At 39.5% G+C, this 144179-nt stretch overlaps 2 protein-coding genes across 5 annotated transcripts; one reads left to right on the top strand and one right to left on the bottom strand.

The window, feature by feature from the left end:
• Window positions 1-75081: 75081 nt before the first annotated feature.
• On the top strand, window positions 75082-105960 carry FBXO25 (F-box protein 25). 3 transcript variants are annotated; one of them, XM_059842807.1, is made up of 10 exons: window positions 75082-75210; window positions 78039-78182; window positions 84819-84928; window positions 86236-86285; window positions 89210-89302; window positions 92821-92914; window positions 93632-93816; window positions 95677-95886; window positions 98038-98181; window positions 104774-105960. In XM_059842807.1, the coding sequence occupies exons 2-10, from the start codon at window positions 78046-78048 to the stop codon at window positions 104861-104863; spliced, it is 1113 nt and encodes a 370-aa protein (XP_059698790.1). In that variant the 5' UTR covers window positions 75082-75210; window positions 78039-78045; the 3' UTR covers window positions 104864-105960. The 3 variants fall into 3 exon arrangements, with proteins under 3 accessions (XP_059698790.1, XP_059698789.1, XP_059698791.1); XM_059842806.1 differs by lacking the exon at window positions 75082-75210 and having other exon boundaries at window positions 95704-95886; XM_059842808.1 differs by lacking the exons at window positions 75082-75210; window positions 78039-78182; window positions 86236-86285 and having other exon boundaries at window positions 84842-84928; window positions 95704-95886.
• Window positions 105961-113212: 7252 nt separating this feature from the next.
• On the bottom strand, window positions 113213-141603 carry TDRP (testis development related protein). Of its 2 annotated transcripts, XM_059842804.1 has the most exons (4): window positions 141374-141603; window positions 128972-129031; window positions 118817-118920; window positions 113213-116499 (listed from the first exon to the last, which is right to left on the bottom strand). In XM_059842804.1, exons 1-4 carry the CDS (start codon window positions 141479-141481, stop codon window positions 116154-116156), a joined length of 618 nt encoding a protein of 205 aa, XP_059698787.1. In that variant the 5' UTR covers window positions 141482-141603; the 3' UTR covers window positions 113213-116153. The 2 variants fall into 2 exon arrangements, with proteins under 2 accessions (XP_059698787.1, XP_059698788.1); XM_059842805.1 differs by lacking the exon at window positions 128972-129031 and having other exon boundaries at window positions 141374-141596.
• Between the last annotated feature and the right edge of the window lie 2576 nt (window positions 141604-144179).

The raw sequence follows: 144179 nt of genomic DNA, 5'->3' as shown, positions 1-144179 counted from the left end.
GGATGTGACCCTGCCCTCTACTCTACTTACAATTGTGCATAAACAACCAACAGAGCTGTAAAGTACACATGGGGGTCAGACAGGAGATCTCTAGAAGTCCCTTTGAACTCATCTGCTTTGTGATTCTGGCAAAACAAATGAGTAAGGAAGCACAGATTTTAGTCTCTCTGGATGGACTAGAAGAAATCAGTGCTCTGGTTCATATGCAGTGTATAACCTGTTAGCTCATCCATTGAGTTTAACATAAAGCTCAGGAAAATGTGCTTGGCCCATTGTTCTCAGTGAAGTGACACAGTCACAGCTTTCCACTGCTGAAATGGAAATGACACCACTGAAGTGGATGTGACTATAACTGATGATGTGCTGCTTTACATAGAGGAAAAAAAGGCAGTGTTTTCAGAACTAAGATCACTGCAAAACTGCACTGGGAAGTTTGAAAATCCTTCTAGTAAGAACCATAATTGAAAAGGATGCCAAAACATGGTTTAAACTGCTTAATTAGATATATTCTGTCCCACTCTCTGGTATTTATTACCTTTGTCATCCAGTGTATTATTATAGACTCTGAAGGTCACACTTCCAAGTCTTGTTTTAGGTTCTTTGATGTGCTCAAAATGGCCTGGTCTTGATGTTCTGTGCCAAATTTCTTCCTGAGAGGTTTTATCAAGCATTTATGAAATTTATATTTGGCCTATGATTTTTTCCTTTCTAAAACTGGGGGAGATATGAAACTCATCCAATTTTAATTAGATCCTTAAATGGGTCATTATCATATCTGAAATATCTGAATGAGATTCTGGCACAACTTTTCAGAGGGTATTCAGCATATTCAGATGCTTTATGCAGCACAGTTACAAGGCAGGAGGGAGCTCTATGATTTTGCCCAAAGTGGTGCAATGCAGGAAGGATGTACACTAGCTGAGAATTCCTTGGGGACACTCAATGCAGACAAATGCCTATCATGTCCACTCGTTTCAAGGGCGTTTTTGTTTCTTTGCTTAGTATAGAGGGTATCAACAACAGAGGCAGAGGCTTGGACTCATGCCTCACTTCAGAGGCTAACACAAAGCTCCACTGCCTTCCCCTGCAGTCACTGGGGAAGGAGAAGCAGGGTCTGCCCAGCCTGTCTGTGAGACACAGCCCAAGTCCCAGTCACCTCATTCATTCCTTGCCAGCAAAAAAGCAGTGAGGAAAGCCTGAAGGAAACAGGCTTGACAGCCTTTTCATGCTCCTCCTACATACATTCATGTGGTTTTCCTCTACTGCTTTTGGTCGTTTTGAGGTGTTTGGCCTTTTTTACCTTCCTACTGTGGATACAGAAGTAACCTTCAGTGCCAGCCTCTACTGTGGGTCAGATTTATTTTCAAAGTCCTTTTAAATAGTCCCAGGCAGTAAGCAAGCTACATCAACTATGATGGCTTTACCACCATCCCCTGTGATGTCCTTTGGGGGACCTGAAGCCTGGCATTCTTATTTTCACCCACATTGGATTATTAGTTATGCTGGCAAAAAGGATTGAAAATAAATGGAGAGTTTTGGTGCAGACAAGCATCCACATCTTGGCTCCTGCCTGCTCATTTGAGTAAACAAACAGTGTGTGATCCTCTAATGATCTAAGTAAATTCTATAAAGAACAAGAATTTTTTACTCATGATTATTTATCTCATGTTTAGTTACTGGGTGGCAACCTCCAATATGAAATGCCAGGCTGCATACAGAGGAGAGTAAATAATCTGCCCAGAATGGTCCCCTGCAGCTCCCTTATAAAAGGAAATGTGAGCAGAGGTGCACCTTGACCAGCTGGAGTTTTGAATTGTGTTTGCAGAAGCTCAGGTTGCAGGCTGTGTAAAAGCTTTCCTTTCGTGGTGGTTAGATCAAGCATTAGCAGCTGCTGTTCACTGGTGCATGTGGAATTAAAGCCAGTGACAGGTTAAAAAAAAAAAACAGAAAGAGAAAACACATGGGACAGTGCAAGGAACAAGGGCTGGTTGATGTTATCACTCAGCTGTACACAGCAGAGCAGGAGAGGGTAGGGGAGGGAGGGCTGCTTATCCCAGTTAATCCAGTTTGCTGCAGTTTCAAAGGCTCTCTGCTTTCCTTTTAACTCCAGTTCCCAGAACAGGGAAACAAGGAATGAAACAAGTAGAAGGGACTTGGAGGAGGACAAGGCAAATAAAATGCAGTAAGGGCAGTGTCCTAAAGTGAGCTAGGAGAGGAAACTCTAAAACATGTTCTCATGCAAAACAGAGGGTTAGCTTTTGACCTTCAACTGCAATTATCTGATTATTCCAAAACAAGTTTAGTAGCATTCATGTTAGGGGTGGTATCACCTTCTGTTTTCTCCACACTTACCTGCATTAGAATACACAAAACTCAGTGAGAACTAATCTTTCAAACCTGAATCCAGCCAAGCACTTAAACACAGCCTAAAAATGAGGCTCATCATTAGTCCCACCAAAGTCAACAAGCTATTGATTTGATTAAATTTTAACAGGTACTTGAATGCAGTGCTAGGCTGAGATCTCCCTGGTGCTTTTGCTTGCTAATTCCCCTGCTGAACAAACGATGCAGCCAACCCTCCTCCTAGGCAAAGGCTGCCTGCCAGCTGTGCTGGGCGTGGGAGGCTCCGTGCCTGCCCATCCACGGTCACCTCACGGCTGCTGCCTAGGGCTGCCTGCCTGGGACACTGCCCTCTCTCCTCCTGCCTGCCCTCTCTCCTCCTGCTCAGCCCAAGGGAGGTGAGCCAGGACCCAAATACACACTGGGCCTTGCTTTGAGAGATGGAGACCAAGGAGTCTCTGCCGAGCTAAAGTGTTTAGAAGGATGGTACCTTCTGTCTTGCCAAGGATGCTGGAGATTGCAGCCTCTCCATGTCCGTGCCTGGGAGGAGCACATTTCCTGCCAGGATGGAAATGTCATGTTTAGATAGTAATTTTTTCATGCAATAATCAAGGGGATTAAACACAGTCCATTCTTTTCCTTGGGAAGATAATACATTTACTTGACTTCATAGTCAGTTTGTGTCACAAATTGTCAATGACTCCTAAAACAGAAAGAGTAGTTGTGGGCACCTCCTCTGTGGGTGTAAATTCTGGCCAGTCTCTGTTGTCAGAAGTCTCCACTTTGGAATTGAGACATGAAGTGGAGTCATTATTTATTATACTCTGAGATATTTAATGTTCTCCTGTACTTGACAAAAGGAACATTTCTCAACCACAAAAAAATGATTGTAGGTGTGGACCAAAGCTGTAAGTTCCATTCTTTCACACAGCTGCCTGTATAAAGTGAAGAAGGTCCTACAGCTCCCTTAAGCTATACATGTCCTGGGCTTCAAAGCAGGTACAGAAAACACACCTACATAAATATATGGATTTCTGAAGCCTCAGGTTAAAAATGTAATGTAAGGCTTATTGACTTGGTGTATTATGCTCAGTCTAGTAATTCTGTACCATGCTATGCAATTAAAAATGTCAAGTTGCTAGGGGAAGTTTAAACTATCCTCTCAAAGAAATACCCACACTATGACTCAGAATTGGCTCTGGGCATAGACAAGGTAGGGAAGAAGGCTGCTGGGAGGCAAGTCTGTCATAGGTAGCAGTGCATATACCACAGCTTGGAAAGATCCTTCAACATGTGCTGAATTCTAGATGCTTTTAATTAGGGCAGATGAATGAAGTCTTAGAATAGATGCCCTAATTGCTTGTCGCCAGTGACTGCACATGGAGTTGGGGCCTGGCAGTCTGGGCAGATTTCTCACCCCAGCACTGAACTCAGGCACCATGAGTTGCACTGCCTACGTGCTTTGTAATGGGTTAAAGAAAACCTCAGGCTGTCAGGGTATGAGGGTGCAGTGAGCCATTTTCTGTAACTTTTTCAAGTAAGAAATCAAAGAGAAAAAAATGCCCCAATGTATTGTGGTTTACTTTAAAACTTCCTAGAAAATCTGGATTGTTTCTGTCTGTGGCTATTAAACTTGATTAATATGGCCAAGCAGGTGCAAATACAGCAGTAAACGTTTAAAAAATACTGTTATCTTTCTCTCTGCTATTTTCCAAATTACTTTCTTCCTTTCTGACTGTATTACTCATTAGATTTTATTTCAGAGACCACTAATCAGGCTAAGCGGCCGTGGCTTGCTGGGAGAGCTGCAGTTTAGGAAGCACCCAGTGCTTCCTCACAGCCCCAGCAGAGCAGTGAGATGAGGTGGGACATTCTGGGTGTAAGCACCTTCAGGACTTCTCAGAGATAAAAATACACACACTTCTTGGAATGCTGGTTGCAGTGCACAAGGCTTTCTGGCAGGGGAAAAAGTCTTGGAGCTTCTATCCATTTTTCACAGCTGTTGCTTCTCAAATCAGGCACCATAGGGATTAAGAATGGGTTTGAAGAAAGCACAGTGGGGCTTCAGACCTACCTTTGCACATCAACTCCCTGATCTCTGACCTCAGTGTAGCTGGCTGCTGCTGAGCCATCATTCATCACAATGCCTCCAGTTCCCCACACCAGCAGGTGCCAGTCCAAGATCAAAAGAAATCACAGCAAGTACCGTTTTTCTGCACATACTGTGAACATGAAGAGGCATCAGGGCTGTAAAGAAACATGAATAAAGACAGCTTTTTTACCTGTCTTCCTGTGAGTTATGTGGTGACTCAGGCTATTTTAGAGAAACACACTGAGTAAGAAAAACCTCCAGCCAGATAAAATTCAGCCTTTTGCTTGCAGAAAAAATGCAACAAGGAGTGGCTTGGTGTTGTTCTCCTATCCAGACTCTGTCAAGACCTGTTTCAACTGCCTTGTCCTATTGAAAGAGCTGTGTGCTCTGCAGAGCAAAATAAAATTAATTTCCAGCACTGCTAGAGTGCCTAACATTTTACCAGGGCTTCACAAATATAAACAGAACTGCACTCATAACATTGATGCATGAAGTAGTAAGCTGACAGCAAGGTAAGATAGTGAGCACTCCTCCCCTCCTACAGATTGATAACAGCCTCACTCAGAAATGACAGTGTCAAAACAAGCATCTATGATCACAAATCTGGACAGTGGTCTGAATTCAGAGTTCTGATGGCTTTTTTGGTAAAATTCTCTTGTGAAAAGGTGTTCAAATATCACTTTCCATGGGTAAAATGACCTTGAAAAGCAGAAGCCTACCAGGTACAGAGGAATATGCCTCCCAAAGAGCTTGCAGGAACAAATCAGCCACAAATGAAACAGAACTGAAAGGCGAGGAAGATGAAAAGGGCAGATTTATACTGAAAGGTTTGATCCTGCAAAGATATATGAACATGGTGACCTCTGTGCACTGGGGCTGGGCTCTGCAAAGCATCCTGTGGCTCCTCCAGGGCATTGCCTGACAGCCCAGCTGCTCAGATGCAGTTCTCATAGGGCAGGGGTGCTGTCCACAAAAATTGGATTCATTACCTGGTGTGCAGCAAGCCAGTAATTAAACACTCGAGAGAGACATTGATTATTTATTTCAGAGTTGTGCAAGCCTGAGTGCTTGGTGGAATTCCTCAAATCAAGCACAACAACTATCAAAACATTTTACTATGTATACATTTTAGCAAACAAAGGAGTTAATGCTCATTGGATAGAAGTTACACAGTTCTCCTAACTAGCATTCTATCTTCTGTTGGTTAATGATTCTCTTCCCTCTTGTGGTGATTAGTCCCCATGCTCAGTCCTCTTCTTTTGGGACAGTGAGTCAGTGTTTGCAGATCTCCCCCTGCCAGAATTTCCTTTTACCCAGTTGGAGCTGATTTCAGCACAGTTGCTGAGTTGGGTTTATTAGTTTCTGCCTATCTTGGAAGTTCTGCCAGTTGTTTTTGTGGCCCATAAATTCTGCATTCTTTGTGCCCATTATCAGTAAGCATCCTTTTTCCTAAGCTTTGTTGGCATCCCCCTAGGTCTGGAGAGCATGTCCAGCCCTAAACCTTAACAAGGCAATTCTACCAACAAGTAATTAGCTCTTCTAACAAAAGGACATCACTTAGACCCTGTTAACTGCTCTCTCTTTAATGGTTTAAATCTCTCTTCTTATTGATTTGGTTTGAAAGTATACAAAGATCAAGGATTAAAGAACATCCTTTCTTAAGAGAATTTTACATATTTCACATTTTGCAACAATCCTGAAGACCAGGATGGGGGTTAAGCCAACTGTACCCATGACAAAGCTTGAATAATCTGGTGAGGGTAAATACCCTTCTGGAGGGTGTTATTTTGGGCAAATAGAATAATGTACATTCTTCAGCCCTCTCTCAGCTGATTCACACCCATAGAATAAGTAGGATTGCCACTGGTAATATTTGTTAGTAAAGTACATTGGAAAAATGTCTCTGTATTAAACTACCTCATTAAATCTGTAAAGTTTAAAACTGACAGCTGTCTAAGGTGAGATATTTCTGCTTTCATGATGTTTCTGCTTATAATCCATAGTAGTGATGCTGTTGAATAATCTGAAGATGAAAAAAGAGCCTAAATTCTGTGGCTTCTTACTGGTTACAATAGCTATTTGATCATTGTCTTAAAACAGAATGTTTATTAAAGGCTTCTTCTCTCCTTAACTTTTTGGATCTACGATTTTTAAAGCTTTGCTGTAAACCTCTTTGTGTCTCCAGTAGCTCTGAGGAAAGCCCTGGACACAGAACAGGGTGGATGTTAACATTACTGGAGTGTAGAGTTCAAATTGTTTATCCTGTTTCTGTAAGATTGAACTGCTGTAGGAAAAATGTAGCTTTTTGTTGTCAAGTATAAGACAAGGAATGCTGTTCAGCCAGCAGGCTGCCTGTCTAGCACAAAAAAGCAGAAGAGTAGCATCTGCATTTTGCTAGGATCAGGGTTTAATCTGACACCACTGGGAATGTCTAACAATTTTAAAATGTGTTTGTTTGCACTGTGAATGGAATATTCTTGTGTTGACCCAATAAAGATCTCTATAGGTAAATGCAGGATTCCTCAGACAGCCATCAGGATCTAGTAGACTTCAAGTTCTGTGCCAGGGTCCTCAGGAAATGAATCCCCAGTTCCTTAGGAGTTTCCAGACTGTTTTCTCTCGTGGCAGGGCAGGGCTGATAGGAAGTGAACCAGCAACAGCTCTTATCTAAATCACGGAGCTGCTGCACCTCATGCCAGGGAATAGCCTTTGCTCAAATCAAACAAGCAGGCCAATTAAATGGGTAGATTTTCGTCTTTGGAGAAAAAAAACTGTTCATAAAGCTCTAAGTCACAAGGCTGCACTCTGTGAATGAGATAAGGCCATCATCTAGTCAGTGGGTTTGCCTTTCCTCAGGAGATATCACTGTGCTGCTGCTGTGAAAGCATAGGAAACCAGGTCATTTCTTAGATAATTTCTCTTCTTGCTAGTTAAAACCCTCTCATGTAAGGCCACTGCAATTGACTTGCTGGAGCATGCAATTGCTCCCTGGTAGGTTTTGTGAAAGAAATAGTGTTATCTGATAACACAAGCTATATCATAGCATTAAATGTTGTGTTTAAAAGGCTAATGATTATGTGGAAATCTCAGCTCATTGAAATAACAAATATTAGCTTTGTCAGGTGTCACTGCTCTGGAGAAAGGCTTGAAAGTAAGTACCCCAAACATCACAAACCATGAAATTAATTTTACAAAAAACAAAATTATTTTAACTAATTTGTACTTAAAAAAAAAAAACAACAACAACAACAGATGAACAAAAAAAAAATCTCCAAACTAAATGAACCAACCAACCAACCAACTAAAAAAAAAAAAAAAAGGATACAAATTTTCATAAATAATTCCTATTTTTATGTCTGTGTTCTTTCATTTTTAGAGAAACTTCTCAAAAGGCATTGGGGCTATGCCTAAAAACATTATACTTTTTTTTCTGTTAATTGCCAACTAGTAAGCAAGTGTATCACATGCTTTTTACACTTGTATTGCTACTGTTTGTAAAGACATGAGATGTTGCAGTTTAGACAAAAATACACCAAAATGTTCAAAGTTTCCTTTTATTTTACATTTGTATACTTAAAAAATCGGTTTCATTTCTGGGTTTATTTAGGCTTTGCTCTCAAAACATTAATGTGTGCTGTCATTTCAGCCAAATCCCTCTATTTTCCTGCAATGGCCTTTTGCAATTTAAGACTATTTCCACTTTTGAAAAACATTTATTTTTGCTATACATTTGTAATTTTTTTCAGTGAACACATTACTATCTTTCTAGCACTGTTTCTTTTTAGTGGGAAGCTTGAATGAGGAAGGAATGACAATATAAGAGGCTGTAGGGACACATCTGGGCTAAGTAATTTTTTGGCAGCTGTTTACTCCCACTCCCTTTTGTCAGTTTAGCTGGTAGAGATTCTGCCTTCAGTTTCAAATCTTTTATTCACGCAGAGAAGTAAGACTATAGAAATTTATTACAAACCTTTTGTCCTGCATTTGACTCTAGTCATTACCTGACTTGAATGTGCAAATGTTAACATTTTCCCTTTGTCTCCCCAGTCCTGTCCTGCAGCAGTTTTCACAAGTTTAACATCACCAGTAGGTGTGTACACACTTCAAAAGGCCCAGTAAGAGACTTAGTTTACTGTTGCCAAACCAACTGCTCTGTGACTCACGTTTTAACCTTAGAGCTCTCATTTTCTGGTACCTGGCATACATGGGGAGGGAGGTGGAAATTTTTCACTTGGTGTTAAACTGCTGGTTAGTAACTTAGCAGGTTATCAGTGTCTAGCAAGTCTGAGATGTATGCTGACAGCTTTTTTAAACAACAGATGCCTTAAGAAAAATACTTATTATGGCTACTTTGAGAACTTTCTATATTTATCAGAACTCTAAAGGTAAAACCAGTTATTAAATTTGTTCTACATGGGCATCATACCAAGGAGTTTTGGTTTTTGACACCCATGCCACCTCCAACAACAGGTACCAAGAAAGATCATGAGAGATCAAAAACATCACCAAGTGCAAAACAAGATTAATGAATAATGAATGGCATATGATTGTCTGGGGAGGACCTTCCACTCTCTCATAAAATCCTGTAAAATTTGAACATAAATGGCATGACAGCAGTATCACTGACCTTCTGAGATAGAGTCACACTAGTGATGCCAATCTGTTCTAAGGATTTCTTGTTCTTTTCCTCCCTTTCCCTTTGGTCTTTCATAAAAACATTTGTTCTAGGCAGGTTTAAATTACTTTTAACAGGTGTCTTAGTGATGTTAGTGGCAGTCTTATAAGAAGTGATTGAAGAATTTAAGAGAGAAGACTGCTTTCATAATAAACCATAGTATATATGTGAAATAACTGTGCTGAGAACCTGCTGTGGTTGATAGTAGAAATTCAAGCAGAAATTCTGTTATCTCCTGCTCAGTTGTGCATATGCTGTCCCTGCAGCAGGTTGGAATATATCTGCTGAGCTCTTTGAAAACAAAGGATTTGCCATCCCTGAAAATGGTAGACTGTCCAAGTTAATTTGTACAAGAAATTATCAGGACCACCTTGAAATAACATGAAAAAAGGCCTTTTCCACAGAATTTCTTCTTCTTCTTCTTCTTAAGAACTACAGGCAGCCTCTCATGGCATTCCATTGGATATCTCCTGCCTCTGTCCTCCAGTTATTCTTTCCAAGAGGGCTTCTTTCTTTTCACTCACTTCTACAGTTTCCATGTGTCACCTGGGCAGAACAGAAGGATTTCCTGCTTTTGTTTGGGACCTCTGGCTTGCTCAACACCCAGAAACCACAGAGATGCTCCTTGGGGAGGAAAATTGCCCTTCAGTACCCATTCCAAAATCTGATTCTTTGGGAGTGTTGAGAGGCTGATTTTGGTGTGTGGATTTCATAGATGATCTGTGTTCCTGCTGTACACCTGATGTGCTCAGGATGTCTGCCTTACCATGCAGAGCCAGCACACACAGTTACTCCCCAGATATATTGAGCCCATGAGGTACACACCGCACTGAAGCCTGCAAAAGTATTTCTGTCAAGAAAATCCATCTATCCCAGTGGGTCCTGAAGTGACCTTCCCAAGAGTCAGTGTCTAAAACTTAATTAAATTTTCACTACTTTTCTAGGAAATATGAAACCAGAAATCATACCCTTCACAGAACTCAGATTCATCCTCAGTGATCCATCACACTCCTTCTTCAGTGGGTATTCATTAATAGCAAGTGTGGTCTCTTCCCTGTCATACACTCAGCTCTGCTACACAACTTCTTCCATGTTCCCACCCTGAAAGAAAAGTGAATGAAGTTATTTTATATTCTTTTTCAAGAACAGTCCTCCAGGATATAAAATAGCTTTTCTTGCTAGTGTTATCACAAATGACAGTTTGCAAAAGTCAGCAAGGACATTTTTTCCAGTGGGTTGCCAATTGTTTCTGATTTGCAAAGCATCCAAAAATTTTTCGACTACTGAACCTAGTTCAAATTTTTACACTCAGACCCTGTGACTTTTATAGATTTTAGAGGCAAATATCTGACAGGCTCAGGGCTAAAAACTGCTGTTGCCACATCCCGCTTTATTCATATTGGGCCCTTGCAGATGGTGCCAAGGACTAGAATATCAACAACTGACTGGCTCCATCCTCTTGACTCCCTCCCTTCAGATGCTTATATACATTGATGAGGGCCCCTCTCAGTCTTTTCTTCTAGAGGGGGAACAGGCTCAGATCCCTCAGCCTTTCCTCACACAGAGATGCTCAGAGATGCACAGAGATAAGTAAGTCCCTTACTTATCTTTGCTGTCCTCCACTGGGCCTGCTCCAGGATTTCCATGTCTCTCTTGCCCTGAGTAGCTCAGAATTAGACACAGCACTCCAGAAGTGCCTCACCAGGGCTGAGCAGAGGCAGGATCATCTCCCTCAACCTGCTGGCAATGTTCTTCCTAATGGACCCCAGGAGACCTTTGGCCTTCTTGGTTACCAGAACACACTGCTGGCTCATGGACAGCTTGTTGTCCACCCTCTTCCTCTTCTCTGCAGAGCTGCTTCCCAGCAGGTTGGCCCTCAGCCTGTGCTTGTGCATGGGGTTTTTCCTCCCCAGGTTTAGGACCCTGCACTGGCTTTTGTTGATTGTCTCATCATTATTTCACAGCCCCAAGGCTAAAGCTCCTTGACACTGTGGCACCTCTCCCACTCTGCAGTCCCGTGCATTTGACCAAGGTGGGGAGGCTGACCAGAATGCCAGCAGGACAGGAGCATCACAGGGATGCACAGGAACCAGGTGGGTACCATATTCAAGCTATCCCTTCCAGAAAGCATTTTCCCTGCCTGCCCCCACAGTCCATCCAGGGTGGCAACTGGGCAAAGAAAAGAGAGGCTTTATGCAGATACTGTCCCACATAGCTTCATAGGGTGGTCTGCAATATCATCTTCAGCTATTGAAACAAACCTGGTTAACCACAGTGAGGCCTCTGCAAAAACAAAAAAGCAGGAAAATGCCCTGGATTCTGGAGAGGTTATTAAATTGCATGCTCTGTAAATTCTTCCTGTTATAATCACTTTGATATGCACTGTGTAACTTTCACCTGGCTTTCATCCCTACTTCTGTCTACTGTTTGTGGTTGAAGGAAAAGTGACGTTTATTTTGAGCTAAAAGACAGCTTTGTTCCAGACCAGATGTCTCCTTCACTGTGCATATGTCAGCCCTGCAGGTGCTATCTCAGACTCAAGAAACAGGAAATTTTTCAAATAACAAAGCAATGTCAAGATATTACTTGGGCAAAATAATAAAACACTTTCTCAGCTTCAGTCATAGCAAGTTTTGAGGTTCGGTTTTTGGTTTTTTCCCATACATGTGCTTTCTTTTCCATCACTATAACTGAGAACAACTCCACTGATTTAGAGGAAGGCTTCACATCTGTGCTATTAAGAGTGAAATTTTAAACTAGCACATGGATATGCTGCATATTTGAGGGATTTGGCTGATTTAACACTTTAATTCTTCAGGGTCTGTCTTTAGATTTTCCTGTCTCTAATGCATTGAAAGAAAATCCAAGCTTTCAATGAGTCATTGAAGAATCTCAGCTTTTTAGGGAAAATTTTTACTTCAGGGTTTCACATGATCACTATGTCACTTAGATGTAGACAGCAGAAAGTGTCCTTCTATATTTAATCGCTGCTACATCACATAACATACCAACTGACTTTTCCCTTTCACCCATCACAAAAGAGCTGTAACATCTTCCTTCTTGCTTTTAAAACACCTATTTTGAAAACTATTTTTTTGCCGTGACAGCTCACTGTCACTTCAAATACAGGTCCTTCTCAGATACCATTTACAAGTGATCCATTTGTGCTTCCTTCCTGGTGGGAAAAATATGAAGTTTAAGATATGAAGAGTAGTTTGCCCCAGTGGCCACTAATCACATACCTTTGCTTCATCTTAAGATGCATGATTGTCACAAGAGGTAAATGATTATGGTCCAGATCTACAAAAGTACCTAAAGAAGAACCTACATAGAACCAGGTTTTTCATCACCAGAGAGCCAGACCCCCTAAACCTGCCATATCCCACAAGGACTAGGAAAATTTTTGGTCTGCCATTTAGTTATACTTAAATATATGCAAAGTGCTGAATGTGTCTTTGAAGGAAAACATTATTCTTTGTCCATGGGCGGCCAAATCCACCCAAATTCAGGCTTCCCCCTGACGGATGGGAGCTCTGCTCACTGCATCACTACCCCACCTAATATGCTTTGCTTGTGGGTAGTTGGGGACATCTTGGGCCGATTTCTGCCACAGGTCAAGAGAAAACCTCATCAACCCTGCACAAGCCAACACCAGAGCTAGACACTCCAGTGAGTGAGGAGAAGGACAGATGGGATGCCAGACTGCATTGTAAAACCTTTGCTTGTGGATCTGAGGCATTGTATAAACCACAATGCCCTTTTATAACTGTGTTGCTGGCCCCGTGTCATATGGAAGTTAATCTGTTTTTAAATAGCTGCATATTCATAATTCACTCCAAGAGACTTATTAACAGGATCCTCAGTTATCCAGCCTCAGAGGTCAGTTGTAATAGCATGGCAGCATTTTGTTTGGCTATAGCCTAAATGGTTAAAAGTGCTCTATGCTTGGAAGGGAAATAAGTTATAATGCACTCTTTACACTGACACAATTCCACCAATGCTTGAATGTGATTTTTGTTATCTGATCAGTCATCTTTTTCTTCTAGTCACCAGGAAGAGAAAGTCGTGGCTATGAGGTGACAAACACTCATCATTTGCCTACACTAGATGAGATCATAACCTTCTGGAGGTGCTTATTCTTCCTGGCTGACTTTAGGGATGCTTGCTCTTCCAGAGTAGATATTTCTCTGCGCTGACAGCAAGGGGAGCTTAAACAGCAAGTTGAGAGGGGGATGGCTGCAGCTGGTGAAGTTTCATCTTTCCATGTGAGCCCTGTTCTCTCTGTCTCACCCCAGAGCTGTGGGACTGACCACAACAGCTCCCTGAGAATGACCTGATGGTATCCTTCATCTAATGCACAAGAAATGTACGGAAAGTGTTACACCGTAGGGAAGTTTACCAGTATTTGCCCAAATGGCTTTTTTTGTGACAATTTTCAGTGCTGATTGCCAGGTATGGCCCTTCTGCTGCAATATCTAGCTACAAAACAAGTTATAGAAAAAAAAATCCTGAAGTTTTCTCAGTGGGGAAGGGGAATGGCAGCTCTGGAATGTGAAAATGTCCACCACGTTTTCTTTGTCTCGGTGGCCACAGGGAACTGAGTCAAGGTGGTGAGCACCTTTTTGTGTGCAAATCACCCTCTCTCTTATATATTTCTGTTATTCATATTATGGCTGTTACTGGTTCTTTCTCAGCCCATTGCTGTTTGCCTTCAGGAAATTATCTCAACCTCTTGTCTCTGCCTTTGTCCCTCTCTAGGAGGGAGGTACAGGGAAGGGGAGCAACTTATTTGGAATTTAATTCCCACCTGGTTCTAAACCACCACAGTGACATATCCAGGCTTGCAGCCATTTTAAGGCAGTTATCCTGCTCTTGCTAAAATTGCTCAAGGCAACAGTCTTCCTGTTAGCAAGAGACTGAAGAGGTAATCAAAGAGTTCACAATCAAATATTGGGTTGTGCTTCAGTGCTGAAACTTTCAATAACTAGTCTTATAATTATTCTGCTTTTCCAGATCTGAATTATTTTATAAATACATCCTTTCCAGGTCATATAAATCAGTGTGACACTCAGTGTGTTCAGTGGTGAGGAAGGAATATCTGTTCATTTGTTCAGTAGTCATCCAACCTGGCTGTTTATCTTTAAAACAGAAAAGCAATAGTGTCATGAGCACATGACTGCAAATTTCATGCAGTCTGTTCATACATTGTTGCATTTACAGTTAAATTTCCCTGACAAACAACTCAGCACCACACAATATACCTCAAAACTCCACTAATCTCTGTAAAATAATCTGCACAATTACAGTTACATTGGGCAGCAGCTGGCAATGAAGGAAATTTAGAATGCTTACCAAACAGAAAAATTCAATCGCTATAATAGTAGTTCAGCTCTCTCTCTAAAAAAAAAATTTAAAAAAATATTAAAAAGGCAACAACAGCAAAGCAACAGCAACAAAGCAGTTGTAACTCCTTCTATAAAGAAGACAGATTAGAGACAGCCTGCCCATGGGATTTGTTTTCCTTTAGGTAGAGCTCTTTTATAGTCTGTTCACTGCAAGCAGGTATTGCCAGCATGTAAGGCCCAGCTTTGCAAAGTGCTGCCATCCTGGGTTTTCAGTGAAATCAGGATGGAACTCAGGGATCAGTGTGGTGTCAAGCTCCCATTAACTGTTTACTTGCTGGGGAAAAGAGCCAAAAAATGTTTCATTCTTCAGTAGCCAAAGAGAATTGAAGAATATCTGGCAGACTGTGCATTCATGGTCAAGGGGAGAAGCTGCAGCAGGACAAATTGCAAACATTTCACTTCAAAGACAGGACAGACAACAGCACAATGTGGAAATGTAGGTGGAGTCCAGCTAGTCCAGTATATAGCAGTGGCATAAAAAATCAACACCATTTGAATTGTCCTGACAGAAGTGAGGTGAAGTGAAGTATTAATGTAATGAACCTTTTTACTTAAAAGATCAAATAGAAGAGTCAGCTCCTTAATTTGTACACAGTGTAAAGTCAAGCTATAGATTTTTGTCTTTTCAATCTCATTCTTCAAGAGCTGTTGCTCTTGATTATTGAAGGGATTCATGAACAGGCTTTAGCTAAGTTTAGGCTCTTTGAAAGCTGTTCATTAGCTGTGTTCACCTGCCACTGGGAATTCCCAAAGCATGGTGAAAATCTCTCTGCTAAACTTCAAAGGTGTTAAAGGTAACCCAGTCAGCCTAAGAGCCATTTTTTCCCCAATTTATTAAACAATTCCTCATCACTTTTGTTGCTATGTAATTCATGGCATAACTGCAGACTGACTCTGATTGCAAGGGTGGCTCAGTAAGGGTGCATGTTTCCCAGCAGCTGTTGTTTTTCCTGGCATTTGCCTTGCCTGTGGTTCACAAAGCATGGCCTGCTGCTCTTTAAAAGGGTGCAGACTTCCTGCAGAGCCTTTGGAAGAAAGGACATAACTAGTTCTGGCATGAAACTGCACATAGCCTAGCATTTATTATGACAGAAATCTCTCAAATCTCAGGCAACGAGATCTCCTGGGCAGTTCTGTCATTCAGATCTGAGGTATACTAAGGATGGTCTTGCATCTCAGACTGAGGGGAAAAAAGGTCAGATCTTTGTAGTCTCCAGCTTTGTCTATACCACTGAGTAAAATAGTCCAGTGACATTGGGTCCTTGTGGCTAACTGGCAGAACACACCTTGCAATCTGGGTGTGTCTTACCCCCTTGCTTGTGCTGATTTTTCAGGAACAGTCCGTGACATTATGATCCAGGCTGTGCCTGATCATTCCTTTGGAAGCAGGTCATTTCAGAGGTCTTGAGAACTCCGTGGGAAGGGGACCAAGGATCTCTGGATGCTGCAGATCGTGCCACTGGTCAATGCCTGACAGAGCCTGTGGGCAGCAACAGTCCCAGCTTTAGGGGATGACTTACAGAGTTGTCTCCGGGCAAGTGGCGCAGTGGCAGAGCCAGCAGCCCATTGCACAGACAGATTTCACCTGCCAGACAGCTGAGCTGGCCCAGGCTGCAAGATCTGAAAGATGAGAAAAGCTCTACTGCTGCTCCAAAAGCAGTAGCTCGAGAGAGCTTCTGAAAGGCAAAGCATCCCAGCTCCCTTGAGAGCATTATCCTGGAGCTGGAAGGAAACGTGCTCTATCAATTTAAGGTAGCAGTGACTGGCTTAGCACATGCTGAGTGTTGTCAGACCCCTGCTCTCAGTCATAACTCTTATCACCCACCAACCTGTCCAAGACAGCTTCTTCAGGGCTGTGGGGAGGCCACAGCAACTTACCAAATCTACAGTTCATCTTTTTAGATGAGAATGCCCATTGTGGTAGCTGAACCCCTGCACCTCCGAGTGCCCGCCCGCATGCAGTGATGCTGCATCGTCAGCCCCATCCTGTGCTGGAGCCATTTCAAAAAGGTCTTTATGTCCATTTGCCTAGTGAAGTACTGCTGCCATGCATTTTCTGGCATGAAACAAGCATTTGGACCATGCTCTAATAACGGAATAGCAATCAGTCTTTAGAAAATTCCACTGCTGACATCTCTGTATGCCTAATTTAAGTGGCTGGACCCATATATAGCCAGTAAAATGAAATGGCCTGACTTTCAGAGATGCTCGGCTCTTCCACATAAGTGCCTTTGCAAGACACATGATTTACTAGGCTGTGCTGTTAAGCCTGTTAGCTGCTGGCTCTGAAGTTTCAAAGGCTAATTTGAACTGACAGAAATAGGTGTTCTGTAGAGGGATCATCATTGAGGAGAAATATTTTATAGGTGTACACACTGGATCTTTATATAGAGGCTGGGCTATCAGCCAGGGTGTGCAGTCCAATTTGTGGTTTCTACCAGAAACAATTGATAAAGACATGGATTGGAGATTTGACAAAGAAGTAATGTATTTTTTATATGCAATCCCATTTATTCACAACAGCAATGAAAAAAAGGTAGGACTTCATTTTCCTTTATGACATTGATTTAGTACAGAAGCTTGTAGACCTGTGGTCCTCTTTGCAGCAGCCTATTCAGTAAAACAACACCTCTCCACAGCTGGAGAGGAGGAAGTGCACCTCTCCCTCCATCAAGACTACATCTGCCTTGGAGTCCCTTATCTGGAATCAAATAGAAAGTTCATTGCACTTTCTCCTGGGCACCAAGCCCTATTTTTGGCTTGCCTGATAGTCTCAAGTCTCTCTTTTATTTTTTTAATTATGATGCAACATGCACCCTCTTGTCCTTTGTCTTTCCTTGCTAGTTGCCCTACTTCTTATGTAATCAAATATGCCTTAGCATGTACTTGTTTTCTGGAAGGTGATGGCTGCTACTGTCCCCTCAATGTATAGTTACTTGCTGTCTGAGATGAGCAGTGGCTGTTCTAGCCTTGCCTGTGTGTGCACAGAAATCTTCAGAGGGGATCTCACAGGCTTCACTGTGCCTTGGATAAAAACCTCTCACCAGATCCTTCCTTTGTGTGAGATGGAAGCTCACCTCCCTCCCCTGGAATTCACAGACAACTATCTAAATATTCACTGACAGATGAAAAATCGATTCAGGATCCAAAGTCAATGAGGAAAAAAAATTGCAATGAGGGAAGAAATGGCGAGGGGGGGGGAGAATCATTCCAGTCCAATCCCAGTTTGGACCCACTCTAAATCGAGAGAAAGGAAGGAGAAATTATGGTTTGAGTAGGGCATTTATTTCTTCTCAATGACTTGGTGCAGACACTGATGTTCACTTTGTGACAAGGAAAGCTTAGCAAAATTGCAAATGAATAAGTAACTACTCAGTACTGTACTTGCATGCTCTTCAAAATTTTAATTATTCCAGCGAGGAGAGAAAATAGAATTTATTCTTCTCATGAGACAGAAAATGAGCAAAAGACAGAGAGTAAGGTCTGTTCTTTTAATTCATTAATCTAGTAATCTATATTCCACATTTTTGCAAATCAAATTTATCCTGCATATTAAATGCAGCTTGGCAAGATTTCTCTTAAGTATATGTGATTTTGTTAATCTCCTTTCAGATGTTCTTGACCACTCCACTTTTTTACAAACATCAAAGCAGAGATCACAGTAGTTGGGGTTTTTTTTTAATTATTATTTTGCTAGGCAGGAAGTCAAATATCCCATGAGCACCTTCTGTGAAACAAAGATGCTGATTTGACAAACCTTTAGGTCCTGTAGTCACTGGAAATCAGGGGACTCATGCAGAATCCATATTGCAGTTCTCTCCAAACCTCACTTTGTATATAGTAATTGTAAGCAATCCAAACCAATTCTGTATTAATTTGGTCTTTTTAATGGGTTTTTTGCCTCCTCCAAGCCCCTACACAAACTATGTTTTCACTTTTTCTCAGGCTACCAGACTTCTATATTTTCTAGTAATGCAAAAGTAAATGTTGCATGGTACATATCAAATAGCTCCTTCGTACAATTTCTTTTGGCAGTCTTTATTTTGCAAAAAAGAAATTTATGTTTTAAAAACACCTTAATTCTTGCAGAGTTATTAGAACAGACTGATTCAATTAGCTTCCATGCTGAGAGGGTCTAGGAAATTTTGATTTCTTGGCCTTTTTTTCAGAAGCAGGCACAGACAATAATTTTATATTTAAACCAGGGTACAAATTTGAAGATCTCATTTCTAAAGCCTTCCATACAGGATCTGATCTTAGATTCTTGTCATCATACATAAGTAATTACATGCTTAGTACATATTGTGGACATTGTATATAAACTATGTGGTCCAGCTATATTAGTACATTAAGTAAAAGAAAAAAATTGCAAAATTCAAGATCCGTGCACTGACTTTTAGCTAAAGGTATCTTCTGACATAACAACTTTGTACAAGGAAATATATCCATCTTCCTATTTTTTCCTACAATCTTTCCTATATGAAACTTTTGTCGTTTTTTCTGTTTGTTGTGGTTTTTTTGGTTTTTTTTTTAGTTTTTTTGTTTGGTTGGTTTTTTTGTTTTATTTTTTGGGGGGTTTTTTTGTTTTTTTGTTTTTTTGGGGGTTTTTTTTTGTGGTTGCTGTTGTATTAGGGAGGTTTTTTTGTTGGTTTGGTTTGGTTTTTGGGGTTTTTTAAATAATTTTTTTTATGCAGAACTGTTAATGCTATCTGTATATTTTGTCTCCACATTCAACTTCTTGCCCAACATCCTAATGATATGTATGTAGGTTAAAAGGCTTAAGTGGTCTGACTTTTATTCAGACTTTACAGCTAGTGGGCCAAGGCAACATACTGATGAAAGCATGTAAAGAATAATTCATATTGTAGCATACCTTGGTTATTCTGCCTAAATAATTCAACAGCATTCAGTCCAATAGGGAACTTCTTGCCTGTGAAAAAGACATTGTGTTTGCCCTATGAAACAGTGGGACTTCACAGCAGCAGAATCTTCCTGTAGATAAAACTGGGGAAAAAACTGGGCTAGTTTAGATTTAAAAGATTAAACAAGGATAGGAAGAACAAGAGAAAAGATTAAAAAAAAAAAACAAAAAACAAAAAAGGAGACCATAGGAACTAGAGGAAGTCAGGTACCTGAGGTCATGGTCAAAATAAGTCTCATTTAATGTATTCTGCTAAATAATAATTTAAAGTTGGCAGAACATTTCAAAACTTAAAGAGATAACATCCTGCCTATCTTTCTATCATCTCGTCTGTTATTTCTCTTTTTTTCTTAGACACTTTTTTCTCTTTCTTTCCCCTGCATATTCAGCTTGAAGCATGTCCCATTTAAACTTCTGCTCATTAAATACAATAATGGTGCAAATATGTATTTTATGAGTCCTATTTGTATGAGGATAGTTCCCTGATTTGAGTGTGATTTCCTCACAGAAACAGCTATACTGGTATATATGCAAGGAAGAATTAGCATTAGTGGTGTCGGTGTATGTGGTTTTAAATAAGCATGCTGTTCTTTACATGGAGAGAATTATCCTGGGGAAACCTATTGATTTAAATGATATTGATTATCTGAATAAGCTGCTAGGTTGGGCAATCTGTTGTCCAAAAATCACCCTCTTCCTCTTGACTATAAAGAGAACACTGACTGTGAGCCATAGGTCATTGTACTCATGAATACAAAACACTAAGGCTGCAAAGAACTCATGCACACCAAATTTGGCAAAATAAAGCATCTCATATAGGCATTTATATCTTATATGGTCACTTAATTCACAGGGTTTCCATCCTGTTCATATTAGGCATCTGGTGTTTTGATTTGTCAGAGAAGATAATTCTAAGGATGTAAAATCTTCCTACCATTTGTTCATATAATGTTTGTCCCTCTCATTTTCAAACCCTGGGATCATTATTTATAGATAAAGGAAATCTGGATTATCACACAAGAATGAGAGAGTTCTTCATTTGTTCATAATTTATTCTTATCCTGCTGCTAGTTTTGGCAGTTCTACCATTAGATGCAGTCAGACAATAAAAGCTCACAGTGTGATGCCTGTCTGTAGAGTTTTGCTCGGGTTTTGCAATCTAGGCAGCAATATTCTCCTGTTAAGTAGGGGGGAAATTCTGTGTACCATGCAAACATTTTTTTAAATCAGCTATGTGCATTATCTACTGTTGAAACAAATATAAGCCATATTTAACCAATGACAAAATCTGGCACTTTATCTCAAAATAGTTTCTGCTCACTCAGTTTCAGAACCATGTTTGGATATGAGATAAGAACCAAAAAAAAAAAAAAAATCCACTTTTAAAAGATTAGGTGTGTAATAACAAATACATATTTTATCCTTGTTTTCATAGTTTCACTTTCAGATCCAAATGAAAATTAACTGTGTTAACCGACATGCTGACTGGAAGCTGACATAGTTATCACTCAGTTATCACTCAGTTATCAGTCAGCCAGTTGTGGTGTCTGCACAGAGGTAACCCTGCGCTATTGTCCTGTTGATCAATTTGCTATTCCAATTCCTTTTCTGGCAAAGAATTTATAGGGAAATTTTGTCAGGTAGCTCAACAACTCAAGTAAAACCAGTTATTCTTATTTTACACCTCTAAAAATGAATTTTTCATGGTTTTGATTTTGGTCCCTGGTGAATTTTTTAAGGGATGGTGTGTAGCATGTAAGCAGCTTTCCTTATTCCCTTGCTGTGATATTAATCCCCCTTGATTCCCTTTTTGCAGTCATCAAATGATTGCTGGTACTATCCACCCTGAGAGGTACAAGAAGATGCTGGAATGTCTCCTCCCACTCTCTCCTCTGAACGGAGGGATAGTGATGCACAACCTTATTTCAAGCACTGGTAACAAGACCTTGCATTCTGATGCAGCCCATTATAATTAAAAGATACAGAATCAGCTGAGTTGGAAGAGAACTACGAGGATCATCAAGTCCAACTCCCTGCCCTGCACAAGAGCATCCCCAAGAGTCATACCATGGGCCTGAGAGCATTGTCCAAATGCTTCTTGAGCTCTGTCAGACTTAGTGTTGTGACCACTTTCCTGAGGAGCCTGTTCCAATGCCCAAACACCATCTGAATGAAGAATCATTTTCTAATATCCAACCTAAATCTCCCCTGACTTAATTTCAGTCCCTTCCATCAGGTTCTGTCATTGGTCACCACAGAGGGTCTCTCAGGGTCTGCCCCTCTTCTTCCTCTCACGAGGAGGCTGTAACTGCAATGAAGTCTCCTCTCAGTCTCCTCCAGGCTGAACAGAGCTTTCAGACACAAATGCAGAAGTGCAACATCTCTTGACTTTTTACATGTACTTCAAAATGCTTTAGAAACGCAGAAAGCACAGACAGACTTACAACATACATTGAAGTTTCACACCCATATTTCCCAGAGGAAGTAGCTGACATTATTGTTGGGACTTCTACTGAGCAAGGCACCTCACTATGCTGAACTTCAATGGCAGAGGAAAACCCAGGTTTGGTACTAGGGCAAATTTTTTCATGGCAGGAATAATGAAGCTCTGGAAGGATTGGCCAAGGACATTGTTGAATATCCATCCCCACAAATCAAGCAGCCAGGAGGGAATTACAAGCCCTGTCAGCCAGGGTGCATTGCCCCTACTAGTGAATCACCACCCTGAGAAGCATGAGGCACAAGTCAGAAGGGCAGACAAAATTAGAGTTTAAAGCAGAATAATTATGTGAGACTCTTCTCTTTCTCAGTATCAAAGGGGGAAAAAAGGTTGCCAATAGATTTAGTAAGAAAGCCACAGACATGATAGCAGAAGACACACTCTTATTCTGCACTTTCTGCACAGCTAGAGTGCTAGGCAGATCTAGACTTTGGCTTTTCCCATCAGTTTCTTGCAGGCTTTCTTCCAGTGAAAGAAAGTGGAATTAGAAAATTGAAGAGGAGCAGCAGGGTCAGAGACATCTATTAGGACTGAAGAGCAGTGATGATATTTTTAGAGGAAGTGTGAGAAGTGCTTCATAGGAATGAGCAGAAAGCCTGCACAGTCCTGTAAGGTCTTCAAAACAGTGTCCAGAAAGTGCTTATCGCATAACTTTTCTATTACAATTAAATATAATGATGATGATGATGATGATGATGATGATGATGATGATAAGGAAGTCCTTAATTTTAGCACCATTAGGTAAAATGCAGGTGACAAGTGATCACTGTCAGGTTGAGAGTATTTAGTCTACTTTATAAATTGAAACACTATGCATAATTCCTATTTATGTTCTATTTATATCCTGAACAGATGGATTTCCTAGTCATCCTTGTTGTCACAGCAAGGATGCCAAGATCTGAGAAAACCCTGAAGAATTAAACCCTGGGACAAATTAGTATCACTGGAGGAGTTTTGTAATTTCTCTTCAAAGTATAATATAATTTAAAAAATTATCCCCTGACTGCTGCAAAAGGAGACAGATAAGAAGAAATATTAGGAAATTTACATTGCCAGGACAAAGACTTTAGGAACCTCTACAATGCAGGGCCAAGGACTTATGTCTGAAACCCAAAGATGGTCTACATGAATACAGTATCTGGTGTTTAAATGTTAGAGGCAGTCTGTCTTTGAGTACAGTATTTAATTTATGGCAGGTACAGATGGGAATTTTCTGTTTCCTTTTCAAGGCAGAATTTCTGATCTGTCCTGGGACTGATCCCAAGATAAAGGACTGAATAGTCAGAGGATGACTAGAGTTACATTTCATGGAAACTGAAGGAATTTATCAACACTAAGAGAATGCATCTTCAGTGACCAAGACAGCAGTACAGCTCTGCCATGGAAGTCTCATTAATTCCTGACAAGCCACAGAATGTGCCTTCTTCTCTGACTCCTTGTTCTAATGGCCTTGCTATCTGTAACTGTTATTAAACTTATAAAATATGTCTTAATAAAATGGAAGAAACACACATCTTTCAGTGTCCTATATTCACTTCCTGCGAAGTCATCAAGTTCAGCAGCCTCATTAAATTTGCAGTGTTTGAGCCTAGAGAATAAGCCAAGTTCACTCAGCTCTCTACAAATGTAGCTGGTTAAAGTACTTCAACACTTCAAAAAAAGAAGGAAAATAGGTTGATCAATAATTACTACTCCTAAAGTGGGACAGCCATGAATTATTTTAGTCAGAATAGATTGTCCACAACCTAAACATTTATTTTTGTTGCATTCCTGTTAAAGCATCTAGAAGCTGTGCTGTTCAACAGAGCAGTTGTCTTTTTTAGTCTGAAAAAAATGCAAGAGTGAAAAAAAAGTCAAGGAAGAATAATATATTATCTATCATAGACTAACTGCTTTAATTTCCCAGTTGGTGAAATAAGAAATAAAGCTATGTTGTTTTTTAAAATTAAATTTAAATTAAAATATTCTCTGTGAACATGTGTACATATGCCACTATGATACTGACAATGAATAGAGATATATAACCTTCATTAGAAATAATGTAAATCTAAAAAAGTGAGCATAATCTGGTGTCAGATGATGATGACATGATGGGGTACAGTTGCAAGTAAAACCATTAAATATGAAAGGACACAGAAATCTGGCCTAATTGGGTAAAATCTGCTTTACATCTTGAACATGTTTTCTGCTTTAATTCCTACATGGTGTTCTTGTAATCGATATGGACACAAATTTCATCAGCATTCACCCATATATTCTTACTGAATACTCTATTTTTTCAGGTCGAGTTTACACCACAGCTGTCTGTTGCTTTTTTCTTTTCAATAAGTTCCATATTTATACCACAAACATCCCAGTTTGGCTCTCAAAAGAATTTTCCATACCGGATCAAATTTCTATGTTCCTCCAAATTTTAAGCAAGCAAATTAAAGTTCTCTTTAACATCTTCTTCCTATGTTTTCTCCTATTTCCTCCCCTTGTTTAAGTCTGCCTCAACCATTCCATCCCTGTGGCTTGAGGGGGAGCCTGTGCTCCAGGTCTGTGGCAGTGTGCAGGGGAGGTGATGCCTTTCTCTGCAGGAACACTTCTCTTGCCATTCTGCTCACTCAGGGGACACTTCTGTGTGCCCAGGCTGCAAGTACTGAAATTCAGCATTAAGCAGCAGTATACATCACTCCACAGCAACATTTTAATAAGAGTCTTAGAAATGGGCTACTAAAACCAAGTTCTAATAAAAGGAGAGAGACCAGAGGACAAAACTATAATATATACAAGTTGTCTTTACATTTCCTATTTAATTTTATCCTTGGTCATTCATTAATCTGCTACAATAATATATTGAACCTCTTCTGTAAATTATGTGTGTACTTTATCAATGACAGTGGTTTTTGGCTGATATTTTTCATGTGCATACAAATTAATAATAGAGAGATAGAATTGTCTCCTTTTTTTTCAGTTTGACTTCTTAAGACATGTATAACTGTCAATTTTCCAGAGACTGAGCTTTCAGCACTTTCAACAGTAAACAATATTATCAGAAAATGCTCAGAAAATGAGGGACCAAGTTATCTTTTAACATTACCCTACTTTCTGTGGGCAAAAGAGGTTAATCTAGGGCACAAGAAAGAATTATTGTGCAAAATTCACAAAGAAGGAATATGCAGGTTCTCCAGCTTAGATTAACAAATGCATTTTCTTCCTCAAGAAGAGGTAAAGGAATTATATCACTGAAGAGCCACTGGACAGGAGGCATCTGGGTGTGCTTCACAAGAAGGGAGCTTCATATTGTCTGGCCATGTCTATGTGACAGCCAGGAAGACTTTTTATATCATGTATGATTTCAAAATGTTATTTACTGAACTTGGTATGGTACAAACTTCAGTTGCATTTTCAAATCCTGCGAAAGAAAATGCAGTAATGTCCCTGAAACACAGGAATGGCAGCATAGCAGTCAGGGAGTTCCTCCAGGCTGCGCCCCAGGGGTTTTGAGGGAAGAACAACCACACGCATAATAGACAGAGCAAGAGCAGTAGTTCTTAAGGTATCAGATTCACAAGAGCTTCTACTATGAAAAAAGTTTTACTTCTCTCCATCCTCCACCCTCTGCATGTTCAGGGCTCATAGGATGCAGGCACAGAATCCTGATAAAATCCCATTTATTTGTTATGTACTAAAGTTTGTCAAACACTAACCCACAAACTTGGGATAGAATTAATTTCTTCTGCCAAAGCACTGAAATCCAAATGTTGCAATAATCTAATGAAGAAAATGTTGATTTGAAGATTGCCTGGAAAAAGGATACACATAAATTCTGTTTCCATGAATTTAAGAGATAACAATATGACAAAGTTATTTCAATAAAAACCTTGCCAGTTATGCAAACATTTTTTCCCCCAGCGTGGTGTCATGGAATCAGTAGAAAAAATCTTCCCACCTCATAACAGATCATGATGAAGAAATGAAAATAAGTAAGTAAGAAAACATGAAATCTTTAATTAAAAAATACCTCCTTCAGCATTTTGCTGGAATTATTAAGGGATTCTGTGAATTGCAGTTGTTTTCTTTGGCTTACAAGCTGAATCTGGAGATTTTATACTCCCTGACAGAAGTGGCTGTTGAAAACAAGGCAGAAATGATGAGGACTAAAGCACACAAGTTGTGACAGGTCTTTAATTATCTCAGTGAAAACTGAAAGGGGGAGGCAGGAAATATTTTATGAGTAATGTGTTTCTTACATTTTGTAGGAAAAGAAATAATAGAAATATGGTGGGAAATGCCATGATAGTTCATGTCAGAACTGTGAAAGACACATAACACTCTATTTTGGGACAAAAAGGAGAAAGATTAGCTAGAAAGAAAAAAAACCTGTAAAACCTGGGTCCACTGTTCCAGTACAAGAACAGTGTACTGGAACAGTGTATGTTTTTCAGTACTGCCTGGTTGCCAACTCCAGGATTTCAGATTCTTGCTTTATCTTTGCTGATAACCAAAACCTTCATGATACAGATGGAGGCTTCCCCTCCCTGATCTTCTCTCCCACCTGACACTCCCACCTGCTGAGTGTCTCCAACTCTCAGCATTATCTCCTCTGAGTCAGAGCCCTATTCAGGCAGTGGAGACACATTTCTCACTGCCTGAGTACAGTGCAAACCCCACCACCTCTCTCAGCAAGAGACATTAGAGCAAGAGAGACCCTCAACCCTGCAGGCACATCCTTCCTCCAAGGGCCATCAGCTCCAGCCCTTGCCCTGGCAGCAGCCCCAGGTGCATCCAGTGCCAGGCTCTCCCTGGATGCAGAGTGGCAGCACCACTGGGCCTAGCCTTTCTGCTGGCTTTGTGCTGCCCATGGCCCCTGCCTGGAGCTGCTGCCCTGAAGAAGCTCCTCTCTCTGCCCCGACCTCGCGGCACCGGGGCGTCAAACACAGCGAGCCCACAGGAGCGCTGGGGACTGGGCTTTCCCTGGGCTACCACAGACCTTGTTGGACTCTCATAAGTAAGGGATGAGGAAATTTTCCTGTGTACAGCAATGTGTGTGAGCTATTGACTGCAGCAATAGTGTAGGGCTGTGATCCTCTTTGGGAAGTCCCTTTCTACTTTCATTTTTCAAAGGAAATGTGTGTTTTCATTAATCCCCTGAAGTGCAAAGAACAAAGTGACTGCAAAGCCTGTAGTGTGATCGGGGAGAATTTAAATCAAACACAGCAGAGAATGAGAAGAGGATGTAGAAATTGCAGACTGGGTGGACAGAGTCAGTTTCAGAATAATGACCGCTCTTCGGTCAGCCTTTTTCTTGTGGCAAGAAGCCAAGCTAGCTTCAGCTTGATCCAGGCTAGCAGCTCTGCCACCTGTGAACAATGGGTTTTATCTGCAGAAAAATATCTCTGCTAGAAGCTGGGACAGCTCAGTCACATCAAGCAGACTGGCTGATAGCAGCAGCAGCCCTTTCCAGAGCATGTGGCAGAAAATCAGGAGACAGCCTTTCAGCTGCTTGGCTCCATGAAGCACGTCTCCACGGAGAGGAGACCGGTCACTTGCTAATATTAGAGCCACCTCTGACAAATATTCCCTGCACACCCTTTAATGAACCCATGTGAGATGTCAAAATCCACATCCTGAGTTGACTCATCCCTCTTCAAAAGTAAGGATGCCATGGACTGGGTGCACGTGCTGGTAGAGCTTGTGGAGAGCAGTTATCCCCCAGACACTACTGGGGGTTCAGCCATGCACCAAGGCACGGACAGAAGAGCCCCTGCCTGGGCAAGGCAGGGTTTGGTGCTTTGCAGCTCCTGGGACACTGCTTCCCAGGATTGGGAAGAGTGCATGGGGAAAGGCTAAAGGGGCAGAGCAAAGCACCTGTGGGTCCTGGGACTCTGTAAGGGCATCTTGTAATTTCAGTCTTCATTTGCCCTGGTGCCAGCTGGCACCAGAATCTCTCAGAAACACAGTGCCAGCAGTCTTCATCAAGTCTAAGTAAACCAGCAGGAGACATGCTGCTCTGTGAACCTTCCATGCTGTGAACCTTCCATGCTGTTGGCTAAGCCTGCACAGAGCTTAGTTACCATTTCTATGGAGCCTTGCAGAGTTGGGGGGCTATCCACCTTGGGCAGAAATCATCAGATCTTACCCAAAACCCTTCTCTTACTGCTTTACTCTTACTACTTTAACTTAATGACCACTCTCAGTTTCTCTTTATTGGCTGCCCTTTTATTGACAAAAAAGAAAACTCATTTTTTAAGTCACAAGAGAACTGTTTTTCTCCCATTTAGTGTGGTGTCAACCTGAAAAACTATTGACAACAATAATGCTGAACATCATGAGAGAGGAAAATCAGGCCCCACAGATTCACAGAGGGTTTAAAGGGATCACTGGCTCAGAAAAGGCATAACATCATTTTCTTTGTCATCAAAAATTGTACCATTCCACTGGCAAGGAAAGCTTCTATTCCAAGAGCATTTTCCAAAGTGTCTTTAGGTCAGTATACCCTATGCTGAGCCCTCTTCTGGTGAGGGCTAGTTAGCAGTTACTTTAGATTAAACAAATGAGACAGGAAGAATTGTTTTGTTTTCTCATCTCCAATGTTGAGAAAGTCTGTTTAATAAAAGTCCAGCTTTTGAGGTACTGAGCCATCTGTGGACAGCCACATTCTGAAAATTGCTTATTTGTACAAAGCCCTGATGGATGGATTTCATATGCTTAAGCAAAACCTGTTCACTGGAACATTGCTTAAACTACTGTTGATACACTGAAGTATTCCATGAGAAAAAAGGGATTTTTCTGGTTCACAGAGTGCATTTGAACTCTGTCCTGAACTGCAGAGTCTATAATACACAGTGCTGAGAAACACTGAAAAAACCCAAGGGATTCCAGCATGAGTGAGACACTGAAATGCACTTAGACCTTCAAGAGCAGACATTGGTTATGTGTATTGTGAACAGCTGTCACATAAATAATTCCAAATCTTTGGTCTTTAGTTACACATTTTGTTCCTTTCCAGTTATTCTTTTTCCTCATTGTCCAAATTCCCCATCAGAAAATCAAACAAACATTATTTCTTGGTCTCTTGCTCCACATCTCAACTGCAATGTCACCACTTCATTTCACTTCACTGATACAATCTATATCATTTAATAAGTCCAATATTTACTGGAAGCTAATTATGAATTATCTAATATAATGGTCTATATTAGACATGTTTCAATGATATAGCATAATTATATAATAATTATACAACATCTTATATAATTATTATCTATTGTATACTACATTATATAATTACCACACTGTATCATTTACAAATACAATGCATGCACTACACACCATTATGAAACATAATAACAGAACTATACCTAATGTGATATTTTAAAACATATTTAATGTGTGTATAGGGATAATTAATCATACATTTTTGTTAATCTCACTGATTTTTACCAGTCTGTTCATTAGTTCATATCAAGCTTGAAGAAATGTTTCCTTTTCACAGCATTTGCCTTAAAAAAGAACAAAAAAAAAAAAATGATCTCTCGGTCATCCACTATCAAGGCAGTTTGGCTATTTATTAGATATTACTGATGCTACAAGATCATCTTCACAACATCACATTCCAATTTTACTTGTCTCCCCGTTTGGCAAACTGGAATTTTTTTAAGGGTAGTGGTATTAAAGCTTCCAGTTGCATCACACCTCTACAGATAAACACACAAAAAATATCTATAGCATGGGGAAGATACTCTGGATCTTCCCTGGAGTTTAGAATATAGTTTCTTGACATATCTTTTGGGGTATATTTTAAGGTTGGTCATAATCAATGACCTGTTTACAGCACAGAGCTGTAAACCAAATCTGCAGCCCTTTCTAGCAAGCAAATTAACAGGACTCATTATGTAAAAGAGGATATTCCAGCAGAATTTGTGTTTTATTTATGCCGAGCTCTACTCAAAGGTCCCTTTGGTTTCTGCTTAGTTAAGAACAGAACTGAGCTGAGAACTCATGCAGATAGAAAATAAAATAACAATGTTAAGACACCTTTTATCTTTTAGGGCAGTATTTGTCTTGTATACAAGGCATATTTGGAGTACTAGATCATCGCACCTAAACATTTTCAGTGGTTCTAGCTCTGCCAGACAAGGTGCAGTGCAGCCTCACCTTTAATATTGTGGGCACTTTTCCTCACTGCAAGATAAGAAAGATATTAAACTCTCAGGGAGTGCCCAAAGGAGGGCCACAAAGATGGGGAGGGCCTTGAGGGGAAGCTGTGTGAGGAGGGGCTGAGGTCCCTTGTTCTGTTCAGCCTGGAGGAGACAGAGGGGAGACCTCACTGCAGTTACAGCTCCTTGTGAGGGGAGGAGGAGGGACAGACCCTGATCTCTTCTCTGTGGTCACCAGTGACAGGAGCCAAGGGAATGGCCTGAAGTTGTGTCAGGGAGGTTTAGGTTGGATATTGGAAATGTGTTCTTCCCCCAGAGGGTGTTTGGGCACTGGAACAGGCTCCCCAGAGAAGTGGTCACAGCACAAAGCCTGAGAGGGCTCAAGATGGGTTTGGAAGATACTCCCAGGCCGTGGTGTGATTCTTGTGGATGGTCCTGTGCAGGGCCAGGAATTGGATTCAACATCCTTGTGGGTCCCTTCCAAGTAAGCTGGTTCTGTAAGTCTGTGATTCACACCTCAGGATATGATATGAGACCCCACCACCCCCTCTGAGAGCTCTAGTTTAGCTACCCCTTGCCATACATGCCTACATACACTGCCTCCTGCTCAGACAGACAGGGCTTGAGAGTAGCTCTGTTGAGTCATAGAATATATTTATGCTTAGGCAACTAAATTGTACTTGAACTGACTTGAGACCAGCCATCCTTTGGCTTTGCATTAGTAAGATCTCCTTTGACTGCAGTAAAAACTAGATATTCTGTATATTGGTGCATTCCTGAAAGTATACATCTCTAATGTAAATGATTTTGACTTCTGATCCCAGTGGATCTATTTAAATGCAAAGCTTTGAGACAAAGCAGTTACATCATTAACACAGCTTATACTGGTGAGGCCATGGACAAAAGCAGAATTAAACTTTAATTACTTCATTTTTTGCAATGTGTTTTGAAGTATTTTGAAGGCAGAATAGTCCTTGCTGTTATTGTTAGGAAATTAGCTGCAAAACTAAGAAAAGGAACACAGAACCAGGCCAAAAGTAAAGGGTTTGTAAGGCAGCCATGTAAGGCAGCCATGCTAAGAAAATAAATCACTGTATTTTGCAGATAACATCTGGCAAATGGTCAGATTTCCCAGTCTTCCTGGTAAGAGTTGTGGTAGGTCAGCTGTGAACATCCGAGCTCATCCCTTGAAGGCTGCTTTTGTTCCTTGTCCTTGCTGCAGCTGATTAAGGTACATTCAGAAAACCAAAGTATGGATGACCTGTGACCTCCTCCAGCTCTCCCTTCCAAATGCCACCTGGGGTAGCACAGTCAGACTGATCCTTAGCAACTCTCTCCCTTAGTTCTTTCCTGGTGAAGTCAACTGGAAGACCAAGCCCCAGCTTGTCAGTGAAACCCGAAATAAAGGATTGGTCTCTGTTTGGGCAGGAGCTGCAGGTGCTGTGGGCTGGCCAAAAGGACCTTTAGCCCTGGTGCCATTTCTGACTCCAGTGAACCCCATCCTTGCCCACCATATACTCCCAGGGAAGCAGAGCCCAGACACATGAGTTCAGATCTGACCAGCCTGGCAGAAAGCTTCCTATTTTCTGGGAAAATAGGAAGCAGGACTATTTTCTGGGCATTTTCATCTCCTTTCCTTACATAAGTTGTTCAAAGGAACCATGATTCACTCAAGATTTGTTCCACTGTAAACAAAGCCAAAGCCTTAACCACAAACACTTTACACATGCTTGTTAGCAGTGTGTAAGTTACATGCCAGTCCCTCCTGGCTGTTTGCAGTGAGCTAAGATTCATTTATTACCATTCCATGCTGTCTAACACCATCCTGCTGATCTATACATAAAAAATGCATAGTAAGCAACAGCTGAGTATTAAAAAAGGCCCCCACTTTTGCTGTTTAATGCATTATCTAACTCATATATCTTTGCATTACCACAAGGTTTCTGAACATTAAAGTGTTGGAACATGACTTGCATGGTACTCAAGATTTTCTGGTAGGTTTACAAGGTATCAAATGAACAGCCCAAATTTTTTCAAGACGTATTCCTAACAAGTGGAAAAATGGATGTGTGGCTGTGCCACTGTTGATAGCCAGTGAAGGCATGCTTTCATTTCACATACCAACTCTTCATGTACTGCTGCCTCACTCAGGTAAATGTTTCTCCATTGTCATTTGAGGGCTTGTTTTAAAGCCAAGTATCCAAACACATACTGGACAAAGAAAACTTTTATCACTTCAGGATTCCATACATGGGACTGATTTGTAAACAGACCAGGAGTTTCAGACTCAGAAATCAAGGTGTGAAGCAGAAAACTGAGGCTTCATCTCCACAGCACACAGCCACTGTCATCTACTGCTACCACCTCTGTGCATCATGCAGGAGCAGAAGGGCATCACATGTCAGATGTGCACAGAAAAGTTGCACTAAGTCTTATAAAACCTCTGTGAATGAACAGATAAACTAGGTTCCAGTGAGTTGCACTTAATTTTGGAAGCAGTTATTAACCAAAAGAAAGCACTGCTTTCAAAGGTAAAAGATTCATTGCACTGAAATTTGAAATGTTTGGAGAAAAACTCAAAAGAGGCTTTGAGCAATAGAGTTTCCATCCTTATTTTTCTTTTTGAGTAATACAGTTTCTATCCTTATTTTTCTTTTTGAGTAATACAGTTTCCATCCTCATTTTTCTTTATATTAAGTAATTACAAATTAATTAGAAATAAGCAACATCAGAATTAGTCAATGTAGTAATTTATTAAAAAGACACATTTAGGTAAAGTACTTACCATACCATATCAGTAAGAGCACCAGGGACTTGTCAGATTGTGCCTTAAGCAAATACAGGCTAGAGCAAAAATTTTCAAAAGTGTGCAAGTCTGACAGACTGACATAAGAGTGTCAGTCTCCACATGTAACTGGAGATCCTAAAATCAGAAAAGGCAATTTTCTGCTTCCCAAGGGATTTCAGAACTTTAAATAACTTCACTACAGACCTCCTTGTGACAAATAAAAAGAGTATAGAGATTGGAATTGGGCACTTTGGAGGACCACTCTGACAAGTATCTAACTTTTTCCTCCCCCACAGAAAATTCAAAAAAAGTTGTCCTGAAAATCACGTTTTGAAAGAAAATCCTGAGTTTTTTAAATTACAGGCTTAAATCACAGATTTGGGAAGAAGCAGGATAGTGTACACATGAGGAACTGAAGAACTTTCTTCTCTTTTAGCTACTAGAGGTACTTGTGAGTGTCAAGCATAAAAATTTGCAAACTCTGTAACTTCTACCTAAAATTCTGGAGGGCTTGTGTAAAGAAGTCTTGGCTTTTTGGATTGTATTCTTCAAGAAATTTTAGACTTCTAGAAAAATTCCAGACAGCTGGATGTCAACAGGAGTCAGGTATGAAAAGGACAGATAATAAAGATAGTACGTAGTCTACTGCTTCAGAGTAATGTAGATAATTGTCATAGTTGCTCTTAATCAACACCTTAAAGCACATTGTTGAAGTTTTTCAGGTGAATTTGAGCACTTCTAAAATTAATTCATCTCCTTTTCCTGTTCTGTGTAGTGTACCGTCATCCTCAGACATGAAACAAGATTTTTAAAAAGTTACTAAAAAGAGCCTTATAAACACAATTTTTTTCTCTTGACAATGATGATGACAACATGGCAATTTAAGCAGTGGTAAATTAATTCACTCTGTCAAAGGGGAAAAAATGATGTGTCTGGTTTATTTTTGTCATGTAGTCATGGTATCTCTGCTCCCTGAAAACCAGTTCTGGGAGAGTGCTCTCATCCCAAACATCCCATCAGTCCAAGCCTGCTTGGCTGTCATCACTTCCAGACTGTCAATAACTGGTAATAAGCTGCTTTCATAATTCTCCTTCCCATGTTTATGTAAAACATATTTCTGATATATATTAAATAAAGGATTGTGCACTAAGATTTTTATCACATTCTGCAATGAACACTTACTTCTCAACAGCTAAATGATCTGTTTATTGACAAGTATCAATCTGCTCACTAGATGTGGCCTCAAATGAATATTTTCTTTACTGTCTGGCCAAGTGCTAACTCTGCCCTGAGGACATCAGCATTTCTAAATATTTGGAATGTGGTTTTAAACTGTTGACTTTCTTACTAGAAGACAACCAGGTGAATGCATTTGATTTTGAGTGGAGTTCCTACAGAAAAGTGTCCAAAAGTAGAGGTGTGATCTCAGATGACACTCTGATCCTTCAAATGCATTTGTGATGTTTTACAATTCCTGGGTCCCAGCTGTCAGACCTGCAGGACCATCAGTTTGGACAGTGCTCTAGAGACCACCTTGAGCTTACTAAGCAAAGCATCAGTAGCTAGAAACACCTGGGGTTCCTTGGGTACAGTTCCTGCAAATACAGCACCTGCCAAGTACATTTTAGAATAATAACCAGTTCATTTTGCTTTTACTTATGGTTTGCCCACTCTTAAAAGCAGTGTCCAGGTCAGAGACTCTATTCACATGGGGACGCAGCTCCAAGGAGGGTGACTGGCTCCCCTCTGCATTGTGCACAATACCAGGACAAGCTCAGGATGCTCAGGACAAGACAGAGACCTTCTGGAACCAAAAGATGGGATGGACTGCCAAATGGGAAGGACCTTTCCCACAGGACACTTGCTAATCAGTGCGTTATTGGCATTGGCAAAAATGTTAACATAATCCATATAGACCTCCTTTAAATCTACAGGCATTAAATCCTTATTTCGGCTGTTTATCCCCAGCTATTCAGTCAGAAGAAGCATGATGCTGTCCTCGGATTGGTAGCTTAAAATCATGGTATTTTTGGTACAGTACTTTCCTTCTTGACTTTATTATATTTCCTATCTGAATTTTGACACATACTTGGGACATATAGTTAAAAGTTTCTCCCTGCAAGAACTTGCTTTATTGTCTTGTAATCATGTGGTTACAATTCTTGAGTTGGTATATATAAGGATAAACCATTGAAGTAGAAATAATGAGGAGGATTTTTCCTTAGTTTTGAAAGCTTTTAGCAGATCCTAAGGGATAGATCTTCCCCCTGTTCTAAATCCTATGATTCTGAACGAATGACTACCAAAAAACTCAAGTTGCTCAATGGTGCCATGAAAAATTGTGAAGATGCTGTGGACTCCTAACCCACCTTTCAGGGAGTCCTTACATACAGTTTAAACCTAAGGAATATTACCACAATGATGCTTCCACCTCCAAATTACTCTTTTTAATTTATGCTAATTTTTTCTTTCTGCATTACGAATGAAAAATATATTTTTTCTATACTCTGCCATGGAGTATTTATTTTCTTTTCTTTCTTGTCACTTTCCTTAATTGAAATTAAAGAAGCCATAGCCTGCAAGAGCATGATTTGTTCCTTGTGCATGAAAACATAATGTCCTTTAAGGTTATCTCAGTGGGATGCACTGTGACTGCAATGCACCAAAAACCCTCTAAAATTAAAAGCAAATAAACAAACTGGGTTTATGTTAAACAAAACAACGGAAAATTCCAATCAATTTGAGAGAGCAAGGTTGCAGAAATGTTTCCTATTCTTTGCCAAACTCCCTACTTTCTTTCTGCTCAATAAGAAAAGTAACACCATGCTGCATTTTCCTGACTGGTGACCATGTTATCATAATGATTTCCTATCACCATAAAAGGTTATAAACAAGTAACTTAGAAAATTGGCAATATTGCAGCTGTTCAGTGCAGTTGCCCTCACATCAAGATGTGTAACTATCATTAGCCAAATAATTCAGCTTCAGTGTTATAGTAGAAACAGCATTAGCCTGAAATAATTGCAAAATTTTCAGGGTGAAAGGGACATTTTCATCTGCCACAGCTAAAACCAGTGTGATCACTGACTGTGACAAATAAAATAATCATTCCAACTTCAGCTATAAGTCTTTGGTAACGGTATCACACAAGTCATCACAGCATCAGACATCAGTCATAAATCAAGGACCTTCTTGTATAACACAGAACAAAAATTATGACCCTTGACTCTAAGTTCCCTGTTCTAAGGACAGATATTACTCAGTGATGACAAATGTCAGGTTGGATTCCTGTTTGTTTTGCATGACACCCTCTAAAACACATAACTACAGACCAGTGATAGCAAAGCTGTCTGCAGAAGGAAGTACCTGGCACAGGAAATTACTCACCTGCAGAATTTGAGTCCCTACCAGCTCATTTGTCATTATTTCTGTATCTTGAAAAGGAATGAAGCCAAAACATACCACTTCCATTTCATTAAACAGGAAAATTTCCCCAAGATAAATTCAGATAACAAGAGGGATTCAGAACTTCCAAGCCATTCCTTTAGGGGCTTGCTAAATTAGCAAAACTTTTTTTTTTTTTTAATTTTTTTTAATAGAGGAAGTTTGTTATCTGAAGTGGCCTTTATGGAAATTCTCTAACTTTATGAAAAAATTACTTGAAAATATTCCCAAAAGCCTCAGATTTGGAACATATTTGGCAGATTAGCTGAGGTCAAATCCTGTTGCATCACTGAAGGAATTGCAATGGTAATGGTATACATAAGGGACTTCAGCACAGGGGCAGGAATATTTCATGCAACTGCTCATCAGCACTAGAACATTCTTCTAGCTATTGGTTCTTGTGCAGCTGATCCAATGCCTCAGAAAGCTTTAGTGCATGTGGAGGTATAAAAGAAAGGTTTCTCATCTCTACAGTTTGCAATTAGCTCTCTCTTTCCTACAGTCTCCTGCCTCAGTAAATTTAACCCTCACAAAATTGAGTTAAAAATAGGAAAAAGATACAGAAATGCTTGCTGAAATGCCAGGAGTTAATCTGTGCTCACATGAGGATTTATCCCTTTGATCTTCCCTCTGACACCTGGTTGTGGCTAACCTGAGCTACAGTGCAAAATGCAAAAGGAATGCAGGCTCCAATGCTCACAAGATGTCATAACAACAAAAATGCAGTGCACAAACACATTTCTGTGTCAGTTCCTTATCAGAATGAGTACTCGTAAATGCAGTGTGGAAGGTACTTTTTCTACAGGTCAGGGCTGCAGAGCACAAGTCACCAAAGCTGAGCACAAGAAAGCAACAACCAAGTCCTTCTGCAAATCTTACTGTGACTGTATGAAATGTTTTTAGCAGTTAAATCACCTCTGGGTGATGTTTTGATGCTTTTCTTACTGGAAAATTTTCCATTTCTACAGACAGAGAAGTCATTTTTAATTAATCCAGACAAAAAGATAAACCTGCTCAAAACGAAGTCATTCCCCAGGTTTGCCAGTCTACTTCCCTGAATAATGATAGAAATGTTCTTGAGAGGCAGAAGGTTGATAGAAATAGGGGAAGTGCACCAAATACTGGATTAGGGTGCCTGAGCAGGCTTAAAGAGCCGCTGTTCTAATTCAGGGTGTTGAAGAGCACCTTTAGTGCAGGGAGCCCAGTGTGCAGGCTGCAGATTGAGCTCTGGGTGCCAGGACCTAGAGGCAAGAGACCAAGAACTGGCACTGACCTTTTGCACTAGAAAAGGCATGACCAGACTCTCAGAGGCACAGCAGGAGCCAAAGACCCCCAGACATCCACACACTTGGACTGTGAGGATATAAAAGCTCAAGGTTTCCTTTGCTTAGGCTCCCTCCTTAGAGACACCCAGTCTGAGCTTTTATCTTGCTATTTAACTATTGCACCAAAATGAAATTATTTCAAGGATCCAGATTCTGGAAACCCATGGTTGAGCCAGTAAGGAAACCTGGTTTGTCTGTGAGAGTGGAGTGTGCAGGGAGTGAAGTGGGGACCTGTGAGTCACTGGATCACCCCCCACAAAAGTGTCTCAGTCCCAGCTCAGGTGGTGAGAGTGTGACTGCCAGAGTGGCTCCTGCAGGGTCAGACAGGAAAGCTTCCCTAGCACAATCTAAAGTTCAGTGCCAGTTTCCCTTGCATGGTAGCTTAGAGCCCATGTCAGAAACTTAAATATGAATTAGTATGCCTGAAACACATAAAGGCATCTGTGCTAGTAAACAAAATGAGCCTAGGGACAGAACCCTACAGCGAGCCTCATTCCACATGGAGAACTTCTCTTCCAGTCCAAAACAGGGTCATAGATTCTGGAATGTGATGGGATGGTCTGTGATGCTCCTGAACTCTACCCAAATGCTCTTTGGGAAAGCATTAGACATGTCACCCTGGGACTGTGTCCAACCCTTTCAGAATTTACTGATACACAGTTTATGTATCCACTTTCACAAAGTCACATTTTTAGCTTATCCACGGGCTGACAATGTTTGTACAGACTCACAGTTTAAGCTCAGGGCTTTGCTGTGTAAGTGTTTTTATGCTGAGAAGCATGTGTCCAAGAGCACTCTATCCATCAGTACCTCCAGGCCATGGTACCAAACACTCTTACCCAGCAAAATCCAGCATTCCAATATCAGCTTCTCATCAGAAGGACCTGTGCCAACTCAGAACAGTGCCCAGGGGCTGCCAAGTGCCACTTGACATGGGTCAAGTCTTGCCAAAAAAATTCTAAGAATTTAACAATAGAGAGCACTCTTACCTAGAGGTATACTCTAATATGGCTTCTTTTAGGAATATAGATGTAACAGGAGAGACTGCATCTATCCAAATGTATCTGCCAGTTCAAGCTGCTGGCAAACACTACACAAGGCAGGCTTTCCATCATTCCTTCCATCCCTATCTTCAATCTCTACAGAACAACTCAAATCAAGAACTAATTACATTAAAACAAAACAAACTGAACACATTATCCTTTTTTTTCTGTACATGGAGAATTCTCTACCCAGGACTTGGTATTATCAACAGCAAAATTGCATAATTTTTATTCAAAACTAAATATTTGCTTGTACATTAAAAAAATAGAGTACATGACAGCTTTCACAATAAAATATTTTTAATACATTAAGATATAAAAAGAACATCTTTAAGACTTGGAGGCTGCAAATCAAACTCTAATGGAATCTGTGGGAGGATTGCTACATATTTCAGTAAATGCAGGCACTGGCTCACAGTTCCAGCAATGTTAAATTTCCAGTAACTATTAGCTGAGTGGGAATCCCTCCAGAATTGCAGAAATGTATTTAAGAGCCAAATTCAATCCAAAATATTTTTAAAAATACTTTCATAATCATGATAAAATACTGGTATGACAAGCATCAAGATACAGGAATTCCTACTGTGATTATTGACATTTGTTTAAAATATTATATACTCTAAGATCAGTGTACATTGTTCCTGGTTTGGATGTATCCAATTTAGTCTTGAGTTTCTTCATTATGTTTTTAATAAAAATACACATTTTTTGGTCAAGCCTTTTGTATACACCATACTGTATCAGCTAAGGGAAAAAAATAAACATATAAAACAGAGGTTCTTCCTGATACATTTAGAAATCATGTGTAATAATCATTGTGAACTGAGAATGGGTACTGAAAGAGTAATTGGATCATCTGACACAGAGAGTAAAACAGGTGAGAATTCACAACATTAAGAGATAAAGTTGTATTGCTTAATGGCAATATTGCAAAGGTCACTCCTTTAATTTGCTGTAAAGCAGATTATAATATAATACAGACTCTTCTTTCAAACACTGTGTAATCACTAGGGGGGTAGCCATCAGTATTTCACTTTCAAAATAAGAGGATCTATTGTGCAAAACTTTGAAACAGATTTTCCCAGCTCTAGTTCTCTTCAAGGGACACAATATACTTCCTCCATATGCAGACGAAAGAAAAAAAAGTCGAAGAGTTTTATTACAGAACAGAGCAATAATCCAAAACCCATTTGACAAATGAGACAAGTCATTTGAAGTCTCAAAATGTAAGTGCAAGTGCAGAATATTATTTTTCAGTGGTAATAATAATCTACCAAAATACAAGTATGGGGATAACTGAGTATATATTCTTTCAAAAAAAGGTTTAGCATGGAAGCTAATATTCAGATGAAAAATCAGAAGTGCCATGCTAGTGGAGGAAAGCTATGGTGGAACTTTTAAAAAAATATATGCCTCTAAAGACATGAGGACGTAATGCTTCTGTTCTCTGCTTGGAAAGACTTCAGCTGAACAACTGTATCTAATTGGGATGGCAGGATTTCAGTAAAAACAAAATCATACAGCATAAAAGCTACCCACTGTGGTTTCTCCACTGGATGCTGTTATAAATGATCAAATCGTTCAGCCAAATTTATAATAAAATTTAATAAAGATTTATTAGATCATTAACAAAAATAGAATTTCGAAAAACCACCACAGCCAAGGCAGCATCAGCCCCGGGTGTCGGCGTTGGGTGAACCGAGATCCGACTGACCAAGTGTCAGTGTCTCCCCAGTGGTTCACCCCCACTGCTTCCTGCAGCCAGCTTATACACCGTTTATTCTGCCTGAGGCAGAAATGACAGAAGGTTCCTTTGTGTCCCTTCGCATGTAGAACTGGGACCACACAGATGCAGAAATATACAAAAGCCAGTCCAGGTGTCTGGATGGTTGTCTGAAGAACCTGCATTCACATGTAGCAGAGTGGCTGTGTGGTGCTTGAGTATGGTAGATGCATTCCTCCCAGGTGCAGGTCCTCGTGAGTGGCTTAGACATTCCAGGGAAGCCAGCAATCATGACCCCGGGAAGGTTTCATTCTTACGTTAATGGACTTGGTATTATCTTAACGTTGTCCAGGAACTAATTGAATAGAAATAAGACTCTGCTCCCAGCCAGGGTGGTCAAAGAATAACTTGGATTTTACAGTATTTTATACACATGTAGTACATGATAGAGATAATTCATGCTTTGTAACTGTATAAAAATTATAAGATCCAACCATGCCTCTGACCCCCATGGCCAGAAGCAGGGCCTTCTTCTATTCAAAGATTCCCCAACTCACCCAGATGAAATCATGCCTATTAACGAGTGAATGAGTCCTTCTCGGGCAATAAGCAGCCATTTCCCAGGAATGTCCAGACATTCAAGGAACTGCACCTGGAAGAGATTACATGGAGAAGTGAAAAGAAGACCATTTTGAGGAGCCCAGACAGCCATCCAAACCTATGGACTGACTTTTGTACAGGACTGCATCTGTATAGTTCCCGTTATACATATGTAGGGACTTACAGAAGTCTTAGGTCATTTCTGCTCCAGGCAGAATAAACTGTATATAAGCTGGCTACCTGGAGCAGTTGGTGTGACACTCTGGGCAGACGCTGACACTACGTCGGTCTGACCCAAGGTCACCCAGCATCAAAGTCCGGGGTTGACGCTGTCTTGGCTGTGGCAGTTTTATAATATTATATTTATATTTATAAATTATGTTTATAAATTATATATAAATTTATAACATTTGGTTGTCGATCTAATAAATTTAAAAATTTTTTTATAAATTTGGCTGCCGATTTGGTCATTTACAACACACATATATAGCATGAATTATCTCTTCCATATACTACAATGTCTTTTTGAATGTGATATTTAACTATTTTCATGAACTTCATTTCAGTGATGTTTGCATGGAAGATGAAGAGGATGTGAAGAGCACACACTACACCAGTAATATCTTCTGGCCCCTGCATCTCATGAGGAAGATAAATTGCATGAACATATAAACATGTCTTAAACATGACTCCTCCCTTAAATACCTCTCCAGACTTCACTGAGTAGCAAATGTACTGCCTTCAGTTGTATAAACCTGGAGCTAAAAAGGAAGCAAACCTGAAAATTGCTTTTATTAGCCCAGAATGCCCAAATCCTAAAAACACTCATGGAAAAAGCCAATAATTGATAGGTTATAAGCTGTTTTCCTCAGGTGAATTCCCAGCTCACCTTAATTTTTTTTCTTATTTTCTTTTTTTTCTTTATTTACTTTAAAAATATAGTAATGGTTCCTTCAAATCATGTTTCTGACATGAGACAGATTTGCCATTCTGTTTGCCAAATGAACAGCTTTCTAATGGTTTTTTTCTTTGTTCAGGTCTCTGAAGCACTCTAGATCTTTGGGGCAATGATAAGAAACTCCACATTTTTCCTTTTTGTGGAGCAGACCTTTGGCAGCCTGCAGAGAGAGGCAGCTATAATAAGGAGCATGTGTCACACCCTGAGCATGTGTCCTTTGGCCTGACTCAAACCAGGTGTCTCTGCTCTCTGTGAACCCATCTGTACTAGGGACAGAGCCATACTGTGCTCTTATACAGGCACAATAGTTGTGCCTTCAAACCTCCAGAAATGTCATAAAGTTCACTCAACAGCAGCCAAGTACTTCAATAAGGGCCAGCCTAAGTACTGAAAAGAAACACACATTCACTTTCTGTTTGAGATGTAAATAGAGAAGTGTTAAGTTCTCTTCAGGTGAACAGGAAGATTATTTCCCTTGGCTGCTGTCTGCCTCTTGGGAGTTTATGGATGCTTAGCATTTTTAAAGTTTTTGTCCAGTAACATCATTAAAACTGTAAATACAGTTCAGGCACACATTTTCACTGCTTTGCAGCTGAATATTGCATACAGGGGAATTGGTGACCTCTGTAATGGCAGGCTGTAGCAGAATGAAATATTTTTTATGTGTGCTCATTTTCTCTTTATTCCTTGGTATTTAAATCAGCATACTAAAGAAACAGATTTTTCCCTGCACTGTAGTGCTTCTGCAAGTAGAGTCAGAATCACAGAATCAATTAAGTTGGAAAAGATCTTTAAGTTGATCGAGTCCAACTTATGACCTAACACCACCTTGTCAACTAGATCATTGCACAGAGTGCCCCATCTGCTCTTAAACACCTCCGGGGACAGTGACTCCACCACCTCCCTGGGCAGCCCATTCCATGCCCAATCACTCCTTCTGTGAAGAGCCTCTTACTATGCCCAGACTAAACCTCTCCTGGTGCAGCTTAAGACTGCACTCATTAGCACTCTGATTTTGTCTAGGCTAGTGATGATTTTATTCACAGTAGCTGCTATGGGGCTGTGGTTTGGATTTGTGCTGAAAACAGGGTTGACAGTACTGGGATGTTTCACTGTTGCTGAACAATGCTTTCACTGTGTCAGGGTATCCTTGACAAGGCTACCTACTAAGGCTCCTGATCCCAGAGGAGGGGAGTGGGATTGCACAAGGAATTGGGACGAGGCACAGCCAGGACAGTTGATCCCAACTGAGCCAAGGGATACCCCACACCATATGATGTCTTGCTCACCATATATAAAACTGGAAGAACAAGGAGGAAGAGGTGGATCATTTGGAATGGTGAGGTTTGTCTTCCCCAGTCACTGTTTGGTGTGATAGAGCCCTGCTTTCCTGGGGCTGAGCACCTGCCAGCCCCTGGAAAGTGGTGATTAATTCCCTTTTCTTGTGGGTGCAGTTTTTGCTTTACCTGTTGGACTGTCTTTATCTCAACCCAGGGGTTATCTCAGTTCTATCTTTCTGATTCTCTCCCATCCCCCTGACAGGGGACTGAGCAAGCAGCTGTGTGGGGCTTGGTTGCCAGCTGGGGTTAAAACATGACACAGAGACATGACAGTCATTATTTCCTCTCCATACTTTTTTACAGGTAATCATCTGCAGACAAACATATCCATAACAAAAACAAATTACGCCTTAAAATTCTACAAACCACTCTAAACTATATGCCAATTATGAAGGCTAAAACTCTGGGATATTTTGGACCAAGTAGCTTTTCTGTTCACAAGATACTTAACATATTTGGCAGTGCAAAGACCTGAATATTTCTGTTGATATTGGCCAGACCCTCCCCACTGCCATATGTTGTAGGAAGCAGCAGCACCGATATGCAACGATATGTAAACTGTTCTCACTGGAGTCAGAGGAAACTGTAGGTAAACCCTTGTTATAAAAAGCCCTAGCCAAGGGTAGGACTGTTCACAGGAGCTCCATGATAATCCATGGAGTTCCCAAAGTCCATGGAATGGCCATCATTTGCACATTCTTCAGAATGACCAACATGAAGAGCAGAGTTTCAAAGTAATAAGCAGAGATGCTCATTTATGTGTTCCCCATTTTCTGCATAAAAAGAAAAAAAGAAAAAAGAAAAAAAAGAAGAAAAAAAATAAAGGCAGCTGGATGGATAAACTGGCAATCTGCAGTCTTGCCCACATACAGATGAGATCCCTGTTCAGTTGTTCAGTGCAGTCTCCAGTCCCAGTTAGAATGGGGAAAATATTAAGATGTTTTGCAGTACCCTGAACCTACCTATGGCCACACTCAGACTTCCACTGCACATATGAATCAAACACAGCCACATATTGGACTGTACCAGCAAAAGCAGAGTCAGCAGATCAAGGGAAGTGGGTATTCTCCTGTACTCAGCACTTCTGCGGCCACATTTGGAACACTGTGGTTTCACTTTTAGCCCCCAGCACAACAGCAACAAGGACAAATCAGAGCAAGCCCAGCAGCTGATTACTGCAATGTTTGAAGATCTGGAGCAGGTCATGTGAAAAGAGATGCTGAAAGAACTGCATTTGTTTAGCCTTAAGAAGATAAGGCTTCAGGGGCATCTAGGATCATTCTATCATTTCTGAAAGGGAGTTAATAGAGAAGATGGAGCGAGACTCTTCTCAAAGTGGAACAGCAAAAGGACAAGAAAGGATACAAGCTGCAAAAAGGGAAATTCCTGTCAAACATGAGGGAAAAAATCCACAGTGGGGGTTAATCAAACAGACTGCCAGATAAATGTCTCCATTCTTGGAGACAGAATTCAACTAAACACAGTCTTGAACAATCCCCACCTGCCTTCAGAGATAGCTCTGCTTTGAGCAGAAGGCTGAACTAAACAACCTTCAATCATCCCTTCCAAACTGCTTTTCCATGATTCTCTCATTTGAAGTATTTTCCAGGAAAATAGGCACAGGTCTAACTGTTCTTTGTTTATTTGCTTGCAAAGCAGCTCCAGTGGTACAGGATGGATGTCAATGCACACAGAGATAAGACCCTTCATGTGACTCAAGAAAAAAGAGTTAAGCCTTGGTAGATACTAAAACTTGGCCATAATTATAACCTAATGTTAATTGATCTACTATGAAAATCTTCTGATGTAAAAGCAGAAGCCCTTAAAGTTAACTGGTACAAGACTGAAGAAAAAAACAAGAAGCTTTGCAGAACACTCAGGTTTTGCAGGCAGGGAATTTTACAGGCAGACAGCAACAAGAGATGGGGCCATTCCCTAAGGGAAGGAGAGTTGGGTGCTGAGGGTGGCTGCTAATGCAGCAGTGCCCTCACCACCCTGGGCACAGCCCCACAGCACCTGTGCTGCAGATCTGGTAACACTCAAGGGCAGCCCCTGGCACAGCGAGGACATGAATCGGGTCCTTGGTCCACCCAGGGACTATTAGGAAGTTGAGGACAGAGACAGAGGAGAAATTCCTTAAATAGGTAATTAAGGACAGGACTGGAGAAAAAGCTGAAGGAAAGGTCCAGAATCCATCCTGGAGGCAGGACCAGAACTGCACAACTGAGGCCAGGAATGGCCAGCCCTGAGCTGAAATGAAGCCCCCAGCACAATAGTGGGGGTGGAGGCTCCAGGTAATTCTGGTTAGGGCCATTAAAGCCTATTAGTGCTCTCAGAGCCCTGCCAAATTCAGGGTTTAAAGGTATATATTGTCTAAAGATGTAATTATCAAACTGTGTAAAGGAAAGGAAGCTCGGTGACTCTGAAGACCATTTTCCACAATGCAGCAAAAGGTGAGATACATTTCAGCAGCAGAAAATAATAACAAAGTGTGATCCCATTAAATAAACTTTTCTATTGCTTATTCATAAATCAAGCTATTATATCCAATTTTGACAAGGTTCCTAAAATCCATACTATCATGCCTACTACTTTTAGAGTGGTATCTCACAGCTTAGACCTATTCACTATATTATTAGAAACTGATTGAAATCTTGACTTCTTTTCTCCATTCCAGCTTGTGCCTTGTGGTCACACTTCAAGAGAAATTGAAAATGCTATCTGGGCCAGTTTCATTTCAGTGAAGTACATGGAAAATAAATTTGACCAGCTGTCAGAGATTTCTCAACTTATCTTAGAATATCTTCAACAATGTTAAATAAGCTTCCCCAGAGATTGGAAATGCTCCATCAGTCTCTACATTAAATACCAATAGATTAAATGCTGAGCAGCAGCTCTGGCAATGATTGGAATGTGATTCTTTTTGTATCTCCTACATGTATCTTAGCAGCACCATTCTTAGAGGTAGGAAGTTCCTCCTGCCCTTCATACTGCTTATAGATTTTCATCATAATCTGGCATAATATAATAATAACAAAAATAATAATGAGATCTATTATCTAATAATAATAACCTGAACTTGATCTTACAACATGCAAAGCACCTTCACATTTTATTGACATCCCTTCAAAATTTGTGCATACTATGAATTTTCATGAAACAACTCCAAATCCCTGTCCTTAAAGATAGTTCCTACATATTATGAAATCAGTGAAAGTTGTGTTCTCCCCAGATGCCCTGAAAATAAAGACTTGTTAGTTTGAGTCTAGGCACAACTCTTGCTGTGAAAATAAAGCAATGCTTCTCATAGTGAGTTAAAGTTACCACTGGGAAGGGTGAGCATATGGGCAATGAACTAAGAACTGCTTCAAGTCTCTGCTGACAATTTAGGAATAGATTTTGTATCATTTTCTTTTAGCAAAGCTCAAAAACTGAACCAAGTCCTCTTTTTTTTTTTTTTTTTTTTTTTTTGCAAATAGGAAATTTAGTGTGTCATTTCACAGCTACTTGGAGCTCCACGTTCCTGATTACTGTTGTTGTTGTTGTTGTTAGTGCCCCACAGAGCTGTATGGCATACAACCACTTTTCATCTTAAGGGTAGATAAAGTATTGATCAGGGCAGCAGAGAGGTTTGTATTCACAGCACATGTCAGTGATCCTGATGAGCTTCTTCAGGTCCCACTGGGTCAAGTCCCCACCTGTCACAACTGCACAAGACCATTCATCATGTCTGAGGTATTTTGCTTTCATGTCAAGCAGGAGTGTGTTGATAACTTTCCAACTCCACTATGGATCTCAGCAGTCAGCTAAAACTGTGCCAGAAGTTCTCTCTCCACTGGGAACACTGCTGCTGCTGCTGCTGCATTTCCTTCTGGGCTTTCAATCCATAAACATGAAAGTCATTCACTAAAAGAAAGTTTGCAGCAATGCAATTAAAATTCAGCTTTTAATTTTTAAGTTTCTTATCAACTTAAATCAAGATCTCTTGTACAAAGTAATTTCTCACTCATGCTTCCTCCAGGCCACTCTTTTCTCAGTGCAGCTCATTATCATTCTGTGGTATTGGTGTACTTGAATCCTGATACCTACATTTATTTGGAAAAGTGCTTGGAGCTTCCTTAGCAAATGGCCAGCAGTCAGTGTAAGGCTCACTCTGCACTCTAATATCCTTGAATTCAACAAGTTCCCCCCTCAAAGGGAACTACTTCATGGGGATAGCTGCCTTTCCTCTGTCCAGCCACTTACCCCTGCAGCCAAAGGTTGGAACTATTCCTCACTTCTTTCTCTACAAAAGAAATGATGTTACCTCATGCCCACATCACCCAGCCTTCTGAGTTTCTCTCCTGGCTCCTTAGCAATGACTACATCAAATTTAAGGGTTTGCCAGCACTATGAAAAGCTCTGCTTAGTCCATTGGAAAATCTTGTGCTTTCAGCGCCAGGGAGTGTCTGGAAAGTACAAGTTTACAAAAATGAAGTGAGTGCAATGTTATTCCTGCTAGTCTCAGAGTCACAGCAGCTACAGAAGACGTTCATTTCCTGTGCTTCAGAGCTGTACAACAAAGCAGGAACATCTATACCTGGATTATTCCTGGTGGACATATCTCTAATCTGTTTTCAAAGTTCTTCAAAGACAGAGATGCCATGACCTTCCCTAGGCAGCTTTTCCACCCCTTTACTATTTGAACTGTTAAAAAACTTAGTGTCTAACCTGAATTTTCTGATGTAATTTAAGCCCTTGCATCCCATGGCATACATACATCATAGACAAAGAGAACAAATTAAATCCTTGATCTTCATTGAAGACTTTTCTTAATTGAAGTTTGACACTTCTTTCCCTCTCTTTTTCTCCTGATAATTCTTTCTCATTTCATCTAAATAGACCTTGTTTGTTCAGTCTTTACTTGTAGGTCACGTTATCCATTCCTCTGGTCTTTTTTGTGGGTCTCTTCCTGAATGTGTCATTTTCTTCTCCCATGAACTGGAAGCCTCTGTTTCTGCAGAACCTTTATCAATGATTCTCTCCATCTGGACATTTTCATCTAAGTGAGGTGTATTAAGCATGTGGGTATCATCTGTGTGTAAAAGAAGTAGAAGAATAATCAGTTGCTTCTGTTGGTTTATTTTATTAGATCTTTCTTAGCATCAGGTTTTTCTAGCATTCCATCATTTGAATTATGAAAGAAAAGCACAAAGTAAAGCCTGGACAAATTCCAGTAAAGGTGAGACAAATTGTAACACTCAATAGGGATGTGATTGTCAGAGGTTCTTTTATAGCCAATACTGAGGTAATACAGAGAGGTCTGTGTTAAAAAAACACATCTGTAACTGAATTTTTGGTTAAAAAATGTATGGAACTGAAGCTTAAAGGGTGGTTGTTCTCTTCTGGCTATGTAAGAACTATGTGTAGGAAATTTTTCTGGGAAAGTACCAATCATAGACTCACAGGCTGGGTTGGGTTGGAAGGGACCTTAAAGGTCTTTTCATTTCAATGCCTCTGCCATGAGCAGCAACTTTCCACTTAACCATGTGGCTCAAAGCCCCATCCAGCCTGGCCTTGAACATCCCTGACCTTCCAGGGATGGGGCATCCACAGCTTCTCTGGGCAACCAGTTCCAGTGCCTCACCACCCTCACAGTAAAGATTTTTTACTAAAGCCTAATCTCAACCTAGGCTCTCAGCTTGAAGCCATTCCCCTTGTCCTATCCCGGCAGACTTGTGTAAAATGTCACTCTCCAGCTTTCTTTGTAGCCTGCCCTTTAAGTATTGGAAGACTGCTCTAAAGGTTTCCCTGGAGCCTTCCCTTCTCCAGGCTGAAGAGCCCTAACTCACTCAGACTGTCTCTATAGGAGAGATGCTCCAGCCTTCTGATCTTCTTTGTGGTGCTCATTTGGATTTGCTCCAGCAGGTCCATGTCCTTCTCTTGGCTGCTCCAGAGCTGGATGGAACACTCCAGGTATAGTCTCAGAAAAGCAGAGTTGAAGGTTAGAATCACCTCCCTCAACTTGCTGGCCACAATCACTAAAATCCAAATGAAATCTGATGGAATACACACCTGGCTTAGGCCCTTTATTCCAGTTCATACCAAAGGGAGTTACCTGAACACATCATTCCCATGTGACTAGAAACATAAACCCTTACTATCTGGTAGATTGAAAGAAATATAGCTAAAGGGACTAAATAACTGACAGTAATGACAGAAATTTTGGCAGCAATCAAATACAATTTGCAAAATGAATTCTACAAAAAGGCATGCCCTCTATTATTTTTTTGCCAATTTTTTAATTAAAAAGGTGAGTCATACTTCGTGTTAACGCATTTCCCAATTTTACTGACTCCCTGGATTTAGAGAGCAGAAAAAGAACCATGATACATGAAAAGTTCACAGACTCTCACATTCTAGTTTAAGGCCCATGGGCTAGACCTGTTAAAGGAAGCTGGAATCTAAACATTTGGTAGCAAGTTCTGAAAATGGCAATCCACATTTTTAGTCTGTAATCTCTATGAAGAGAGGTAAACGTTTATAGAGAACATTTAAAATTAAACACACTTTCCTATAGCTCATCAGTAGGACTTCATCAGAGTAGATCTTTACAGAGGCATCCCTTTTTCTGGAGCTGGATCCTTGATTGGGAGCCACAGGGACGTAGTACCAGAGATCAAAAGCACTGTCTCCTAAGCACAAGCATAATTATTTTCCAAAGATTGTGTAGGAGTCACTCTTTTCATTCCAAAGAAGGTGGAAGTAGGAATGGTACAGAAAGCAGGAAACCTGAATTAATTTCTTCTCTGAGAGAGTGCTGAAGGAAGGAGACTGCACTACCTACTATTTGCTGTTGAAGCTGATCCATTATTTGGCAAAGAGGATACTGTGGAAATTGCAGCATTAAAAACTGAGACACTGGAAGCGCAGCTCACCCATATTTATACACAGGACTAGCAGAGACATTAGCAGAAGATATACAATGCATACCATACATAAGGTAATACTTCTTGCAATGTATTCAGCCTACTTACTGACTGAAGTACTAAGGTCTAAAAAGCACCTCAGAATCCAATTTTTAAGAGAGCAGGCAGAGTTCACTCAGTAATGTTCCTACATTGCAGTAGAGAACCAGCTCTGGCACGAAGGACTGAAACACAGGACTCACACTAACTTATTCCCAGTGCCTTAATCACTAGATAAAGAATGTGTCCATGGTTATATGGCTAAGAAAGAAATTTCCAACTCTGGGGACAAAGATACTCTGGTGGTATGGTAAAAAAATTAAAAATACATATTTTTCATTAGTTTCACTCAGATGCATTAATTTAATGTGGATTGAGTCTATGTTTCTCAAGACAAGCCATCCTAAAAGTTAATTCAGGAGATTTCCAGGTCACATAGAAACCTCATCAAATGTGGAGGACATCTCTTTCCTGGGCTGGAGTCCTGATGGTTATACCTCCACTGTAACTTTCTTCTCTTCCGTGGTCCTTGCAGTTAATTGAAATCTGCATATGTTATTGATGAAAGCATTCAGCATAGCAAACCTTAAACAGAATTTTGGAACTTCCATCTGGGCCTAAAGCTGAACATTGAGGGAAGTCCTATATTCTGCTATGCAGGAAAAAGGAACTGCTCTGTGAATGTCAGGAGTGAAAGGTGTCTTTGAAAGAATCCTCTGAATGACCTTCACAGATGGCATCTCTTTCATTGATCTACTGATGTGGGTTTTTTCCTGGAATACTGAAGTCTGATGATCATTTGATTATATTGTATCTGTCACTCAGTGTTAAAATATCAATACTTTGAATATACCTTTTTGTAGAAGGATAAGAAGATATTCAGTTTCTCTTAAATTATTTAAACAGGAATGCGTAATATGATATACATCTGTCTGCCTCAGCATGCTTTAAAAGGAAAATCTTATGTCAGCTAGAAATAACATTTCCATTACAGTATTGTTTTCCACTTTAATTTTAATATCTTGTTATAAATTATTATATTTTTTAAGATTTTATGATAGAGAACTAAACTATAAGCTAAAGAGGAACAACCAGAAATATCAATTACAACTTCAGTAACTGTCTAAAACACAGAAATTGTGAGACAAAGGTACAGGTTAGAGGAATAAGAATTTTTTACAGGAAAAAATATATTTATCGTGAAGGAACTGGATTGAGACTCAAGAATTAAGAATTTTGAACATGCTTCGGTTGCTATTTTGATGTGGCTTTAGGCAAGTCACTTTATATTTTCTAATTACATTTTATTGGTGAAATAATAGTATTTCCTTACTTTATAGGTGTATTAATAAGGATATGCTTGTTGATAAAAGTCTACTATGACATTGATTGATGACAAAAATTCTCCAATTAATTAAAAGAGAATTTGCCTTATTTTTCTTCTTTCAACTAATATTTAATAGCTCAGTTGTCAGCTACAGAATACTCATCAAGTGAGATAACAACCTAGGAACCAGAGACTTAGAAGAACAGCCCAGAGTCCAGGTTCTGTCTCTGCATTCACACATTCAATACTTCACAGCAGCTTGGCCAAGAAAAACTGACTGATAGGATCAAAGGGAGAACTTTGCTGCCTCTGAGGAAAGCATTAACTCTTCTCAACAATGAATTTGCAGGAAGCACTGACCTGACATGGAATTTATTTGCTTGAGTTAACTTGACAACTGGCAGGAGCTGAGGGATGTTTCGCTTCCCCCAGTGCCTGAGCTGCTGCCTATGAGTCAAGTGTAACCAAGCTCTACCTGTCAAAGGCTGTAAGAGAACAAGTTGCAGCCAAGGAAGATGACATATACAGCCAGCAACAAGAATCTGAAAAGGTAACTCCACTGCTGCATCACTAAGGGACACTTAACATCTAGAACTCAGTGACAACCTTTGGAAAGAGAAAATAAAGAGAGCATAAAGGTACAGATGAAAGATGCTGTGAATATGCCTTTATGCTTTGCTAGGTCTGAATTACTGTAATAAATGCAGTTCTTAACATTCATCAGAGCATCCAAAAGATGGTGAAACGGATGATTTCCTACTTTCACAGCCTTCAATAGACATGATGACATGAAGCTGTGTGCATTGTAAGAATGAGCCTTTTATTCCAGAAATAGCCTCTTCCCCTCTCCTCTGCTCTAACCTGGCTGCCACCAGGTAGAAAGTCCTGCATTGTGTGTAACAATTGTTATGGTTGGACAGGACCTCTGGAGATCATCCAGTCCAACACCCCTGCCAAGCAGGGTCACCTAGAGCAGGTTACACAGGAACATGCCAGGTGGGTTGGGAACATCTCCGGAGAGGAAGGCTCCATGACCTCCATGGGCAGCCAGTTCCAGTGTTCTGCCACCCTCATGTTGAGGTGAAACTTCTTGTGTCCTACTTCATGGCCATTGCTCTTTGTTCTGTCTTTGGGCACCACTGTAAAGAGTTTGGCACCATCCTCTTGACACCCACCTTTGAGGTATTTATATGGATCCCTTTTCTCTTTCCCTGTTTCTCCTAATTTTCTATAAAATTTTTCAAAAAAATGTTAGGAGGTATTTACTATAATCAGTTTTTCACTTCCTGAATTTTTGTACAGGCACATCCAGAAGGAATTATTCTCTTGGATTTATGGTTTTAGAATTTAAAATTTTAGAAATTAAATGAGTGATGTTTAGTGGTTTGATGGGTAGTGGTGTAAAATTTGGTTGATAACCTGCTTCACAACTAGATAAAATCTTCATAAGGTATGAATTTACTTCTCATTTACCACGTTCACATAAAAAAATCCAGCATAAACAAACAAGGAAAATATGGAATTGTCACTAATAATGTAACACTTGCACTATCCTGTGTTAAGACATCTCAGAACTAGGTAAAAAAATTGCAGGTCTTAACCCTCTCACAGCCACACTAACAAAATCAAAAATTTATGTTATTTTGAAATTTCCTTTATAAATCAAGAAAAATCTTTTGAGTTTATACAAGAAAATAGAAAGAAGACTGTGAGAGTAGACATTGAAAACTTAAGACTAGTGGTTGATATATGCCATAATCAATGTTATTTTGGTTATCCTATTTTTTTCTACATTTGTTTTTAGGGTACAAACTGAAGGACTTTCACTGTGATTTCTGTAAATCAAACTCACCAGAAACTTGGCTCCTGAATCATCACTTATTCTGAGAAATACTGCCTGATTTTTGCTTTCCTCATATTTATTTGCAGTGATAAGAACCTTTTAGCAAACAGGTGGGTTTTGCAACATGCTCCAAGGGAAATCTTACCGTGTTGAGTGTAATCTCTTTTGGCTTCTCTGTTTGAACAAATCACAGGTAGGTTTAGGAAAATGTACTGAAAAGACTCTCCTACATGCTGACAGTTACAGTAAGCAATAGTTCAGCACTGCCAATAGCACAAAGTAAAAAACATGTCCCTGTGTTTTTGTGACATATCTGAGGCAATGGAAGGAGTACAGGTTCATATAAAGGACATCCAAGATTCTTCTCAAATAGAAGAGTTTGGATGCATGAAGATCAAACCATAGACTGAACACTGGAGGAATCCTGTTTATCAGAGTTGTACAATATAAATCCTGCAATAATCAAATTATTTTATTTCTTGGACCCTCATGGAAAAGAGTGCTAGTCATAGCAAATATTGCCTAGAATAAGCAAAACAGCACCAACAGAGTGACATATCTGTTTCCACATCATGTGGAAAAGATTAAGCTCTGTTGTATGTCTGCTTTAGTACAATGTTCAATTACACACCACACACAGCTCTTTCCAACATGTCTAAGGATCAAATTAATGCAGAATACTGAAGACTCTTATCTGTAGCAGTCTCATTTCTGGAGGGAATGAGAAAGTCTCTAGTGAATAAGTGGAACACAAAAAGCTGATCTCAAGGTTAAGGCAATTGAATCTTTTGCTTATCCACAAAAGTAGTTTTCTGGTTTTGGGAGGTTTTTTTTCTGTGTGATGCCAGCCTTCCTCTTAGCTAAGTATTTTGCAGATTATGACTATTTTAATGTTTTCTCTCTTTCTTAAGTGCTGGAGTCTTCACAAAGATGCTGTGGCCCTTTGTCCCATCCCAAGCCAACCAGTGTGGTAGATCTGCCTCAAAGGCGTGAGAACTTTATACCTTTTTAGAAAAAAATAAGGCTGTCTGTGTGTTCTGCCCTGAGAAAACAGCTGCATTTTTCTTTCACCTCATTCATAGTAAAAAAATCAGGAGGCTGCCATTCCACGCTTGGGCTGTGACTGTATTAGCAAATCAGACACTACAGACACAGTTCTGTAGCATGAGAAGCCAAGTGGCACAACACAGTTTGCAGACATACCCCCAAATTATTTTCCATCTCAAAACAGAAGGGTCAGAGCCTGGCTGTCTCCCTGGCTCGTGCTTACCAAACTATGCCAGTACCCAGGCTAGCAATTAGTGTGGCCAGCCACAGACTCTGACTCTGTTTAGATTTATGGTGTAAACACAGCCTCCAGGTTTCAGCTTGGATGGGTACAAGTGGTAACACTATAAACAACTGAGATGAGCAGGTGTTGATGGTCCTTCCCTAAGCCACTTCTTCTTTGAGGTCTTTTTCAAGTGGTATTTCCAAACTCTTTTCACGAAGTTGCCAAAAGAGTTTTATAACTTTTAATTGAAAGCACCCTATGATAAGGTCATTCATTATTTCTGTCTCATTATATGTTTATTTGTTTATAAAGGAAACAAATACATTAATTCATTTAAGTAAAGTAGGTTGAAATCTGCCTTCCTATGACAATGTTACCTAAAGTGGTGTGCATCATTGTCACCATCATATTTTCTGGAAAAATCCCTTCACCAGGATTTCGCTCCTGGGAAGCTGCGAAGCCTCAGAGAAAAAGGAAAACAATAATTATCTGATTTGCTTCTCCTGTGTTTTGCTGCTTTGGAATGTGGTTGGAGATTGTTTATCCAACATGAGAATTGTTTTAATTGAGGTCCAGCTGTGTTGGGACTCTGGACAGAGTCACGAGTTTTTAATTATTATCTTTTAGCCTTCTGTCTGTATCCTTTCTCTATTTTTTAGTATAATATCATATCACATCACATCATATCATATCATATCATATCATATCATATCATATCATATATCATATCATATCAATCATATCATATCAGTCTTCTAAGAACATGGAGTCAGATTCATCATTTCCTTCCTGCCACAGGGGGCTCAGAAAATACCACACATTATTTACATTGATTCTGCATTCAATGCTAGTATAATAAGAACGATTTGTTCCATGAAATGACAGTAAAGTTGTATTTGTATAAGTACTTGATTAAATCTCTTTCTGAAAATTCTGCTGTTTGGACACAATGACATCAAAGCAGATTTACCACTGTTTAAGCATTGTAATTTCTGTGTTGTTGTTATTGTTGCTGTTAATACATAAACTGTACAGACCTACCAAGATACAAACACCACACACCTAAACAGTGCTTTTCTCTGTGAAGGATGCCTCAACATTTTACGAACCATTCATTATTCTTCACTACAGATACAAGGGTGTTCTGGAATTGCCTCTGGCATTTGATTAGTGGTAACAGTTCAAGTCAGCCTGAGTCAGGAAATAATATCATACTACTCAAAAGGCCAACAGTTTACATATTCAGGATAAAATTATCTGAATTAGGCTTGTAATGGTTTTGGCTGGGGTAGAGTTAATTTTCTTCACGATGGTATGGGCCAACCTTCTAGATTTGTGCTGAAAACAGCGTTGATAATACAGGGATGTTTCTGTTGTTACTGAGCAGCCCTTGCACAGCACTGGCACCTTCTCTGCTTTCCATGGTGCCACACTGGTGAGGGGGCTGTCAGTGTGTGGGAAGTTTGGAGGAGATGCAGCAGGGACAGGTGACCCAAACTGGCCAAAGGGGCATCTCAGACCATATGGGGACATGGTCAGTACATAAACAGCTGGGGGAAGAGGGGAATGTTAGGAGTGATGACATTTGTCTTCCAAGTCATCATTACATGCAGCTTTCCAGTGCATGGCTGAACACCTGCCTTGCCCATGGGAAATGGTGAATTAATTTCTTGTTTTGCTTTGTATGTATGCATAGCTTTTTTTTTTTTTTACCTGTTAATCTGCCTTTTTCTCAACCCATGAATTCTCTGTCTTTTACTCTTCCAATTCCCTCCCCCATCCCACTGGTGGGGGAGTCAGTGAGTGGCTGTGTGTAGCTCAGTTGCTGGTTGAGGTTATACCACAGCAAGGCTCCGAGGCAGTGCCATGAAACAACATTTCTGGTCTTTCAGAAAAAGGTATGGATTATTTCACACATTTTTATCTGACATTCCTCTTCGTGGGTGCAATAGCCTTCCTCTCATTTTGGGGTTCTCATTCATTGCGAATTTCTAGGCTGCAAAATGACTTCTGGATTGGATAGTAGTCACACCTGAAAACTGAACGAATGGCTGCTGGAGTTGCACTCTTGTCTGACCCTTCTGCATTCAGCAGGAACAGACTTGCACAATTGCCAGCACTATCTATATAGTACTCTGGTTTCTTCACAGTGTACTGGTTAGATATAACCAACTTGGTTACTGGAGCTATTTACAAGTTTGAAGTGACTTGTAGCAGCTACAAAACAAAGTTACTGAAAAAAGAACTAGCATTACTTTTGAGAAACCTTTTTTAATTAAAATTAATTTTTTAATTAAAATTTTTAAATTACAATTCCTAAAGGGTGTAACATTCTTGGTGCCTAAGTGCTCTTATGCTAACCTGTTTATGGACAAATTTTATAATGCATATGGGATTCATTATGGAGAAGGGACAGATGAAAGTTTTTCCAGAGAAAAAGCAGCTTTAAAGCACAATATCAATACTAAATCAAGCCATGCAATGGTGGCCCACTGAAGTTTAAGTAACTTAACCAAGGACAATCAGTGAGATAACAGCTAAATGAAGAGGGAAATATGATGTTTTATGCATAATAAATGTAAATAGTGATAGTTTCAAAGTGGCTAGTTATGCAGGTGGCTAAATACTACTAATTGATTAAAGTAAACCAATTTTACATATCTCTCTGTTGTGAAAATAGACCTTGAATGCCGTGTTTCATTTTAGTTTTAAATCTGGCACTGTGTTTATGAAGTAAAAAAAAAAATCACAATTAATTAAAAGCTATTTTCTGAGGACATCAGGTTAATGAGTTATGCTACTTGAATGTAAACAACTATGTATAGATTTTTGGTAAGTATCTGCATGAGTTCATGTCTGCAAGTTAAGTGAAAACCCACTAAAGCTCATTTATGTTTCCAGATGAGAGAACATGGTGGGATGTTCAAGACATCAGAGACACCACAACAATTAATAGCATCATTTCAGAGCTCACTGATGATTTCTTTTAAATCCATTTTATGCTTAATGCCTGCTTGTGAGTGAGACTGTGCACAGCATCATATTGTTTTTCTCCTCAATTTTAGTGCATTTCACGCTCAAGTGTGCAAATCTCCCCCCTCACTCATAAAGCTTCAGGCCTTGCACCTTTATAGCAATAATTGTCTTTATGACTCAGACAGAATATCAAATCTTAGAGCCTTTTCTGTGCTAGGCCAGAGACTTAGATTTCTCCATGCCCTCTGAGCTGTCTGCTTTGACAGCTATGGAGATATGGATTACTTGGGGTTTGCCATCATGGCCCACAGACATTGGAAATTTGCCTTCTAATCTAGAATTGCCAAGAAGCTTACTGTGCTCAGAGGGACATAGACAACCAAGTAATTCAGTAATCAGGTAAGTAACTTTGACTGCCTAGGGAACCTCCCTCATGACATTTCCGTCCTGATTCCTCCTCACCCTTCATAGTGGCATCCTTAAGTGGAGTTACTCCTGGTTTACTCCAATACACAACCAAAAGAAATGTGTCTTTTGGTTCAAAATTCACCTGGTTTAGGGACTGTCAACCAAGGTGATCCAGCTGATCTTAACTCCTGAGAAAGCAAGTGAAGCAAAAGGAATTTCACAGGTGGAGGGAGGTGATCCTAAGCATCTACTTGACCCTAGTGAGGTCACATCTGGAGTACAGTGTTCAGGTCTGGTCTACACAGTTCAAGAAAGTCAAGGAGCTACTGAAGAGGAGACCACAAAGATGATTAGGAATCTGGACCATCTATCTCATGAGGAGAGAGTGCAGGAGCTGCCCCTGTTTCTCAGTCTGGAGAAGACTGAGAGGAGGTCTCATCAATACATACAAGTATCTCAAAGGCAGGTGCCAGACTCTTTTCAGTGGTTGCCAGCAACAGGACAAGGAGCAATGTCCATAAAGTAAATCACAAGAAGTTTCACCTCAACAGAGAAAGATCTTCTTTACACTGAGGATGTCAGAGCACTGGAACTGCTGCCCAGGGAGGTTGTGGAATCTCCCTCTCTGGAGGTATTCAAAACTCACCTGCCCATTTTCCTCTGTATCCTGGTCTAGGTCACCCTGCCTTGGCAGGGCACTTGGACTGGATGATCTCCAAAGGTCCCTTCTAACTCTAACTATTCTGTGATTCTGTGATTCCAAATCCTTAGATCCCAAAATATATTCTATAGGATATAAGCCAGTTATATCATGCAAGGTTTGGCAACTGGAATATTCTCTGCAAGCTGTAGCGCAACAGATCCATATTCAACACTTTGTTCAAAAGATAGGGACAATAAAATTGCTCATATCTGAAACAGGACAGAAAATAATCAGGTACTATCATTCAAAATCAAATGAAGATATGTCCTGAAATACAAAGGATCACATTTGGCTTTTTTTCTCTGTGTGCACTGCTGCTACCAAGGAGCTTACAATATCTTATAAATAGCTCTTAAGGAAGGAGAAATAAAGGCATTATCAGGAAATAGATATGACTGCAAAGTCATTTTTACAGGCTTTGGGAGCTACATTTTGAAAAACAATAGTAATAATCATAATAATAATAATGATGATTATAAAATTATATTTTTAGTCCTGGGAAGGTAAGGTTGTTGGATTTAAACTGTGAATGTTTGCATATTTATAAATGCTCGTAAGAGTGAGGAATGATTATTGCTGCACATTGATAAAGAAGTGCCTTTTTCCTCAACAGGACTAATAGCATCTGCAGTGCTGAGACTCATAAAGCATTACTGTTGGCTTTTAAGATGATTCATAGGCCAATTTTAACACAGAGAGGTATCTTAGCATAGCATTGGGAGTCAGCAGTTCCTCCCTTCTGATCTGGGCTCTGATACAAAATTTTCTTTATAGCCTTGAGCTGTTCACTTAATCTTTCTGCCTCATACTCCACATCTGTGAAATATGTAGTTACCATATTCACCTAACAGTAAAGAAAGGTCATTGTTTCTCTTCTCCAAAAATATTTTCCTTAGGCCATACCTCACCTCAAAGTCATGTGAGGACTGAAAGTTATCCTGTGGATCTTGAACCTTTGAGACTGGGTTAAAAGTTTGTCTGTGCTTGATGCCACATAATTTCTCTCCACAGAAATATCTAGTGGCAAACTCAGAACCTGAATCCTGGTTGGACAGGCTATCTGACCATAGCACAGGCCTGAGTATAGATAATGTGGATGCTTAGTGAGCTTCTGCTTGAAGGTGGAAGGAAGAGTCCACTTAAAATGAAGTATAGATGGATAATGTGGATGCTTAGTGAGTTTTTGCTTGAAGGTGGAAGGAAGAGTCCACTTAAAATAAAGTATAGATGGAGCTCTTGCCATTGGGAAGATAACTTTGTTGCCTCTGTTCCAAATATTAACTGCATGATTTTATACAAAAAGAAAAAAAAAAAAGAAAAAGAAAAAGTAGGCAATTCTCACTTCGAACCACAAAGGGATCTCTTTATATTCTTTTACTGTGAAGCCATGAGTACTACTGTGGTTTTAGTCCTGCAGAAAACTCTGCAGCAGGCTAATTCAGACAATGTCCAGTTTGCTTTACATCCATAGCCTAGAAATATATTGTACAAAAGAAATAAGTTTTTCTTTTCTTTCAAAACAGTAGCAATATTAAAATGATAGTTCCACAGACCAGAAGAGTATTCTACCAAAAGGATGGATTTTTCTTTTTCTTTTTTCTTTTATTTCTTTCAAAATAGTAACAATATTAAAAGGATATATTCATTAATAGTCTAAGAACTTTCCTCAGCGTTTTTTAACCCTTAAATAGTACATTGCATTCTTTGAAAGTCTAGTGTTCTCATTTACTGTAGAAGTTTTATTATGGTACCAGAATATTAGCTCTAGGCTCCTCTTGTGGGATGTTAAACAACACCATTGGGAATCTGGCAATGAGAAAGATATAGTAAGAAAAATTATCTAAACCAACAAACAGTGAGGACTGGGGATGTTTCCCTGAGCAGCTGGGAAGTCCTATACAGGACTGTCTTTGCTATCTCCCAAACATGGTAGCTCAAGTACATCAGGAAAGAAAAAGAATTGCCAGAAAGTCACATCCTTCTCTTCCTCTGCACTGACGGATGATATCAACCAAACCAAAATATTTAGACCACTGTAAAAGGAAAAGTACAGCTGTGATCTCTCCTCTAAAATTAACACCACAATTTAATCTTGCTGCAGTGTTTCAGTACTTTTTTTCTAATTAAATGAGTTATGTAGCATAATGTCACTACTACTACTCAGTAGAAGAACTGCAAATGAGAACTTGATTCTAAGATTCTACAAATGTGTTTCATGATAAAAGAAAACTGCTCTCAAACTCTGTGTATACAACAATCTCTTGAGGAAGTTGAGGAACAAAGGACAGGGCCTGTGACCATCAGACTTTCTGTAACCACCCAGTCACTAAAAGCAACATAAAACCTTTGTTTAGACTGATGAACATCTAATAAATACTCTTTCATGGAAGGGCAGATTCTAACTCAAAGTAAATACAAGCTTTTCTGGGAGATTTAAATTAGCTTCTCCAGGGTTTATATCTTGATAGAAGAAACATGTGGTACTTTAAACATGCTTAATTTTGTTCCAATTTCATTCAAAATCTATTCTAAAAATTATTTCTGGGATTCTCTTTCATTCAATTCCTTGAGTAAAATTTACTTTTACTGGTTGACTGTTCAGTATTTCTAACGTATGCTGTTGCCATCTAGTGTCAAAAACCCAACAATGTATTTAGTATTCTAGTTCCCTTTTTTATTTGGGAATAAGCACATATTTGTATGTCTCTACTAATCTCTAAAATTAGTTTGGTTTTCTTTTCTCCTTATCAACCACTTGTGATAAACTCCTACCATGTCTACTGCTTATCTTTTCCAAGGTCAGCTGGCAGGGATCCATGCTTTAACTTCAATTTTGTTGGGCCACCTAGGAATGGGAGAGTACTCAGGAACTATGGTGGGAAATGAAATTCTTCCCCAAAAGCTGAAAGGAATATGGGATGTCCTGCAGGAGGATGAAAGGTGATCCCAGAGGAAATGAATCTCATCTAACCAAACATAATTATAATATACACTTTTACCTCTAAAGTTCCCTCTGCAGTCATTGGAAAGACACTGGTGCTTTATTAGGAATTCAACTCATGCTAAAGCAGAAGATTAAAACAGGTCAAATTACTGATGTGCTTTAAAATTGCCTACTTCTCTGTGCTCCCCAGCTATATAGCCAGCATCAGGTAGCAAACTCAGGTGAACACATCTAAACTAGAGATGGCTAAAAGTGGATGAGATGAATCTTACTTCATCTCACTCTCATAAGGTTTGGAAGGAATTTACTAACTGTCCAATTTGGACTTGAGCCTGTCTTTTAAATAGCCCTGTTTAAATATTCCTCACAAGTTGTAATGAGATTTTCAAGTTATGTGCTTGCTGTCACTGATGGCAGCTAGCATCCTTTAAATCTCTTCTAATCATTTTCAGAGAGGTCGACAGAACACTGGAGAAAGAAGGACAATTTGATTACAACATTGATTAAAGTGAAGATACAGCAAAGCTGCCAAGACAATCTCTTTAGATCTGGAAACTCAAAGCAGAGTGCAACCCAATAATTCATCATAATGGCAAGCAACTGAAGAATGGGGATCCAGCTGTGGTATTTTCCTGTAATATTTAGAAAGACAGCAGGATGTTTTTTGGGTTTTGTTTTACGGCAACAGTTTTAATAGAATTGAACCTACATTAAAAGAGAAATTTTGGCTTGTCCTAGTCCACTGGAGTCTTGCCACTGATTTCATTGAGATCAGGACCGCTTTCTCAGTATTGCTGCTGCTTACTCTATCAAGTAGCTAAGAACTGTGGAGCACAGCAACTCGTGAAGGAGCATATGAGGTGAAAGCTTAAGTCAAAAGAGAGTCTTGGAAAGAGTGAGATTCAAGAAATGTGCAACTTTTTCCTCTCTTCTCTGTCAAGTGTTCCTGTCTGACTATTAAATGTACACTCCCAGAACTCATAATTCCTGTGACTCTCCCCACATGTGTTTAAATTTCTGTTAACGCAGTTAGCTCTGTTTCCATATGGCACAGCAGTGGCACTTGGTTGCTGTGATTAACTCTAAGCATTGGCTGGGAAGGTAAATGAAGAGGCTGCTTTCTGCTGAAGCAATTTGCCAGTGAAGTACTGCAAGCCATATGTTTCTCTATCTTCTTCCAAATATTTGTGCTGATGTTGCTAGAAGGCGATGTCATCCAAGGAAAAAGAGATGCATGATAGATCCTGCTGTGATAGATTACTGAAAGCATACAGCACTTGCCTAATGCATTTTTAGCCTCTAAATTCTGTGTTTTACAACCACTAATGCTGCTGCCACTAGAATTCATCAGATTATTCCTCCCACCAGCAGGACTGCTGCTTTGTGGGTTCCATTACTTTCTTGGTAGTGTTGGAAGCTGTGAAGGTTTTGCTCTCTATCTCCTGATGGACGTAATTCTCAGAGCACGTAAATGCTACATAAAATTGTAAAAAATAAATAAATCAAATCAGTGGTCAGCACTGCATTAAATTAAATGCATATCCTCAAGTAAGGTTAAATAATTGAAAATGGTTTTAATTCAGTAATTTTTCTGACATTAAACCAAAATTAATTCCCCAGACTGGCACAGGCTTATCTGAGAAACAACAGCATCTCAGGGCCAGTCTTCACTCTGACAAATTCTGGCTGAAGTTACTGAGCCCAGTTCACCTCACAGAAGCAACCTCTGCAGCACTACTTCATTACTGCCATGGGATTAATGCTCCCTAAACCAGGCAGCTTCCATAACACTCATGGAAGAGACTTCCTAAGGAAAAAGCATTCAAAGTGGTTGTTACATCCAGATGAAACTTCATCTGTCACTATACTAACTCAACCTAGCCCAGCTTTAAGGGATAAAAAACCACTTTTCCCTGATCCTCTTATCTCTACTATGCCAAAAACATTTTGTACAGATCCCAGTTCTGCAGCTGAAAGATCTAGCATTGAAGTTATAAATTACTCTCATTTTTTATTTAATTAAATGAATAAAATGTGACCATGCTATAAAATAGAGACACAAAAATAGTACATGCCATGAATTTACGTTTTGGAACTGTCAGCAAATTCAATCAGGAAATGATCTCTTCAATATAAATGAACACAGGAAAGCGATTAACTGTTTTTAATTTAGCAGCAACAATAATCAACAATAAGTAATATCTTTCAGACAGGTAAATCAGAATTATGTCCTAACTTTAATAATCTATAGGCAGCTGCTCTGTCCTCCCAAAGTTGAAGAATTAATGCAAGGATGTAGGTTAACAGCAGCAATCATTAGTACAATCATAAATATGTTCTTTTAAGCATATTTATTCAAATGAAATAGATGCCACAGAACAGAACTCTACAGGGTGCAATCCTGCTGCCATCACCTAGACAAAACTCCCTTCAGCATCAGCACTTTTCACAACTGGTGACATCACAGAACTGGACATTTATAAAAATCATAGAATACAAACAAAGTAACTGGGCTGTCTTTAAACAAATTAGCTGCATCTTTAAACACACTGACTACACTTTACCTGTACTTTACGGGGTGCTCTAAATTCCAGTTTATCCCCAAGACCTGCTAGTCATTACTAGGAGTGACTGCTAACCTCCGTTTCATGGCAGTGTGGATGCACCCAGCAGGTACCAATTTGTTTTCTCAAAGGGCCTACAGGATGACCTAGATGTTAAACACCATCAGAAGAGCTGAGAATGGCCTCAGTGTGAGGAGACAGCACCAGTCCATGGCACCCTTTCTGTCCAGTCAGAACTGTGAAGAACAGAAGCCTCCCCAGAAGCCATAAAGTAACTGAAGGAGAGGAGCCCCCAGCCCCCAGCTCCCTGTGGGAGCACAAGTCCTCTGGCTTTTGCCAAGGAGCAGCCTGGGACTTCTACTCTCTGAAACCTGCAAAGTCAAAGCAGAAAGAAAGAAGCAGAAGAAATGGAAGGGGAAAAGAGAGAGGCAATGAAATATGATTCCTGTTCAGTTCTCAGAGTTTTAAAGACATTTAGTCATCCTTTTGGTATGGACAGGCAATCATTGCTGCAGTAAATGTTACGTTCATTTAGCCAGGGTGCTTGCAGGAGAAAAACATCTAAGTGATTCTTGAATCTAACTCATGGGATAACTGTAGGTTATGTAATGTCAGCATTTCCAATGCTATCAGCAAAATGCTATTATTCCCACTATTGGTATTTGATAGCATAAATTTCTACCTTTAAAGGCACATTGATCACTTCTTGCTGTTCCTCTAGTCTAATACATATGTTAATGAGGCAGTTTTATCTTAATAGGTTGCAAACATGATTTAATTCTTTGCATATTGTTTGTGTTCAAATAATATATTAATTGAATCTATGTGTCTTCCAGGCCTGTGAGCTTCTGAAAATGCCTGTTTAGTTTAATGGCAATCCTATTTTTTCTATTAAATGCACCAGGAAAAAAAATTTTCCTATCCACAAGGCCTTTGACTATTTTGTAAAAGTTCCTATCTACATCCATAGATTTTATGTTTGATATCTATAAAATCATAATAAAAATTTCAAAACAGCGTATGAAGAAATGTACGCTTGGAATTAATAGTTCTAAACCTCTGAGAACTCTTTAGATAGACTGCCACTTTGTCATGCTGTGTCTAATAGAATGGTCCCAAGACCTATGCAGACATCTATCTGTGAGTGAATAAAATGCTGCTTTTGTTTCTTCCTTATCAGGGAATAAAAACAAAACAAAAAACAAAACAAACAAAAAAAACACACCAAGAAAACAAATCTGAAATTTGCTCAGCTTTTTTCATGGCTGTTTTTTGTACTGGACTGGCACTGAATTTAACTATAAAGTTTAGAATTGTAGTTGTATATTATGTAATTTCTTCTTTTCCATATAAAAAAACTTTATTCATTTCCTGTGAAATAAAGGTCAAAATCCTCCTTGACTCCCTTGGGAGTTGATTGGCACTTCAGGGGGCCATATGAAGTAGTGCTCATACTAATACAGTAAGCAGAGATCAAATGCAGGAATTCCAACACCTAAAGCTTCCTGGACAAACTCACCACCTCCTCCCAGCCACCCCTCCCCCCAAATAGATTCTTTATTAGGAAATGCGAATTTAGGGATTATAATTACATGGTGAGCAAGGCTTTGAATAATAATCATTAAAGTATGTTGTGCTCCTATTTCACAAAATGTATTACTTTCTAAGGCTTCCTCTGCTTAGTGCTTCCAAAGGGAACTCTTTAGGATTGGAGACCACAGTGGATTACAAATCATGAGGACTACTAATGATGAGGCATAAAATTACTGACTATGTACTAATCTTTGATAGACTTTTGAGTAGTTAAATTAGTTGTAAATATACAATATATGAAGCATATATTATACAGTAACCTCTATAACAGTCAACCATCAGTTTTTTGTGTTGTTCATTAGAATCACCTGTAGTTGCATTTTTCCAAGAAAAGATGAAATTCTTCTGAACCAATCACTCCAATGCCCTACCAACTAAAGGTTTTGACAGCTTGCTTGCTGTTCCATCTCTGGGTCACACTGATAGTCCATTGATGCCACTCTCATTCAGCAGTGCTGTAAATTACTCTATTGAAAACAAAGACAATTATGTTATTTATAACCCAAATGTATTTCTCAAAAAAAAGTCTAATATGCAAGCTTACATGTACACAAAGACTAGATTAAAAGCACTAATTTCCAGTGTCTGGAGATGGTGCATTTTAAATATGACAGTAGCTTCCCCTGGCCAAAGCCATGGACAGCCTGAGCTCAAGCTGAATGTCCAAGGGCTTTGAAGAGAAAACCATCCTAATTCAGAACCTCCTGAGAAAGGGGAGTGGAAATGTGAGGTTTCAAAGGCCCTACAGGACACCTGCAAGGGATGACACCTCACAGTGCAAGCAGCCATCTGACTGCCACCATCGATGGCAACATAACACCCCTCAAAGAGAGCAGCCATTAAAGCTCAGTCTAACATGCAAATGTCTGCAAGGGCTCAAGGTCCCAAAGCTGCTAAAACATCACTTCTGGCCACAAAGCTGCACCATGAGGTGATAAACATAATGCACGGTACTGACTACATTTGTCATAAAAGATGAGCATGAGAGTAAAACCTGCATCCCACAGAAGTAAACACACATGCCAGCAGAATTTACAACGCTCCAGAGCTCTTTGTGTGATTATCCCAAGCCCCTTTTCTACCACCTACCTCTACAGAAGCAATTGCTTTTATTTCAGCATGTCCTCTTCCTCCTTGTGCCACTATCCCATTCTAGCCTTTTCCCCACCTTTGCACTGTTGAAAATTGCTCAAATGAAAGACATGGGAACTGAAACTTACTAAAACCTCATTAAACTAAATGTTCAGTTCAACATGCACAAATCCACCAGAGAAAGACTTCCAGTAAGAGCAGAAGATATTCCAGTTCTGAAAAAAAACATAGGTATAGGTATAGTATAAAAACAGTTAAGTAAGAAATTGGTTAGCTTGTTTTAGGAATTTCTGTGGAGTCTGCATTGCCAGTGGAAAGACACTTTGACTTTAGGGACTATAATCACAATTTTTATTGTACAAGACTTTTCTTTTTCCTTACTATGCATTTGCAGTTTGCTTCCAAAACAAACCTGGAACAGGACATTTTGTAAGCCAGAATGAAAATTCTTTGATACCACTGAGCTAAAGCACAGCAGCTGAATGTAACTTGAATTACTAAAGTTAAGATGCTGCATGCCATGTAAATGAAATAGTGTCATGGTTTCAAGCCCACTTGGAGGTGAAACACCACACAGCCTCTCACTCAGCGCCCCTCTTCCCTCTCTTCCCACCCTAGCTGAAACCAGGACAAGATTAAAATGTGTTTGCTAGCTTCCAATAAAATCTTGATAAATCAGAAAGCGTGATTCTGTTCTACTGTTTCCATAAACCACAACATAAATTGACTAACACAATTATTATTTATAGGTGTTTCGTTTGGTATAAGCAAAACCTCAGTAAGCTGCAGGGTTGGGATTTCTTTTAATTTCAACATGCTTTCCTTTTTATTTCCTCATTTCACTAGTCAGCTTTATCACAATAACATTGCTGTTATATCAGATCCAGCCTCTGCTGCTGAGATAAAGACAGTTACTGGCAGGATTAGTAATAATGTTTGGGTTTTTGCTATCCCATTAAACCATGTACATCATAGGCATAGCTAAATGGGAGCGAAGCACCCTACGGACAGAGGTTTTAATTCTGAGTAGATATACAAAAGAAGGTCTGTAGAGAATTTCATTCTGTTTCAGACCACTTCTCCAAGGTCATTTTTAATTCTTAGCATATCTTTCCACATTCTTAGAGATCTTGCCAATTTCCTACCATCCACCAATTTAACATGCATACACTCATTTCTATTTCCAGCTCACTATAGAAGTCATATTAGTATTGGATTTTTCCACCAGAAGTTAAAGTTAAATTTACAAATTATAATTGATGGGGTTTATTTTCTTTTTTTTTTTTTTAGAATAGACACAGTATTTGCTCTTTTGCAGTTCTGTCACATTCTCCAATCCTCTATATGTTTTTTATATAAATTCTAGCATCTTTGATTGCTTACTAGCTATGTAACTCAATTTATCAGGTCCAGCCAAACTAATAAACATCTTATTTCTCTAAACATTCTAGCTATCTTCCTCTTTCAAACCCAATTTTACTCTTTGTCTTTGAAAATTTACCCTTTTCAGCTAGCAGTTTTGCTAGCCATCTCCTTCAGCTGAGTATTTTAGCAAACACCAGTGCATATCATTTTATAGAATAGCAGACTAATAGTTTTCTTCTTTTCTTATCCTTCTAGGTACATTTACTAGTTTGCATTCAGTTCCCTGCAGTCAGATTCAACTATATCATATATACTGACTAAGCTTCGCTTCCTATACTGATGAAACTTCTCTGTAAAATTTGATTTCTTTGTTCCAAATCTTCCTATGGAAAAAGCCAACAGAAATGAGAGAGAAAAAAAAAATCCTCTCTCCTTCAACAGTTAGATATCTTCTCATTTACACATTAATTGTATAACTATCTTAATTATTACAACATTGTCCTCAGTTTTGATCAATTTTTCCCTTGAGTTCTATGTCCCCAGTTTTGCTGCAGAAATCACTTTCTCTTGGGAACATATTTGAAATCACTAAACCAAACCAATTTAAAGGTTCTATGGATGCATAAAAATGTAGTGAAAACAGATGGTAACTTACCACTATAGAAAGTCTGCTTCTAAAAATTGGTGGTTTTTTCTGATTAAAGGTTTCAAGAAGGTTAGAAACCTCTTGCCATCCTTCATTACCATAAAAGCAATAAACCTTGTTTTGATGAGTAATTTCTTATCAATTTATTTAGCTTGGACTACCATGAAATTCCACCCCACACTGCAAATTCCTAAACGAATTAATTTTCTTTCTTAGTTGTCTTTCTCTTAAATAGGCAAAGCACATATTTCTTGGAAAATTAACATTTAGTTAGTTGCAGTATCCAAAGTGCCATTGATCAAATGGTGTAATTTCTGTTCGTGTCCCAGGGCTTTCAATTAAAGATTTGTCTCAAGATATGGTACATGCTCTTTTTCAGATTGCTTCTCTGGAGTTATCTAAAATCATGGCTTTTACTGCCATATTGAAAGTTCTTCAGTTTCTCCCTTAATGTTATTTCCCAGCAAAGTGTAACTGATTTTTTCCACAGAGTAATTATTAGCTTTCAAAATTCTTTTCCCTCTCCTATATGGTGTTTGTTCCAACCAAAGTAAATCTGTTTTTACATTCAACAGTGAATTATAAGAGAATACATCTTCCATATTAAAATTCTTCAACCAACATTGATTTGCAAAACTGCCGAAGACAATTACTTTTCTGAGTGTCATCATTAATAACCTACTGTATATCAGTGTATCCTTTTTCCCTCACAAGCTCTTACAAGATGTTCCTGTTCATCAATTCTTTCCATTCCCCATGTTCTTTGGGGAGCAATTTGTCTGATGACATCACATCCCTGTGGACTGGGGAGTTCAGAGGGGTGCTGGGTACAAGGCAGGGGCTTTGCCAGCCAGAGCCTCTCTGCCCAAGGCAAGAGATGGTGACCAGGTTCCACCAAGAGTCCAGATCGAGGGGTAAGGCACGTTCAGGCAGCTCCAAGGCCAAGCTGGGAAGCCAATCTACAGGTCTAGGTAGGAGCCCAGCTCAGCAGGCTACGTGGCCAGGCCAGTCTGGTTCCCCTGGCACTGCCATCAGCCTCTCTCTGACATTCCCAAGAGGAAAGGGGCTGCCCTGGGCTACACCACTGCTGAGCTGGACCTGCTCCTCAGCAGCCAAGCCTCTGGGAAGGGAGATGTTGTCCTATGCATCTGCAGTTTCCTTAACACACTAAATTATTTATTCTCTCACACTGAGGAGAGTAATAAACCTAATGAAGGAAGAGCAGTAGCATTACCTCTTGTTTTGGCAGTATCCATGATAAGTATTAAAGAAAAAAAAAATGCAAGCCAAAAAAAAGAAATTTCTGAAGAACTGTGTAATACACTGGAAAATACACATTAAGAAATATCTGGAATGATGAGGCTTTTCTCCAAGTTTTGATATTTGTTTTTACAGGTTAGTAGTTTTTTTCCTGAAAAATGAAACTATTAAGCAACTGACCCCTTGGGCAAAGACCAAGTGCTTGGATTATGTGTTCTTCTCCATTTTTTTTTTTAATTATGAGCTTTGTCTTCATCATTGTCATGTGTTTCCTTCTGCTTTCTAATGATTTTATTGCTCCCGCATCACTTTCCTGTTTCTTTTTGTTAGCATTAAATGTTGCTAAGTAACTGAATCGGGCTGCGGCATTATTTGTCAGAACTATTCTATTTTTTAAAATATGTATAGAGATTACTCAGCAAAATGAAAACAACTCTCCCAAAGGAAAGAAGGCCATCTGCATCTACCACAACCCTCATTTTCAGGTGATTTCTAAGGAAAAACTGGAAGCAATTCCTATTACCATACTATATGTAAACATAAACACATATAAACATTCCTACAATGCATCTTTTGAGACCAAACAGTTAAGAAAATATGAATCTTAATGACAGGATGCTTGACATGCTTCATGAGGTTATCCTAAGCCACACCAAATAACATTCGTTTTGCTTTTAATAATGGGTCTCAGATCTTACAAGCAATTGTAATTTTAAAGTAAAATAGCTTGGCTTTCCTTCAGTTTAAGCTCATTTAAAGAATTCACCTTTGCTGTCACTTATTAAAAAAAAATCATAATTTAAGTTATTTAATAGCAAAAAATGGGAAAGATGGAATTCACCATTTTATTCTCCTAGTTTCATGTTAATGTAGCAGTGATTTAGTGTCTCATCTACATGGACCTGTAATCAGCAGTAAGGGTAACTATCCCAATTACAAAACTCATCTGGGTTTAATGAAATTTTCACTTTAAAATCTCTCTAAAACAATCAAAAGCACTAACAGCCACACTTCAGATCAGTTTGTTCAATTTTCACTGGGGAGGTTTAAACTGCTTTAGTATTAAATAAAACATAATAGAAGGCTGTGACACCAGGATAAGAAAATTACCATAGAACTTTACAAGGAATAAGTGAAATGGAATAGTAACAATCAATATTAAATTATTCAAGAACTGTTCAAGCTACTCCATGTTGATCAGAATAGTCTTAAAAGCTTCCACATTCTATTAAGTTATTTTACATCTAGAAACCCCCCTAAAGTGAGCAACATGCTTTCTTTCGTATACTTTTAACACAGACATTCACTCCACATAAAAAAAAAATATTTTAAAATAAATTTCTCAGTCTTTGATGCATTTTTTAGAGGTCAGAGCATGGGACTCTCAAGATAGCAACTCCTCCTAACATGGGAAATATCTCTAAATTTTGTCATTTGAAAATTTATCATATTTTGTTACAAAAAAAGGCAGATGGAAAGGTGTGAAAAACATTAAATAGCAGAATTACTTCACAAATATTCCACAATTACTTCACTATATAGCAAAATGACTTTGGTTTTGAAGTACAGAGTGAGAAAATTTCACTTGCAAGAGAGGATGGCTCAGTAGTAACTCTGGGCAATAACCACTTTGCATCTGCTTGTTGAATAATCCCAAGACTTTTAGACACTTGGAATGAAACCACATATACATAAAGTCTTGTAATAAGTGGCTTTTTACTAAAAAATAAATTAAAAATTACATTCTACCAGCTCCCTCTATTGTATAATTAATATAAATATGCTGAAGCCAGCAGGTGAAATATTGTAATAGCTGGGCATGGGTAGCAGCAAATATGCAGGAAAGAGAGTTGTCACAGAAAACCCAATTACTTATGTACCTCAGCTATTAATAACTTTATTAAATTTGAAGCACAAGTCAAAGAGTGTAACCACCTAAGCTGGGAAGACACACTTGTCCTTGTCCTTCCAGGACCTATACTAGAAAAAAAGAAAAAAGCTAGAAGCATATGACTTCTTCTGTTTCTTCCTTCCCTATTGTATCTTCCCTGAAGTGTGAGGCATTCACCCAGGGTAACATCCCCCAGCTGTGCTTGATTGCAGCAGGTGAGAGCAGCAGGTGAGAGCAGCAGGACCAGCAGGTGAGAGCAGCAGGACCAGCAGGTGAGGGCAGCAGGTGAGAGCAGCAGGTGAGAGCAGCAGGTGAGAGCAGCAGGACCAGCAGGCGTGGGCAGCAGGCTGAGGAGGGGACTCTGCCCCTCCCGGGGTGCTGCATCCAGCTCTTGGGACAGAGAAGGGCCACGAAGATGCTCAGAGGGCTGGAGCCACAAAGACTGTCTGAGAGAGCTGGGGCTGTTCAGGGGAGAGCAGGCTCCAGGCAGACCATCTACAGCTTCCAGTAAATGAATAAGGCCTAGAAAGAAACAGAGAGAGGCTTTTTCCAAGGGCATGTACTGATAGAAACAGTGGGAAAAGCTTTAAATTGAGAGAGAGTAGCTTCAGATCAGATACTTGGGAGCCCTTCCCTGTGAGGCTGGTGAGCCACTGCCACAGGCTGCCCAGGGAAGCTGGATCCTCCAGCCCTGGAAGTGGTCAAGGCCAGGCTGGATGGAGCTTTAAGCTCCATCTAGTGGAAGGTGGCCCTGCCCACCGCAGGGGGATTAGAAATAGATGACCTTCAAAGATTCTTTCCATCCCAAACCATTCTATGAAATTAGGAAGTGTGGTGTCCACCCCTCTGCTCTCTCACTCCTCCTCTTCAACAGGACAGGGGAAAATAATAATGAAAAGTCTTCTGGGTCCAGATAATGACAGAGAGGCAATTACCATCCACCAATAACCATAATTCACCAATTACCATTGTAGGTAAACCAGAATCAACTTGGGGAAGATTAATTAGCTGTGAATTAAAAACTGAGCATTTAAAAAATAGCAATGTGAGAAACAGAACAAAAAACAAAAGCACCTTTTTGTCAACTTCCTTTTTTTCCCAGCCTCAACTCCACTCTTTGTTCTTGACTTTTCTGCCACCTCCTCTCCTCCACAAGTGTCCCAGGGAGATGGGAAACTGCGGTTGGGGTCCCTTCATAATGCTTTGTCTGTGCCATTCCTTCCTTCTCATGCTGCTCCAGCACGGAATTCCTCTCAGACAGAGTCCTCCACAAACTGCTCCAGTGTAAGTCATTCCCAAAATGCTGCACTTTTTCAAGAAGTAACCTCCTGCTTACTGTCTTTCATGGTTTTAATGCTGCTTCCTCCTCAGGTAAACACAAGAGAACTGCAGCATATTTTCTGAAGTGCATCACTTTTGGATTAGAGGTTTCACTAATGAAGCCCTGCTAGTAAAATCCAGCCTGCCCTGAAGGAACAACCCCACCAGAGCAATGAGTTATCTGAGTGCTCCCTGTATGTCCACACACCACAGGACACCTCAAAGACAGAAAATGTAGAAGGATCCTAGAGACAAAAGGATTTGTGGCACATTATGAAGGAATTTTGTGGATCCAGATGTCAAAGAGAAAAAAAAAAAAAAACAAAAAAAAACCCAAAAAACCTTTCATGGGCTGAAAAAGGAGATTGACATGCTCCTGGCAGAGTAGTGGTGTAGAATTTTTAATATTGACTCACATCATTTTCCAGTGCAGGGCTGGGAATGTTTTCAGTCAGGCAATGGCAGAGAGAGTGGCCTACAGGCTCTGGCTGTACAAAGGCAGCACCTTTGCAATGGCTATATTGTTGCCAGAATATTGAGGTCTTGAAAAAGATTTGGGTATTCAACTTCTTTTACTTCTGTCTTCAAGAAAAGAAAGGAATCCTATTGCTACTTTAATTATTAATAGTAACATATTGAGAACACAATGAATCCCAGACCAAATATAACTACTCAAGTGAGTTTTTCGAGACCAAAAGACAGAAAAAAATCCCTTCCAGCTTGAGACTTTGCTGAATTCTGTGCTGCTTTGACACTGAAATTATTTTCTAAGCTCATAAACTCCATTTTCCTATGGGAAAGACTAGCAAAAAGTTTAAGGATTGCTTCCAGGTAGGGACAAGATGAAGTAATTGTAGTGTTGTCAATCCCATACATTCAAACAATTAAAATAATAAAGCCTTTTTCTACAGCACAAAATTTAGGACCAATTACAATGTTTGAAAATACTACTTTAATTTAATATTCATGCCTTGACTTTTTTTTATAGTTTTCTCCACATTCAAACAGGTGAAAATAACTGATTTTAAGTGAAATCTGAAATGTTTATACAATCATATATTAATGATTTAAAGGTTTAAGAAACAAGGCCCTCCATAAACTTGGTTTTCCAGGCATGCTGGCACAGGGGAGCGCACAGGGGCGCACAGAGGGACCCCACACCAGGGACACCTTGGGACACTGGGCCACAGCGGGGGCGGGAGAGGTACCAGACACACCGGTCATACCGGGGAGTCACGCTGGTCATAGAAGAGAGGGGTCACGCCGGTGACACGGAGGGGGGAAAACCGGGGGGGGTCACACTGCTCACACCGGGAAGGCTCACACCGGGGGGGGGGGTCCCTGGGGGTTCACACTGGGAGGGGGTTCACACCGGGGGGGTTCCCTTGGGATTCGCCTAGAGGGTCACACCGAGGGGGTTCCCTAGGGGGGGGGTCACATTGGGGGGGGTTCCCCGGGAGGCCACGCCCCTCCCCGCGCGCGCCACACGCCCCGCCCCCGCCGACCAAAACATTGACACGTGCGGCCCGCGGGCGCCCGTCACGTGATGCGGCCGGCTCGCGCCGGGGCGGAGACAGCCCCGCCCCTCTGCGCCAATGGCGGCGCGCCCTGCCGGGTAGCAACAAGCGCGGCGGGCGGCGACCAATCAGAGCGGGGTAGGGGCGTGGCCAGCGCGGCCCATGGTACTTCCGGCAACAGCCCCAGGCCCGGGCCGAGCGCCGGGCGGGGAGCGGCAGGGACGGCGGGATCGGTGCCGGCAGGTGAGCGTGGCCCGGCCCGGCCCGGCAGCGGGTCGGGAGCGGGTCGGGAGGACATGTGTGGGGCCGTGTGTGTGAGCCCCGTCGGCCGCGCGGGTGGGGTTGAGCGTGGGCGGTCGTGGCTTGAGGGGTTTGGGGTTTGCTCTTAAGGGCGTGTAGGGCTGAAGGAGTGTGGGACAAGGGTTTAAAGTCAGGGTGGGCAGATGGGGCTGGGGCCAGGCGGGTCGGGCAGTCTGGAGGTGGGTGTGTGGAGCCTGCCTGGACGAATGGGGTGTTGGGATGTCATTAGGCTGTGTGAGGATGGGAGCCAGCATGGTTTCACCAGGGTCAGATCCTGTCTCGCAGGTCTGGTGGCCTTCTACGGTGCGATTTCAGGGTTGGTGCATGAGGCCATACGGGATCACACTGTGACCGATGTAATTTGCCTGAACTTGTGAAAAGCATTTGACACTGTCCCACACATATTCCTTGTCTCTAAACTGGACAGACATGAATTGGACAGAAGGACCCTGCTGGGTAAATAAGGAACTGGCTGGATGGTCATCCTCAAAGAGTTCCAGTCAACAGCTCTGTGTCCAAGTGAAGACGAGTGACAAGTGATATTCTTGAGGGGCTGGGATTGGGACTGGGCCTGTTTAACATCTTTGTTAGGGACACGGAGAGTGGAATTAAGTGTATCCTCTGCGAGTTTTTGGAAGGTACCAAATTGTGCAGTCGACAAGGTGGAGAGAAGGGATGCCATCCAGAGGGACCTTGACAGGACAGAAATGAGTGTGTGCAAACCTCCTGAAACTCAGTAAGGCTGAGTGCTAGGTCCTGCAGCTGGGTTCTGGCAGTCCCAAGCACAAGTAAAAGATGGGTAGAGAATGGACTGAAAGCAGCTTTAAGGAGAAGGACTCAGGGCTTCTGGTTGACAAGGAGCTCAACGTGAGTCAGCAATGTGCACTTGCAGCCCAGAGAGCCAGAGGTGTTCTGGGGTGCACCAGAAGATGTGTGGCAAGGGAGGTGATTCTGCCCCTGTGCTCTGCTCTCCTCATACACCACCTGCAGCATTGCATCTAGCCCTGGGATTCTCACCATAGGTAGGCTGTGAATGTGTTACAGAGAGTCCAGAGCACCTATGAACACTGGTTGAGAGAACTGGGATTGTTTAGCTGAGTGGAGAGAAGGCTTTGGGGAGACCATTAGAGCAGTCTTCCAGCCCTTTAAAGGAGGGCTACAAGAGAGCTGAGAGACTTTTTACAAGGGCAGAACAAGGCAGAATGGCATCAAACTGAAAGAAGGTAGACTTAGGTTAGGTCTTAGGGAAAAGTTCTTTACTGTGAGAGTGATGAGGCACTGGCACAGGTTGCCCAGAGCAGTGGTGGGTGTCCATCCTTTTAAGTGTTCAAGGTCAGATTGGATGGGGCTCTGAGCAGCCTAGTTTAGTGGAAGGTGTCACCCAGACTGGAACTGGGTGATCTTTAAGGTCTCTTCCAACCCAAACCCTTCTGTGATAGAGACACCAGTATGAGGGGAATACTAAACAACTTCTTATGGCTCATATTATTCCTAGGAAACCATGAAAGGATTGGAAAAACAGATAGGCATGAATAAAGTTTGTTGCAACTGGGGGAATGGATGATGTAAATTTTGGGAAAGGTTCTTGTTAGGAGCAGAGGAAAGCTGAGTTATTAGTAGGAAGGAGACTTTAGTCAATCCTGAGGCCTAGGCAGTGCACTTTGTTTAGCATACTATGCAGATTTTTAAATAAAGAAAAACCCAGCTGGCTCACGCAGCCTATTTTTCTTCCGACTTTTTATCCTCTTCTAGCAATTGTATTGGGCAAAGCTGGTCAAGAGTGCAAATTTTTAAATAAATTCATAGTGATGTTCACTGATGGGGCCTAATATTTTTTTTTCAAGTCGAAAAAAAATATTAGAAAATGCATGTTTGTGAGGACCAAAGCTGTTGCTGTTATATATTAACAAGTGTTTTGAATATGATAATGCTATCTTCCCTCTATAGCTTGCATGTGAAATCTCTTGTTAAACTAAGGAGCAATATGTTTGTGTGATGAATGGGAAGAAGAGGGCAAAAGCTGGCAAGGTTATTGTCTTCAAAGTGTAGAAAACTGCCTTGTTCAAGTTCTTAATGTGTCAGAAGCGAATCTCACTTTTGAAAAATGGTAGCAGAGCACTGTTTGAGCGATATAGCTGTGATGACCTATGTCTGTTTGTAGGAATTTCTGCAGACATGTCACAATGGACTTTGTTGCAGTCTCCTTTAGTCCTGCTATCTGCTTAATAGGCTGATGTGGGAGGTGGCCTCAAAAAGAACATATAAAGATTTTTGGGAATGTTAAAATTCCTATCCCGAAACATCACTACACATTGTACCATAAACTCAGTATTTGTAAGGATTAGAAAAAACAAAAGGAGAAACATTGATTTTGTGAGCTGTCAATCTCTTTAAAACCATTTATTAGTCAGATATGAAAATCAGTAGTCTGTTTGATCATGACAGAGCCGATTACACATGATATAATGGATATAATTTTCTTTTTGGTATCATTCTGTTCATGGGCTACCAGGATATTTTTCCTTGTTCTCCAAGGAACAAGGAAATCTAATGATCTTGATCTAATAAAATGCTGAAGACAAGAAGAATGTCATTAGAGAATAAAAAAATCTATTTAAACCACTGAATCTGTTTCTTTAAAGGATGCCTTACAGACAACTTTTCTCAAGGTATTTTCTTTTTAAGGCTGAAGAGAAAACTGAAATAATGACAGAAGTTTTGAGACTTTTAAAATAAATAATAGACAAAGAATATCTTCTTGCTGCTTATAGAGACACCATGCCATTTTTGGGCCAAGACTGGAGATCCCCTGGATGGAGATGGGTTAAAACAGAAGATGGATGGAAAAGATGTGAAACCTTTAGTCATGCACTTGAGGATGGGAATAATCAGCTGAATGATATCAGCCACACTGTGTAAGTTTAAAAAAAAAAAGTGATTCTGCATGAATTAATAGCAGGTGGGAAGGCAAAATTGACTTAATTTCCATTCAGATTGCAACTGTTTGTGGTAGCTGATGTCATCTGTATACAAATGCAATCATGTGTTTTCTTAGTTTGGCAGACAGGAGACCCCTGTGGCGACTGTCTTTTGTCACTTCTTTGTGAGCTGCTTATTTGAGGCAGCCAGATCCCTTCTTAGCCTATATGTCTTTTAAAATAATAAAGCAATAAATGCTTTAAAAAAACCCAACAAAAAGCCCTGGCCCCCAATGCCTATTGAGTACTATTTGAAGGTAAAAGTGACACTTGTAAATTGCAAATGCAACAGGCATATTGAACCTGGAAGTTAAGGAAGGCTTTCTCCTGAGTGGGTGTTGGATTAGTTTGTGGCAGCCCTAAAATGCCTTTGCTCCAAATATACAATCAGTGGTAGCTTAATGCTCATTCTCTAACACAATAGGTGACTGTGTGTGCTCCTGAAGGACAGGTGAGAAAGGGATCAGGTAAATAAAGTAATACTTGTGGCAAGTGGTGTGTTATAAGTCATTTTGTTAAAACAAACTCCTCCACAGAGAAGTAGTTCTCAGGGGTAGGATTCTTGGTCATAAATTCCAGCATAATGTGCTCATAATGAGAAAAGGGGACCTTTGGTGTTTTGTTGTTAGTCTAGTAAAAGATAACTCATCTGGTTTAGAGAGGGATTTACTGGGAAGGTAGGACTTGCTGTAGTCACACACCTGTGTTTTCTAAATTTGTAAAACAATCCTCAAGGGAGTTATCAAGCAGTGAAGCATTATTATTAAGCTTAACCTACTGTTTCCTTCATGCCTTTTTTTCCTTTTGTGTTAATCTGTCACTGATCTCATTTGGGCTTCTTAATCCACACAGTCTGGCGACTGTGGATACAAAACTGTCTGGAAGAATGTTCAGTAAGCCCTCCAACATAAAAGTTGCCTTAAGTACCTTTGAAAAAAAATCTTCTCTTTTGTATCTTTAATAATATACTTGGCAAAGTAAGGAAAATCTAATAAGTATTTAGCATTTGTGCAAATTGCTTCAAAAATAAATATCATGTAAGTTGCTTAATTAATACTTTTTGATAAGTATGAAAGGATATATCAGTCTTTGTGAATACCATGAAGACTTCTGCTCATAATTGTGTGTGTGTATAAATGTATATATGTATCTTTTCCCCAAAGAGCAAGGTGAGGTATTTTTATGGCTTCTTTGAGCAAAAATACTGAATTAATTTTATTTTTCTTTTTTTTTTCCTTTAGTCTTGACCCTAGAATTGATCTCTTCTGGAGCCAAAAACTGTGGCTTTAATTTTTGATTCTTAATTTTACTTCTGTCTATTCAATTAAAAATGTATGTTGTTCAAACTCGGACTAGAGAATTCAAGTTGGTATGTCTTGGCATTGTAGCACTACTTTGGAGTAATTTCACTACACTTTTAGCTTTGGATCTATGATTGTAACTTGAACATCTTATATGCCAATTAAGTTTTGCCACTAAACTGCAATTAATGTCTATTTGCACAACATTATGGAACAATTTAGAGTGGAAATGACCTCTGAGTGTCATCTGGTTGAAACACATACTTAAAGCAGGGCCAGCTGAGGTTGGGTTCTGTAGGGCCTTGCCCAGTTCAGCTTTGTGCTTTTCCAAGAAAGGAAGGTTTTTCTGGCTTCCTGTTCTAAGTTCTGTTACTGTCAATGTTATTTTTTTGTAGTTGCTGTTGTTGTGCTGTCCCATGTTGTATCATTTCTCCCTGCCCTCCTCATTCCAGTAAGAATTTCTCTTATCACAGGTTGTGTCCATTACCACTTGACTTACTTCTGCCCACCTCCTCCAACCTTACAGTCTCACTCCATCTTATATATAGCCTCATATTAAAAACTGACAGCAATTAGGTTTCCCTCCAGCACCAGCTGCTAGAACTGAGCAATATCAGTTCTCTCTACCCTTGTGCACCACATGCTCCAGTAGTTTGGTGACTCCCCACTGGAGTTGTTTCAGTATGACAATGTTTACACTGTGTTGGGGGGCCCCAAACTAGACACAGTGCTACAGATGAGTACTCATGCCAAATAAAGATGGAGGTTTGCTTCTTTCAGTCTGCAGGATACACTTTCCATAGTTGAATCCAGGGTGCAGTTGGTTTAACACAACACAAGGGCACACTGCTGACCTGTTTTCAGCTACTTATCCTCAATACTCCTGGCTCCTTTCCTGCAAAACTGCTTCCTTTCCAGTCTGTACCCAGCATATACCCAGGCTTGTGCTTTTTCTATGTCGTGGGTAGGGTACAGCAGTGTAAGATGTGCTGCTGGCTGGATCTCTGTACTATCTTATGTATTTGGAAATAATTATGGTGTATATTGAAGATAACTCAGCTTAGGAGATTTGTTAACATCATGTACCACTAAAGAAAAATGAGACTTGATAAAGTGCTTCCTTGTAGAAGAAACTTATAGTAAACAGTGCAAAATTTGTCTCTCTAACAGACCTATTTGTCTCTCTTTAAGCTGCCCTGTGATTAGGGATGATGGTATATGCCAATCTGGCAGTTCTAGCAGGATTTTGTTCATTTATATCCATTGTGAGGAATAATCTTTTCCAGTAAAATATTCTGTAAGAATTTCTTCTGAAGTTAGTACTTTAGTATTGTATTTAAGGGAGCAGTTATAACAGTTTTCCTTTATAAAGAAGTAAATTCAAGCTATGTACTTGAATTAAACCCTTTCTAGTTTTGCTCCTATTCTCTTCCGTGAGAGAAAGTATAGAGTTGCTTGCCAAACGTTGTCCTTTACCAATTGCAAATACTTTCTCTTCAGAAATTACAAAGATCTAATCACAAACAGATTCAGAAATAAACCTTAAAGACACATAAGTTACTTAAATTGAAGAATGTGTTCTTGTTAAAATAGAACTTCAAACTTTGCTTGATTAGTCATCCAATGCCTTGTGAATCCAGCTGCTGAATTAGTAAAATTGGTGGACCTAATGGTAACCATGCTTGAACAAATATAATCACTTCTGCGGGAACAGTTTTAATTATTTGGCATAATGCTTGAATAATTGCACTTAGATCTTTTATGGAAATGAAGATTGGAAAAAAAAAAAAAAGGAGACCATCACTTCAATAGGTCTTACTTATTTGCCTAAGAGTGCCTTGTGTTCAAGGTACATAGTAGCTGGAATTGTGGCTTGGGCTGTGTGCTTTCAAGCTCTGTGGTGTGAATGCTGGCCATGACTAGGCAGTAAATTGAAGCAAAGATAGATGCTTCCAGTGCTGTGGCACTGTGTCCTTGAAGCCTTGTGGTGGAGAGAAGCTTGGTGGGGCTGGAACTGCCTTACAGAATTGTATGCAAATGTCTTTCATTAGCCTGCAACTTGGGAGTAAAGCTGTCTTATGTGTTCCTTTTGAGGCAAATGGAAGAGAATTAGACTAATCAGATTTTTATGATGGTGATATTTACTTTTTTATGTGTTAGATTCATATGGACATCTTGGGCTGGTAAAGTATTCATTTCAGTCTGCGGTGTCTCTTGTCTAATTCTGTGAGACAGAGTGGTCACAAGAGTGATTTTGGCACTGGATAGAAGTCCTTTGATTTGAATCTATGATCAGATAACGTTACAATATATTTGTCAAATGACAAAATCATTTGGGGCGTGCACTTAGCTCAGGATTTTCCATGGTCAAGCTGTGAGAGTCACTTCTAAAATAATGTGTCTCTGTAAATAATTTCATGAGTTGAAGGCCATGTAAAAAGAAGCAAGGGGATGAGGGAAAATAGTTGGAGCTTAGATAGCCCTGTCACATTTTCCATCATTTTAAGTGTCATACCCAAGAGGCTATTTAAATACTGCTATGAAATTACTTTTTTTGGAAAAACTGAAATTGTTGCATGATCTAAGATATCATAGTTCTAAGGACACCAGGTACTTTGCTTTTAAAAGCTTTAGAATAATTTTTTATGAAGTGTGTCATCAAGACAAGAGAGTAAGAATAGCTGTAAATTGGCAGTATTATGTATGTATTTAAATCCTGCCAGGTGCACTCAAATGTCACGTGCAGTATTATAATAAAAACACTAAATTAAGGCTTCTGTTACACCATATGGCACGTGAAGCACTTGATTTGGTTTCTTGTATCTTAGCTTGGTATTTGAGGGGGCAGGGGTTGCTTTTGGAACAGTAGAGCAGCTTTATTACTTGTCAAGCAACACTGCGGATTTCTGGAAAGAATGCTAGTGGTCACTGGGTAACTCTGTGTCTCTGTCCCATTCTTCTGATGTCTGTGGGACCCTCACTTTCATTCATTGCTTTCAGACTAAAGGTTTGTCAAGAAGACTGGTGTTACAGTAGGGAAAAACTCTATGTGAAGTGGAAACATGAGGGAATAAAGATCCTCAGAAGTCACAGTCCAATATGTCTTTTCTCTAAAGAGACTTAAGGAATTACAGGAAAGTCACAGGCAAATTTGAATGCTAGGTAAAGGTGTTTGAAATAAGTCTTCATTTTCACAATTCCTTACATTTATTGACTTCTGAAGCTGCCTTAGTTATTTATACGATGCTTGGGGAAGTGGGGTGTCGGGAGTGGGATTCAAATCACTTCAGGTGTGTTACTGGCTTTAATTACTTTCTAGGGACACTTGGATCCAGGAACAAAAGAAGGAATCTTTCCATATTAACCTTTCTCTTCTAAGCAGGCCTGCAGGAATGTGGCCTCCCACCCTTTCCCCATTGCTTGCCCTGGGTCAAGGGGTATGAGAGAGTTTCTGTGCTGCTTGGATTATGTTGCAGAGTATCAGGACCTATCTCCCTGTCTTGTATCTATTGTTAGGATGATAAAACTCTGGGAGCTTTGGGCTCAATTTCTGGTTCTGTAGCAACTCTTCAGATTCTGACATAGCTTCTCACATGATGTGGTGATGCAGCCAATATGTTAAATCATAAATAAATTTAGTGAGTTTAGAGATTTCCTATATGATAGCTTTGCGGGGAAAAACCCCACAAAAACAGCTGCTGGATTGGAATGTTACAAAATTAAATAGCTTGTGTTGATGTTTTTTTTTGTCTCTTGGTGGTTTCTTCCCTCTGAACTCTTTTGCTGTTTGACCAGATGTGCTATTTGGCACTGTTGTATAGAATATTTAAGGTGTTGTGTTTTTATCCTCTGCTTTAAAAATATTAAGGACTGAAATAACACAATCACCTTGTGTTGAGCACTATCTGAATACAGTAGTATGTTAGGTTTAAATTCTGAAAAAACAAAAAAAGCTTAGATGAAATCAACTTGTGTATCTTTAAGCTGAGCTTGCATGTACTGATTAGAACAATTCAAAAACCAAAACTTTTTACGTTATTGCTATAACAGATGGTTCAAACCTGAAAATTTTAATTCTGTAATGTAGTAGCAATAGAATAAATATTGATTTTTGTCACTTAATGCCCAGATACAGGTTGTTTTTGAAAAAGCTTCTATCCTTCAGTTTACAGTGTTCAGTTGTTTTAATCTAAGTTCAAACTGGCAGTGATAAAAAGCAGTTTAGATTAAAAATAGTAACGAATGTCAGGAGTTTCAAATACGACTTTGTTGCCAAACAGCAATAATGTAGAAATATATAAGTCCCCCAGTTAAACTTCATTACCATGTATTCTTCATTATCTGTGCAAGGCTGTGGCCTTCATATGAAGTATCTTCCTTCTCAGTGCTGGAAAAGAGAACACCCATTCTTATCTTTGTTGCTGGTCCTTATAGTTATCTGCAGAAATGGAATGAACATTTCATGAAGCTGTGTAGATTTCCTGTAGCACAGACATTTTTAAATGCATATACATTTTAGAAATGCTAGCTTATTAAGAAAGATTTTCAATAATTTATGTGTATTTTTTTTATATTCACACTGTGTTTGATCTATATAAGCATTTGGTGTAGTCCTCAGTGTTGGGTTACATAGTTAACTGTCAGAAGTGACATAGGTGGAGTTGAGTCTCTCTGGCAGTGACAGACCACTTGGCTCTTGATGCTGTACAACTCATTGGTAAAACAGTGCTATGACTGTTTTACCAATGACATATGTAGTATGTGCAGAGTTATAAATCACAAGTGTCTTAAAAGAAGGACTTTCTTTGCCCCAAAGGTGATAGTAGTAAGAGAGATGTTCATCGCTGGCTTTCTGCCTGTACAAGGATGTGCAATAATTCTTAACAGACTTTTCACCTGTGTGCAGTTAAAGCTTGGTCCACTTCAAAAAATCGATTTTTGTACTCCAGAACTTTGCAGAGTTTTACAGTTGTCCAGCTAGTACTGTCTCCTTAGTAGTCCTTCCTGAATGTCAATAATGATTTTCAAGGTACCTCTTAGGAAGATACTTTCATGTATTAAACACTTTGGCATTAAATTCAACCCCTCTAGGAAGAAAAGAAGACAGCTTCTCTCCAGATACATGTTGCTATAGACAATGAGATAGAGGATCTTACTTAAGAGCATGATTTTTTTTTTTTTTCAGCTGGTAGACTTTATTGCAGAAAATTGTAAGATGCATGCATCTTTAATATTTAATTACTGCTATTCTAATTAGATGTTTTTATTTCAGTATCATAACTGGAGATGATGAGAATGAAGAAGTGTACAATACTGAAGACTGTGAGTTTGCAGCCAAGAAAAGGAAAAAAGATCATTTTAGGAATAACACAGATTCTCAATGTAAGGCTGGGGTTTTTCATTTATTGTATAAGACTCATGTAGGTTCAGAGAAATGTTATAATAGTCATGTATACTCACCTATAGAGTAGCCTTCCTAATTATGGCTGTTTCTGTATTGGCAACAAATTGTCAAAGTGATGTCTTAACTGAAACTGTGTTACTGATCATTTATTGCATTGGACTTTTTTTTTTTTTCCAAAGACCCAAAGGTAATTCATGTAAGAATAGTAATTGCTGAGTATTAGGTGTCTTCTGATGCTAACCACTGTTATGTTTTGTGGATTAGTTTTAGATTAAATTCTTCTGGATGCTTATGGGAGCTTCTGCTTCCCAAAGCAGATGGTTTATTTTGTTTATTTCAAGTTCTAATTAGTCAACCAACCCCAGAATCATAAATAAATATATTTTGTCATAATAATCATGTCTCTTGATGAAGATTTTCAGTCCTGAATTTCTTGGAGACAAGTCCCTTTTAAAAAAATTAAGATATGAAAGCCATTTTATCAATTCTCATTTATAAAAGATTGCTTGTACTTTGGACTGCAAATGTGTATGACAGCAAGTAAATTACTGAAGCAGAGAATTTGGTAGAGTACATAAAAAAGGTAAGTTGGTTAGCAGCTACTTGGCATTTCTAATGCTTTAATTGTGGAATGATCTGTTGTTTGCATATCCCCAGAATTGTTAGAGAGATGGTGTTGCAGAAAGCTGCAAGCTTCTCCTGGCTTGTCTGAGTTTCAGGTATTTCAGAAGATTCAAGGGCATGTATGTCTCATTTGGCAACATGCAAGACTTGGAAAAGCTGATTGCCTTTGGTCTTGTATCCTTGCCTTCCCTGCAGTCCTCTGCAGTTAGTTGAACCACATCAGTGTAGAATGGGCACCGGTATGGAAGAAAATGGATTAGAGGAGTGGAGTTGTCAGGAAGAGAAGTTTTGTCTACATCTGCTGTACTTTCAAATGCTAAGGAGCCTGTTGTATAAAAAAAAAAAAGTCAAGAGTTATGTAGGACCACTATTATGTCAGTGATTGGTCACAGCTGACAAAAGTTGGCATTCATCTGCCAATTGTGTGCCAGCACTTGTGGTTTTAAAAATGCATTAATATAACTTTTCTGTTATTTTCATGAAGTCCATATCTTGTGAAAAGTTTTCGTTATCTTTTCCATTGTTTATGAACTTCCTTCATTAAAACTGTTCTGCTATCTTACAAAGCATTTTAATAAAAAAGTTGTATGTTTAGTTGAGTTTCTGGAAGGCATTAACTAATGTGGAATCCTAAAATTATTATATTTTTATTTTATTTTAGGTTTTTATCGTGAAAAGTGGATTTATGTTCATAAAGAAAGCACCAAGGAAGTAAGTCTGCATGGCATGGGTGAATTTCTACAATCTTTGTGGTTCTTAATTGACAGACAGTATATTGAAAAAAGTATTTTTGCCGTGTGGTCTTAGGGGCTATACTTAACTCTCTTCATTGGCAATGCTGGACACCTGCACATGGTGAGGCAAAGGCAGCTGCCAAAGTGACTTCTTGGAAGGTCTTTGTGGTAGAGATGTGAGAACTTGCAAGGATAGACATACAGTTCTTCACTACTTATCCAAGTCCATCTATCTTTACTGTCTCTTTGAACTAAAGTTGAAAGTATTTGCAAAACCAGAGAAAAATCTCCAAAGAAGTTGCTACCTGATATTTTGGGATCTTGGTGCAAATTTGAATGGAAGTAAGTAAAACATCAGTTTCAAATTTTACAAAGAGGATCATTATTTTCAACAAAGTCCACATGCTTTCAGCTTGGGATATAAGCTATATCATGAAACTGTAAAGGGAATATGAAAGCTCTTGGAGTGATCTCTTGGAAAGGTAAAATACATCCATTGTATGTAGAGATTAAACTGTCTTGAAGCGTGAGTTTCATTCCTGTGCTGATCATTGCCATGGCTATCTGGGATGTGTTGAACTGGAACACCGGTAAGGAGGTTGTACATCCATGTGGTAATGCCAGCCAGGCGAGGGGGAAGGAGGTGAGACTGAGGGCTGTAGTCATGCAGGCAAAAGTAGCTTTGCATTTTAGAGCTGAGAGAGACAATACAGAGCTTTTTACTCAGGAAGGGCATGCTGTGGAGGAGAGCTTACATAAAAGGACATACTGCAAGACTTTGCAGACCTTATAGATCAGTGACGCAGAAACTCCCTGTCTACATCTGAAGGGTACTTTAAAGCCTTCCACCAGATTCACAGCCCTCTTTCTGCTTTATCTTCTAGATTAGGTTACTTAGATTGGTCTGTAAAAGTCTCAAGCATGCTTTTTCCCTTTGTGCTGTCTTAAATTAGGGTGAGAAGGAGCAGGGGGACAACAGACTGTCACCATTCATTGTGGCTTTGAATTATGAGGTTAAGCTGAGGTTTCAAAAGTAAATTGAGGCCAAAATACAAATAGCCTAAAATCCTGCATTGATGTCCTTCATAACCCATATATAGAGGGATTATTTTTTCCCCTACTTGTGCAGAAGTTGGTGTACTAGTGATATGTGAGTATTTGCTTCTGTTCCTTGTCCATTCAGAGAGCAGACAAAATATTTTGGTTACCTTCTAATATTTGACCATTTATCTTTCAGGTTTATTTGGGTTTTTAGTAGAAAAAAATAAACCAGAGATGGTTAGAATTAAGCACTTATTTTTCAAGTAATTATTTGTATACATATAAAAGGTTAGAGTAGTAGGTTGAAAAAGAAGCAAGGAATAAGAATACATGAACTGAAAAATCCAGAGCAACAATTTAAGCTAATCTATAGCATAATTTGGAGGTTCTAGGTTTTCTTATAGGTTATAATCTTTCTTGACTCTGAAATAATAGTCTCACAACTAGAAAGCATTTTTTCCCAAGCTGGGTACTTTTTCTTAGGGCAAAACGACAAGATAGGGAGATCTTGATAAGAAACGTGTGAAACATGCTATGGGAGAGCATTGAAATTAAAACCAAAACAAGTGTGGCTGAAATGAAATTAGAGATTTTTTTGAATAATTTTGTCATGATGGTACACTGGGAAAGGTAGAGCTGTAGCTTCCTAGCAGTCTGTTCAGGGAAATGTCTCTTATGTTAATGTTTTAAGCATGACCTAATGATAACTGTTTAGCCAGAGAACAGCCACAAATATTTCAACAATTTCAAAAATTTCAACAAAAGTTTTGTTGACTGTGTGTGTTAATTCATTGCTATTAGCCAAGCAAGGTGTGCATATTGTGAGGTGTGCAGTGTGCTTGGGTCTGAAGTGCATCAGCTGAATGAGTAAGCAGTGCAATCCTGAATTTGGTCATTAACCAACAGGCAGTAATTATCACCACACTGCAGTGAATTCTTAACTGTCCCATCCTTCTGGGGTGCATACATGGTGAGCGTTCACTGGGTCACAAAAGAGAACATTATTTGTACTTCAAAACTTGTCAATATCCCATAATTTACCAAGGAAGTCTGTCTAGGAATGAGCTTTAAATAATTATTTATCCCTCTCCTTCCCTGGGCTAATAGAACCATGATAGCACAGTGCTCTGTGGGGCTCTTTTACCAGTCAGATTTTCCTAGTCTCAGTATATTTGGTCCTGGGCTCCAGTGTGGCTTTGTGGCTCTAAATTTACTGAGTTTTTATAATCCTATGTCATTTTGGGCTGGTTCTACCACCTTAAGTTGTTCTCAACAGCCTCTGAAACTTCCATTTTCACGTTAGAATGTGGAGAAGTACCAAAGAAAAATGTACTTGCTTTTGTTCTTGGTGCTTAAAAATATGTGCCTAAGCTTCTAGCACCTGGAAAATAAATTCTAGGTGTTGAGACCATTTTTTCTTCTGATCCCAGAAGTAACTCACTGTGTTCTCACCCTCAAGTGTGTACCAGATTATTTTCATCATTGTAGGCTCAGACAACTGTAAAAGCAAGCTCTTCCTTGTGCAGGGCAAATGGGGACTGTGATAGCCATGAGGGAGTGCCAGCATTGTGGCCATGCAAGAGTGGAGCAGATTCCCAGGGAAATCAAATTCCAGTGATGCCAGATTACACATTTAGTAAGAATTGAAAGGCCTTGCCTACATACCTGATAGTAACTAATAGTGTATCTTGTTTCATTTAATTTCTTGTAGAACAAATAACTCTTCAGTCCAAGGCACTGTATTTCCAGGGAGCATGGTATCCATTAGCATCAGCTGCATGTCAGAATGCTTTTCTGAATGCTTTGCTCAATTTTGTCTTTGTTTCCTTCCATTCAAAGTGTATTTTTTTCCTTTCTCAGAGACATGGCTATTGCACCTTGGGAGAAGCCTTTAACCGCTTGGACTTTTCGAGTGCAATTCAGGACATCAGGAGGTTCAATTACGTGGTCAAAGTAAGCTCTTCATTTCATAGATATATTATAAAAATGCACTTGCTCATGTGTACAAAAGGAATATTTTTGCACTGAACAGATGATGATTTGTAATTGTATAAATATCCTGATCATCTGTAATTTATAATGCAAGTAGCAACTTCAAACTGAGTAAATTTTCTCTGGTGAAAACTCATTGTATGGCTGTCTGAAAGCCTATAGCTTGAGGAGGATGGTGATGGCCAGTGTGCTGTGTCATTTAAAAGGGGAACATCCATGGTAGTTTCAGTTGTTGTTCATCAGTCTGGGTAATGAACTCTTTTTAAAGGTAAAATAATTTCTATACAGCCAAAAATAGTAAAGTGTTATTAATCTTAAATATACATTGCTGCATCTCAAATATGTTTTAAATAACAATTTCCAGAAGAATAAGTATTCTGCTATTTCTGTATGTTCTGTAACTTCTTACCAGTCCCTTGATTCATTGCAGTTTTTTTTTTTTTTTATCAAGGACAAGATATCTATGCATTTATCTTTGTTAACTTCCTCATAACTTGAGGCTGCAGCCTTAATTACCTCAATGCCTCACCAGCTGCCCAGTTGGAAGTGCCTATTTTGGGGATACTGATCTCTTTCTAGCCCCAGGTTTATTTTATTATTTAACTTCAGGTAGTAAAGTGCTTGTCCCAGTTCCTAGCGAAGCTCAAAATCTGAGTCATATCAGGACTAGAGTGGACTGTTCAGTGGTGAGGCTGTTCACAAATACTGTATTTCTTGGAATGCATCCTGAACTTGAAAAGACACAAATAAAAATTAAATAAACATACCAGAAGAACACCCTTACCACTAGCCTGTGGACTATTTGTAGAGAAAACACATTCTATCCATCCCTGTGAAGATGAGGCAATGTATTATACTTTCAGAAAAACAAGAGATGTGGAAACAAATAGAAAAGGATTTACTTCCAGGCTAGTGGTTAGGCTACTTGCATGGTTTGTTCCCCTTGCAGGATTTGGGGTTTTTTTGGTAGATGTATGTGTTTGGTTTAGAACGTGACTTTCTGTTTTGGGAGCAGAATCAAGAGCTTTGATCCTTCCCAAGACTTTTCAGCCTTGAACAGTAGGAAGTAGGAAAACAAAAGCACTTAAAGGTGATTTGGTATAAATGGTGTCAGCCTTGGGTGTCTCACTTGAATAGCAAGCAAGTAAAAGGAATCAGATCTAGAATTTTGCATTTGTTTTAGATACTGCAGTGCCTAAACTGGGTTGCTCAAAACAGTTGATCAAGTCGAAGTGCAAAGTCCAGCATAAGCACGTTGACTGGTTTTTCTTCTGTTCACCAAGAAATATAAAAAGCTGGTTTAGTCAGCCAGGCTTAAGATCATTGAGGAAGGAGCAGTACTTTAAAATTCAGAAATTTGGCTTTGCACTCCAAACCATTATTCTGCTAGTAGCAGATCCTAAGAAATCTAAGTGAATTTAAAATAGTAGATAGATTTTCAAAGTCCTTTAAATGTTTCAGAATTTATTTGGAATTTTTAAAATTTAGAATTGTTTTGCAAATACAAAACTTTAATCATGTCTTTGTATCAGTTCCCCTGAGGTGGTGGCTGTTTGTTGATAGCAAGGTATAACTCAAGAATACCATTTTTAAAGACCAAACCCTACCCTAGCTCTCCTTTGATCCCAGACCATCAAGGTTATTCTCCAACTAACTAAAAAATGTCATTCATTATTAAAAGTTAATATTGATGTCTGTCCAGGACTCTAGGATGGGCAGTGAGGGGGAGAAGATGGGATCAGTTGGTTGTTTGTATTTGTTGGTGCTGTAGTGTATTGATAACTTTGTAGCTGTTCCATTCCTATACGCTGAATTTGATATGGGAGGGTTTTGTCCCAATGTTTCAGAGTAAACAGAGATCTGTTCAAAGTTACAATCTCTAGTAGACAACATAAGCCATGGCTCTGCATGTATCAGTGTGTGAGATCCTAGTACTCTGCTACTTTGCTTTGGCTACTATTATCTTAATCCTTGCATATTAACTTTCACTGAAATTGGGATCTTCATTACAATCCATCAGGTGGAATTTGTTTCTTTAATTTCATCTTTAGACTGAGCAACATAACTGATTTTTGTTTTTAATTAATCAAGAGAAATGTACCTACTTGCTTGAACTGGCAGACTGCCAGAGACCTCTAGGTATGTTCTCAATTATTAATCAAGCTAATAGGCTTTGAAAAAGCCTACAAAGAGATCCTGGTATCTATTTATGTCGTTTTTGAGACTAGATTGCTTGTATTTAAATACCTCAGGACAATTATTTCTTTCTTTCATAGCACATAATATTTTGTCAGAGATTGTGCAGAGGAGCCAGAAGTAATATTATTAAATCAGGGACAAACAGAACAGGTGTATTCTTTCTCCTCCCAAGGAAAATTATTGTTGAGTGAAGTGTCAAATTGGGGTTTTAGAAATGAAGATACAATATAATTTTTGGCAAGCTTAGTCTTTTTCATCCTCTGTGCCAACATTTGGTGCTACTTTTGCACCAGAACACTCTGTAGGGAATGCTGTTTTCTGCTTCATGCTTTCCCTTTCCATGTGTTGAGAACACTTGTTCTGAACTCATTATTATAAAGTGCAAATTGCAAAGCTCGGTGCCCCACCTCTAAACATTGCAATGGTGTCACAACATCAAAGTCTCTCATAATAAGAGACCATTTTTTGTTGAAGAGCTAATGGTTCTTATCAGCTACAAAACTTAATCTGAAATGTAAAAGCAAATGTGCCAGAATGGAGCAAGGGCTGCCTCTAGTAGCTTTAGCTTGGCATTCATGTGAGGCAAGAACTTAAGCTGTTGTGATTATTTTGCCCTAATTTCACTTTTTTTGCTCACAGTGGTTTCGGAGACAGACGTGTGGACAGCTAGGAGATTCTTACTATAATACTTAAGAGAAAGTTATTGATATGGTTTGTACACTGTTCATTATTAGATTGCTGTGGTTTATTCTGCCAGGAACCTGAATGTAAGTCTAATACAGAAATTGGTTTTGCCTAGTTTAGGCAAAATAGGGTATTTCTTCTCCAGGAGTAGAAAGTAGTGCACTAAATCCATTACACTTCAGTTTGACCAGTATGATACTTTCACTCAGAAGCTATACTTCTGGTAGCTGGTATCAGAGTGATGTTCCTGGCCACCAAATCTGTCAGGGTCTTCAGGACCCAGTCACATCCAAGTTCACTTTTGTATTTGTGAGCCACCAAAACAGACTCTCTCATTCATAAAGTATGTCACGTGCTTTGCCAGAGATAAGCATTTGTATGGTATTTTGAAAATGTGCATCCTTCAGGAATTGTTCATGGGATGCCAGTGGGTATGCTTAAAGCTTTCCACATGTCTTACTTTGTATTCTGAAATCTGTAGTTATATTTTCACAAAGTGCCAATGCAAGCATTGTAGGTGAGTGTATGCACTAAATGTGCATTTAGAGCCATCCTTTACTTCTGTCATTCTTTTGACTTTTATTTTTTTGTCATAGCTTTTGCAGTTAATTGCAAAATCCCAGTTAACTTCACTGAGTGGTGCAGCACAGAAGAACTACTTTAGCATTTTGGACAAAATTGTGCAGAAGGGTAAGACTTAAAGATTTGTAATCCAACTGTTTAGATTTAATAGGTGTAACTAAGCTATAAACACATTTTTTTCTTGTTGTTGTTGTTATTCTTATATTTACATTGTGAGACATAGTAATAGCATTCTTAATTATACCAGGTTTCATACTTCCCATCCCATGATTGCAGTAAGTTATTTTCCCTTTGTTATTGAATAAAGTCTATTGTAAAAAGGTTGGTGAAATTGTGACATTTAGATTCTATTAAAAAACTAATGGTTACTGTTAAATTATACTCTTCACAAAATACAAAAGCTTTTAGGTTCATAAAATGTTTTGGTTTCAGTTTGCATGATGTACTATGACTCAGAAAACATACATTTTGATTATTTTAAGAAAAAGCCATTACATTATATTGATTTTTATTTTTTTCTGGTAACCACACTAAATGGAGATGTTATACTGTGCGCTTTGAACTGAAGAAATCAGATTTATACCTACCTGTTTAGCATTAAGCTTATTAAATGCATAGCATGAATTTTTGCATCAAATTTGCCTGTGATATTGTTCATTATTGATCTTGCACGTAAGGAACAGCACCAATGAATGTCATGGTGGGAATTAGGGCAGTTATTTGTACAGAAACAATTGAGTTGTAATTAGTTCATCTAAAAAAGGAATGTTGATTAGCTTGGTTAACTCTGTCAGCCAGAATTGTTTGGTTTGTTTTGTTTTCCAGTTATGGAAGACCAATATAATCCACGGTTGATCAAAGATCTTCTACAGGATCTGAGTTCTACTCTCTGTATACTGATTAGGGGAGTAGGAAAATCTGTGTTGGTGGGCAACATCAATATTTGGATTTGCCGATTAGAAACTATCCTTCTGTGGCAACAACAATTAAAAAATCTTCAGATGAACAAGGTATATTATTAAATCATTTTAATTAATATTTGGGGGAGGAGAATTACGTTGAATATTGCATGAGGATTTGTAAGCGAACCAAGTTTCAAACACATTTTAAACAGTTTTGCTTGTTTTGTTTTATGAAGAAGTAATGTGAAATTAACACATTGGCATCAGCTTAATTTTCTAATGTTTTAATAACTTTTCTCTTGTGAAAACTGCTACAGTTTCTGTACTGCTGCTTTGTAGTAGAGATGTATAGATAGAATTGATTTTCCCACTCAAATAAGTTATAAAAAAATTGTCTCTAGTTTGTCAGATAGACACGGGGAAAAAGCCCCAATTTTTAGTTCCAAAATAAATTTTCTAAAACTTGAGAAATAAAAATCTAAAAAACATTTTGAAGGTGTATCAACTCAAGTAGCAATTTACAGATTCATTCATTAGCACAGTTGCTTTTCTTCAAAAAAAAAAAAAAAAAAAGACTTTAGCACCTGGATACTCCTCATGTGACTGTGTTCAAAGCATGTAGAATGTACTGTTCCAGGGTTTTATAGTGGAAACTTCTGATGATAAGCAGACAACTTTTTTAATCTGACTGGGTTACTTCTGGAAGAAATACTGTAAGATAATGCTCACTTTAACATCATACAAGTGTTTTATCTCTTGGCTTCTGGCTGTGAAATTCTGAAATTGTCCTTTTTGTGTGAGCTGGTGATCTGAATAAACCAGCTACTTTTGGAATAGAAAGGAGACCTGAGAAACCTGGTCTCAGCAGTTTCCATGCACCAGGCAACCACAGCACAGACACTTTTGAGACAGTGCAGTTACTGCTGCGCTTGTTCCCTTCCAGCATGACACTTCCCTTGGAGCTGTTTTACACTGGCTGAAGTAGCCCATGAGGAATCTTGCATCTGTAGTGCTCAGAGTCATTCCTCAGAGGAGGAATGCTGCTGTTCCAGCACTGCTTGTACCAGATGACTCCATGGAAAGTCTGGTCTATAAGCAAGGTGAATGGCTGGGAAGAAAGCAGACAGAAATGTGAGCCCATGGATGCAGGGCTGCTGTGCTGCTACCACCTTGTGACAGGGCAGCTCTGCTCCCTGGGGCTGGCAGCTGCCCATGCTCCCTCCCTGCCAGCTGGGACATGGCCTCCAGCCTGCTGGGCCTGTGCCACCTGGCACTGTGGGCTACAGCTTTAATCCTGTAGGAGCTGTGCTGCTGCTTACCCCATTGCAGTTCACAGAGGTGTATAGTGTTAATGAAAACGTTCTCAGTGCTCTCATCTGTCACCTCTGCAGATCTTCTCATTTATAAATGAGGGAGACCTTTCTCTAGACTTCAGAAATTATCCTATTCTCTTCTGCCCCTAGCTTCCAAAATGCTTTCATTTTGTCTCTCTGGTGTTTAGTCCTTTATTCTATATTCTGTTCTGTACTCTAGTTGGCTTAAGGCAAGTGTTTTGTTTGTTAATAAAAATTGAGAAACTGTAGTGATCCAGCAAGTTAGAAATAATTGGTTCATGCCTTTCTTATAGTTAAGGCTTTAGCACACTATAGATGGAATTGACTAGATTATAGTTTTCAAGACTGCATAATATTATTTTGAGAGAACAGAAGTGTATCAAAAATTATTTGAAATTTAAATAATGAGTTTAGGATATGTTTATTTTTACAGTGGGAAAGCTATAAATTATAAAGCTTACAGTTTTTTGCTTCTTCTGTACATTAATTTAAATTCTCAACAGCAGTTAGAGAATAATTGTAGGCAGGCATTAATCATAGATGTTACTCAATGATTTGAAAAAACTAAACTAAGACTAAGATTCCTGTGAAGTAAAGAATCTTATTTGTACTTTATACTGTCATGTTTTTGTAGCTAAAAGTCTTCAACTCTTATTTCCAGCAAGTCAACAATGGACTTACACTTAGCGATCTCCCTATCCATATGCTGAATAACATCTTGTACAGATTCTCTGATGGCTGGGACATTATTACTCTGGGTCAAGTGACCCCGACGTTGTACATGCTTAGTGAAGACAGACAGTTGTGGAAAAAGCTCTGCCAGTACCACTTTGCAGAAAAGCAGGTAAGAAACTCTTATTTGTATAAATGTAGCTTTGTTGATATCATATACTAATTATGGAACAGGCGCTTGCTCTTTTCAATATCATGGTGCAATAATCATGAGTATTCACTGTATTTGGGGCTTGATTTCTCCTAAATGTTCAATTCAGTATGTCTGTGAGTTTAGGATAACTACTGGGCTGTTTCCTTGCATTATTTTTGAAAGTGAATGCAAGGAAACAGCCCAGTAATTATCTTAAACTCACAGACATACTGAATGCAGTGTTTAGGAGGAATCAAGCCTCAAGTACAGAGAATACTCACGATTGCTGCACAATGATTGAAAGATGGGCTTTTTAAAAAACTGTCAAGCCAATGTTGTAGAGGATACCGCTAAAGTGTTCCTCTGAAGTAGAGCTTCCTTTACCAGCTAAGGTAGGCAGACAGGTTTCTCAAACTTTTAAGCTACATGAATATTCTGGAGAAGCCAACTTGAATCTTTGCTAAGAAGATAAGAACAAATGCTTTGAAATTAATAACAGAAAGAGAAGCAGTACTTTCCTGTCACATCCTCATAAAGAGCATTAAATTAATCTAGGAATGACTCCAGAACTGTCTTCATTTTCTGACATTAATAAATGCTGGGAAAAATCAGAGTAGGTGAAAATAAACCTAAAAAAGTGGAAGGTACCTCTTCAGAGCTGGAGGAAGAACTTTTGAAACCTAGTACATTCTGTACTGAAGGAAGCCAAAGTGCCCCTTCTTAAATCTGGCAGGTTGAAGTTGCTTGGTGACTACCAGATTAAGTATAATTGTAATGGGGAAGACAGAACTGAAGCTCAATTAACTCATGCACCATTGACCCAAAAAAGATTTTTTTTTTTTTGTGTGTGTGTGTGAGATGAAAGGTTCTAGAATTAACTGTGGAAAAAAATAGACAGAAGCAAACTGAAAACCCATCTTCAGAAGCAGCCTAGAAGAATTCAAGGTGAAGTTACAAGGATAACAAATTTAAGCTTATGTAGCAGTTGAGTGGATTTTGAGGGTAGATGAGGTAAGCTCTATTGAACAGTGGCAAAACTGGTTAGAGAGGAACTTCTTATACTAGGGTAAGGCAGGAAGACAGATTCTGAAGGGTTTCAGTGAAATTAGCTGTCCCTGTGCCCCATGAAGTACTCTTGTACAGAGTGTTTCCAGTGTGTTCCTGAATGTTTGCATTCAGTTTCTTACTTATTATCTAATAATATTCCCAAATCAAATTCTCCTTCTTCTCATTAAAAGTGTACAGGCTTAATAAGCCACAGAATCACATGAGGTTGGTTTTTTCTGTCCCCCGAAGTGTGTTTGTTGAGCCATTGAAACAACCATGAAAACATATAATTGATATCTGAAGAGCATTTTTGGAGAAAAATGAGAGCCATTATGAAACAAAAGACAGTGCAGCTGAAATCAGAAAGGCATTTCTATTCTCTCCCCATTCAGGAATTGTCTTCTGAATGAAGAAAGCCTTCAACGTATTAGCATTAATCCACACTGAGTGGAACAGAAGGCTTTTATAATACATACTTAATAAACCTTGTCTGTCTCTCAAGCTGGGGAGAAGTAGCTGTTGTGCAACAGCTAATCTTTACATGCAGATTGATGTACTTCTTGAGGACCTAATCTCTAATTGTTGCTATCCTTCTAGAAAGATCACAACCAAATGTGAAAAATAAACATGTATATGTGTTTAAAATCAAAGAGCTTTATTTAAATTCATAATGCTTTAACAGAAAACCACTATCTGTAATGCACGATCATGTTTTTAAATATCATTCCTGGGTGGTTTGGGTTTTTTAAGAGGATAAAATTAATTGCTTAGAACTCTAAATACTGTTTTGTTAAATGCTTCTTGACTATAATTAGAATAATTTTTAGACAGTAGAATTAGATCAGCTGTGTATGGCCTAGTTTTTCTTGGCAAATATGCACTCTCCTATTTTTAGGCTTTGCCTTCCATCTTTTTTGTGGCCAGATCTGTCAGTGCTTTGCAGAGATGTATGATGTCATAATATTGACTTCAAAGAGTTCTAGTTACAAAACTTCAGTTTAACTACCTTCCCCCCACCTTCCCCTGTCCTTTGCCTGAATTGACTACAACAATTTGAAAGGAAGATATTAATTTTATGTCTAGTTTTGTAGGCATTTGATTCCATCAGAGAAAGGTCACATTGACTGGAAGCTGATGTACTTTGCACTTCAGAAATATTACCCAATAAAGGAACAGTACGGGGACACCTTGCATTTCTGTCGACACTGTAGTATTCTGTTTTGGAAGGTAAGAGCTTTGGAACACATAATCAGAAATAAGTTCAAACACCTACTGGTGATCATCTGCAAGGAAAAATAATATAGTCATCTTACCAGCTTTCTCATGTGGAAGGTGATTGGGTAACTAATATCTAACTTGAAAATAATATGTAAAACTTCCATATAAAATCTGTGCTAAATTCTAAAGTTGTTCTTAATCTTGCCTTCTTATTTCTTGGTATCTGATAACCTCAATACTTAGAATTGCAATGAAAAGTGCCATGTGGAAAGAGTTACTCTTCTATTAATTTGATCTTATGGAAAGTTGTGAGGGACTAGTCTGAAGTTAGAGTTTTTAATGATGCCATGCTAATCAATACATGTCTAATGAGAAATAATTACTACATTTTTACCTACCACATTGGTGTAGGGCTCCGTATTTTTATATTTTTGTTTCTGTCCCATATGAAGCTTGGAGGAATGTTTAAAACTTCATCCAGAGTGTGTTTTACCCTGCTTTTGAGGTTTGCCATGAAGCATATGTTGTCTTATAGGACGATTTTAATTTCAGTAGGGCATTCTCTTCTTAAATCTGTGTGATTACGTAATCCTGCTTTTGCTCTGTGTTGCAGTGTAACAGAGCCTTCTAGTTAGTGACAGTTCCTTAATTTTACAGCTGAAAGACCAGATATGGGTAGTGTCAAGTGGACAGCAAAGAGCAGGAAATATTTGAGAAATCTTGGAAAATACCTATATTCTAATTAACATCAATTAGTTGCTCTTGTGTCATCTTCCTGTGATTTTTATGAGAAGTATGTCGGTGTGAGGCTTTTTATTTTTTCTTCAAAAAGCCTAGGCTGTTTAACAGGATAAGCTAAATCCTGCTAGAAATAGCGAGTTCCTTAATGATGTGATCTTGATGTTGAGTATATTTGATATCATGGGAGCCCTTCCAGGTAGTAATATTTTGCAAAATTAATAGTAGGAAACCAGGTAGCCAGAATTGGCTTCTACTGTGAAAACCTGGGCATTTTCTGAAAGATCTGTGTCAAGAATGACTAAGAACTTTGATTACAATGGAATAAGTCTTTAGCGTGTAGCTCAATATGTAGGGTAAATCCTTCCTCTGAAAGGGGAAATTTCAACGGTAAGTGCACAGGTGCATTTCGATGGGCATTTGTGGTATGAGATTTCTCTAGATTGCTTGCCATCACTAGAGTTATGCTTTCTGCACTAAATATATCTCATTTTGATCTTAGTATAATTGAAAAGTACAAGTTTCTAATATTAGGAATTACTCTAAATGTGTTTGGAATTAAATGTTTAACTTTGGAGATGGTGGGACGGTAAGAGGCAGTGAACCTGTGCAGGTTGCAGTAGTATTCCAGTAGTAGGTTATAGCAGTCAAGGTGACAAGACACCTGTTCCAATCTACTGCTGGAATAATAGGGCTCATTTTGGACTTTTAAATTCTTTGAAACACAGCACAGGAAGTGCTAAAGCTACTTTGGACTGATGGGCAGTACCTCCTAGATCACCATTCCAGTGCTGCCTCATCCTAGAGATATGGGCTGGTCTTAAAGTGACAGTGCAGTTAGATTGGTGCTTCTGCACAAAAATCCTGGAGCAGGTGTTTGGGATCAGCTGTTTCAACAAGAGCACAGTCAGCAGGTTGAGGAAAGCCATTATTGCTTTTCATGCAGCACTCATTAGACCATCTGGGATGCTGCAGCTATGAGGCCCCCAGCACAAGGGAGATACTGATAAGCTGGGTGAAGTTCAGGTGAGGGTCATGTAATCAGGGATGCTTGAGGACTGGCCATGTGAGGAGTGGTGGAGAAGACTGCTTTAGGGGGACATAAGAGCCTGCCATGAGGACAGCCAAGCAAGGGAGCAGTTTGACCATAGAGCTGATGCAGTTTCCATCCTTGGATATGATCAGGAACCGACTGGATGAAACTCAGAGCAGCCTGGTTGGATCTCACAGCTTAGCCTGCTTTGAGCAGGAGGCTGTGCTAGAGACCTCCCGAGGTGCCTCTCATGCTGATCATTCTGTGAGCCTACATTGCAGTATTCCTTCTCTAGTCTTGGCATCTAAGCCTTGTCTCTGTCTTAAAATAAATGATGATCAGGCTGAAGTGGATTGTTAAATGAATTGATTTATGCATAATTGGCACCCTTATTGGCAGGGACAAATGAATTGTTCATCTGAAATACTGTCCTTCTTTTTACAGGGCAGTGTGGGTCAAGTAGTACTGGTCACTCAGTTATATGGGGAAAAAAATAGTGCTGCCTTTTTTTCAGACACTTGTGTCTGTATCTTTTCCCAAGCTTGCTAAAGAGAGCTGAGAGATAAAGCAGGGGTGAGGGGCAAAGAGATAGGAGCTACTTTATTAATTCTAGATAAATCCTGTTCTAGGTGAAAACATTCCTTAATCAGAACTTTTGTCAGGCTTTGAAAATTTATTCAAGCTTCAGTATTATCCTTGATTAGAAAGATTGTTAAATATGAGTATATGAGTGCTTGACATACCATTATATCTGTAATGCATGGCAAGAAAAATCCAGAATAAACAAAGCAAAAAACCAACAAAAACACTACCACCAAATCCAAATTTTAAAAGAGAAATCACAATTACTACAGAGGAAAAGTAACAAGTGTTTGAATCTTGAAACAAATGGAAGCCCTGTATTCTTGAGATAGCTGATAATAAGTAAAAATTTTGTTTCTTTGTTTAATGGTATAATTGAGAAGTCAGGCAGCTTTTGCTTCCAAGGTCATTTAGAAGAACTTCAGACAGAGCTGAACTCTTCTTCATAAGGGTTCTATTTTTATTTTTCTTTCTTCATTAAAGAGCAAAGCGAAACATTGGAATAGTTGCAGAGAAGAAAGTGCAAAAGCAATCAGGGCATGAAGTCGTCTAGGAATGATTAATTTCTCTTAACTCAGTTGTGCTAACAAGGAACGTGACTGCTCTCCATAAATTTTTTTTGGAGACAGTGAAGTGGTGCATAACGTGAGACTGCTTAGGGAAGCTACTTACACTAAGGGCCATCCTTGATGCAAGTAAATTGTAGTTTTAAGTAAGCATGCTGAGAGTTAGGAATTTCTAAGAACCAAAGCCACAAGGGTCTCAAATAGCCCAAAAGCACAGGCCTAGCTAGTGATGAGAAGAATTTTCAGCAATTCATGAAATTGATAATATAATGTAATTGCTGGCAATGTGAGAGGGCTACATGCAGGAAATTCTTGGAGCCCTCTGTTTTCTGTTCTTTTCAAAGAAGGCCTTGCAAAAGAAGGGACTGATGGCTGCTGAATTGAATTACCTATTGAACTGATGAAGTAGGGAAATGATTTTTCACTTTTTCAGTATACTATAATAATCATAGTGGGTTTTAAACAAGTCTTCAGCAGTTTTTCAGGGAGAGGCATTTGTATTCCTTTACTTGTCTAAAATCTGTAACCAAAGTCAATTTATATATAGCATGGAGGAGTCTCCCAAGTTCTTTGTTGGAAGTATAGTGACTTCTGTGCTCTTCTGTGTTACGAGGAAGTCGTAGGAAATTTTCCTATTGAACATCTGTTTTCAAAATGACTTCTTACTAAAGGATTTCTCCATGATGAAACTGAAAAAATCGTGTAATTTCAATAGTGCAAAAGTAATGACTAATTATTGTGTGATACCTCTGAGAGTGCTTTCATGTAGACTATTTCCTCTGTTCCACTAGGCACCATTGCAATTGTGGCAAGTTCTTTTTATTTTCCTGAGCTTACTTAGTAGCACTTTTCAGTTATTTCAGACATGACTACAGAAGCTGAAATATCTTTTCTTCTTTCAGTTTCCAGGGCTTTATGAAAACAGTGTAATCACTTTGCATAACACTTGGTTTTAGGCTTCTTGCCACTTGTGCTGATTTTGGTTCTCACAAAGCTGCTTGTGATTTGCCACAAGAATAAGACTTTTTCTAAATGGCTTATCAATCTTTGCTTAAATAAACCTTAACTCTGCTTCTTTTACTTTATGCCTCTCCTTCCTGCTTCCTTCTTCACGATTTCAAAGGACTACCACCTTGCTCTGTTACTCCAGGTATTTCTTGTGTCTCATCTGTTTTCATTGCTGACTGTTCCATAATGTCAAAGTGATTAATGTGTTCCTTTCTAATTGTCTGATGCTCTTTGTTTTGATTTTTCTTTCTGCACATCAGTTCAGCAGCAGGAATAGTTTGTTTCTTGTTCCCGTTTAGATAAAGGTAGTGATGACTTCCCATTTCAGCTTTTCATCATTTTGTCTTTTATTATTTCCATATTCCCTCTTAATACCATTTAAACTAGGAGCCATAATTCAATTTCTAATGAGCATAGGTGTCAGTGGGATCAGACAGATTTTGCTAAGAAATAGGTTTCTCTGCACTCAGTGTTATTGTAAACTTTTTGCTACATTCCCTGGTGTATTTAATTCAGTACTTAAATCTGAAGAGTAACATGTACCTCAAATATCTTTCATACAAAGGTACTAAAATTGATTTTATTGCACTTGGAATGCTGTAGTCATATTTACTTTTATGGAGAATTTATCTGAAAAAAAATTCCTCAAAACTGGCTGCATGTGACTTGAGATAGTCAAGGGAAGCAATTATATTGTTGCCTTCTGAATGAAGAAATGGTGAAAATACTTTTACAGAGCTTCTTAATGTCTAGCTTTGCTAGATTTTGAGGAAAACAACTACATTTGCCAGTAAACACTCCTCCTGGGGAATTCTCTTCTTGCTTTGAAAGAAGTCTGCTTTAGCTTTGAAACTTTGAAATCAAATGATTTTAACACTTTTATTATATGGTTATATTTTATGATTTAGTTTAATATTCCCATGAAAATGTATTTCTCTTGAAATGAGGAATACTCATAATTACAAGAAAGTGGTGATTCTTCTTTTCAGTCCTCATCACTTTTTTCACTGTAAAATTTATTTTGTTTTCAGTAACTTAAAACACCAATAACTGATCTCTGAGATTTTTATTGCACCTGTAATTCCTGACTGGGTAGAACTTTCAAAAATGCTTTTATAATGATTTGCAGAGAAAGCAGCATGCTACAAGCTCAGTTTAAAATATTCAGAAGCACAAATAAGAAAGAGGATAAACCCTAGCTTGTTTCCCAGAATTGTAATTCTGATGGTGTTTTTTCCTGGAAACTGGGAAAGTAATGACATGATATTGACATGACAATGGGTAGAGAAGATAATAGCCCATTAGCAACTACCTTTAAGAGTGTTTTCTGGAGTGGTGCAGCTCTTCCTTGCAGATGTCATCTCAAGATGGTGTTAAGTTTAACACTTCTGATTTGGTCTTGGTCATCTGTTCTTTCTCATCTGCAGATTCCCCCAATAGGCAGTTCTACCTGGGTCTTTTTTTGTGTGTGTTTTGTGTTTTCCTTCTGTGTCATGAATCTAACAACTGTTTCTCAGGTGATGTTAAAGCAATAATTAAAAAGAGTGGGAGGATGAGGAGGTGATACCACCTGGTGTATTCTTGTAGTCCTCCATAGACCTAATGGAAAAACACAGATAATAAATCTATTGAGTAACAATTTTCACTGAAAAAGCTGAGCAGTATTTAGAATGTATTTCACCTGGTGCACTTTGTGCTGCAAAGACTTCTGGTGGGAATGTGGCAGTGGGAAAAAAATCACTTAGAGATTCTTTCCTTTTATTAACAGAATGGCATGTAATTTCATTTCCTATGGAAACAAAAGCAATGAGGACCATAGTAGTCTGTGATCTGTTTGTCATGTATTTATCTAGTTTTCTTGCCTCACATGGTGCATTCACCAACATTGGTGGAAATGGGACAGAAACTCCTTAAAGCCTGGTGAGGACACTTCTGAGCCTTACAACAACACTGATAAGTTTTTTTAACTTCTCCACTGAACTGTCTGGGAACTTCTTCTCATCACACCTCTGCATTTCCCTCATTTAGGGGGTTTTAATAAGATGCAAACTACAACTTTTTATTCAAAGAAGAATTTGAATCTTAAATAGTCAGACAGGTCTTCTGAGGTCCGATTTCTGTAAGAAGAAAGAAAACACTGCAGGCTTAGTGAATTTGTAATGGCCAAGCCTTTCCACCCCGTCTTACTTCTCTATTCCTACCTTGCCTAGGTGCCAACTTCTGTTTTAAGGCAGTGCTTTCATTTCACTTGGGGAAAAGGTAGGCATGAAAGATGAAAGAAAGATGAGGGGGGGAAATGTAGCAGGGTAGAAAAGCTTTTAAGACTGGGAATTCAAACACACTGGTCAGGTTTTTTGAGGAAATATCTGCTGCCTGTCATTTTCAAAGCAAGGGACTCATTTTCCCCCAAAGCAGTAGATAACTTCAGGTTCTGATTAAATAGATAATTAAAGTTCAGTAAGGCTGGTGCCTTTTTGTTATGCTTATTGAAAAATAATGAATAAGGAGGATTATACTTTTTCAAGGGCTTCAGCTCAGGTTCTGGTAGAAGGAGAGAATTGTTTTGGGTTTGAGTTTTTTATTGTTTTGTTTGGGTTTTTTTCCCTAAATTGGGGGTGAGGGGAGACTGAATATGGAAAGACAACTTTAGTTATTTTTCTCCTTCTTTTTTCAGGATACAGGACACCCCTGCACAGCCAGTGATCCAAACACCTGTCTCATGCCAGTATCTCCTCAGCATTTTATTGATCTCTTCAAATTTTGAGATGTTCAGTAGCTGTTCTCCTGTGTTTGTGGCCATTTTTGTGAAGAGTCAGGCAGGATATGTTATGCTTCTCGTGCAATATATTTAAGTGTAATGTTATATTGTAGTTTAAATAAATATATGGGGGAGATTATCAGAGAGGTTCATTTGGCATATTGCTTTTGTGCAGAATAGCAAGGAGGAAAGGAGAAACATTAAGAAGATTTCGTTGTCAGGAAATCTCCAGTGGACTATTTTTCAAGTCCAAGAAAGACCACTTTAATCTCAACTTTAAATCTATGCTTTTGACGCCTTAATAGATGGTTAAAATTATGTAGGGGAGTTTTGAAAATTTCATGGAAGAATTAAACTACTCTTGCAGGGACCAAAGGAGGGGGTTTTTTGTTAATCCTTCTTTCTATAAGCCATGGTTTTCAAAACACCTCCATATAATTTGCACTATTATAAAGAATAGGCCAATACTCTTTTAGACTCTTACTACATCATTATGAAGGTGGCATTCATTATTAGGAGCTAGTGAGTAAAATATAACTGTGGTTATATCTGCTGTTGAACCTATATGAATGAAGGAAATCAACCAATTTTTGTACATACATTATGCAAAAATATTTATTTTTCTTAAGGACTTTATTAAACATTTAACCTGTCTTAGCACATCTTGCAAAAATCATGAGACCAATCTGGGGCTACTGAAAATCTTTCTGATGGTAGCTACAGCCTTCATTTATACTGTTTGGAATGTCTACAAGTGCAACTGTATTAATTTCATCTTCTAAGAAGAAGACATTATTGAAATTTAATGAGGATGGAGTTGCTTGTTCCTGGACTGGTACAGTGGCAGAACACTATGCTACCAACTGAGGTTGTAACCTGACAAGCTATGGGAAACACTGAAAGTCAGTCTGAGCTGGAGCACCTTCTGCCAAGTTAATCAGTTGATAAATTCTCCAGGAAGCTTTTTTTTTCTATCCTGTAGAACAAAATAAATTGCTTGGCTGAAGCAGGTAAAGGAAAAATTGTAGAAGTTTTGGATTTGTCAATGAAATTTAACAATATGTAATGTACAGAAAAAAATAAATCATGTACCAAATTCTGCACTTGCTTGTTCTGAATCCAGTTTTGTACAGTGTAATAAATCTGTTATTCCTAGAAGCCTCTGGTGCACAGAGATGAATCCATTTGAATTGTGTAAGATCTCTCTGTAACCTATTGTCTATAGTAATTGGTAATGGAATGAGAAGCATACAAGCAGTCCTAGTGCTATTGCTTTTACAGTAGTTTGTTCCATTAGCCCTTTTTGTAATAGCAGAGCTGGGCTGTTAATAGGTTGCACAAGAAGAGGAGAATATTTATCTATTTATGTCCTCAAGAAATAGTTTTATGTTAACTGAAATCTTTGTGATTGAATTGAATTGCTGATTTTTGTGGATTTTTCAATACAGGGTTTTGTGGATTTTTTTTCCCTTTCTATCCATGCAGGTGTTGGCTGTGGTGAAAGTAAGGTCAGGTGTAGATCCAAGGACCTCCATTCTTATTCCTGTTCATTCACAGCATTGCTGCAAGCCTTGCTTTCCCAGCCAAGCACTGCTGCAGCCACTGCATTTGGTAAGGACCCAGGAGCCCTTCTTTAACAGCAATTTGTACCCCATTTATTTAATTCCTGTAACAGCTCAGATGCTTTCCTGTCTCTGTGACCTCAGTAACCCTGACAGTGGCTGCTGGTGGCTGACAACCATTAATTGCTCCTTTATCACGGTTACAGTTCTGCTACCCTGCATAAAACTTCTTGTAAATATATGGATGCTTTCTCTGAGGGCTTGAAGCAAAGGTTTTAAAGCCAGCATTTGGTTTGATGCTGCTGTGAGCTCTTCCCCCTCATGCTGAAGGCCTCTGCTGAGGGACTGTGCAGAACCACCTCTCCTGCAGACAGAGGGCAAAGCTCTTACACTGTGACCTGAGAGATGCCCAGCACTCAAATGACAAATAAGGTGACAGCTGGGGCAAGGTATTAAGAGAGCTGAGAGGAAACCTCTCTCCTAGCCACTGAACTGAGGAGGGAGAGAAATTTCTTTAAGGTCTTATAAGCCATTTTAAGACAGGTTTGGAAAAAAAATAATTTTCATGTTCAACTTGTTGCCCACCAGTACGCCATGGCCCCAAAGCCAGTACAGTGGCTTTTTAAACATTGCTTCTGCATAGGAGAAATGCACAGATGTGCTGAGAAGCATTTCAGTTCAAGACCCTTTGTTTAAGAAATCTTAAACACTGAGTGTGGAATCACATTGTCATGAGCAGTGTTGTAAGCTTTTAACACTGGCAAAACTGAGTTTTGGGAACAGTTCCACAAGCTCCTTAAATAATTAGTGAACACATTGCTTAGACTTAAGGCAAATAAGAGTTTGATTAAGAGTGACTCTGTGATGTGAGGTCACTGGATGCATAAGAAGATAACTTTCAGTTGCGTTACTGAAGCAAAAAAGCTAAGGCAGTGATTTTGGTAATAGGGTTGGTGGTGGTTGAGTTTTTGTGTCGGTCTGTTGAGTTTTTTATTTTAAAGCATATAAAGAACGGGGAAAGGATTTTACCTTTAGGATAACAATCTTTAATACCTCACCTGAAGCACAGAACATATTTTGACAGCCTGAATTTATCTTCTTTTCCTTTACTCCAGCACTCTCTCGTGTAACCTAAAGCTCTGTAACCATGAGAAGGGTTATGCCTTAACATGAAACCTCTGCTCTTTGGCCTCGTGTGTGCTGCTGTCCTAGGAGGAAGGGCAGGCACTCTCCCTTTCAGCAGAAAGGGTGCCTTGAAATGTGTTCTAAATCTCTAAAGCAGATGTTTCTTTTTCTTTGGGGACAGCTTTTGTCCTCAAACCTGGATCTCCTTATAGATGGATTTTGCAGTGGTAGGAAATCATGTTTTAACTGTGGCCCCTCCATGATTACTTCCCAATCCTGGGTGATTTGGCTTTTAGTGATTTCTAGTCCTGAGAATAGCAGTTCAAAGGCAGTCAGGATATTCACTGTCATAGTCCACAAGGAGCTTGAAATTACAATTTTGAAAAACAAGGTCTCCCTTCCCACTCCCCAGTCACTACCTCCCAAACCTGTCTTTAAGAGACTCCTGCCTTTTTTATTACATTCTCTCCCAACAGTTTTGTTCACCTATTTCTGGGAAAAGACATTCTGCCCTGGACCTCCTAATAGCACTGTGTGAGCCTTTTTCCTTGGAGTCAGACAGGACCAAAGCTCTTGCCTGGAGAAAACAGAGGAGTGGGACCTTGCTCGCTCTTTCCCCCTGCTCCCCCTCCCTGAGAGATACATTAAGTTGCTTCAGGAGAAAGGAAGAAGCTGAACTTCAGGAAAACACCAAGCTCAAACCAAGAGGTCTCTACTAGGCCTAGCATTAAAGGACGAGTGGCCTTTTGCAGTCTAGAAGGCAGAAGCAACGAGGGCCAGCAGGAAGGAGAGGTAGGATGGGGAACAGTAGCACAACATTTTGGATTTTGTGGTGCACAGATTAGCATATTTACAGCTCCATCACTGGCAAAGAACTTAGAGGAAGGCTAGACCCTTAATATCCAACTAAAGTTGCTTGAATTGGCAGATAGGTACCTGCATTGCATAAATCAATATCAAATGTTTGGAGACAGTTGTTAAAGTAGAGTTCAGAATATGGAAAGATTAGCTAATTATGCTGTTTGCTTGCACTGTTTTTACACTTTCATCTGCAAGGCTCAGGTCCAAACCCTCAAAGACACTGGAATATAATTCCCAGCAAAAATTCCTACAAAGTTCAGTAGGATGAGGGTTACCTTTAATGCTTAAAATCTCTCTATTGAGGGACATGACAGATAAGCGGATCAGGACATGAGAGGTGAAAGTAAGGTTGGGTTTCTTTCTTTTGATTCCCATGGACCATCCTCTGTGCCACACACAGACCTGTCCTCTACCTGTCAGGCATGCTGGTAATGCTTATTTCCTGCATGTTTATGTGTACATTCTTCTACAAATATGAATAAAACATCTTCAGTTTTATATCTGTTGCACTTTATAGTCATTGTGCCTTCAGCTGAAAGTTTTTCTAAAAATTTTCAAGGTCTACATCAACAGCTACCACTTAATTCTAAAATTTACTTACTTGATTTTTATATGCTCTTCCCACTTGAATGCTATTTTCCTGTAGTATTTATTGCAAAACAATAATGGAAGAATAATTTGTTTGCTGTGGTCAGTTATCATTCCCACATAATGCTCAGATATAGAACAAAGTTCTGCATGCTGAGAGCACCTCTCCCCAATGTTTTGGTCCCCATTATTCTCTCAGGCACAGCCACTATTTTTAGCCCTATTCCTATTGGAAACTTTTAAAGCTGCAAGCCTGCACTCCCCTTCTGAACTCAATGGTATCCCTTTAGAACTTGGTGAATTTATAAAAGCAATATTTTGGCAGCATTTTCACTAGAACCGGATATGTTTGACCATAATGCAGCAGCTCCTGCAGTTGTGTGTCCCAGGCTCCTCTGCTATTTTCCCTTACACAGCACCACAGTGCACAGCCTGCTCCTGTGCCCTCTGTGCCCTCCCCCTGCTCTTACACTGAAGCCTGACCATGTTTAAGCAGCCACTGGGCAGAAGTGAGAGCACCCCTAACCAGGATGGGTGTTACTCCAAGGCCTAGTTCAGCACCCTCACTTCAGTAGGTTCATCCCACCACCACTTCAGCTCTTGCTGCAAGCTGCCCATAGGCCTTCTGCTGATCCTGTGTTTCTTCTGCTGCCTGCACTCACCTTCTACATTTTTCATCAACCAAGTCTGATTTATAGGCATAGAAGTATGGAATAGATCTGGAGAAGTGTTTGCTGCAAGTTGAAGAGCACCAAGCTACAAACAAACAGAACTTGCTGTTTGTACCTGTCCACAGGGGATGTTTTTTTCAGTCGCTCATCAAAAGCCAAAAGTCCTGGTCTTGAACTGGAACACCAGGAAAAAACACCAGGAAAAAAGACTAGATGTGTGTTAGTTCTGGTTCTCTAAGACCAAAACCCTGGCCTAATAATAAATATTGGTACTAACAGCTGTAGGAACATTCCCAGATGTTCTGCACTTCTTAACTCTCTTTATAGTGTGCTTCATTGCTCAATGGCAGAACATCAGCTCCTTCCCTAGTCTTGCAGACCCTCCCACTGTGCCCAGTGCCTCCAGTCCTCAGTGCACAGCTCAGGGGCTCAGATCTTGCACCGTGGCTTCAGCTGCTGCTCACCCTGGCCCCAATGGTTTGCTCAGGTCACAGCTGCTCCTGGGCAGGCAGCACTGAGGCAGCCATGCTGTGCAGATGGGTTACTGCACTTCTGGGTTAGTTTATAAAATGAAAAAAAGAGCAGGTATCTTTTTCATTAAGTGTCTAAAATAACCCTATGTGCATATTTACTCTATCTGTAGTATGACTTCTGGGAATCTTGTGCTTCATCCTATCAAAGAATGGTTTACTTCCTATGGGAACTGATGCTTGAGTTGCTTTCCTTTTTTTGTCCTATCAAATATTGGTTGCCAAATTTCTGTCCAAATCTTCAGAAGATCAACTGTTTACAGGCACTACCTAAACTGAAGGCATTTCAGCCTAAAAGGAGTGTGTTGGTCATGAGAGAAACACCAACCAGTGGGTCTTCATGTAATCAGGATGTCTTTGCATGTGTGACACCCCTCCTAAAAAAACTACAGACTACAAGTACAAAAATAAAACAAATCTGAATAAAAATTAATATTCACCATCTTGCATATTAGAAAACCTTAGCAGAAAAAAATAATATGCCAAGAAAAGTACTTGGTGTCAGGATACATTTGCCTCCCATCCTTTCTCCAGCACAAACACCAGTGTTTCCTCCATCCCTCAAATACCAGAGGAATTTAGCAGTGTAAGCTTGTAGGGAATCCAAGACTCCTGGATGAACAAGATGGTCAAGACCACGGCATCTGGGGGTTTCAAGGAAAAAGGTACAAGATAAAAAAGGCCAAAAGACATTGCTAATTTATAGGAATATTTCTATATCAAATCTGATATATTTTACTGTACAATCTTAAATAATGAAACCAGCCAATTCTCTGAAAAATTACTTAAACTCAACTGTTCAGCCTCCTCGGTACAAGGATCTGGAGCAACTAGAAAGCAAAATATCACATGATTATTTTCAGAAGTGCACAAACCAATCTCAGAAAACACAGCTGTGCACTTTTCTATGCAAAGAATAATCCGTTTTCTTTTCCAAAAGCAAACTCACAGTTCAAAATGTGTCATAAAACTTCTAGTAGTGTTATTTGGGTCTCGAGAGCATAAAAACTTAAATGCCAGCCAAGCTTTTACCAGATTGTTATGGCCTTGAAAAGAATATTCTCACTTTCTTGCATCTTTTAGTAATTGCCGGACACAGAATAGGAAAAATTTCTTCCCAAGTGCAGAGTAGGTATTTCTTTTTTCATTACCAGTGATAATCCTCAGTAGATACTATGTGAAAAACCATCATCTCCCTACACTTTGTTTACTATCATATATTTCATATAAATTCCTATTATTTATATTCCTGTTTTTTATTGTTTTCATCCTCCTTATTTCTTTGTAACTACAGAAGCAGCATTACTTTCTGCTATGATGCTGATGGCACTTAAATGTAATTCTCTCATTTTGATTTCTAAACTGGCTTTTTTTGCCTCTGTGTTTGATTCCCTGCCTTATATGGTACAAATCATTTGTGCTAAAAGAAATTTTAGAGACTGACAGTATCTAACAATACACACCTTCGCCAACTGTTGCTGGTGATAAGCCCTCTAGGAAATTACTTTTCCTCTTCACAGTACTGATTTTATTTCCCAGATACATCAGAAACAAAGTAGCAGGCATTCAGAGGAAAGAATCAAACAAACCCCTCCAAATTAGCACAAACAGTTTGGATGTGCAAGAAACAGCTACATAACATGCATGTTCATGTTTTCAGATTGCACACAACCTACAGTTTTGTCATACAATAACAAGCATTTTGATAAGTTTCAGAAATTGAGATGGATGCCAGGCTGCATTCATCCGGCTATAGGAACATCTATGGTCAAAATTAGACAGGGTTCTTGTCTGCTCAGGCTCTGGAAATGCAGGTCCTTCCACTTCCTGCCTAGCTGTGCACCTGCCCCACCTGTGTCTAGTCAGAGGCCTGTCAATGCAGTCTTTTTTCTCCCCACTAAGACTATAACTTGTATGAATGAGATTTTCTGGTTTAGTTACCTCACACATCATGGCAAGAAACATCTTGCCTAAATGTTCCCTGCTTAGTCTTTGCAGACAACCACAGTGCCAGCAGACTGCAGTAGAAGAATGGGAGACTGACAATAAACTTCCTTCTGCTCCACTGGAAGCAGTGGCTGCTCCTCAGGTGCCACAGGCCAGGCCATGCAGGTGTCACCTTGTTGGGGGGCAAAAGCATTTCAGCCCCTCCACTCTGCATGTAGCTGGGAAATCTTCAGGGAAAGAATGCTGCTCTGCCCAAGCTTTCACAACAGCCAATAAGTTAAAAAAAAAAAAAAACAAACAGAAAAACAACAAAACCCACAATTTTTTAAACCAAAAAATACCAAAATATTTTTAGTTTGTTGAAACCAATGAATTCTTGCCACTGTAAAAGCAGTTTGTGATGCTTTAAATCTAGGATGCTGCTTCTGAGATAGCACCATCCACAGAGTTTGGGCAAACATTGCTATCACTTCCTTGGCCATGCTCTACAATGGTGGAAGCAACATCATAGAATCACAGAATCAGCCGAGCTGGAAGGGATGCACAAGGATCACTGAGTCCAGCTCCTGGCCCTGCACAGCACTATCCCCAAGAGTCACACCATGTGTCCAAGGGCACGGTCCAAACCCATCTTGAGCTCTCTCAGGCTTGGTGCTGTGACCACTTCCCTGCAGAGCCTGTTCCAGTGCCCAGTCACCCTCTGGATGAAGAACCTTTTCCTGATATCCAACCTAAACCTTCCCTGACACAACTTCAGGCCATTCCCTTCAGTCCTGTCACTGGTGACCTCAGAGAAGAGATCAGGATCTGCCCCTCCTCTTCCCCTCACAAGGAGCTGTAACAGCAGTGAGGTCTTCCCTCAGTCTCCTCCAGGCTGAACAGACCAAGTGCTCCCAGCCACTCCTCACAGAGCTTCCCCTCAAGGACTTCCCCATCTTTGTGGCCCTCCTTTGGGCACTGTTTAACAGTTTAATTATCTTTCTTATATTGGGTGGCCAAACCTGTCCAAGCAAATGTAAACATATTCACATGACAAATTCAAATGGAAAAAAAAAGTCAAAGAATAAGGCATTTCAGTTCAAACTAAACCTTTATTCATATGGAAAATACTACTTTTCTTTTTGCAAATGATGCTAATAAATAAAAATATTCAGAAAGGACTTTGCTCAGAGCTAAGTGACTAGTAACAGCCACACAAAGCTTTTAATTCCCGTTAAAACCACGCCAACAATCATGCAGATTGGCTACGAGAAAGCAATATAAACTATATTTTATTTTGTGCAATCTTATCATACCATCTTAATGCTACCTTCTTCTAAAACATTTCACATAGAATGAAATGCAGTTTCAAAACAAATATTAAGGGACATATTCTACATTTATTCCACATATGGAGCTGTGTACAGCTTAAGCTCATAACATTTAATGTAGTTAAGCATCTAACAAAGGTAAAAGATGAAAGGACCCCATTCTGAAAATTCAGACACATTTACAAACATGAGAGAAGGAAAGCTCACACCAGTGAGTTCTCAACAGACAAATACATTATTAAAGCATAACAATAAATTATATTAAATTTAATAATGTTGATTCTTAAAATGGTTATTTCTGAGGAAATATCACTTAAAAAGCACACCAAAACTTGCATCACTATGAGTGAAACTGGAATTTTACACATCTCAATTTCCCACTTTTTTTTTATAATAGGCTTCATATTTGTGAGCATATTCTTTATCATACATCTAAAAACAAATTGAAAAAGGTTGCAGTTAAGCTGTGCATCAAACACATCATCAAGGTGAGAAACAGGCACTTGACAGTATAATGTGCAAGGCAAAACCCTTACTAGTCACAGTATAAATAGTTTCTTCAGGAGTGAAATTAAAAGTTCTCAGTCCATCTTTGAGAATATTAAGGTCTGCTAACAGATCTTTTTCAGTTCTTTCAGATCAGCACCAACAACCAAATTAAATACTAGCTCATGCCTTAGAGGGTATTCCATAAACTATAAAATGCAGCATACTATACCCAAGAATACTAATTCTTTCCTATAATTAACCTCAGCATACATATTTGCCCAAGGCAAAAATAGAGTTTACTCACAGACTAAACAATGCAATATAAATGCTAACCTTTTCTCCCCTATGAATATTTTTTAATATCTAATGCAAATTTTACAAGTATATTTGCCAGTTTTAAAATTCTGTTTTGTAGCACAAAACATCACCGTTCTTTTTGGTAAACCTAAGAACAACGTCTTTCAGCATCCTATCAATATTAGGAAAAAAACCCCAACCTACTAAAACCATTTTGCTACAGTTTCCCTCCAGGCACATCTCAGCAGGAATCTCCAAAAAACAGCTATGCAGGAACTGCAAGCCAGAAAACTACACATGAATTGGCGAGGAGAAAGAGAGAGCTAAGGGAGGAGTAATGTGGCAGTAACAGAAACAAGCTTAGAAAAAAATTGCATGCATCCCTTTTCATCAGCATAAGCTTCTTGCAAAAATATGTTTACAAGACATCTGTTATATAAAGGTCAATACTTTCTTGTAAAAATGCTGATTTTCTCTGACATGCTAGCTTCATCTTCTGACTGCACTGGCCATACTGCTAGACAGTCAGTCAAGTTTCAGTTCTGTTACACCACTTTAACAATCAGGAGAGAAAAGGCCTACTGATCATTTCTTATGAAACTTTTGGTTTGATTTTTATTCATGAATGTTAAAATAGGCTTTGTATGGGCCATATAAACAAAACAGAAACTGACTTTGGATCTGACATCAGGTGCACCACTAGTGAGAGACAATATGCTAAAAAGAGGCACTTTTATTAGTCATATATACATTTCAAATCTCAAGTTTAACATCTCACCTTCTTTTACCAAAAACTCAAAGTATCAGTAGCTAATAAGATGGAATTTTTCAACAAATGTTGTGTGCATGCACATACTTGCAATGGCTCAGTTACTCAGCTACCCTGAAAATCCTGGAGTGTAATTCGATCATTGCTTATGCAGTGGGAAGGAAGGAAAGACAGAGTCAAAACCAAAAATGTTGTTTGTAGAATAAGGATCAGCTATTGTAAAAAAATGAAAACCTATGCCCTTCCGTAAGAAGCAACTTATTCCTACATCCAGATTCAATATTCCTCCAGAATACTAACATCATCTTGCACTTTACTCAATGCTGTTTTCCAAATTTTCAGTAATTTCTATTTTTGACATAACATGCGTCTTAAAAACTGAGAAACTTAGCTTTGTCAAAAGAAGTTCAATATTAAAAAAAAAGCAACCAACCAAAACAACCCCAAAATAAAACAAAAAACAACCAAAGAAAAACAGGGGGAAAAATCCAAAACACAAAAAAGACCCCAACTCTGGAAGACCCATTTGACCTGACTGTTGGTGACAACCCTGTAATGGAAGGAATTACATCAGAATGGTATTTTCCCATGTCACACGGAGTTCAGCACAATGTGACACTAAGCATCTTGTATGCACAAGCTGAAGCATAAGCTGAGGCTGAAGATTTGGAAAGCAGTACTAAGTACAAGCACTCTCCCTGCAAGCGACAGATTGGTATTCTTAGTTAAAAAGGGACAGCATCAAAACTAAAATTTTGAATGGCCCTCAAATACCAGAAAAGAAGCAGGACCTCAAGCTAGTGGCAGTTCCTTCATAAGGCAGTCAAATTTACAACCAGTGTATACATTCACTAAGGAATTACTTTTTTTTTGGTAAAACCAACAATCTGACATACTGCAGAGTCTGAATGTGAAATATAGGCACAAAATAGATTCTCTACTTTTTTTAAGTGTGGAAAACATAGCTATTAACAATGTAATAAGAAAATTTACTATCAGGTGAGCAAAAATTTGTAACAATCTGAATAAAACAAATTACTGTATAAAGGTGCATTATTGAGCAGATTTGATTTTGGTTTAAACATGTGAGTAAATCATGGAACCGTTCTCTTCTTAAGTATAAAGAATTTCACCAGTATTACCAGTATCATTCTAGTTCTTCCCAGTTGTCAGTAAGGTTACCTTTGCTCTGACGTCTAATACTAACCAGCTTTCCAGCTGATTTGATACTCCACCTGGAGCTGTTTCCTGAGCTGGCCAGGTTTGTGTATTTTGTGGAGCCTTTGGTTTCATCTTCCCAGCCTGACCAGGCTGTATAGTCACTTAAAGGAGTTGCTGCATCACTGGTAGAGTCAGCAGTGGTAATCTGTGGTGGTTCCCATCCCTCAATCTCATCTGGCTTCCTAGATGGAACATTCTGCTTTATCACCAAACTGTCCCAAAAACCTGGCTTCTTTTCAGACTTCATCTCTTCCTTTAATTTTAGGTTTGTTCTAGAAAATAACAATGATGTTGTGATTAATTCCTTCATTCAAGAATGTATGCAGTAGTTATTAATAAGCATTCAATTAAATTACGTTTCACAGTAAGGAGTGCTAACCATTGTCAGCCTGTGGCAGCACACCCACTGCTGTCAGCTTCAGGAAAAATGCCCTCACATACACATAAAACTAAACACAGCCAAATCTTGCAGTGATAAATCAGAAGAGAAGTGAGTATGGTCATTTTCTATTACAAGAGAATTGACACACCACCATCCCCACCCCATTCCTGTGGGGTGAACTCCACAGAGCTGCCTTTGGAAATGTATGAGGTATTTTAGGATGCATTTGAAAAATTTAGGACTTTAACCAAAAAACCAACAACAACAACAACAACAACAACAACAACAACAAAGCAACAACAACAACAACAACAAAAAACTAGGACTACGATAGTAGGAGGAATATGAAAATGTTCTAACATCAGCTTTAACACTCACTATGTTACTCAATTTCATATACCTGCCACCACCTTTCCAGTTAAACCTTATACCTTAAAATAGTTGATGTACACAGTATTAGGACTTTTAAAGATACCAGGCTTTTTTATTAATATTTTCATAAAAATTGACACAATAATGTGATAACAGCTGTTTTGTATTTCTGGTAAGATCTCTCAAAATGCCCCTCCCAAACCCCAAAAATAACTGGAAATTCTCTTTCAGGCATTTGAAAGGCTACTCATATTATTACTTTTCTTATCCCCTTAAGAATCTTCAACCAGAATAATTTTGCAGTGTGAAATATTTGAGTTACAGAATGTCAAATATTTATGCATAACTTTATATGCAGGATTATGTGTATAATCAAATAATGGGCCACAAGGAAAGGTTGAACACCAGGGGTGAAAGATACAACCTTGAGGGTTCAATGAGATAAAAAGCAAATTGAAAATATTATCTGTAGCATATCGATTCCTTAGCCACAACTAAACCCACCATCAAATCTCTTTTAAATATTTCTATTAAAAAAGCTTTGTTTCATTAATGAAAGCTAAGCTCTATCATATTTAAACAGAAGCAACTCAACCAATACCTTTAAAAATAACTTTTCCTTTATTGGATTTTGAATTTATGATTCCTCAGAATTTTCATTTTGCTAAAACCAGCCACAGACTCCAAACACTTTTCTTGTCTTTTGTAAACAGCATGCTTAAATGTTGCATGTGTCTTTAAAAGTAAAGTAAAAATTGTGGTATATAATTAAAGTAATATATTCTGAACTTAAAATCAGGCAGTTCTCATAGTAATACCAAAATAGCTTTCTACATTGGTGGTAACTCTGTTATCATACTTCAGCTCTCTGCACTGTATTACTTGATTCTTACATTCAGCATCAATTGCAAAGCATTATTACAGTAGCCTAGCATCTTAAAACCACCCATAAGATTGCACAGGGTTGATGGCTGGAAACTTTTGGGAAGTTTTATGGGAGAGGCTCAAATTGAAATAAAATATATGGATTTATATTCTAAATTGTTTATTTATTGTTTATACATACACCCCCCTATATACATATATGTGGTGTTGCATCCTGAAACACATTTATTTCAAAGTAAACTGGAGACAAAGCCTGCTACAGCAAATCAGCTATTTTGATATTAGCTTTGATACCAGCTTATCAAAGCTAATATTTGGCAGGAACAGTCTAATGCTATGTGGTACATTTGGTTTGTAACCAAGGCAGTGAGGTAGCACACATAGGTGAAGCCTACACATACTTGTAACAGAAAGATGTGTGTCCTGGAAGTGTGCTCTGTCCAGGGAGCTGCCCTCACCATACCAGCACACAACTGTGCCAAAACTCAGCTCAGTGCCAATAGGGAAGACTTGCAGATCCTAGTACAGCTACTCCACTTAACCTTTCTAGGCTAAGGCTTCAAAAGAGAGAGTGAGGAATGTAAAAAAGGGAATTTGTAAACTCAACCATAATTAATCCCTAAGAGGATAGTGAAAGTGTGAGAATGACCCTTTTACTCACAAGCCTTTACTACTTTTCTACAGTAAGAAAATTATTACGCAGCTAAATTCCTTTTTCTTCCTGACAAACCTAAAAATGTTTAAAACATCATCTTTCCTTTCCTAATACAGCATGCCTTTATCATTATAAGCTTAATGTATAGATAGCTTTGCCCATAAAACTTTGTGTTGATTTGACTTCCTGCAGTTGGACACTGCTGTCCTCAGCATCCAGCTCCATTACTTTGCACACCTATTTTCAGTGTTTTAATAGTATTTTAAATGCAGATAGACCAAATGGCTTTACTCACCCTTTGGATTTTGGAGACTTGCATCCTGCTAGCAATTGCTGTTCATCATCTTTATTGAACATAGATGTCACTTCCTTCCAGCCCCGGAAACTTGCACCTTGAACCTACAAGGAGAAGCAAATCCTCATCAGTGTGGGTGACAGACTGGCAGGCACAGAGTGGGGCTGCCACTGGGGCTGGCAGGCAGCTGTGGCTGTGTCCCCTGCACGAGGTGCTGCTGGAGCTGCAGAGGATGGCCATGCCTGGGAAAAGAGCTGGTTTGGTAATTGCAGCAAGAGCTCTCCCTGGCTGAGCAAACAATACAAATCCTCGGGGGTTTTGTGATGTCATCGAGTACAGCTGGGCTCCATTTTAATGCACCACAGCAAGAAGAGAATCTAGGCAGCTTTAAAAACAGTCTGAATGGCTTCAGTAGACAAGAAATGAAACAAACTGTCACGTCTAGAAAGAGTCAAGAGACAGGACAGCCACATGCATTATGAAACTCTGTAGATTTAACCTGCTTTACACATATTGTCCCTCTCTGTAATCACCAAACTGCAGCTTCCTGCCCTGCAAGCAAGAAGGGTAAGAGCATTGGCTCACCAGTGCCATGTGTGGTGCAGCGCTGGTGCACTGCAGCGTTTGCTCTAAATGTACTGTGACCATTAAGCATACAGCATAAATTACTTTTTAAACTTTATTAAAGGTTAAATTCTCCCTGCCTCAAGGAGAAATAACTAGGTATGGGTTATTTTTACTTTGATAGCATGCTCACAAAAACACACATATGTGTGCCAAGCACAGAATATGAAAGTTGCTGCTCTTCTTCACAGGATCTAGTAAGAACGGCGGTGATAGTCTGTCAGTATTACTTGACTACATTAAAAAATATGATACATTATGAAGTATAATAATCAAAACAAAAAGCTGTCAAGACAAGCAGGAGGTTTTGGCAAGGGTATGTAGTAATAGGACAAGGGGGAATGGCCTTAAGATGAAGGAGGGTGGGTTTAGATTAAACATTAGGAAGAAATTCTTTACTTTGAGGGTGTTGAGGCTCTGGAAAAGGTTGCCCAGAGAAGTTGTGGATGCCTCATCCCTATAATTGTTCAAGGCCAGGTTGGATGGGACTTTGAGCAATCATGTCTAGTGGAAGGTGTCCTTGCCTATGGAAATTGGGTTGGAACCAGATGATCTTTAAGGTCTCACCCAACCCAAATAACTCAATGACTCCCTCATCTGTTATCTTACTAAAATTCTATTATTTCAGGCCTTTTGGGAAAGGAACCTTTGCTACCAAAGGCAAAAATACAGCTACAAGCTGGACTTAAAAACTCTTCTTCCCCTTAAACTGGATGATACAATTCATAGATAAGCAGCCTTCTTTCAAAAATGATGCTTCATCAAGTCATTTCCATCGAACAAATTTGCTGATTATGAAAAAACAGAACCTTGTTACTGGTTTTCAGATAGCAATTTAAGACATAGAAGAGGCTTCATTTAAATTATATGTACCTTTAAAGAAAAACATTGATTAATTGCTTGGAGACAAGCATTTATACACACACATTCAATGTAAAAAAAAAGGATATACCTGTACATACACCTGCTTTAATCTAGAACATCATACATACTTTGCCAATGCAATCCCAACCTTTCCTGCACTGCCTGAATACCCAAGCAATCTTCCAAAAAAAAAAAAAAAGGCATCCAGAAGCTTTCCATACTTTGAAACTTTGGATTTTTTTTAAAATTTAATTTAATTTGTCCCATTCTGATTCACAGATATTTTTATTTCTAGTCTATGTGCAGGTCTTTGGCTAAACTTTTACAAGCTCTGCACTCTTTCTAAAAGTATGTAAATCATTGTCTATGTGTACATTGTACCACTCCTTCCATATTTGCATGTCCATGGTATTTGGTAGGTATATACAAAGCTAATACCCAGATTGTAACTGATTGATTCCTTCTCTCAACTAGTCCTTAGGAGAAATGTATGCTAAACATTTAAGATACGCTTCCACTACTTATTTGGAGTTTCGAAAGGAACACAGTCAGGATAACCTGCATAAGAACACCAATGTCCAAGTAAACCATTACTGAAATAAAATCCAGTATGGATGGGGCTTGCCCGGGCTTGTCTAGCCTTTGCTGCTTGACCAAAGGCGGCACTGCGGTGGTTTCACCTCAGAGACACCTCTGGCTGTGCTGGATGCTGCAGCTGGCACTGGAGACAAACCCAGACACGCACAAGCCCCGGTTTACCTCTGTGCAGATGCTTTAAGGCGAGATAAAGGAGTGCATTCTGCCAGAGTTTTCGATCCAGAGTTTATTCAGATGGCAGTCTTCTGAATCCCATAACAACTACTAACAGAATCCCGAACTGCCTGGTCTCTGGCTCTTTTAACCCCCGGGAGAGAGGGAGGGGAGGGGTAGGGATCCCATCAACCAGGTGCAGGGTGGGCAGGTCTCAGGTGCAAGGGACACCTGGCTGGGCCAATGGCCCCCCAGGGATGCAGGGCATCTTTTGAACTCTGCCAATCACTCGATGCCCCACTGGAATGCCAGGATTGACAGACAGCACCCAGCAGGGGTCAGGGCGGGGAGAGGGGGAAGTGATTGACACTTGGGAAAGGACGGGATACCAGGAACAAACTATGACATCACACTGCTACAAACCATATTTTGCCAATATGTGATATAACTCACTGCACAAAGGCTTCTACATATTAAACAGACTAGGGCTGTTTCTTTCACAGGCTGAAAGAAACCAGCAGGTGCAAGAGTGAAACCAGAACCTCTGCCTACCATGCCTAAGCCTCCTCTTCCACACCTGCATGCACCGGCACTGATCTGCTGATGCTTCTTTTCACTGCACCGACCAGCAGAGAACAACTCACTCTTGATGGTCAGTGGTAGCACACTCCTGAAATAAAACCTTAGTGGAGGAGGTGGTCAAATACACATTTCACACTCCAGAAGCTTTTTTTGTAACTACTGAGAGGTTTTTTAAGACAACAATCTTGTTTTTGGCTACTGATCTCATATAGCTGACACATAATAACAAAATTCCTCAGAACAGCCTGCTGCATTTCCATGTTTCTTTTCAGAGCTCTTTAAACACTTTTAACCAACACAAGAGTGCAGCTGGAACAGTTGCAGCTGTATCAGCTGGTAGGTACGGCTCAGGAAGATCCTGAAGTCACCATTCCCTCGAACCATCAGTTTGACATGCAGCAGCTATATAGCCAAAAAGGGCTGGGAACCATCACAAGAAAAAATAGACAAATTCAGACAGGAGATCCATATATGAATACCCCCTATTTAAAGGGGTGCAGCCTCTAATACCTCAAGACAATGATTCATGATGTTAGGGGAAGAGGCCCTAGACACCAGCCACTCTTCCTGAACACCATCTACTTTTGCTGCAGTCATGGACTGCCAGAACCTAAATCAGTTGGGAATCACTTACAACCTCACAGAGCACCTGGAGAAAGACCCATATCCCAGAACAATTAGCTTCCTTGCAATGGATGTCAAAGGAAGGTCAGTAAGTAAAGATAATATTTCAGTAAGCTGACTCCTCACCACATTGGAGACTTGTTTTATGTAAAACTATTAAAGTTATGCAAAGTATGAAAACATAGTACTGGTATGGTCTTAAAGCATCAATCCACCAGAGGCTCAGTATTTCACTTTTATGATGTAAATCTCTATACAAAAGTACTACTCCTAAAATTTCCTAGGAGGTTTATAAATGTAACTGACCTGATTATATTCTCAAATCTCCAAACTACTTTTCCCTGTGTCATTGGAAAAAGAAATAATTCAACATCCAGAATTCACAGAAATTCCATGCTTTATTGCTGGAAAGGACCTCTGGAGACCATCTAGTCCAACCCCACTGTTTAAAGCAGGGTCACCCTCAGCAGACTGCTAAGGATCATGGACAGCCAGGTTTTGACTATCTCCACAGCTGGAGAAACCACAACCTCCCCAGAAACCTGTTCCTTGGCTTGAATGTCCTCATGGTGAAATAATTTAAAAATAAGAAAAAAAATGTTATTTCTTCTATTTCAGTTTGTGCCCATCGCCTCTTGTCCCTTTACTGAGCACCCTGAGAACAGTCAGGCTCCATCTTCTTCAGACTCTCTCTGCTGCTGGTGTACAAGCAGAAACCTTTCTTGTTGCTCACCAGATTTCACTCTAGTGGGTTTAATCCTTCCTAACCCCATCCCTGCACACTCAAAGAGTGTATCTATATTCCCCTCAGGTCACTCGACCTTGCTTCCACCTCTAGAATGCCTCCTTTAATGTCTGAGGTTTTTCAGGAATATTATATTCATGCCTCCTGCCACCTTTGCTTCTTTCTCTGCCTGATGGGTTGGGCTTGAGCTTGGAGTAGGTGATCTTTGAAAATCAAAGCTGACTGATAAAACCAGGTGTATACTCCAAATCAAGTTTAAAAAAAAAAAATCAGTGAAATGCTCATGGGACAGCTAAAAAAAAAAAAAAAAAAAAGAAGGGGACTTCTATAAAGGAAGAGAGCACTATTGCTGACTACAACTGTAACATCAGAAGATGTTAGAATCAGAGGACCATGCTGGATGCTGCAGTCTACTATTTTTCAAAAATGTCAATGAGAAACAAATGAGGAACTTCTCAAGAAGCCATTTCAGTATTCTCTGAAGTAGAAATACAGGCTGGTCTCGTAGCAGTTTGACTATGACAGCAATTAATAAATTTTCTCCTGTATCTTCCACTTTAGGCTGGGAAAACCTGTACAGCAATGTCCTGTGCAATTACTTAAAAGAATCAGTAAAAAGTGAAATTAAACATACATATTAACCCATCAACTGGAAAACTACTGAAAAGCCATCATGGTTTGTTCCAACTGGTATCTTAAGAGCTCAAGACCAAAGCACAGATTCTTTTACTTTAACTCCTTCTAGCTTATGAAGTTCTTTTTTTCCACCATGAGAAAACTGCCATTTAATTAGTGTATCTTCTGAAAGTGGGAGTACAAGCAGTCCCTCCTGGAACATCATGCAAAGGATGTGGTCTGTATCCCTGGTCAAGCTGTCTGCCGTTTCTCCTGCTCGCTCCTCTTCCCTCTGCTTTGCCAGTGCCTCAGGATCACTGCCCATCTGTCAGACAGATCCCCAGAGAGAGGGGATCACAGAGGCAGACCTGGTTTATCAGATACTGCTGCTGAAAAGGGTCAACCCAAGCCACTGCCTGCTCACTGATATTGCCTTCCTTATGCTATGGTTTTGTACCTGTGTGATGCTGTGGAAAACTGCTTCAACTACTTAAGCCAGCAGAAATCTAACTTCTCATTTTTTGCATTCTTTTAGGTTAGTGCTAAGAATCAATTAATTAAAGATAAAGCACATGGAGTTTAGGGGCAACAGCACCTTTTTTTAGCAGCAACTATCATAACATCTGAAGCACCCTCTCAAAATTGCAGTCATCTACCAGCTTTCTTCCATAATCAGAGCTTTGTACATACATTATGGCTCTCCCCAAATCCCTAAGCTCCACTCTAATCTCAGCCTTCACAGTAAGACTTCAGCTGTTACCTGTATTGATTCAAGTGAATTAACTGAATACAAATTGTATATGTTGACTGCAATTTTTCTTTCTTTAGATAAAACAGGGAACAAATGTCTACTGATTGTTAACTTTATAAAGTGCTCCAGAATGGGTCAGGACCCCTTAAACTGGAGGTCTCCTACAAAATTGATAGGTATTATCAAAATTGATAGGTATATACCAAAAATTACTTTAAGGACACCATTTTTTACCACATCAACAAACTCTGATGTTTACATGACTGTCTTCCCATAATAGGTAAACAGGCAAGGACAATATGTAATAATAGGTAAAGAGGAAAATGAACAATCAAAGAGTCTACTGGGAAACAGTAAAGCATCACTGGGAAGACTTTTCAGTTAATTTTACTGTCAAAGGGCAAGAAGGTTCATGAAATATTAGGGTAAAAGGCAACAAACCAGGAATACTAACAGCTGGGTATAAGCCAAAGTAGTTCAGTACTAAAAGCAAATTTCAAAAGTTTATTGCAGCCAAAAAAAGTATGCAGATACAGATGGAAGATACTAAACAGGAAGATGGTGTAAATTTAACTGAAAACAGGTAAACTTGTACATCAGATGGATGTAGTTATTACAGGTTAATATCTTATAATGGGAGAGAGAAAAAATTCAATCAAGTCAAAGAATAATAACAAGCTGTGGGTCACAGAGTTAGAGGTACAAGACAAGCAGTTTGCAAAGCAAGAGATTCAAGTATGTTTTAATTTACCCTGACTGCCTTAGGAGTGGGTACTGGTACTTTCAGAATATTCCTGTTAGACTCTTCTACTTCCAGACTGCCAGGCCAGCAGGGCTCTGGAGCACAGAAATCACTCTCTGCAGGCTAGAACAAGCCACATGACAGAGTCTTAGCAAGCAAAATGAGCAATTACAGGGCATTCTTGCTGTACACCTGCAGTGAGAACCAGCACTTTCAATACCATTGTGTAGTTAAGCAGCTAATCCCTAAAAAGGCACTGCTCAGCATGTATGAAATGAGATTTCCAGAAATTTATATTTGGACTGTGTTTCAGCAGACCTTAACAAGTATTTTCACAGAGGACTGACAACTGGTGAATCAAAATTCTCCAGTTAAGTAGAGGCACTTCACAAAACACTTGCAGAAAATTTTTATAAATATAAACATAAACAAAAAGAACAGATTTTCCTCTTGAACTTGACTGAGAAGAAATAATTGTTTGTTCCACAGTTTCTCTCACTCCTCCCCTAAAACAAAATGAAGCTAAAATAAAAAGCTAGGGCTACAATTGAACCCTACAGTTCAATAAAGTTACAACTAGGTGTTCAACAGTTATAAAAATGCCAATCAGCTTTAATTAAAGAAGCATTCTTCCCACATGACAGGAAAACTCTCCAAAATGAGCAAGAAGACAGATAACCAAAATTTAAAAACCAATCCCCTTCCAAATTTGTCTTACAGACATTCAAGCACTGGTGGTGGTGGTGGGGATTTTCTCAAGTCAGCCAGCTTCTGATGTGCAGACCAATGGTTCTTGTTGTGTACCAATACCCTCAAATCCTTCTCAGCAGGGCTGTTCTCAATCCCTTCTCCACCCATCCTGTACTTGTGTTTGGGACTGCCAGGACCCAGCTGCAGGATCTGGCACTTTGCCTTGTTGAACTTTACGAAGTTCACACAGGCTGATCTCTGTCCTGCCAAGGTCCCTCTGGATAGCATCCCTTCCCTCCAGCTTGCTGACAGTATCACACGATTTGATGCCATCCACCAGCTTGCAGAGGGTGCACTCAATGCCACTGTCCATGTCCCCAGCAATGATGGTGAACGGGCCTGGTCCCAACCCCGATCCCTCAGAAATATCACTTGTCATGGCCTCCACTTGGACATTAATCCACTGACAGTAATTCTTTGCCTGTGACCATACAGCCAATTTCTTATCTATTGGATGATCCATCTGTCACATCCACGTCTCTCCAGTTTGAAGACATGGATATTGTGCAAATTCTTTGCCCAAGTCCACAGAGATGACATCAGTCGCTCTTCCCTCATTCACCAATGCTGTAACATAGTTGTAGAAGGTCATTAAATTTGTCAGGCATGATTTGCCCTTAATGAAGCCATGTTGGCTGTCACCAACTCCCCCCTTATTTTTAATTAGCCTTAGTATAGCTTCCAGGAGGACTGGCTCCATGACCGTGCCTGGCACAGAGATGAGACTGAATGGTCTGCAGTTCCCTTCTTTATAACCTTTTTTAAAAATCGGGGTCATGTCTTCCGTTTTCCAGTCAGTGAGATCCATCAGATTTCCATATAACTTCTCAAGTACGCTGGATAGTGGCTCAGCCACTTCTCTACCAGTTCCCTAGGACCTACAAATGTATCTCATCAGGTTCCATGGATGTGCATGCATTAAGGTTCTTGATCTATTTCGTTTCTCAAAACTTTGTTTCATTTAAAAATCTGGCCTAAAAATAACTGTAGATGAAGTTTCTACTATACTTTTAATTCAGAAGCTGAGCATGGCGGTGAGATCCCCAAAGACTGTGTTTTTCAGAGGCCAAATCATAGAATTGTTTAGGTTGGAAAAGACCTCTGAGATCACTGTGTCTGAGTGAACATCAGGTGGTCAACCTGAGTTGCCACATCCAGTCATTCCTTGAGCACCTCCCGGAATGGTGACTCCATGACCTCTCTGGCCAGCCCATTTCAATGCTAACCATGCATTCAGTGAAGAAATTCCTCTTGATGTCCGACCTCAATCTCCCCTGATGCAGCTTGAGGCCATTCCCTCCTGTCCTGTTGCTGGCTAATTGGGAGAAGATGCTGACCATGACCTGCCTACAACTTCCAATCAAGTAGTTGTAAAGGTCTCCCCAAGCCTCCTTTTCCCCAAGCCAAACATTCCCAGCTCCCTCAGTCATTCCTCATAGACTTACTTTCTAATTCACACATCGAGGCAGAGTGTGAACACAGGTTCCATATTTCTGCATTTTGCAGAGCACCACTGCAGCCCTCATGGCTCCTCACTTTGGGAGGTCACGAGGTTTTTTAACCACCTATACTTGCCTTTCAAGAGAGCTGTGATGTGAGAACTAGAAAAATTCAGCACTGCAATCAGCCTGTCCTCAGTGCTCAGTGGGCAGCCTCCAGCAAGTGCAGGATCTAAGACCATTTTCCAAGCTCATTCTTTAGGACTAGCTCCCACCTTTAGACCTCCAAACCTAGGTCAAAGGCTTTCCTCTGCAAATGGGCATCAACACTGTCTTAAAACTCAGGCTTTAAGAGACCAGGAAGGCTGTCTCCCTAATGAACACACACACAATTCATCCACCACCTTCTTCTTCAAGAATTCTGCTACTCATCACCACATTGTTGCAACGTGCAGACCACTTTACCCATGACATGTGTGTACTGGGAAGGCCACACATGCAATTCCTCAGCCTTTTATTAACATATTAAAATTTTAGAACTTCTGGAATATCACTGTACTGACAGCTTCTAAGACAACAGACCAAGCAAATAAAACACAGAATTGCTTTTAGAAAGAGAAGATGAGAAGGATAAGGTGCTTTCTTGAAAATACATTTTTAAGAAAAGAGGGTTTTACTTTAAAAGACAAAAATACGGCAGTGGTTTATCTGGTGACATTTCTGGTTTTATAAGTCAGAACACACACACACTAAGCCTTCCTGAATGACTAAGAAAGGGACAAAAAAAGTTGCAATAGAAAATAGATTCGTTTTAAGATTCTCTCCCTAAACATTTATCATTTGGTATAAAATACATGGTAATTTATGTTTTCATAAATAAGAATATACTTCTTCAAAAGATTGGGAAAGGTACAGTACAATCTGACTTCTATTTTCAAGGAAAATCATGCTGCATCTGAAGCAGAACAAAAAGAAGTAACAGACACAGATGTTCAGTTTATACATTTTAATGTAAAGTATCCTATTACACTAATGAACATATTTTAAAATACTTTTCTTTATACCTATGGAATTTCAAAACAAGCTCTAGCTTATCATAATAACTTCCACCTCTTTCATCTTCTACTTAATGTATTTTGAGAACATTAAAGAAGATTCTTGGACACATATCAAGGTAAAAAAAATTAACTTGCATGCCTACTTCTCTCTCCTGAAAGTGATACAAAATAAAATCCATAACCTCTTGAGGTCAGAGAGCCAGTGGACATATAACGGAATAAATAACCCCAAACTCTTCTACTTTTCATGTTTTTAATGCCAGTTGCAGCTAGAATTTAGTGCTTCTTTAGACTTCAGTAATTCCTGTGGCTTCTTATTTTCATCTTGTGTTTTAATTGCCATCATTGGGAGGAAAAAAAAAAAAAATCAGGATGCTTTCCACTCCCCACTAATGAAAGCAAATAAAGGAGCTTTCCAACTAATTCTGCACTACTAATATTACTTCAATGAGAACCCCTTGACCAAGGATCATACATAATTATTAAATCATCAATGAACTATATAAATTCTTTAATCAGCTGTCCATGAAGTGCTGGTAACTTTCTAACACACATGGACTGAAATATATTTATGATATGAAATGTTACATTTTCAAAGAACAGGTATTTACCTTTGTTGCAAGATGTGACACTGAAGATAAAACTTCATCTTGAAGAAACTGGTCTTTATTCTCAAAAGAAGGATAAAGATAAAAAAGGCCCATAGTCAGTTTTGGTTTGACAATAAGCACTGACACATTTTAGACTATCCACAAATGCTTTTATTCTATTTGACACATCATAAAATAAAATTGACAAAACATGATTACAGCACAAAACTAAGTGAACACCACTACTAAAATGTAAATCTACACTTAGAATTATGAAAAATCAAACCCTTACAGAACCAAAACCCCATAGCACAAAGGGAGAAACACCCTTGCATCATAAAAAATTTAGTCCAATTAGTTTGATTTTATCTTAATGGTAGTATTTTAATTTTTTGGATTTGCACTGAGTTTCTAAATACTGTACTAGATGATGGTTTATGCATTGTCTGTGGGCTGGGGGGAGAGGAATGTCCCCGGATTTTTTCCTCCTTCATATTAAAAAGCTCTACATTTCCTTAACTCAAAGAAACACCTTCCTCCACATTTCTTTCCCCTCCATGCACAACTGTAGATTTCAGAAGAAAACTAGAGTACTAAATGCCTGAGAAGGCTATTCAGGAGGGGGGAAGCATTTCTGTCCATCTCTGAATTAAACTACTAGGTTAGTATTGTCAGACCCTCCTGTTACTATCTGTGCTCTCTTTAAGACGTGGCAAGTAAGATCACTGCTGGGAGTACTTTAGAGGTCAGAGATAAAGGAAGTCTGACACAGAATTCAGGAAATCTGCAATTTTCAATTTCTTCACTCTGTATTTCAATGAAAAAAATGTTGTCTTTTTTTTTTTTTCTCTGCATATGACTACAAATACAAATGACTACAGTCCCAAGTACAAACATAACATATGACTACATACGACCAAAAATATTTAACCCCATTTCAGGAAAAAAACAGAATTAAAACAGAAAAGTGCAAAGTCTCTTTGAAGCAGCAGTTTCACAAAATCTCCAGTATTCACTCTGGTCCATATATTGATTATGTCAGCCACTTATTGTTTTAAAAATCAAATTTATCAACTCCTTCCTTTTCAATTAAAGTAAATGCTAAGGAGTATCAACTCCACATGCACATATCCCAAGACACCTAAAACACTCATTATCTTTGCTCTGATGCATTGCCAAAGGCCTCCTTCACTTTGCTAACAGCATCAGAAAGAGGTGAGAAAACCAGCACAAAAGTGTTATGTTATTTCTAGTTATGTGGGGACCCAGATGTATCAGCTTCATTTTGACAGACCAGCTTCAATTTCCATGTTTGTTTTCTTTAATATATTTACTTATTTATATCTCTTTATATATATTTATTTACATACTAATGTTTCCACTTACTTTACAGGCAATACTTTATATTATACAAGGGACAAGGATAGAGCATTTCTAGAATAGAGTAGGAAGAGCACTGCTCTATACTTCCAATAGTATTTGTATGTTGGAATACAGTGAGCTTTAGATAGCCAGATTTACTTGCTGGGGTAGAACACAAAGTCAGGAACTCGTATTATCATTCAAAATGAGACTATTGCTTCCTGTGGATTGCAACAAGTTATATAACTTCCGAATTCAGTTAGCTGTCTAACACAGGAGAACCGTAGATATGATACCAAAAATGTTAAGATTTGTGTAGTTCTCTCAAATTAAATTCAACTACTTCCACTCCTTTTGGCTTTTTTACACCTCTACTTTTAAGAGAAACATTGACCATGTTTTAAATGGAAACAGCTCACACATGCTATTGAGAAGTCTCCCTCTTTCCCCTTAACACTCCCATCTCTCCAACTTTTGGATGAGGTTGCAAAGTCCTAAACTTAACACGATGGAGTCTCTGCTAGGACATTGTACAAGCTAGAGAATATATCATCTGTTCTATCCAAATTTTTCCCAAGAACAGAAAGAAATCAACAAGAACTAAGAAAGCTCCAAGGGGAAATATGGTAAGAGGAGAAATTCTCAGACATCCAGAGCTGGCAGAACTATCAGTTTCGACAACCAACAATACTACCTCCAGAACAAACAAGACACTGTTAGTACCTTTGAAAGAAATAACACCTCTCATTTTAATTCTTCCAGCTCTCCAAGTATCTTAGGAAGGAAAATAAAATTACAAAAGTGCATAGAGAGATCATGTTCCAGAAGAGAGAAAAGATGGAGTGTGAAGGCATGGAGCCTCTAGCAAGGCTGAACACAAGGAAGCAAAAGTACAAGGCATTTTCACAGTAAAAGCTTTTAGGGAAAACCACGAGATGCAAAGAGCACCGTTTAGGGCTAGGGAGTCAGCATAATAGAATGTGAATATCACCATCAACAAAAGATGTAATTACCAATAAATAGTAGACAAAAGGGGGTATTTTTTTGTTTCTTTTAAAAAGGGACAACTGTGACTGTGTTTCTGTATTAATACAGTGCTACTACTCATGGTTATACAAAGTGGTACCACCTAAGGAATGAGACACACATTTGCAGCAACTATACTCATGCAACTCAGGCTGATGGTGAGTGGACAGCACAAAGTTTAAAGAGATGAAATACAAAGACTGAAATACATTAAACCCTCAAGAAAAACTGGTGAGAATCCAATCCCTAAAATACATTTTTTGGGGCAGAAGACCAATAAAGTATTCATAGTCTCCTTTTAAATGCACTGCTGAAGAAAAAGGAGACTTGGATAATGGCAGAGTGCTTGTGATGTCCATCCATATATCCCATGCTTTCCTCAAAAACAGCCAGTAGGTTTGAATTCAGTCATCTCCAACAGACTAGATGTGAAAATGTTTTGTGGAAAATCCATCCTTAAGGAAAGCAGAGAGAAGCAGACAAATGCCACACAGCAAGAACAGAATGGGAGAGGAGCAGGTATAAAGGTTCAGAAACAGCCATGGCCCACATGGCAGGGAGGGACCTGTGCACCCTGCAGGAGGGATGGGCTTTGTATTAAAAAAAAAAAAAAAAAGCAGAGGAAAACAGCAGAGGGAGGGAGGGGACTTATGTCACCACCGAGAAGAACCCAGAAGGAAAGATGAGACATCACTACGACCCATCTTCCCTTGTTACCCACAGAATAATTTGTATTTTTAAGTGATGCACATTATTACACCCTTCTCCTAATACAAATTCCCTGCTTTTGTTACCATTCTGAGATGAGGAAGCCTATATTTGGTTAATCAATTTTCTTTAGAGGACAATCTACTGTACAGCTATATGTCAAAAAAGCTCATCTTGACTCTTTATCATGCTGTACAGCTATATGTCAAAAAAACTCATTTTCACTCTTTATCATGCTGCATAACACATAGTGATGCTGAACACTTATAATTTATTTCAGTATGTTTTAGTCTGGTTGGTTTACAGGTATGACAATTCATTGTTTTACTTCAATTTAAAGGAAAAACCTGGACTACATTGCAGTATTTAGATATTTCTAGCTGAAAATGCTAACACTAGTGGGAAATGCTGATCAGCAGCTTGAATAGCCCTCCAGTTCTGGCAGGGGAAGGTTGGTATGCACAGAGTGTTTTCATAAGGAAACAAGTGCCCTTTTGTTGGACATACTGCAAACCATAAGGTACTCAAGGGACTAATTCAACTAGCACACAAACCTTTTTGTACAGAGATCAAAATTGTAATCTGCTTCCCTCAGCTTCCTTTGTGGTAAAGTAATTAATTAGTCTCTTCAGATCATTCACTTTCATAATTCAGGCCATGATCAAGAATGTTGAACATCAAAGAGTTAAGGGAAATATTAGCATCATTTTGTCCTGCATGCCCTTCTTGTGCTTTAGTAAGTAAAATGATATATTATTGATTTTCTCTGCCCAGTTGAGGGAGTTTCCTATCATACACACATAGACACATTAGCTGTCCAAACATAAGAGTAAACAAGCTATTGTTAAAATAGTAGGTCCTTTTGGAGCCAATTTTCACCCTTCTACTGACTTATTGCATCCCCTCTGCCTATCATCACATCTCATCAAGGACTGGGTGTAATATAAAGTCTAGGTAGTCATGCCTGTAAGTGCAAATAGGATTATGTACCACAAATGTACCCTTTCAGTAGAAAAAAAAATCCCAAAACAAACAGCACCTGAAGAGATACACTCCAGGGAAGAATTTAACAAAATTTCTAGTACTCCACAAACCCTACTAGATATTTTAGTGATAGGAGAGGGGAAGGGTTAAAAAAAATATTTTAAAAATCATTCAGGAAATCACAAACCTGAAAGTCAACCTCTGAAGTTGGAAAGATTCCCAAAATACTGATTACAAACCAAACAGTAGAACAACTACATATACACAGTCTTGACCAGAAACAACACAGATTGGGAAGAGGAGATCACACAGTCAAATCAGCATCTTAAAATACAGCTAACAAAAGAAAATATTTCCTTGGGTTTGAGAAAGATTTTAATTATAACGTAAAATAAAGTAAACAAGACTAAAGATGATTATTAATGCAAAAGCCACTCTGTTTATCAAAGTTTAGAACGGAATCAACACCAACACAAAATACACTCACAAGCATTGAGTAAGAACAAAGTTCTCAGTAGAAGATCAATGGCATTTGGCCTCATTTTTTTTTGCTGCACCTGTAATATACACCCGGAAAAATTCAATGCATGGATGTATGTTTTCTGAGTTAGGAAATTGATGCAACAGTGATCAAATGTAAATGGGCAATGAAACAGCTCTACTAATTTCAATATTCCTTTAACACAGCTGAAAAACAAAGCTGAACTGTACCTGAACACCCACACAAAACTGAACATGCCTTTAAGGAAAAACAAGGCTTTCAATTTTAAGAAATAAAGGCTGCATTACTCAGTCACACATCACTTTCCTCTTGGACATGAGGCTATGTGCTCAGCAGAAAAACTCCAGTGCTGAACTGTGAACTGCCTCTGCTCCTTTCTGGCAGAGATATCCTAGACTGAGATCAAGATAATGTGATCAGGCTCGTCCATATTTCATCTGCTGCTAGATCTCAATCTTCCATTTGTATGTCCCTAAAGCAATGAGTGAATCAAACCAGCCATCTGGGCAGATGGTGTAAATTGAAAATTTCCTTTTAATGTCACCAATGAAAAGTATTAACCTAGGCATTTCTGAAGTCTTGCTTAAGAGTAAAATGGTATTTTAAACTCATTTTTTCTCTTCTATAAACAATACTTTTCCACACCAGATTGCTCCCTACACTTAGAAAAACATCTTTATTATGACAATAAACTATCTAAATAGTGACAGTGACTCCTATGCTGCAAGTTTCCTCTGCTAGTCTTCAGCAAACATGAAAATACTTCTGATGAAAAAGAAAAATAACATGTAAAATATAAGCGTGTTGAAGAATATACTTTAATTTTGGCATATAGTTTGTAGACAACACTAATTTGGAAACATGCTTTTGAAATGTAATTCTTCAGACCATTTCTTAAAGAACTCATTTCACTCCACTAAATTTAAAAAGTCTGGGTGACTACTTCAGGTACAGGAGAAAACCCATTCAACATATTTAAAAATTCTTCCATCTTCTAGGCTCCAGTCTCTCATAACTGCCTACTATTCACCAGACCAACTGAGAGGTGAAAACATAGGGAAACTGGTTTTCATCTTTCAAATAATTTTAATTTTTTCAGTATTCATAAAAAAGATGAGGCTCTTTTCTTTATAATCCACAGCTGTTAAGAACTTGCTTAGCATTTTCAAACTGTTTCATTCAACCACTTCAGTTATTGTTTCACATTCCATTACATTTTAAAACAGAATACCTAAATTATTTCCATATTTTTACTGTCAATTGATATAAATGGCCAAGTGTACCAGAGAAGATTAATTTCAGAATGTAAGTATTTACACAAGAATACTTCTGTAGTTCTGAATTTTATTGGCATTACAAAGAGAAACATTGGAACACCAGGTTCCTATGCTCTGTTTTTACATCAATACACAAGGTTACTCTATTAAGTGTTCACATTACTGTGTATCTCTGTAGTAAGAGGTTATAATACATCTTACTCAGACTTTGCTTCTCTGAAATATTTTTGGAAGAATATTAAAGATTAATCACTTTAAAATATTTTAAAAGTTCATATGCCATTAAGAATTTAGTTTTACTTAATTTATAATATTTCAAATATCCTTCATGAAATGGGAACAGTTCTATTAAGATCAAAAAACCATCAGTGTCAAAGCTGAAACAAATAAGGTCAGATAATAAATTTTAATTCAATTTCTGTAATAATTCAACTATTCCAGTAAAGTTTTCAATTTTGATGAAATTTCCAGCTGAAAATCTGTCAGTTATTTTTAACAATTTAGCCATAGCAGAAAATAATATTTGCTGTTTCCTTATCCAGAAAACAAACCAACAGATGCTAATTCAAGAGACAGTGGCTGACATACAATTCTTGCTCAGTCATGAAATTTGCCATTAAACTACATGTCTCCAGTAAAGGTCTTGGATGAGTAATGGCCATATTTTCCTAGTAGAGTTTCTGCAAAATGGGCTGAATGCATCATTTTTTGTTTTAGTGTTCAGCAGCACACGTACAGCTTCCTTTTGATGTGTGCTTTTATCACACGTGCAGTGATCACACAGACGTTTTCCTGGAGCTCCTCACAGAGAACCAGCAGCAAAACTTGTTGGAAATGTACTTTTGATGATGACAGAGCTGAAAAAAAGTCTACCTAGTAAAGTGTTCAGCAACTTCTAGTAACTCTACTTATGTTATGGATGTCCTCACACAGTCTGGCAAATAGTTGCTATAAAAGTGAGGAAAACATTATAAACCTACTTTAACAGTAAAGAATTAAAATGATTCATTTGTTCTCAAAAACCATTTACATTTTACTTTGGATATTTATGGTAGGAAGCCCAGCACTGGCAGGAGAGTATGGCTCCAGAAACCTCCCAAAACCCCAAGAAGACACAACAAATAACTTAGGGAAAGCAGATCTCAGCAGAGCTGTAGAGGAGGAGATGCTGGTGGGTCTGTGGATCAGTGGGAGTGGACAGTTGTGTGTTAGGCTGGAGGGGAGGAGGGCAGACACAGCTGCTGCTGGCAAAGCCAGGCAATCAGAGCCAGTAAAGCAGAACAGGCCTGAGGAAAGAAACAGGTGATGAAAGTGACAAATGGGGGAGAGGAAGGGGATGCACTAAGAAAAACCCTGAATGTAAGGAGAGAGATTTAAATGCAAATTTCCTGAAACAAAGGGAGGCCAGCTGAAGAAATGGAATCTGAAGGATGAGGAGGACTTAAACTTTATGCCATAAGCAACAACACTAATATCAGCAATGGAATTTACAGGAACTAGGGGATGGGAAACTACAACATAGGTATTAGAAGCTGCAGAGGAAGTAATCACCATCAATATGGGAAGTGACAGTCTGCACAAGAATTTCAACTGTCTAGACAGCAAGAAAAAATAATAATTGAAAAAAAAACAAACAAAAAAAACCAAAAAAAAAAGAGAGAAAGCAGGCCTGACCTGGAATTCATGGAGGAAACAACAATGAAGTCTAGGACACAAATTCTCTTTCACACAATACATAAAAACCACCGACAACTTGCAGGTTAGAGGCTTGACTGAAAGAAAAAAAAATATAGTGATGGTGTCTGTAATAGGAGACCAATCAGACAACATGTTCTTTGTGGACTTCTAAGAGTAAGAATAAGCCAACAGAGAGGGGATAAGAGGTGAGAAACAGATCTGATCCCAGTCAACTGTGTAAAAAATGACAGTATACATTAAAAAGTGAAGTACCTCAAAAATGAAAAGGATTTAAAACTTAGAAAGCTGAAAGCCCCAAAAGACACTGTCAGCTCTGTAGAGCTCCAGAAAGACTGTGAGAAAGAAACAGGACCCATTCAAGAAGCTGCTGAAAGATGGTATGTGACAAGAAGGAGGAAAAGCAAGAAAGGCAGGCCAAGGAAGGCTCGGGAAAATCTTCGCTGACAGTACCACAAATCTAATGTTCAAGAATGATGACAGAATACAGGTGATGGATTTTAGCCAGGAAAATGCCACTGAAATGTCACAAGAACCACTCCAATGAAGAGGAAAAAAAACAGGCTAGCAGAGAGGAGAAGGTATGATGGGATTTTTAGAGTACTGAAGGCAAAGCCTGAGACACACAGAAATGGCTAGAAAGTGAAGGAAAGGCATTAGCTGGATTAACATTTTCTACTTTATTTTTTTAATTAAAAAATACCCTTATTCAACGTATTAGTAAAACATAAGAAAAGCTGCTCAGCTCCCACCCATTTCTGCAGGGCTTGTCTGAGTTCAACTCATTCCAAGATGAAAGCCAGAAATTAAAATTGTACCAGACACTTAAACATCTTCATTAAAAGAGATAACTAAAATTCTGTATAGCCAACCTTCAAACATCCTGAGCAAGTCTAAACAAAATTCAGCATAAAACATGTTTTTGCACATATTCTCTTTGAACATAACAAAAAATACAACTGGGAGAACAGATCAAGGCTAGGGCTCTGAAATATTTTTACATGAAAGACAGAGCTTCATTAGATAATATAGGTCAGCCTGACACCCATCCCCTTCCCTAATATATAGATATATTTTAATGTGGAGCTCCATTTTACGTCAGAGTTACACGCAATATTGACACAGCATTGACATCTCTGAGACCTGATTAGATGGTAGGATTGCATCAAGAAGAACTTAGCACAACTGCCAAAACAATGCCTGCCAGAAATCAAAACCCAGCAGTTTTCTCTTTCCAAAGAAACAACTACAGTTTGAAACATAATGACTATATTCCAAACTGAACGCAAGTTTGGCATGCACCTCTGTACATTTCTAGCATATTTTTAGAGAGAGGCACACACACAAAACACATTAATTTCATCTCATGTGTGTGTACTATTTATGCATGTCAAGTTACCTTCATGTATAAGCTATAACTTAAGTGAATAAAGCACCTTCATTGCGTAAATTAAAAATACTTATGCTTCAAAGCATAAATTAAAATTAACTTCTAAGATACAGTCTAAAACTGTCTGGTCTAAAAAAACCTCACAATAATCCACACATTTATTTACACAAGTACTGTTTCAAAATTTACTTGTCCTTCTTATCTCAGGAAACACCTTACTATTTTAAATAAGTGTTAACAATTCAAAGTACTTGAATGTATGTAGAAACTTTTGCTAAAAAGTGGCCAGAGGCTGACAGTTCCCTCCCTTGCAATTTTCATGTTCTAAAATTTGTTTTTGTTCTCCCCTGGAACAAAATCAAACCATTCTGTATAACACAAAACCAGAACTGTCAAAACTTTTTTTTAAATCAAACTAGGCTTTTCTATTTAAGAACTATGAACGTCTACAATTTCAAATGTCTGCTTAAGCCCAAATCAGGCTTCCATATCTAAATAGGATGATTAAAATTTCTCTGGAGTAACAAAGGGGTTTTTTGTGTTGGGCTTTTTTTTTAAACTTATAGTAGACTAATTCTTTGTTGCTGTCTGCCACTGCAATGTCCTAATTATTAGGTTGCACAGTGAGAATTCCTTCACTCTTTCTCAGCTTTGAAGAAACAATATACAGCACCAACATTTCATTATACTGGAATACTTCCAACGTGGTTTGCTTTAATGACATAGATGTGACTACCCATTTCTTGCCTTTGAAGTAAAAAGTTTCAGCCTTATTTATAGCATGAATGGTAGAAGCTTAAGGATTTTCTTCCCAATTGTTTATTAAAAATGAAAATAAAGACAAAATATGGTTGTTGGGAAAACAACATATCATAAATCAAAGTCAAAACACAATGAGTCTGGTTCATCTCCTCTTTTACCAAATGATGTATCAGAAAAGGAAATTAAATCTAACAGTCAGCTTCTGCATGAGATCTAAAGCTGGGCTTCCTAATTTACTAAAAAGCACTCACACTAATTATCTAGATTTTGGCTCTAACAATAAAAAATCAGGGACGTCCTGGATTCTTCTCATCTCGATGAGGTAATCCGTCATTCACAGCAGGCCGTACCATAACAACACTTACACGCGCACTGAGGCATCCCCATGCACAGCTAAGGCACCACAAGAACTGCCCCCATAACTCCTCCAAGCCCTCATGGTGCTGCTGTCCTCCAAAGCCAGAGGGTTGGCTGACACAGGTCCGGATGCAGAAGCAGAGAGTGCAGATCATTACCAAATCCCTCAACACATTACTGGATTTCACTCCCTTACAATCATATTATTGGGAGAAAAAAACAGGATCTGATGAAACATTAAGAATTTCAAATACTAAAAGCAAGGAACATGAACCAGGTCAGCTTCAGCAAGCTGAACAAGTGCATTTGGTTCCCTTGACACTTGTCCCAGCCATTGTACCTACGGCTGACCTAAAAGCCGCACTGATCATGAGAATTATGATGTCAATCATGTGGTCAGAGCTTTCTATACAGTCTGTTCTTCCTTAAAACATACATAAACTCTAAAATGACTACTGCTAAATATTTTGGGCAGGGTGTTGCATTCCTTTCAAAATACTTTGATTTTAACAGGCAAAATAACTAATAGCTCATAATCTTCACTCCAGCTTCTGTGCCAAGCTATACTACAGTTGTGCTAACCGTACTGAATCCTTTATCTTCAAGAATATTTCATTTAGTGACTTAGAATGATTTCTTTTTTTCCTGCCACCACTCAACACTAAAATCAGTATCCCATTTCCACTGGGAGTTGAAAAGGAATTTTCTTAAAATTAACGAAAATGCAGACCTTTTGCACAAGAAACCATTGTCATCACCATTACAACTTGAGACTTCAACTAATGGAATGGAGGCCCAGAACAGTAAAACACAATTGGACTGGACAAAAAAAAAATAAACAAACTCCAGCCTCTGCTGCTAAAGTAGAGGGCTGGGAGAATTGTCTGGACAGAAGTCTGAAGAATCCTCTCCTGACTGGGAGGCTACGGTCAGGAGCCTCAAAGGGGGCTCAAATCATTAGTAGAAGCGAAGAGGAGCAGTGAGGAGTCAGTGGGATTTCTGGAGGCTTTTGGTGACCTTTGGTGTTCGAGAAGGGTTTTGGGAGGTGAGCAAGTCTACGAGGGCTATGATGGTACAAGTCAGCAGCTTAGCAGAAACTGTGGAAGCTTATAAGCACCTGAGGATAGGAACTATCCTGTGGAAGCTTATAAGCACCTGAGGATAGGAACTATTGTAGGAGGCAGAGGTTAGATGTTCTATGAGAGGTTGGGGGAGATACTTCAGGTTACCTCAAACCCCACAATACCCCTTACTCCACTGAGGGGAAGTGAATCCAAAACGAATGCTCATTCTTCTTCCGCAGGAGGAGATCCTAGTCATCCGTATGACTCCCCAGCTGCTGCCAAAGAAGAAGCAAGGGCTATGGCTCTACTGTTTACTGGGGGGCAAGGGCAAGACAAGGCTAAACTGGTGGCTGTGGCTGCTGGAAGATGGAGAGAATAACTGCTGTGACTGGGAGAGGCTGCTCTTCAGCAGTTGCCACACGTGTTGACAACTCACAGCACCTGTCAACCAGAAACTCAAGGTGAGGATAACTTATCCAGATACACTCAAGCTCTTTCAGAAAGATAGGCAAGATAAATATGGGGTAGAAAGCTGGGAAGGCTTTTGAAAAGAAACCTCACTGTTTTGCAACCCCGGGCAACCGCTTACTTCAGACCCTCTCATTCAATATCTAAAGTAACTCTGTGGCAACAGAAGATCAGCACTAAGCTGTACTGGGCAGCATAACAGGCTGGATGGATACCTAATTGCAACCAAGTTTTTGAAAGCAAGTCAACAAACATTTTTTTAGTTGTTTTCCCTGATACTCCACTCATAACCTTCCCTTCAGGTTATATTTGTTGAGAAAGTCACTGTTGGCATTTAATTTAACCCTTAACAACAAAAGCTTTCAAACAAGATTGCAGCTATTTAAAGACAGTGAACTACCATCAGTAAAACCAAAGAAAAAAAAACAATCCTGCCAAAACATCAGGGCTCTACACAAAAGCGCAAATAAAGTTATGTTCTTAAACATCCATGTTTAATGTACTGTGCTTAACAGATGGGTTGCGGTGCCTCTGCCTAGGGTTGGGAGAGAAAGTACCCTGCGGTAGGAAGCCACTGGAATGAAGGGCAGCAAGTCCCAGAAACGTCGGAGGCCGGCTGCTGGAAGGAAACAGGGTTGGATAGGCCAGTCAGCACCCCAAAAACCGGGTGACAGTCGCACGATCCGCTCAAACACTTCCAGCTCCGACCAGGGCCAGCCTACCGGCACATCAGGGTGGGAAAAGTGATTACTCATGCCGCCGGAGAGCGGGGCAGCGGGAGCGGGGCCGAGCCTCACGACCCCTCCGAACCGGGCTCCGCGCTCCTACCTGGGGGGCCGCGAAGGCGGCGGCGGGCGGCGGCCCGCGGGGACGCGTCTCCTCCTCCTCGGGCGAGTCGTCCAGCAGAACTTTGCTGCTCTTGTTGAGCTTCCACATGGCGGGCGCGGGGCGGCCCCGCTGCGAGCCGGCAGCGAGCGGGCCGAGGCGGGAGCGGGCGCTGCTCCGCAGCCCCGGCCGGGGCGGCTGCACTCGGCAGGGCTGTCACCCCGCCGGGGGCTCCCGGCCGGCAGGGAAGGAGGGAGGAGCTGCCTGGCGGCGCCGGGAGCCCGCCCCCCGCCGCCGCCGCCGCCTCGCCCACCGGCCTGCGGATGGAGCCGGGGGTGCGGACGCGCGGCCCGCGGCGGCAGGGCGGGCCGGGCCGGGCCGGGCCGGGCAGGGCCGGGAGCCACCGCCCCCGCCGCTCCTCACCTGCCGCCGCTCCCCGCCGGAGCCGCCGCCGCCCGTGGCCGCCCCGCCGCCGCCGCTGCCATGTTTGCGGGGCGGGGGCACGGCCGGGGGGGGGCTGCCCGGCATCACCGCGGCAACAGCACCGGCCCGCCGGCAGCACCCCCGGCTCGCCCCGCAGCCTCCCGCTGGCACGGGAGGGGGTCTAGAGGATAAGCAGCTGCCGAGCGCCGATGCTGTGGAGGGCGCGGATGGTGCTGCCCGGCCGGCGGTGGCAGCAGGATGTCTGTGAGGGTAATGCGGTGCAGTCGGAGGTGAAGCTGGACCCGTCCGGACAGCGGGAGTAGCGGCACCCGCAGAGCGCCATAGGTGGCCCGGCAACTCTGCAAATGGTCCTGGCGCACAAAGCCGTGTACCCGCCAGCGTACCCAGCCGTGTGCCTGCCAGTGTGGCCATCAGTGTGCCTGCCAGTGCACCCACCTGTGCACCCACCCGTGTGCCTGCCAGTTTATCTACCCGTGTGCCTGCCAGTGCACCCACCCGTGCACCCCCGGTGCCTGTGACAAGGACAGGCTGCACAGCAGGTCCCCCAGCCTGGACCACAGGCCTGCTCCCCTTGACCCACGGAGTCCTACAGCCAGGGTGGAAAAGCCTGGCGCATCCAGCTGGAGTCCAGTGAGTGCCAGGAGCTCCCAGTCTGATGGCTGAATGATCCAGATTTAATGCCCTGTGTACCAGCTGGTATTTTCATTGAGTCTTAGTTTTCAGACAGATTTGCTAGGATATTTTTCTATTAAAATCCCCACCTAAGCACTCCTTTATCCATTATTTTGATCTGTGAATTAGGGTCAGATGTCCAAAGAACTGGGAAACTACTCTAAAACTACCATTTTTGGTTGTTCTCTTGGTTAATGCTGCTACGATTTCACTAGTGAAAGGCTGTAACACTCAAGGATCCCTCAGGAGAGACTTGCAAGCCTTGCTGTGCCTGCCTGATCCCTTGGGGCCGAGCAGCAGCAATCAGGGAGCAGCAGCGCTTTGCTGAGGGTTTTTTGGTTGCAAAGTGCACCTGCCTGCTTAACCGGGAAAGGGCTCACCCTGGGGCAGGAACAGCAGCTCCTGCAGTGCTGCTGCCTGCTGCCTTTAGCTCCCATCAGTGGCAGAAGGACACCCACCGATTTGAGATTTCCAAATCAATGAGAAAAGGACTTTTTTGTCATAAAATGTCCCATGTAAGCTAACCTCAGAGGCATCATAGTTTCAACTATAAATTCTCTTTTGTACTGATTCAGGATCTCTGTAATGACTTAGGAATGCTGTGTAGCTAACTATAATTTCTAGCTGACTCCACAAAAGATACATTCACTTTCACTTGGACCTGTAACCACAGCATTTACACCCGTGCAGTTTTAACTTGAAAATGAACTTCACAAAATTACATCAATGAGTATAAAGCAAGTGAAAAAGTGTTTGAAGGACTCTAAAAGCCTTTAGTTTTGTGATAAGTTTTCAAACAGTCTTCTTTATCTCATTTTCAATCCCCTCTCTTGTGAGACTAAAAGCTACTAAAAAGTGAAGCACAGAATTTCCTTTCACATCTTGCTTGCATTAATATTAACTGAATCTCAAGAGGGTAGGAGACAAAACACATTCTCTGTTATTAAAGACAGATCAGGTTTAGCATGGATTTCCTCTAGAAGGCCAAGTCAATTTATAACTAGTTCTTTAACCTCTCACTCCTTGAAATTTATAAACAAAAGTATTTCTAAGTTATATTGGCACATGTTTGTGTAACTCTAAGTAGAAAACAACCATTTTATTAGATTTGAATTCTGTATTTAGACCTTGAAAAGATCAAGTAAATTGTCACCATGTGACCCTACTATTTTAATCCAATGCCTTCCTTATGCTATTTTTCTTATTGCTGCCTGAAACACCAACTCTACCATTAGGCTTAAACCATGGAAATACTTATGATTCTGCTCAGTTTTAGTCTCACTAAGAAATTCACACCGCATTCCCAATACACATAAAATTAACTACATGCCTTTGGTCTTCATTTTTTATTAATTTTAACTTTTTTTCCCCTTAGGTTTTCTCTTAAGATCTTGAACTTCAGTGTGAAAACTTGGTTTTACTTTGGTCACTGAAAATCAATCCAGTTGTCTTTAGAGAGGTGAGAATTTCAGTTCACATTTTCTATTTATCTTCAAGACCCCAGGGCACGGCTGAGTGTTATCTCACATTTTTCTGAGAAGAATATTATTTTCTGCTGATCTGTTCTACAGATTTGGGCTTATAAATTTATTATTTTCTTTTTAAAATTAATTATATACAACTAATAAAATCTGTTTTTCCAGAGTAGGAAGCTGACATCTGCCAAATGGATCTGCCTAGGGGGAAAAAAGAA

Source organism: Haemorhous mexicanus, chromosome 3, assembly GCF_027477595.1.
Source record: "Haemorhous mexicanus isolate bHaeMex1 chromosome 3, bHaeMex1.pri, whole genome shotgun sequence".
Lineage (NCBI taxonomy): Eukaryota > Metazoa > Chordata > Aves > Passeriformes > Fringillidae > Haemorhous > Haemorhous mexicanus.
Note: the sequence above shows the minus strand (reverse complement) of the source record. Positions and strands in the feature narration are given on the sequence as shown.

Bases quoted from the DNA above. Each gene is read 5' to 3' on its own strand.
- FBXO25 (XM_059842807.1), top strand. From the start codon at position 78,046: ATGCCATTTTTGGGCCAAGACTGGAGATCCCCTGGATGGAGATGGGTT. The intron at 84,929-86,235 runs GTAAGGCTGGGG...ATTTTATTTTAG, and splicing joins GAATAACACAGATTCTCAAT to GTTTTTATCGTGAAAAGTGG. The intron at 89,303-92,820 runs GTAAGCTCTTCA...TTTTTGTCATAG, and splicing joins GGTTCAATTACGTGGTCAAA to CTTTTGCAGTTAATTGCAAA.
- TDRP (XM_059842804.1), bottom strand. From the start codon at position 141,481: ATGTGGAAGCTCAACAAGAGCAGCAAAGTTCTGCTGGACGACTCGCCC. The intron at 129,032-141,373 runs GTAGGAGCGCGG...CCTTCTTTTGAG, and splicing joins CCGCCTTCGCGGCCCCCCAG to AATAAAGACCAGTTTCTTCA. The intron at 118,921-128,971 runs GTAAATACCTGT...TTCTCCTTGTAG, and splicing joins TGTCACATCTTGCAACAAAG to GTTCAAGGTGCAAGTTTCCG.